This window comes from Molossus molossus, unplaced genomic scaffold (genome assembly GCF_014108415.1).
Source record: "Molossus molossus isolate mMolMol1 unplaced genomic scaffold, mMolMol1.p scaffold_m16_p_3, whole genome shotgun sequence".
NCBI lineage: Eukaryota > Metazoa > Chordata > Mammalia > Chiroptera > Molossidae > Molossus > Molossus molossus.
Window position 1 is genome coordinate 95283359 of NW_023425366.1, and position 143780 is coordinate 95427138.

Genomic DNA, 143780 nt, shown 5'->3' on the forward strand with positions numbered 1-143780 from the left:
TCTTGAGAAACTTCTATTCCATTAGAGCACGCCTGCCTGGGAAATTCCCCAAGTGAACGCATTAAGAAAACTAATATATAATTTCAATGTAAGTTCCCTGAGATTCAATGTTTTTGTCTCGTTTGTTCAAAATTGTGGTTCCAGTGACCATACACGTGCAAATACCAGTGTACAACAGATGATCACTAAATACTTGTTGGATGACTGAATAATTCAAGTGCCCACTCTTCATATGGCACTGTTTTTCCTAATGAGGTAATTCAGTGAACATTTATTAATGACTTTCTGTGTGCAATACACCATGCTGAGAGATATAGGGAATAAAAAAAATTTAAAAGATACTGTTCTTGACCTAATGGAGCTGCTGATTTTTTTTTTTCATGAGACGGACCATAAGCAATTGCCTGTAACAGACAAATTGTGGCATAAACCAGAGGTGTTAGCAAAGACATGGTGGGGCAAGGTTAGGGGACTGAATATCAACCATGCAGCCAGGGGAGCCTTCCTGAAGATGGTAGCTGAAGTTAAAGGAGAAATGTAATTTCAGAAGTGTAGGAGAAAGAAAGGAGTATTTGAGGGGAAGGAGAAGTTGTTGCGTTGTATCAATAGTTTATTCCTTTTTTAATGAGTAGTTTTCCATGGTACAGATGCACTGCAGTTTAATCATCCATCCATTGAAGGACAGCTAGATTGTTTTCATATTTGGGCCATTGTAAAGCTGCTATAAACATTAGTATATAGATTTTGTGTGAACCCAAGTTTTTATTTCTCTGGAGTTAAATTGTTAGATCATATGTTAGTTGCATGCTTAGTTTGGTTTTGTTTGTTTATTTTTGTTAATCCTCTCCCAAGGATATTTTTCCACTGGATTTTAGAGAGAGTTGAAGGGAGGGAGGGAGGAAAGGAGAGAGAGAGAGAGAAATGGATATGAAAGAGACACACTGATTTGTTGCCTCCTGAACAATACTGACAGGGGCTGGGGATTGAACCTGTAGCCCAGGTACTTGCCCTTGACTAAAATCAAACCCAGGACCCTTCCATCTATAGGCAGATGCTCTAAATGCTGAGCCAAACTGGCCAGGGAAGTTCAGTTTTGTTTTTTAAAGACACTGCCAAACTGTTTCCAGAGTGGCTGTACCATGTTACATTTCCATCAACAATCTATGAGAGATCCAGTTTCTCAGAATCCCTACCAGCATCTGGTGTTGTCAGGTGTGTGTGTGTGTGTGTGTGTGTGTGTGTGTGTGTGTGTGTTTAGCCAATATGATAGCTGTGTATTGGTATCTCATTATGACTTTGTTTGCATTTCCTTGATGGCTAATGATGTTGAATATGGAATGCTAATGATCTTTCTGTGTGATTATTTTTTAATCTGTATATTCTTTTTGGTGAAATGTTTGTTCATGTCTTTTGTCCTTTTCTCAGTTGTATAATTTGGTTTCCTTTTCTCCTTCTTCTTCTTTTTTTCTTCTTTTTAGCTGTTCAGTTTTCAGATTTCTTTATATATTCTAGATACCAGTCCTTAGTTGGATATATGATTTGCAAATATTTTCTCTTAGTCCATAGCTTTTCTTTTCATCTTCTTAACAGGTTTTTTTTTTTTTTTTCAGAGAAAATGCTTAATTCTGTTGAAATACAATTTATCATTTTTTTCTTCTATGAGTCATGCTTTTGATGTGAATTCTTTGCCTAGGCCTGATTCAGAGATTTTTGTCTTCAATTATTTTTGTTTTTTTTTTCCTCCTGAATTTCTTATGGTTTTACATTTAAGTCAGTAATTAATTTTTAATTAATATTCATTTAAATTATGAGGTTTAAGTCAAGGTTCTCTCTTTTTATTTTTATTTTCTCTCTTTTTTGTAGATGTAGACAAGATTGTCCTAAAATTGGAAAAGTGAAGGAAATAAAATAACTAAAACTATTTTGAAAAAGAAGAATAAAGTGGAAGGAGTCAGTCTATCTGATTTTAAGGTTTGTTATATAGCTGCAAGTATTGACTGTTTGTCATTGGTGGACAGATAAACACAGAAATCAGTGGAAGAGAGTAGGGAACCCAAAAATAGATCCACACAAATGTGACACCAAATGTTTTTTTCAAAGGTGCCAAAGTAATTCAATGGAGGGAGGATAAACTGTCGTCAGATAATTCCCACATCTTTCTTTCCTCTCAGGCATGCATCTTTACTTTTCTCTCCTAAACTCTAAGGGTCCCCACAAGACTTGCAACTAGGGAGCAGCGGGCAGTAGCAGCTTGTCCTGGACTAACCCCTGAACCTGTCTCGAAGGTTCCTTTTCTCTGACTTTTCAGTGAGTTAACAGCAGCCCTGCCTTAGCACACTTCTTTCACTGTGACTGTTACTTCCAAGTTAGTTAACAGCAGCCCTGCTTTGGCTCGCTTCTTTCCTATAACATTTCTACAGAGCCAAAGAAGAGCGCTACCAAGGCTCTTTCCTGTTGCTTTTTCTGTGTGAAGTCCTTTGTTTCACTGTCCCCAGCTTTAATAAACATACTCTCAAAATCACCTGGACTTGTGTTGTGTGAAATCTTTCCTGTACAAAGTCAAGAACCCACACACTGCAAACTGGTCTGAGGCACATTCATTCCAGGCTGGCCCCACCTCCTAAGTATTTTAGATACTTCTTGCCTTTAGATTTGAATACAGGGAAGTTGTGTTAGTCAGTGTTCTCCAGAGAAACGGAACTAATAGGACATACATAGATAGATATAAAGGTATTTATTTTGAGGGATTGGCTCGTGCTATTGTGGAGCTGAGAATTCCCATGATCTGCCTTCTACAAACTGGCATCTCAGGGAAGCTGGTGGTATAATTCTAAATTCTAGTGCAAGCCTGAAGGCCTGAGAATCAGGGGAGTCAATGATGTAAGGCCCGATCCAAGACAGAAGACCCAAGAACTAAGAGCACCAGTGTCTAAGGGCAGAAAATGAATGTCTCATCTGAAACAGAGAGTGCAAATATGCCCTATTTATTTGTTCTTTTCAGGCCCTCAACGGATTGGATGATGCTCACTGGCATTGGTGAGGGTAATCTTTATTATTCAGTCCACCAATTCAAATACTGATCTCTTCCTGATACACCCTCACAGATACAAAATGTTTTTACTAGCTATCTAGACATTTCTTAGCCCAGTCAAGTAGACACATAAAATTAACCATTATAGAAATTGGATATATTCCCACCTGAAAACCTCTCATTTTTTTCTGTGAAATAGATGGTGGTGAATTTGTTGGCGGCAGTGAGAATGGCACCAAGTGTTACACTGGTGGGGTCAGAACAGACCTTGGTTCAGTAACCTTGATACTTGAGTTCTGGCTAGGAGAGAATTCAGAGCTGGTAGTCAAACTATAAGAAAACATTTATTTAGAAACACCGAGGTGGAAGAAATGAGTGGTAGAAGAAGTGGGGTTAGTGTTATAGCTCACTATCCTTGGAATTCAGTGAAGAAAAACAATTTGTCCTTAAGCTGCCCTAATTGACAGCCTCAGGGATGGCAAGGTAAACAATGGGGAATGTCACAGATGGCTTTTAGCTTTAGGCCCATAAAAATTAACTGGAATTTGACTTTCACTGGGAATTTGAAAAGCAACATTCTCCAGAAAAAGGGAGGACAGAAGCAGAAACGGCACCAAGGCCAGAGGGTCATGCATGCTCTGTAAATGAACTGATAGGGAGAAACTGAAGCTCCCTTTAACCCCATAAAATTGTAACTGTTAAAAATATATGCATTGCGCCTGGCTAACTGTTGCTATCCATCTCTCTTCCCTCCTGCTTATCGCTAACTGTCTCCACTTCTGTACACGTAGCTTGCTTGCTCTGCTAAACTCTTGAGTAACCCCTGTCCTATATAAGCAACCCTCCCCCTGAGCTCGGGGCTGCAGTTCTCCTCTGTGTAGGTTGGCTGCAGTCCCTGCGAAGGTAATAAAGCTCACCTTTAATTCACCCAACTTTGTGTCTGAGTGAGGTTGACTCTCCTGGGTTACAACATTAGGAAACAAATTACAGGCAAAAGAAGGGCCCTTGGAGCTTGCGAGTGAGGAAGGTAATGGTAATGCAGTTGGTAGGATTAAGAGAGGGAGGTGTGCTCCATGGAGGAAAAGTGGACTGGATCCCCAGTACTAAAAGCTTTTAAGGGTGGAGATGTTAGGGAAGGTCCCAGGGGAGGATCTCAATAGAATATTCATCAGCTTTCCACATATGCCTATTCAGTGTTGTGGTGGTCTCCAGTGATTGGTCATTAGTCAATGGAGCTGCTCCTGATGTCAGCCAGTGGCATAGCCTGTCTGGCTTTGCTGCTTTTCTGGGCCTGGAGCTGAAATACAACTGACATCTAGATTTTATCTCTAGGGAGAAAAGGTCAGGGAGTCTAAACTGCATGACAAGCAATATGCGAGGAGAGGAAAGATTACCCTGGGGACAAGGTCCTTGTTTTACCAGTTTTGCTCATTGCTAGGCACCTGTGACCTTCTGTACCTGGTCCACTGTTCTTGCTCTGCTCATGTCTGTCTAACTGCCTAATACAAATTCATTGACTAAGAAAGAGGGGTTTGGTGATGAGGTAGAGCTTAGGGGAACAGTATCTGGAATGGTTGTTGAATGGAGTCAGAAAAAAAGAAAACCACAATAAAAGGAGGTAACCATGGATAAATAAAGAACTGCTAAATTATGACCTAGTGAAGTTGGGAATAACCGTGAAATGGCACCTTAACAATCAGCACTTAATTTCATCAGGCTCTGTGCTTGAAATTTGGCACAGTGATGCATAAAACACGTATGGACTTTGTCCTAATGGAATTTACAGTTAAGTGGAAATGCATACATTTAATAGTGATAAGTATAAATGTATAACTACAAATTGTCACAAATCTATGGAAAGAAAGAAGAGAGTTCTATGAGAAAATTAATTTGAATTAAGGGGAAGGAGATCAGGAAAGGCTTCTCTGTGGAAGTGACATCTGAATTTAAATCTGAAGGATGAGTAGAGGGAGATGTTCTAAGCAGAGGGAATGTGCAGGTTAAGAGACAGCAAAGAATCTGGGATATGTGAGACACTAAAAAGTGCATGTAGTCTGCGTACAGAGAACGACAGGAAGATAGCAGCAGAAAATTCTGGATTGGCAGGGTTTTATAAACTGTGTTAATGAGTTTTCATTATACTTAGGGCATAGAAGCCATTGGAGGGTTTTGAAAAGAGTAACATAAACAGATTTAGCCCTGGCCGGTTTTGCTCAGTGGTTGGAGCGTCAGTCTGTGCACCAGACAGTCCTGGGTTTGGTTCCCCCTAAGGGCATGTACCTCAGTTGCGATTTGTCCCCAGCCCCAGTTGGGGTCCTGTGGGTGGCAACCTGTCGATGTGTCTCTCTCACTTTGATGTTTCTCTCTCCCTTCCTCCCTCTCTCTCTCCTGCTCTATCTGAAGATAAATGCAAAATATGTCCTTGGGTGAGGATTAAAAAAAACTAGATTTAACATTTAAATGTTCGCCTTGGCTGCCTTGAATATCGTGGATTGAGGAAAAGTAAGATTAGAGGTGGAATAACTATTATAAGCACCAAAAACAACAGAAAAAAGTGTTATCGAACCCTGAATTGAAGGGAGAGAGCTGTCCCTTCCTCAGTTCTTGTCAGTCTCATAGGAACGAATTCAAACGAGTGACTCCAGAGGATTGTGTTGCGATAAAGCAAATTTATTAAAGAAACAAAGCAAGTGAATTTATTAAAGCAGTAAGGCAAACAAATCCTATCGAAATACGTCTGGTTTATGAATCACAGATGGACTTCCCAGCTAGTCTGAGAAAAGGGCCTGCTGAGGGTTCAAGGGGTTATATGCCCTTCTGTCTACAGGTTTCAAGGTTTCTCTGCCAGGTATCTTGGTACAGATTAACTCTCAAGGTCTCCCTTTTTCTTTGTTATTGCTTTCCCAGAATTTATGAGAAGCATCTGGTGATTTTATTTATTTATTTTTTTATCCTCACCCGAGGATACTTTTCCATTTTTTTTTGTACAGATAGAGTGGGAGGGAGAGAGAGAGAGAAACATCGACGTGAAGGGACACATCGAGTGGCTGCCACCCGCACGACCAACCAGGGCCGGGGACAAACTGCAACCGAGGTACATGCCCTTAGCGGGAACCGAACCCGGGTCTCTCCGGACCGCAGGCCGACGCTCTAACCGCTGAGCCAAACTGGCCAGGGCTGGTGATTTTATTTTTAGCAAGCCCTGAGACTGCTGGCTTCTCTGTTTAAACAATGAGATGAGCCCAGCCAGTGTGGATCAGTGGTTGAGCATCAACCCATGCACCAAGAGGTTGCCAGTTCGATTCCCAGTCAGGGCACATGCCCAGATTGTGGACTCAATTCCCAATGCAGGGCATGCAGGAGACAGCTAATCAATGTTCTCTCTCATCGATGTTTTTTTCTCTCTCTCTCCCTCTCCCTTCCGCTCTCTCTAAAAATTAATAAAGAAAAAAATTTAAAAATAAAATAGTGAGATGAAAACTCCCTCTTCTTTCCCCCTTTCCCCAAATAAATGACCTCTTTGTTTAGTGGGTGAGATAAACTCTCCCTTCTTTCCTTTCCTCTTCCTCCCTCCTGCCTTAGCAGTTCAGAGTGAAAAGGGGTATTAAACCCCCATCCCCTCCTTTCCTGCATTCTTTGGTTAGTGAGGAGAGATATTAGCCATTTGTTCTCAAGATGAGGTTTTGCTACAAACCGGCTGCAAGCTGCCCAAACTGTTTGACTTTGTTTAATTTTCTTGTCTACGTTTTCCCATTCCTTCTACCCTGTAATTTTCCCTACTTCTTACTATCCTGTAACATAACTATTCAAGTGACTATGGTAACTTGGAATAGGATGACATTTGCAATACAGTTGATTTCTTATGAGTTCCGTGAAGAAATGGTGCTATAACCCCAAATGTTTCAGACACTGAGCCCTAGTACTTTAATGCATAGGAATAAGCCTCCTAGCAGTAGGATGGATTATAGGGAGATGATCCAAGAAGCTGGGATCAGTTCCAGAGGAGGGCAAACCTAACTTCAAAATCTCTCTCCAGAGTTTCAGAGTAGAGTTGAATGGTTTGCACAAAGAAGCAGAATATGTATTGCTGAAAATACATTTTAATCTCATCTGAAAGAGTGAATAAGGAGGAAGTCATAGCAATAACAGGACAAAGAAGAGAAGCTGAATTATCTGACTGTTGAAGTTCAGGAAAAAGGTAAGAATTACAGAAATAAACATGGAGTTAAAAGAAGGGACAAGTGGAGAAAATGCTATGGATGAGACTGAAAAGGTAGGTGTCTCCCACGTGATAGAAAAGGAAAGCAGGCACATGTCAGGAGAAGGCCTTTAGGTAGAGGAACTCTCAATAAGCTACCATGTTTGGAAATCACTAAGTATGCTTCTTATAACATACTCCCCAGTTCCAACTTTTTCTTTCAGTACTTTTGTGCTTATCCACATTCTCTCTGAAGACGTGGAAGGGAAAATATTCCATACTGCTTGCTTTTGTGATGAAGGGCAAGTCAGTTTTCTACTCCAGTTAGACTTGTGGGTCTGTGAGTTTAACTTTTTGGTCAAAGCACTTTCACTTTATTGTCTTATTCTATCTTCATCTGGGCTTTTGAGTTAAGTAAAGTAGGCTTTATATACATATATAATTCATCTGGCTTGTAATAGCTTTTGTCCTAGTGAATTTGGAAGCGAGAGGATAATATTTACCTCTTTCATGGCTTTTTTTTTCTATTCCTTCCAGTTATGATTGCTGAAGATGCGTCTCTGCCCTAAATACAGTGCACAGAAGAAATGGACCCTAATGTTGAGCTCCTTCCTGTTGATTTCAAGGCAAGTTTGCATTTCATTTCTTTCCTCTGAAATCTTAGCTTGGTGTCCGAAGTGTGTCCTCATTTTTCTTTCATCTTGCTTTGGAGGTCCTTGGAAATCTCATCTATTTTTTAAAAAATATATTTTTATTGATTTTTAGAGAGAGAGGAAGGGAAAGAGAGATAGAAACATCAATGAGAGAGACACATTGATCAGCTGCCTCCATCACCACCTCCCACTGGGGATCGAGCCTGCAACCCAGGCATGTGCCCTGACCTGGAATGAAACGGCAACCTCTTGTTCTATGGGTTGATGCTCAAACACTGAGCCACACAGGCTGGGCTGCAAATCCCATCTAGGGAACTGAACTAAAGTAATTTTTCCCGAAGACTTGATGTTCTGGGGAGTGCTCAGGCTGGAGCTTTAAATTTGGGGTTAATCTGTGTGAATGGTATTCTAAACTGTGAAACTGTAATCACTAAGAGAATAAGTGTAGATAGAAAAGAGATGAAATCTTATTATTGAGTCCTTTAGCTCTCCAACACTTAGAGGTCAGGGAGGTGAAGGGGAACCAGCAAAGGAGACTGAGATGATGTGGCCATTAAAGTGAGGGGAAGCCCAAAGTGTGGCATTGTGGTAACCAATGGAAGAAAGTGTTTTAAGGAGCAGGGCATGATCAGCTGTGTTAAATGTTGCTACTAAGTCAAGTAAGCTGAGGCTGAAGAGCTGACCATTGGATTAAAAAATATGAAGATCATATTTTGACTCCCAAGAACAATTTGATGAAGTGGTAGGAGAGGAAGCCTGATTGGAATGGTTTCAGATGAAAATAGGGGGGGGTGGGGAGGAGGGTGTCAATGGGGAAAAAAAAGGAGAAACATCTGTAACAAAAATAAATTAATAAAAAATTAAAATAAAATAAAAAATAAGAGAGAAAGTGAAACCAGGAACTACAGACAACTATTTTTGAGAGATTTACTCTAAAGGAAAGGAGAGAAGTAGGATGATAACTGGAAGGAGTAGTAAGATGATAGAGGGTTTTTTTTTGTGTTTTTTTTTTTTAAAGATGGCAGAAATAAATTGTTTATAGGTACATAAGAGTAGCTGGAGAAGAGATGATGTCTAAGGACTGAACTCTGGGGAATGCCAACATTTAGAGCACTTTTTAAACATCAGTTCATTTATTTTAAACAAATGATCATGTGAGTTAGGGGTGATACCTATTTCATAGTAAACAGGCTCATGGCAACTTGCTGAGAATGATAAAATGGTTGAACTCTAATCAGAGCTGAGGCATGTCTGATCCTAAATCCCATGCTTCTCACCACTTTATTTCTATTGACTGACTTTCCCACAAAGTATTCTCCAATTAATTGTGGTCAGTAAAGTATACTCACATGACTGTTATTTTAGAATAGTTGATCATTTTCCATTTAAAGTAAGTAAATTCAATCATTCAGAACAACTTTAATTACTAAAGGATAACTAAATGAATCTAAAAGTGATGGCCCCAAGTACAGAGAAAGAAGACGACTCTATTAAAATAGCATAACTTTTTATATACATTCTGGATATCAATCTTAATTTCTATCAAAGCTCAGAGTATTTCAGGAATCAGTGTAAATTACATATATGAGCTTTATCCCATCTACAACATAATTAGCAATTAACATTTTATTGTTGTTCAAATATTAGTTATTTAGTAAGCTATGTGAGAAACAGAAGAGTATAGTTAAAAATATAGCACTGGAGTCAGACTGCCTTATATGGTTATTTTTTACAAGAGGTATTTCAAAGGACTTAGCACCTAGAAAATAAGTTATAAATGTTCATTATTATTATTTTCTCTAACATAGACTAATACTTAGAAATTTTTAAATATTCAATTAAAATGGTTAAAATAAATGTTTAACCTTCAAGTTAAAAACAGTTCATCTTCTAGATTGTCCTCTTCCCTTAAAGATCACCAAATTTGTCTGGCTGGTGTGGCTCAGTGGTTGAGCATCGACCCATGCACCAAGAGGTCGCTGGTTCAATTTCTGGTCAGGACACATGCCCAGGTTGTGGGCCTGGTCCCCAATGAGGGGCATGCCAGTGGTGGCCAACTGATGTTCTCTCTCATCAATGTTTCTATCTCTCTCTCCCTCTCTCTTTAAAAAAAATAAAGGAAGAAAAAAAAAGATCACCAAATTCTATAAGAATATGTTTGTTCTTCCAGGAATTGGTGACAGTCAAAGATCAAGAATTAGACTTCATCCATGTGGAAGAGGAACAGCTAAATTCTGCCCAAAGGTACATGGGCATAGATATGAAGATGGAAAATTGTGAGAGCCTGGAATTTTGGGGTAAGGAAGTTATTGTGTAATGCAAACTGCTTACTGGGACATAAGCTTTTCTATAACTAATGGCATTAAAAATGCCATAGTTTTGCTTAAGATTCAGAGAGTCCTGATTCCCTGCAGGAGTGGGGAGCATCCAGCCCACGGGCCATGTAAGGCCCTCAAAATCAATACCAGCTAACATCACACACTTCACAAAATTAGCCTGACCAAATATAGCAGGCTAATTTTTAAGTTGATAATTTTGTATGGTCCTTGGCAGAAGAAAGGTTCCCTACCTCTGCCCTAGGGGATCCCTGATCACTTTGGGCTCAGAATTGTCTTTTTTTCTCTTTTGGCAAGTAAAAGTTCACCATATGTGGAAAATAGACAGCTTCATTATATTGATTTTAAGACTTATAAAGCTATTGTAATAAAAACAGTATAGTTTTGCAGAAAGGATAGATCTAAATCAATGGAGCAGAACAGATAGTCTGGAAATAGACCCACACATATATGATCAATTAATTTCTGAGTGTTCAGTCTTGGGCTCCCCTCTTTTGTCCCTGACAACCCCTTCCACTACACTGTCTCCTTTAGTGACCTTATCTAGTCTGTGGTATTAATTGCCATTTTAAAAATTGAAGTATGTTTGACATATAACAAATTTAAGGTACACAACACATTATTTGGATACATTTGTATATTGAAATATGATTGCCATTGTAGCAACAGCTAGCACCTCTATCACATCACATAATTATCATTTCCTTTTTGTGATTGGAAAAATTAAGATCTAATCTCTTAGCAAGTTTGATGATTAAATACTGTATTATTGTCTATATTCATTCTACTGTGCATTAGATCTCCAGGACTTATCTATCTACTAGTGGCAATTGCCTTCTATATATTAACAATCTCAAATCCATAGCTCCAGTTTAGTTGTCTCTCTCACACTCAGATATTCAACTATTTACTATATATATCCACTAGAAAATCTTGAATTCAATATAGACATATGTTAATTTATCTTCTCTCTCAACCTGTGTGTTTCCCAGGTTTCACCACCCAAGAAAATAGCACCACCATCATTCTTGCTAATAAAAATACATTAATAAAGAATATTAACTCTACCACCAAAACATAACTTTTCTGAGGGTAGAAGTCACTTCTTTAGTTCACTGATATTTCTTTGTTGTTGTTAATCCTCATCCGAAAATATTTTTCCATTGCTTTTTACATAGAGTGGAAGGGAGGGAGAGAGAGAGAGAAACATCAATATGAGAGAGACACATCAATGGGTTGACTCCCACATAACCCCGACTGGGGTCAGGGATCGAACCTACAACCCAGGTAGGTGCCCTTGACTGCAAATCAAATCTGAGGCCCTTCAGTCTGCAGATCAATGCTCTAACCGTTGAGTCAAACTGGCCAGGACATATTTCTTGATCTATCATAGTGATGGTAAAGAGCAAGCACATATTGAATATATGTTGTATGAACTACATTGAACATAAATAATACAAGCAATGAAGTAACTCTGGAGAGTCATAAACATTCTTAAGACCATTTATCCCATTATAGAAATAGAACCAATGTTTGAGTATAATATATTTGTAATGCTGCCACAATTTTCAGAAGTTGAGAATATTATGAAACATAAAGTTTAAAATATACTGTAAACTATAATATTAGTCAAACATTTATGTAGTGTTAATTATGTGTAAGCCCCTCCCAGCCTAGGTGTCCGACAGCCAAGGGGACCCAAGTAGCAGGACGAGCTGTTAGGGGTTGGGGGATTCTGAGAAGGACAAACCAACCCCCTTGGTGTTTAGTCACTTCACCGCAGTTTGGTCATAGACACCCGGGTTGAGGGACCTGGAAGGTGCCTTCAGAAAATATGGCAACATCCTGGGTTCAGTTGTCACGGACTGCTCTTAGGGGCGCTAACTCTTGATCACATAAAATATGGAGCCCATCTGGCTTGTCTAGTCTCATCAACCACTTGCCCTGAAATAAAGCGGCCACTGCAGGTGGGTTTTTAGGGGGAAGACAGAACGGAGGGGAGATCGTGGGGAGCTTTCTTGCCTTTAAGAAAGATGGACGGGCCCTGGCCAGTTTGGCTCAGCGGTTAGAGCGACGGCCTGCGGTCCGGAGAGACCCGGGTTCGGTTCCCGCGAGGGGCACGTACTTCGGTTGCAGTTTGTCCCCGGCCCTGGTTGGTCGTGCGGGTGGCAGCCACTCGATGTGTCCCTTCATGTCGATGTTTCTCTCTCTCTCCCTTCCTCTCTCTCTCTCCCACTCTATCTGTACAAAAAATGGAAAAATATCCTCGGGTGAGGATAAAAAAAAAAAGAAAAAGAAAAAGAAAGATGCAGCACCTCCCTTTGCCCGGTGGCACAGCTCCGGATGATTGGGAAGCAGCTGTGCCGCGAGGCCAGGACTGGAGGGGCGTTGGAAAAGGCGCCTGCGCCTCCAAGTCTCAGTTGGCTGACTCTGGAACCGATCGACCGCGGACCTTGGCATGGTGGAGTTCAGGATTGTGTTCCTAGCTGTCTTCCCTCCGCGCCTCCAGAAGGTGAAATCCGGTCCCCAGCCCCAGCGGGAAGACGCTCACTCACACTCTGGCCAACCCTGGGGACAGCCCAAAGTTTGTGCCTTTAAAAAAGGACTGGAGGACACTAAAAAGTTAAGAATTGTTGTCTTCAGGTAGTACTATTATAAGTGATTTTTGTCTAATGCTTTTCAAAACTGTCTAGTCTCAACCTGTGTTTTCATCTTTCCTCTTTCCTTAGTTATATTATATGCTTATCCTCCTCCTTGGTTAGTATGTACAGTTTTTCATTCTCTTAGGTAGAGTATCCTCATCATCTGTTCTTTTATTGTGCCTTATTAGTCATTCTTTCATCTCTGTTACTCCCTGAAACTTCATCTGCCATCACTAGGAGGCAGTTTCTGAAAACATTCAAATGAACATTTTAAAAAGCATCTTATTTATTTATTTATTTATTTATTTATTTATTTATTTATTGTACGTGCCCCTAGTGGGAAACGAACCCAGGACTCTCTGGTCCTCAGGCTGATGCTCCAACCACTGAGCCAAACCAGCCAGGGCTCCTTTTAATTTTTTTTTAAATTTTTAAAAAAATCTTTATTGTTGAATGTAGAATGTATTATAGATGTTCCACATTTTTCCCTCATTGACCCCCTCCTCCCCACTCCTGCCCCCCTCCCGCCTTTTCCCACACTATTGTCTGTGTCCATTGGTTATGCATATAAGTTTTTTGGTTTATTTCTTCCCACCCCCCCCAACCCCTTTCCCTTTGAGGTTTGTCAGTCTAGCAATTAATTTGTACTTTTTAATCCCTTCAACTTTTTCACCCATTCCCACAACCCCCCTCCCATCGGGCAACCAACAAAATGTTCTCTGTATCTATGAGAATGTTTCTGTTCTACCTGTTCATTTTGTTTGTAGATTCCATTGTTGATAGATATGTATTCATTGCCATTTTGTGTGTTCATATATTTTATCTTTTTCTTCATCATTTCATATACTAACAGTTTGGTGATGATGAACTCCTTTAACTTCTTCTTGTCTGGGAAACTCTTTATATGGCCATTGATTCTAAATGACAGCTTTGCAGGATAGAGTAATCTTGGTTGTAGGTTCTTGCTTTTCATCACTCTGAATATTTCTTGCCACTCCCTTCTGGCCTGCAAAGTTTCTTTTGAGAAATCAGCTGACAACCTTATGGGAACTCCCTTATAGGTAACTAGCTGCTTTCTCCTGCTGCTTTTAAGATTCTCTATTTGTCTTGAACCTTTTGAATTTTGATGATGATGTGTCTTGGTGTGGGCCTCTGGGGTTCATCTTGTTTGGGACTCTCTGTGCTTCCTGGACGTGTATGTCTCTTTCCTTCACCAAGTTAGGAAAGTTTTCTGCCATTATTGTTTCAAACAGGTTTTCGATTTCTTGTTTTCTCTCTTCTCCTTCTGGCACCCCCAAGATGCGAATGTTGACACGCTTGAAGTTGTCCTTACACTATCCTCATTTTTTTTTCTTCTTTTTTCGTTTTGCTCTTCTGATTGGGTGTTTTTTGCTTCCTTGTATTTCAAATTGATGGTTTGCTTCTTGGCTTTACCTACTCTACTATTGAATCTGTGTAAATTATTCTTTATTTCAATTAGTGCCTCTTTCATTTCTGACTGTGCATCCTTCATTTCTGACTGGTCCTTTTTAATGCTCTTTAGGCCCTCACTAAGTTCCTTGAGCATCCTTATAAGCAGTATTTTGAACTCAGCATCTGTTAGGTTGCTTATCTCCATTTCGCTTAGTTCTTTTCCTGGGGTTTTGTTCTGTTCTTTCATTTGGGACCTGTTTCTTTGTCTCCTCATTTTGCCTGCCTCTCTGTGTTTGTTTCTGTATATTACTTAACAAGAGGTATGGGGCTAGCTGAGACCAGATGCTGCTTGTTTGAAAGAATTTAGGAAAACCTGAAGCAGGATCCAAGACAGGCCATTCCTATGGTTAAGCAAGTGGCAACAGCTTGGGTGGGCCTGAAAGTTGGGAGGGGCGGGGCCTCAGGGAATCACCAGGGTGGGGCAACTAGTGTGAGCCAGGTTGCTGGAGTCCCAGATATGGGGGCTGTCTGCTGCCCCAGGGAAGGGCTCACCAAAGGAACAAAGGCCTCTGACAGCATGTTTGTCCTGGAGAAAGCCCCCTCTCCAGCCCTTGCTCCAATGCCAAACAGCTCAGTTCTTCCCTATATGTCTCTGGTGTCCCTGGAGCTGCCTTCCCTCCAAGCTTAGAGGGAGCAAGTCCGATAAGTTTGTGCACGGACCCTTTAAGAGGAGCTGCCTGGGGCTCCAGCCACCTCAGCCTTCCTGAGCCTCAGTTCCCGCTGGTTTTTCCAACCAGAAGCTATGGGGACTTCTCTTCCTGGCACTGGAACCCTGAGCTGGATGCCTGGTGTGGGACAGGGACCCCTCAGTCCTCAGGGAGGACCTTCCACAGGTCACATTTAAGTCTTTTATCCATTATGAGTTTATTCTTGTGAATGGTGTAAGTTGGTGGTCTAGTTTCATTTTTTTGCATGTAGCTGTCCAATTTTCCCAACACCACTTATTAAAGAGGCTGTCTTTACTCCATTGTACAGTATTGCCGCCTTTGTCAAATATTAATTGAGCATGATGTCTTGGGTCCATTTCTGGTTTCTCTGTTCTGTTTCACTGGACTATATACCTGTTCTTGTGCCAGTACCAGGATGTTTTGATTACAGTAGCTTTTTAGTATAACCTGATATCTGGTATTGCGATCCCACCTACATTGTCCTTCTTTTTCAAAATTGCTGTGGCTATTCAGGGTCTTTTTTGGTTACATATGAACTTTTGAAGTATTTTTTCTAGTTCTGTGAAATATGTCATTGGTATTTTGATGGGGATTGCATTGAATCTATAGATTGCTTTGGGTAGTATGGACATTTTAATGATGTTAATTCTTCCAATCCATGAACAAGGTATGTGCTTCCACTTTTTTATATCTTCCTCTATTTCTTATTTTAATGTCCTGTAGTTTTCTGCAAATAGGTTCTTTACTTCTTTGGTTAAGTTTATTCCTAGGTATTTTAAATTTTTTTTTTTTTTTTCCCACAATGGTAAATGAGATTGTTTTTTTAGTTTCTCTTTCTGTGAGTTCATCATTGGTGTTTAAGAATGCTGTTGATTTCTTGATGTTAATTTTGTATCCTGCTACTTTGCCAAATTCATTTATTAAGTATGGAGATTTTGGATGGAGTCTTTAGGGTTTCTATGTATAATATCATGTCATCTGCAAAGAATGACAGTTTCACTTCCTCCTTTCCAATTTGGATCCCTTTTATTTTTTCTTCCTGTCTGATTGCTTTGGCTAAGACTTCCAGTACTGTGTTAAATAAGAGTGGAGAAAGTGGGCATCCCTGTCTTGTTCCTATTCTTAAGGGAAATGCTTTTAGTTTTTGCTCATTGAGTATGATGTTGGCTGTAGGTCTTTCATATATGGCCTTTATTATGTTGAGATATGATCCTTGTATTCCCACATTGCTGAGCGTTTTTATCAGAAATGGATGCTGGATTTCCTCAAATGCTTTTTCAGCATCTATTGATATGATCATGTGGTTTTTATTCATTTTGTTTATGTGGTGTATCACGTTTATTGATTTGCGAATATTGTACCAGCAGTGCGCCCCTGGGATAAATCATGGTGAATAATTTTTTTGATGTTTTGCTGGATCCAATTTGCTAGCATTTTGTTCAGGATTTTGACATCTATGTTCATCAGGGATATTGGCGTGTAGTTTTCTTTCTTTGTAGTGTCTTTTTCTGGTTTTGGAATTAGAATTATGCTGGCCTCATAAAACGAGTTTGGAAGTCTTCCTTCTTCTTGAATGTTTTGAAATAATTTGAGGAGAATGGGTGTTCTTCTTTGAATGTTCGATAAAACTCCCTCGTGAAGCCATCCGGGCCTGGGCTTTTGTTTGCTGGGAGGGTCTTGATTACTTCTTCAATTTTCTTAGTTGTTATTGGTCTGTTCAAGTTTTCTATCTCTTCCTGGTTCAATTTTGGGAGACTATGTGTTTCTAGAAATTTGTCCATTCGGCTTAGATCGTCAAATTTGTTGCCATATAATTGTTCATAGTAGTTGTTAACGATCTTTTGTATTTCTGTGGTGTCAGTTTTTACTTCTCCTCTTTCATTTCTGATTTTGTGTATTTGGGTTCTCTCTCTTTGTTTCTTGGTGAGTCTAGCTAAGGGTCCATCAATCTTGTTTATCTTTTTGAAAAACCAGCTCTTTGTTTCATTGATCCTTTGAATTGTTTTTGGGGTCTCTATGTCATTTATTTCTGCTCTGATCTTGACTGTTTTCTTCCTTCTACTTGCTCTGGGGTTTTCTTTTTGTTTGCTTTCTAGTTCTTTAAGTTGTGAGATTAGATAGTCTATTAGAAATTTTTCTTGTTTTTTTGTTTTTTTTTTTATCCTCACCCGAGGACATTTTTCTATTTTTTGTTCAGGTAGAGTGGGAGGGAGAGAGAGGAACAGAGAGAGAGAGAGAAACATCGACGTGAAAGGAACACATCGAGTGGCTGCCACCCGCACAACCGACCAGGGCCGGGGACAAACTGCAACCAAGGTACGCGCCCCTAGCGGGAACCGAACCCAGGTCTCTCTGGACCGCAGGTCGACACTCTAACTGCTGAGCCAAACCGGCCAGGGCTTGTTTCTTGATGTAGGCCTGTAGTGCTATGAACTTCCCTCTCAGAACTGCTGTCACTGCATCCCATAGATTTTGTGTTGTTGTGAGTTCATTTTCATTGGTTTCCAGGAATTTTTTAATTTCTTCCTTGATCTCCTCGGTTATCCATTCATTCATTGTTAATAACATGCTATTTAGCCTCCATGTGTTCAGATGTCTTTGCATGTTCTTGTGGCAATTGAGTTCTAGTTTCATGGCATTGTGATCTGAGAAGATGCTTGATATGATTTCAATCTTCTTGAACTTGTAGAGACTTAGTTTGTGTCCTAACACGTGGTCTATCTTTGAGAATGTCCCAGGTGCACTTGAGAAGAATGTGAATTCTGTAGTTTTGGGGTGTAATTCTCTGTAGATATCTATTAAATCCATTTGGTCTAGTGCTTCATTTAGAGTCTCTGTTTCCTTGCTAATTTTTTGTCTAGAGCATCTATCCTGTGGTGTTAGCAGGGTGTTGAAGCCCCGTGCTATGGTTGTGTTGCTGTCGATTTCTCCTTTGAAGTCCTCCAGAAGATTTTTAATATATTTTGGTGCTCCTGTATTGGGTGCATATATGTTTATCAAGGTTATATCTTCCTGTTGGATAGATCCTTTCAATATTATGTATTGGCCTTCTTTGTCTCTAGTTATGGCCTTCATTTTGAAATCTATTTGATCAGATATGAGTATTGCTACCTCAGCTTTTTTTCCTTTCCGTTTGCTTGGAAGATTTTTTTCCATCCCTCCACTTTCAACCTATGTGAGTCTTTTGTTGTGAGGTGGGTCGCTTGTAAACAACATATATATGAGTCGTGCTTTCTTATCCAATCAGCTACTCTGACAAGAAGAGATATTTCAAATACCAGTTGCACCAGGGTCCATCCCTAGACATTTGGATACAAGTAGTATGGATGGAGGGGATCTTAGTAAAATAATTTTTAAGCCCCTGTCTCCCTGTACCAGGTGATTCTTACCGCAGGGGGCGGGGTTTGGAAGTCACGTTGATTGGCTCAGTCGCATGCCCCAGGCGCTAGTGACTTGAGACCTCTACATAATTAACCCAACCATAGAGTTGCGAAGCCTCTATGGTTTCTAGAAGGTACGCAGAGGAAGATGCTGTACTTGGCACACGCAAGTGGGAGAGAGAGAGGTGCCGGAATCTTCTCCTTTAGTGCCCTCAGTTGGGGGTCAATGGAATCGCAAGCTCCGCACCAGGGCGGGCCTGGAACCTGGAGAGGGGAGCGCAGCCTACATGGTCGTTGCCAGAGGACATTTAGGACTTCCTGGAGCAGGCGCCAAGCCGGTTTGGGGAGAAAGAAGCTAGTGTGATGGGAGGGGTGGGTGCTGTGGGGAAGCCACGGTGCTCCGCCATGGAAGGTGTCAGGGCTCGGGGGTGCCCTCCATTCCGCCTCCACCCTTCCGGCCTTCTAGGGAAGTCACAGGGCGTTTACCGAGCGCCTTCCCGAAGATGCCAGCTTTTAAATATCTTCTGCGCTGTCATTTCTTCGGCATTAAGGAAGAACAGAATCTGGTGATTGATTGCCGGGTTAATACTCTTGTTTAGTTTGGTTTTGTTATAGGAGTAAAAAAGATATTAAAAGTTTAAGGGGTTCACATTATTGTGAAGTGGCATTTTAGATTCTGAGTTCCAAATGTACAATGTTCCCAGTAGATAATGTTCCCTTCCCCAACGCTGGAGCCATTATCAGGATGTTTTTGGAGTGCCTTGCTGCTTATGAGGCTTCATACACAACGTATTCAGGGAACGTGAACGTTGTGTGAGGGACTTTCTTTAAAATGCACTTACACAAAAAGCAAGGTTCACCGGTAGCCAGAAAAGCACAAGAAAGAAATTAAAACCACATGTATCCCAGAGAGTAACACTATTAAATGTATAATGTTTAAAAAAAAAAAAAAGCTAAAATGGAGGCCACAGTTTGGATGTAACCCTAGGCCAAGCATCCATAGCCGGGAAACTCAAACTTAAACTGCCCTAATTTCCCCTCAAATGCTGACTTTGTCCTTAAATGAAAGTTAAGCTTTCTTCATGTTGGGGTGACCTTGCATCTCCTTAGCCAATCAGCTACAAAGAAGTAAACTTGTACATTACTACTTCCCTAAAAGGAATGTAAGTTTTTAGTAACCAATCACAATGGAAAACAAAGTACTTCTTCATTCATTCTAGAGGAAGAAAAATAATTTTCTCTCTACCCTTCTGAGTTCGTAGCTGAAACCTCTGCAATAAAAGATTCAGAGAAAAACAAACAAATTTATTAACATATGTACCTCATGAATATACCCAGGGAAAAATGAGTAACTCCTGGAGTAGCTTAGAATTCAGGCCTAAATACCATCTTAATAGGGAAAGGGGAGGGAGGATGTAGGCCTCTTAGAGGAGAGTAAAAGATTTTTAGGAAAGATGAATGAGCCCTTAGAAGAATAGATGGGAGGTCTGATAGTTTGTGTTAAAGTTTGTCTGGGTGTGGTATTGACTTCTGTTCTCCTCTCCAGTGATAAGAGTCAATCTTCCCTGGTTGATGAAACTCCCAAGGAGGGATTTGACAGTTGAGTTCCTTTGGGAGGATCTGTCTTTAGGCAGATAAAGGAGTTCATAGAAAGCCTCTCTGCATTTGCTGTTTTTCAAGTGCCTGCAGCTCAAAAATATTCCAAAGGAGCTTATTTTGGCGTGGTGTATTCTGCTATCCCTCACATGCCTTACAAACTGAGCAGTAATTGCTGAGAACCCAATTTCTTAGCACTTTGAGTTTTGAAGTCTCCTTCTTTACAGTTTGTTCCTTGCTCAATAAAATATCCGTATAAAGCTGAATTTCTTTTTGACAGTAATTACCTCTTTGTGTATAATACATAGCCTGAAATCTGATAACTGTCCTAAAATAATTTTTACACTCTCTGAGCTGATTCTGCATGATGTAGAAATGAATGAAGACCACCAAAATAACAAGCAAAGGCTCTTCATTCAGAGCATGCTATAGCAAGGGAGTCAACCACCATCACTTGTGTTTAGCAGAGACTCACAGGCAGGGAAGGGAAAGTGTTACAGTGGAAAAAATGGAAAGCTGAAACATGCCCAGTTTGGAGTTGTTGGCTTGAGAAACCTGGAGCAGGTTAAATTAATAGAAGTGGGGGCATCCTATGTGATTGGGCCTGCAGGGAGCATGTTTGGCTTTCTCTATTGGTCCTTCTCTGTTGAAGAGGGGAATAAATGTTAGGGATAAGTCCTGATTTGGGGCCTGTTGCTGCATTGGTTGTGGTTTGAGTTCTGGGCTGGTTGCTGGTTAGAGTGCTATTTTTATAATAAGGTATTGCAGAGTATATTCTAGGGAGAAGGGGAGGGCAGGGCCACAGGTCCTTTTGGATATAGCTTTGAAAATGGATCTAGCTTCGGAAATTACTAAATAGACTCTTCTAGTGGCTCCTTTCATTTTAACACATATTCCAACATAAAACACTCTGACTTTGTATTAGCTGAGGTTTGTTAGCCCTGTTGGAATTCCCAGAGTTGCCTAGTGAGAGAGGTTCAAATGTGGGCTGGCCTCAGTTGTTTGTTATCCTTTTTTCTCCTTCAGCTTAGCCTGGTGGCCAGGATCCTGCCCCATCTTAGAAACCAGGCCATGGAAGCTGTGTTTCTGACAACTGGATGGAAGGTAAGCTGGGTTCTCCGCTTCCTCAGTATAGTCCCTGTGGCTGGGCGATGGTTTTAACATGTGTTTAACTCCTTTGTGCAGGTTGAGCCATCTTTATCAATCTGGGGATTTTTCTTTCTTTGGAAGGTGATGTAAAGACCTTAAACTCTGAAGTTCATACAGGTTCAAATCCATGTTCTGTTTTAGATGTGTTATCATCAGCAAGTTACATAAGCTCTCTGGGCCAGTTTCTTTATGTGTAAAATGGGATAATGGTGGTACCTGTAGCAAAGAGTCGTGAGGATTAAATATAATAAGATATGTGGAGTACTTTGCATAGTATCTAGTTACATTTTAAGCGTGCTAAGTTTTAGCTATTGTAACCATGTTTTATTGTTTTTGTTGGTGAACATTATTGTGTACCTACTGTATATTTTATGCTGGGAGATAAACTCTTACCTGAAGGAGTTTATAAGATGTTTCAAAAGGTAGATATATAAATTCTTATAATACAGGGGTAAATTCAGATCTGTTAGTACTAAAGGATATAATGGAAGCCTAGTTATTGAATTTGTAAAATTATGGCAGGTGATTATAAGAAACTGAGTTTAAAAGTAATGGACAAGTTGGGAAGCCACTGTAACGATTTTAAAAGAACATTCTTGATCAGGAAGGAGGGAATTCAAGTTGTATGGATGGACCACCATATTGCTCCAGCATGTCTGCATTTTCTGAGGGATCTTGAAACTGACTGCCTTCTCAGCTTTATTTCCAGTCTCCCCCCAGGAATGCATAGTGCTCTTCTGATCCTCCATTTTTTTGTATTTTTTTGTTGTCACTGTCCACAGGCAAACTCACTTATTCATATTTTAAGACTCAACTAAAAAATCATCTTCTCTGTGAAAACCTCTCTTACTTCCTACATTAACTACATTATTCTTGCCTGTGTCCCCAAGTTGGCACGCGTGGGTGGGGGTGAGGGGGAGGGAGATTGGCAACAGTTTAGAACAGTTTCAGAGGAGCTATGGAGGCCTAATCTAGATGGTGGGTTGTGGAGAGATTGCAGGTGAATGTGTAGAGTTTTCTTTGCAGAAGCTGTCCAATAAGGGAAAAAGAAAGAGTAGAAACCAGAGGGGAAGCAAGGTGCAAGGCACTTTTTTAAAATTCTGTTTTTAGACTGACATCCCTCAGAAGAGGGGATGGGGGGTGGGGGGGTGGGAAGAGATAAACCACAGAACTTATATGCATGTGTGCATGACCAATGGACATGGACAACTAAGCCGGGGACAGGGTGGAGGGGGGGTAGGGTGGGGGGTGCCAATGGGGTAAAAAGGTAAAATATCTGTAACAAAAAAATAAATAAAAATTCATATAAAAATAATAATAATAATAATAAAATTCTGTTTTTATTGTTTTGAGAGAAGGAGGAAGTGAGAGGGAGAGAGAGAAACATCAATGAGAGAGAAACAACAACATTGATCAGCTGCCTCCTACACACTTCCTACTGGGGATAGAGCCCACAACCCAGGTATATGCCCTGACTAGCAATCGAACCTGCAACCTCTTGGTGTATAGATTGATGTTCAACCACTGAGCAGCACCAGCCAGGCAGCATGGCATATATATGTGTGGCATATATAAGGATATATATGTGTATGTGCGTGTGCGTGTGTGTGTGTATATATATATATATATATATATTTTTTTTTTAATTTATTTATTTTTGTTGAAAGTATTATAGATGCCTCCCCCTTTTTCCCTATTGACCCCCTTCACCCCACTCCTTCCCCCTTCCATGCCTTCACCACACTGCTTTCTGTGTCCATTGGTTATGCATATATGCATATAAGTCTTTGGTTAATCTCTTCCTACCAATCCCCCTTCCCTCTGAGGTTCATCAGTCTGTTCCCTGCTTTCATGTCTCTGGATCTGTTTTGTTCATCAGTTTATTTTGTTCATTAGACTTCACATATAAGTGAGAACATGAGATACTTGTTCTTTCTCTGATTGGCTTATTTTGCTTAGCATGATACTCTCCAGATCCTTCCATGCTGTCTCAAAGAGTAAGACAGCCTTCCTTTTTTTCTTTTTACAGCTGCATAGTATTCCACTGTGTAAATGTACCACACTTTTTTTTTTTTTTTTATCCTCACCCGAGGACATTTTTCCATTTTTTTTTGTTCAGATAGAGCGGGAGGGAGAGAGAGGAAGAGAGAGAGAGAGAAACATCGATGTGAAAGGACACATCGAGTGGCTGCCACCTGCACGACCAAGCAGGGCCGGGGACAAACTGCAACCGAGATACGTACCCTTAGCGGGAACCGAACCCCGGTCTCTCAGTACCGCAGGCAGACGCTCCAACCGCTGTGCCAAACCGGCCAGGGCTGTAGCACACTTTTTTTATCCACTCATCTACTGATGGGCACTTGGGCTAGTTCCAGAAGGCACATCTTTTTTAAGAATAGGAGACATTTTAGCATTTTTGCTGGCTAAGGGGAAGGAGTTAGTAGAGGAATGAATGTTTAGGAAAGAACACTCCTGTGTTTCTCTATTTTCGCACTTCATTTCTTACACCAGATGTGGGTTTTTTTTCTTTTTTTTTAATCCTCACCCAAAGATATTTTTCTGTTTATATTTAGTAGAGTGGGAGGGAGGGGGAGAGAGAGAGAAACATTGACATGAGAGGGACCCATCATCTGGTTGCTTCCCACATGACCTTGACCAGGGCTGGGGACTACTTGCAACCAAGGTACATACCCTTGACTGGAACCGAATCCATGACTCATTGGTCCAGCGCTGACACTCCAACCAGTGAGCCAAACTGACCAGGGTCAGATATGGGTTTTTTCTACCTATCAACCAGTTGTGACACCAGCTAAGTGCCCTGCAATTTAACTCAATTCTGACACCCTATTTGGAGTTAGCATAGGACCCTATAGGTTAAGGCCTCAGTTTCATAAGACTGCCCCCTACTTCAGCTACCAATCACAAGTCCAGTTTGTCACCTGTGCTTCTGAATGACTGGCTATAAATTGGAGGTTCCCATGACCCCCTCCTCGGGTACCATTAATATGCTGCAGTGGCTCAAAGACTCAGGAAAACAGTTTACCTAGATTACTTATGTATTATAAAAGGACATAACTCAGGACATAACTCAGGAACAGTCAGCTGGGAGCGAGCATAGGGCAAGGTATGTAGGAAGAGGTACAGATCTTCCATACTATCTCCGGGCACACCACCCTTTCAGCATCTCTAGAAGTTCAGCAACCCATTTTGAGGTTTTAATGGAGGTTCATTACATAGATTTGATTGGTGAACTCATTGGCCTTTGATGATAGGTTTAATCTTCAGCTCCTCTCTCCCCCTCTTAGTTGGGGAGTGGAAGGGGTCTGAGAGTTCTAACCCTCTAATCCCATGGTTGTTCTCCTATTTTTAGGGACTTTCTAAAGTTGGTGTCATTAACATAAACTCAGATCTGGTGGAAGAAATGTATTATAAGTAACAGGACATTACTTTCACCTTTATGGCTCTGGAGCTTTCTCAGAAACTGAGGACAAAAGACCAGATGTTAAAAGATGCTCATTTGCTGTTATTTCTTTAGGAAATTCCTGGGGTTTTGGGAGCTCTGTGCAACGAACAGGGATAAAGACCAAATATACTTTTTTTTTTTTTTTTACAATATTACAAGGGGAAAGATAGAAAAGGAAGACTCATCATCATTGAATTCAGACCCTGGAGGAGACAGGAGAGAATGGAATCAGTGGCAGAGGAGGAAGGGCAACCTCTTCCTCTGAGTGAGAAGGAGAGGGATGGGTAAAATTGTAGGTAATGTTAGGGGAGGTGGTGGGGGGTGTGAGAGGAGTTAAAGAGCATGTGCCCCATGGCTATTTTCTGGGACATAACTGACAGCCTTTTGAAAGGAAGGTGAGCTCCCTGTCCTCACAGCCCCCTCTGATGACCTCCCGTAGGGTATTGACCACTGTATCGTTACCATGTTGATTTCTCCATCTTCCTCCACTGGATCATTCACTCCCTGAAGCAGGGCCCAGGACTGCTATGGGGTTGTACAGTTGTGTACTTAGCAACTTTAGGGGGCCCCATTACATAGCTGTGATGTTAGTAGTGTCCTTAGAGTTGAGCATTCACAGCCTGAGTTGTAACCTTTATTTTTATTACTGGCATATTGCATGAAGGTTAATACTTATTGGCACTTAGTGAATGTTTCTTCAAGGAACAAGAGTAATAAATATGTAGAGTACCTCTGAGGGGGAATATGAGAGCAAGAGTTGTTAAGAATCATTAAGGCCCAACTGTAAAACCAAATGTACAGAGGTAACTTGATGGGAGAGTAAGCTATTTCATCCCCTGGCACCTGTTAACCTTCATGTAAATGCAGAGAATGCAGACCATTGAGTTGGTCAGGTTCAGGAGACAATAAAAGGAGGGGCATTCAGATGATGGTGAGAGGAAGTCAGGTTCAGTAAGGATGAAAAGAAGGCCTTGTAATTTGGGAAATTCTGGTGTCTGTTTCCAGAGGGAGCTACAAGAAGCTCAGGATGGGGGTGACTAGTCCCTATTACTGAGCACCTTTGTTCTGCACAAATACTCCCTGAATCCACACAATGTCTTGTAAGAGAAAGGAGGGTGGTGGCAGACAATCAGGCACCTGCTCTAAGAGCTGCAATAGCATATGAATGAGACACCTTACTTCTCTGCCCAGATGAGGTGAACACATGTTTGCAAATGGAAACATCTACTTTGTACAGTGTGCTGAACACTTGATCCCTCTGGATATACTCTCCACTCTTCCATACTTTGGTCTTTGCCCTGGGAGGCTGATCTTTATATTTACCATCAGAGGGCTCCCGTCCCTCTGGCTTCTGGTTGTTTTTTGTTTTTTTTAACTTCACCTGAGGACATTTTTCCATTTTTTGTTCAGATAGAGTGGGAGGAGGAGAGAGAGAGAAACATTGACATGAAAGGGACACATCGAGTGGTTGCCACCTGCATGACCCAACTAGGGCCAGGGACAAACTGCAACCAAGGTACATGCCCTTAGTGGGAACTGAACCCGGGCCTCTCTGGACCACAGGCTGATGCTCTAACTGCTGAGCAAAATCGGCCAGGGCTTCTGGTTGGCTTTTGGCAATGGAATGGTGGAAGTCAGGGGACCAGAGGCTTGGAGGAAATTAATGTCAGGTGTTTATTCCCACAGCTTCCTCCCTACTAGGCTACTGAATGACAGTGGCTGCATTTCTCTAAGGCCCTGGTTGCAACCTAGTTTTCTCTCCAACACTTTCTGGATTCTAATAATCCCTCGCCTGCCTTCTGCCTCAGACCTAATGGGTAATGGTTCCCCAGCATAACCAGCTCCTGCAGGCTGCAGCAGGCCCTGTTGGAAGCCTGTCCATTCTTTTGTGACTGGTCTGCACACTAAAGTATCCTCAATGACCTCATATGAGTGTGTTATCTTTTCCCTATGTGAACCCAGACAGAAAAAAATATATCATTTATAAAAGGTAGTGTTGTATAGAGCAGAGTTTGGCAAGCTGACCTGGACCTGGTAGTAAAGTTTTATTAGAACACGGTGATGCCCATTTGTTTTCCATGGCCTTCTTTTTTGTGCTACAGTAGAGCTGAATAATTGCAGCAGAGACCAAAGGGTCTGAGAAGCCTAAACTATTTACCATCTGGCCCTCTAAAGAAAAAGTTTGTTGACTCTAGCATAGGAAAAAAAAGAACACATCTGGCTTGAGAGTGGGAAGACTGAAGTTGATCCCTGAATCTGCTTACTAATCGAATGAGCTTGGCCAAATCACTTTATCTCATCAAGCCTGATCTATAGAATAATAACAACAGCTCACAAAGTTATTGTCTGAATTGAAGCTATACTTAGTCGCTGTGTTTTCAGGATGTAGCTATGTACTTCATCAGAGAAGAGTGGATTAAACTTGACTGGGCTCAAAAGGACCTCTACAGAGATGTGATGCTGGAGAATTACAGAAACATGATTTTATTGGGTAATGATTTGGCTTAAAGATTTGCCTTTGAGTGTCTACGCTAATCCTCAATCCCTGTTCTGCAATTCCAAAATCAGAAAAAACGCTGAGAATCAGAAATGTTTTCATAACTCATTTGGCTACAAGATCCAACCTGAAGTCATCTGGTGGCTGTGCCTGACTTCATCCTTCGGGAAGCTATCATCCTTCCTTTTCCCCTTTGATCTTTGTATCTGTATATTTAGCATCAGAATTATCAGTGTGTTTGGCAGGGGTGGGGAACGTCCAGCCTCTGGGATGTATAAGGTCCTTGAAATCAATACCAGCTAACATCACACGCCTCACCAATTAGCCTGATCAAATATAGCAGTCTAATTTTTAATTCAATAATTTTGTATGGCATGAGAATGATGTTATAAATAACCAAATGGCCCTTGGCAGAAAAATAGTTCCCCGCCCTGGTAAAGGTACAGCTCCAAATCCTGTTGAGGTTTGGTGTAGTATACAATAGAAAGTCACCTTTCTAAAATCTGGAAAAATTTGAATCCTGAAACTCATCCTTTTCAGGTTTTCAGATAAGGGATTATAGACGAAGAAGTTTCCTTTTGTTTTAGAGTTCATTTCCCACCACCATTGGCCTCCACATCAATGACGTCTTAGAGCTGAAAAGTCTGTGGCTGATTGGATTCCAAAGGCTAGCTTATTACTCTCTAGAAATGTCTTCTTTCTTTTCTCTGGAAATGGGTTCCTTCCTTATGTGCAACATCACAGTTGCCCAGGAAATGATTTTTAACTGACTTCATTTCTGAACCTTCACAGCTTCTTTGTTCCCAGGAGCCAGACTTTCTCTTAATCCAATGCAGAATGTCCTACTGTGGGAGTTTCCTGGATAAATAGTTTTCTTTTTGGGGACAGATACTTGACTCCCACACTGACACTCTTAGCACAGTGTCTGTCGTAGGATTATTTACCCACCTCTGGATTTTTAATGTTTCTTTTTCTTTAAAAAATTACTTGAGCATACTTGAATACATGGAAGCATAAAGGGAAGGAGAAAGTATTTAGGAGTAACACTATTAATATTTTGGAGTATTTCCTTCATTTTATTTTTCCCTTATGCTTTAAAAAATGCAGCTGAGCATATTCTTTGTATAATTCTATAATCCCTTAAAACAACATTATAGCATAAGCATTTTCCCTGCTTTATTAAAAGCCCTCATAAATACAGTAAATGGTCTTAATGTAAATCTGTTGTATTATCCATAATATTTAATCATTTTCCCATTTAGCGATGTTAAGTTTGGCTTTGTGTGTTTATCATTTTCTATATGATAACATTCCAATGAGTACTTCTGACTATAAATCTTTATATTAATTTCTCATTATTCCCTAAGATATATTTCTTGGATTGGAATTTTGGAGTTAAAGGGTATGGTACTTTTAAGTCTCTTAATATATACATATTATTAAATGATTTTTCAATAATAGAGTAGAAAATAAAGGTTATTGCAGGCCCACTGCTTAGAAATAACTTGTCAACATTTTGGTTTACTTTTTCCTAGTCTTTTCATATATATGTATACTTATGTACATATACACACACATATAGTTTTAAAATACAGAATTTGGATCATACTTTATATGAGTTTTGAATTATATTGTACATGAGTTTTGTGTTCTGCTTTAAAAATATACAAGGAGCACTTTTCTGTTTTAATAGATATTTTTTGAACACATGGATTTTTAATGTGTGCCTAATACTTTTTCCTTTATTGTATTAATGTGCTATGCTTTAATTATTCCGCTATTAACATTTAATTTATTTCCACTTTTGCATTGTTACCACTCTGCTGAACATCTCTGAAACATTAATTTTTCCTTAGGCTGTACTTCTAAGAGTGCATTTACCACATCGAAGGGTGTGACTATCATTCAGGCTGTCAGTAAAGGTTGCCAGATTTTCACAAAGATTGTGCAGATTTTTATTCTCAGGAGCCCTTTTGATTATTGTCTTTATCTCCTTGCTACCGAAGACCCAAAGGGGTTAAACTGAGCTCTAGAACATCTCTCTATAACTCACTAACCACCACGTCCCATTTACTTCCCCACGAGTAGGATTTCAGATTCCTAAACCTGAGGTGATCTGTCTGCTGGAGCAGTGGGGAGACCCATGGATCCTGGATCTACCAAGAGCTGGGAGTAGGAAGGCTTCCAGTAGTGCTTGCCCAGGTGGGTGAGAAGACCCAGTCAAGCAGAAAACATAAAGAGGAAGGGAAGTCACATTAATGAAGCCTCTTCTGTGTCCCAAATACTGAGCCAGGTGTTTAGCATATATTCTCCCACTTTTTCATCCCTACTACCCTCTGAAGGTAGTAGTAATACCATCAGCCCCATTTTCCAGATGAAGAAACTAATAGCTTAAGATACATATCACACAGAAGATTGCTAGTTGGGATTTGATTTCGAGTCTGCAAAGTTCATTCTCTTTTGTATTAAAGCACTTCTCTGAAGCATCTTCTGGTGTTTACTGACAGCTCTTATGCCAGTTCTGCTGCTTTATTCTACCCTCATTACTTATCCTTGCTCTCTACTTCCTCTTGTTCCCTGGCTTTCACTTTGTTTTTTGTGTTACCTGATGTTTCTTGATGGTACCTACTTTTTCCTAATTACTATGTCTTGTTGCTACTTCTGCCCTTTTCCACATCCCTCTCTTCCAAGGTTTCTCAGTTGAGGCACTTTGACATTTTGGGCTGGATTATTCTTTGTTGAAGGGGAGCTGTCCTGTGCATTGTAGAATGGTTAGTAGTATTCTTGGCCTCTACCTATTAGATTCTAGTAGCACCACTCCAGTTATGACCACCAAAAATGTCTCTAGATATTGTCAGATGTCCCCTAGGAAGTAAAACCACCCCTGGTTGAGAACCACTGTTCTGTTTTGTTGGCTTTTGTACCTACTTCTCTCTGGTTCCTTTTCTATTCTGTCCTAACACTTTATTTTTAAGTTCTTTTCCCCAGAATTGCTTAAAACATGCTTATTTAGACAGTATGAGATACCCTTCTCTTACATTTATGTGACACTACTGAGTACCTATATTAAGTTGCTTTTTCAGTAATGGTGAGGGGTTCATTCAATTCTCACATTCTCTAACACACTCTTGTGCATTTTTTAGTCAGTTAGTTGATGTCAAGAGCTCTTTCAGTTATAAAAGCTGAGAGTCCTATGAAAATCATCAGAATTTTGGCCTCTTTAGTATGATGATGTAACTAAGTGAGGATTTCTTAGCTTCGTTTGAGTGTCTCATATAACAAACAGTTGGCTTCTTTTCCCTTTTTCCTTCTGTACTGGACAGGTCATTTATATATTTTCTTTTTGTTTCACTAGGTTCTGAAGCCAGATACCAGATGATAAAGCTAACTCCAAAGCAGAAAATTTAGAGTCATGTAAGTTATCAATGGTAAAGCAGAAGACGGCCATAACACCTACAGACAAGTTACATAAATTTAACAAATTTGTGGACATTTACAGAGTTGCACTCCCTGCTGTTGGTAATGAATGCAACCAGGACTTGCTTCAAAATCTTAATCTTTTGCAAGATCAGATTGCTGAAACAAGTAAGAATCAGGGCAAATGTGATGAGTATGGAAACCCCTTCAATCAGAGATCATTGCTTTTGAGGCATGAGCCAATTCTTACAAATGCAAAACTTTATGAATGCAGTGAATGTGGAAGAGTCTTCAAGCGTCAGGCAAATTTTGTTCGACATCAGAGAATTCACACTTCAGAGGATCCTTTTGAATGCGACATATGTGGGCAAGCCTTCAAACAGAAGTCTGCTCTTAATGTCCATAAACAATGTCACCCTCAAGAAAAGCCATATAAATGTCATGAATGTGGAAAATATTTTCGTCAGATGGCCTATCTTGTTGAACATAAAAGGGTCCATACCAAAGAAAAACCCTATAAATGTAGTGAATGTGAAAGAACATTTAGTCAGAATTCAACCCTAATTCAACATCAGATAATCCACAGTGGAGAAAAACCCCATAAATGCTTTGAATGTGGAAAAGCCTTTGTTCGGAATTCAACCCTTAAGAGCCATCAACAAATTCACAGTAAACAGAACGCTCACAAATGCAGTGAATGTGAAGAATCCTTTGGTCAGAATATAGATCTCATTCAGCATCAAAGGACCCATACTAAGGGGAAATTATTTGAATGTAGAGAATGTGGACAAACGTTTAGTTTTAAGTCAAATCTTCGTCGACATGAAGTCATTCATAATGGAGAGAGACCCTATAGATGTGACAAATGCGGGAAATCTTTCAGTTGGCACACAAGCTTTATTAAGCATCAGGGTACTCACAGAGAGCAGGTAGCTACCTGACTACTCAGAAGAGCTATAATTTAAAGACTGGAACTTGCCATGATTGCACATGTGTATAATTAGGTTGTTTTATGAAAATTGATAAGCAGGAGCTGAACTGTTTTTTTCTGTGGGGGCCCTCATTTAATAGGTAATCTTGCTGTAGTCCAGAATTACTTAAAAGAAAATGTGATAGGCTGTTGTGTCCAGTGTCCCTTGAGTCCCTGTACTTTCATTCACCCAAGTCAAGTTAAGGCAGATGGGAGGTGTGGTAGCTTTGCTTTGTGGTCCCCCAGGGTGGAGATCACTTAATTGTGAATGATTTAAGAATGCCTTCTTGGCCCTGGCCAGTTTGGCTCAGCGGTTGGAGCGTCAGCCTGCGGTACAGAGAGACCCGGGTTCGGTTCCCGCTAAGGGCACGTACCTTGGTTGCAGTTTGTCCCCGGCCCTGGTTGGTCGTGCGGGTGGCAGCCACTCGATGTGTCCCTTTCACATCGATGTTTCTCTCTCTCTCTCTTCCTCTCTCTCCCTCCTGCTCTATCTGCACAAAAAAATGGAAAAATGTCCTCGGGTGAGGATAAAAAAACAAAAAAATAAAAAAATAAAAAAAGAATGCCTTCTTGGTTTCACACAGAATAATGACCTGATATTGATAGGCTGTTTAAAAGTAAGTGCTACTCACTAGTAGCTAGTGAGGAGTTAAGAATTACTAATATTTTAAAATAAAATTAGTGTGCTACTCTAGCAATTTTCTTTTTATTTTTTTATTTTTTTATTTTTTTTATCCTCACCCGAGGACATTTTTTGTTCAGGTACAGTGGGGGGGGGGGGGGCGGGGGAGAGAGAGAAACATCGATGTGAAAGGGACACATCGAGTGGCTGCCACCCGCACGACCGACCAGGGCCGGGGACAAACTGCAACCAAGGTACATGCCCTTAGCGGGAACCGAACCCGGGCCTCTCGGGACTGCAGGCTGATGCTCTAACCGCTGAGCCAAACAGGCCAGGGCTACTCTAGCAATTTTCAATCTTTTTCATCTTATGGCACACACAAAGTAATTACTAAAATTCAACAGCATACCAAAAAATAAAATTTTTACTGATTTGACAAAATAATTAGGTATTTTGATTCATTCACACTGGATGGTTATTGGGGAAAAGACATCAGTGCATCTGACTTAATAGGTATTGCATATTTAAAAAAATTCTTTCGGCACACTGTGTTCCGCAGTACACTGGTTGAAAATTGCTGTGCTACTACATTCTACTGAGAGTCAGTGTTTATAGCAGATGCTAATGGTTCCCTGCTCCTGTTCCTCTGGCCTAACCCCTTCTGTGTGTTTCATCTCCCTTGCACTGTCTTCATCTCTTGGTCTGCAGGCTTTTTCTAAAACCGTGAAAGGCCACACTGTTCTCTGGGTGTCACTAGCACATCCTGGGAGCAGGCCTTACACAATGCTTGATGGGAATTGGATATCAACCAGATTTCCCTCCCCCTAGGTGAACTATCTCTGAAGCATGTGTTATATACTGTTTTCAGATTTTCCCATGGGATTACTCACATTCAACCACATGGCAGCTGTTTTATCAGCTGCCTCCCCTTATCTGTGTCTCTTCATTCTTCTACCAGTGTTTCAACACCTCTACTCACAAGTAATGGCTTGTACTCAAGCAGTGTCAACAGTAGTCCTTGAGGAGCCACATCCTTTTATTTATTTATTTATTTATTTATTTATTTATTTATTTATTTGGTATGTGCCCCTAGTGGGAACTGAACCCAGGACTCTCTGGTCCGCAGGCTGATGCTCCAACCGCTGAGCCAAACCGGCCAGGGCGCCATATCCTTTTAATTCCCACAGTTACTCCAAGCACATTTAAAAAAAAATTTTTTTGTCAATTTGTATAAAACACATGGGAGAAATCTAGCCAATCCATACACAGCAAAAACACAACTGTTGCCATGTGGAAAGGTACTTTTATCAAACTTCAAGTTTAAGAATGTACAAATATTCCTTTTATCGTGTCCATAGTAATTAAGCTTTTCCATTTATCTTATTGAAAATCCACATATCCTCATTAGTTTTCCTTTTTCATTTACAGTACAATGATGGGAGGAAGAAGGTTGGTTAAAACAACTCTATGCAGTTTTCTACAGTCCCTTCTTTCCAGTCAGAGACGTGGGTGTGAGGGACCACACCACCCCCAGCGGTGGTAGCCTTGATAAGAGTCCAACTCTTCATCACCATGTATAACAAGCTGCAAGTGACGTGGAGTCATCTGCGATACTTTGAGATCCTGGGGAGCATCACCTCCCAGCTCCAGCACCTCAGCAGTGAGGTGCTCCAGGATTGTGGCACTGTACACTGCAGTGGTGACACTGACCCTTTTGTGGTTTGTGGTGCAAGTATTCAAATGTCTGTGGATGCAGCCCATGGAAACTGTAGTGCGCTCTCAGTGAGCGAGACACTGCCTTAGCCTTGGCCATCCTACTGTCCTTTCCAGCTTGGCCTCCACGGTCTCGGCTGCTCTTTCCATGCCTCCCAACACCACTGCCTCTGCTGCTCCTGCAGCGCCAACGGCAAGCACATTGTTATATTCAGGTTAAACAGGTTGAGCTGACTGTGTTGTATGTTACTCTTCCCTGCAGCTCACCAATACAAGAAACCCAGTTGACATTCTAATATCCTAAACATCCTAGATCTTCATTAAAATTTGCTGTGTTTAGAGCCTATCATATTATTCAAATTCCCTCCAGTTCTTTTTATTTTTATTATTTTCTTGCTCCCACGAATTCCATGATTTCTTACCCAGTATATAAAAACAAAGTGCTATTGAGACTGAAAAGAAAGCAAGTGGCACCCCATACAATTGCTTAAGCCTTATAGGAGGAAAATATTAATTGATGTTAGGTTGAATATTGGGTTCAAAAATACCTAATTGGTAATTTTGTATTGGTCATCATGAATTGGCTAGAAGAAAGGACTGCCAAATTCTATTTCCCTAAGCAATATTAAGAAGTTGAGAATTCTGCCCTGGCCAGTTTGGCTCAGTGGTTAGAGTGTCCACCTGCAGACCAATGGGTCATGGGTTTGATTCCAGTTGAGGGCACGTACCTTGGTTGCGGTTCATCCCCAGCCCTGGTCGGGGTATGCAGGAGGCAACTAGTCAGTGTGTCTCTCTCACATCGATGTTTATCTCTGTTTCCCTCCCTCCCACTCTATCAGAAGATAAATAGAAAAATATCCTCGGGTGAGAATTAAAAAAAAAAAAGTTGAGACTTCTGCCCTGGCCAGGTAGCTCTGTTAGAGCATCATCCTGATACGCCAAGGTTGAGGTTTTGATCCCTGGTCAGGACACATAAAAGAAGCAACCAATGAATGCATAAATAAGGAGGCCAACAAATCAATGTCTCTCTCTCTCTCCCCCCACTTCCTCTCTCTAGAATCAATAAATAAAAATTAAAAACTGATGAGAAAACAAGCCAAGGAGAAATAAGTTCCCCTTGCTGTGTTTAGAGCCTATCATATTATTCAAATTCCCTCCAACCTTGGGAGATGGGGACCTATGAAAAGCAGATCCAAGCTTGAACACACAGAAGTCTGGCCCAGGCCATTAAATCTATTCTATTCAGATAATGCACAAGTTTCTAGCTTTTCATAATGAAAGGGCACAACTAAAGGTTCCAGGGTTAACATGAAAATCACCCATAGTCAGCCACATCTGTCCCAACAGGAAGAAAAGAGCTGCACTGTTCAATGTGGTAACTAGTAGCTATATGAGGCTATTAAAATTAAAATGAAAACCCACTAAGTTCCTCAGTCAAAACCCACATTCAAGGTCAGCATAGATTTAGAACTTCCCATTCTCACAACGGTTTAGAGAGCCCCTAGGACTTGGTGCCACTTCCTCCTCTACAACTAAACTGACTTCTTTTCCCTAGAAAATTGATCCCTATAAAATGTTTATGTTTGAAAATATATTTGCAGTCGAATTTCTGGGACACAAAGTCGGGAGGGATGACACTGGTCTGGAAGACTTGCTGAGCTAACTTGCTTTAGGAAGAAGAAACCCCCACACCTCAAGAATGTGAGTGGTTAGGCTTTCTGCCTTCCCCAAGAGGTTAGACAGTTTCCAGGACAAGAGCACAGATTAGCATTGTCAATGTCAGTGTGTGGCTGTGCTTGTTAACAGAAGTAAGGCAAGAGCTCCAAACACCTTCCAGAGAAGGTAAAAGGAAAGAAATGCTCAAGTTTTGGCTTTTCTATTTGGCTAATGGGCTGGACCCATTGTCTTCCATTACTTGGTAGACTGAGCAACCATCAGTTCAATCGGTGAAGATCGGGGAATCTGGGAACAGTCTACAATATTCTGTACTAGAAAAGGAACATCCTTTCTTTCTTTCTTTCTTTCTTTCTTTCTTTCTTTCTTTCTTTCTTTCTTTCTTTCTTTCTTCCTTCCTTCCTTCCTTCCTTCCTTCCTTCCTTCCTTCCTTCCTTCCTTCCTTCCTTCCTTTCTTCCTTTCTTGTTAATCTCACCCGAGGATATTTTTCTATTGATTTTTGGAGAGAATAGAAGAGTGGGGGAGAGAGAGAAACATCGATGTGAGAGCAACACATCAGTTGGTTGCCTCCTACATGACCTCGACCAGGACTGGGACCAAACCGCAACCAAGGTACGTGCTCTTGACAGAAATCGAACCTGTGACTCTTTGGTCCTCAGGCCGATGATCTAACTGCTAGGCCAAACTGGCCAAGGCTATGTTCTTGTGTTTTTACACACATGGGTTACAATTGACTAAAATCTCATGTAACATGGTCATTTGCATAACAAATATACAACTCACATCATTTAAGTTTTGACAATAGCTGTATGAATCTAGACCTTGTTCAAGTTTATTCTCAGCTTTAGCTTCATCAAGGTGGCTTCTCCATTTGTCAATATTTCTTAGCAGGTGCAAATGAAGAAGGGGAAATTGGGTGCAAGCAAGTATAAAGCAAAAATAATACATAAAATTCTAAAATAAATTTTAAAATAATGTAGAAATAGATGACTTCCTGGCAAAATAAATGTTCAGGTAAGTTCTTGGATTAAAAAATAAATTTACAGCTACTTATTTGTGTCACTATTGTTAATGGATATTTTTCCTACTTCCATTTCAATGTGCATATTGCTAATATAAATGAATCTGTACTGATGATGTTATTCTGAAAGAATTTCAAATTTAAAAAAAAGTTAGAAAAATAATAAAGAAAACTCATACCATTTACCTAGATTCACCAAATTTATCATTTTGCCACCTGTCTCTGGGATTACTTTATAGCAGTTTGAATAAACTGGATCTATAGGTGTAAACAAAAATCAATATAGCTCTAAAATGACATTTAAAGTAGAATATACTTGCCCTGGCCAGTTTGGCTCAGCGGTTGGAGCTTTGGCCTGTGGTTCAGAGAGACCCGGGTTCGGTTCTGCTAAGGGCATGTACCTCAGTTGCAGTTTGTCCCTGGCCCTGGTTGGGTCGTGTGGGTAGCAGCCACTCGATGTGTCTCTTTCACGTTGATGTTTCTCTCTCTCTCCCTCCCACTCTATCTGAACAAAAAATGGAAAAATGTCCTAGGGTGAGGATAAAAAAAAAATAAAGTAGAATATACTCCAAAAATTCTAAAACCAGCAACACTACATACATTGTTTGTGGATGCAAGGTCTTATAAGTAAAATATAAAACGGAGAAAATCAGGATACATAATTTCAGGACAGTTATTCTTTCAGATAGGAGAGAGAACGGAATGGGATTAGAGAGGACATATGAGGGTCCTTAACAGTATATATTGTTTTATTTCTTTAAAAATGATCTGAAACAAATCTGGCATGTTAATAAGTGATAAATCTGTGTGGTACATATGTGAATGCTCTTTAAAATCAGTCTGTTTTGTTTATTTGTATGTTAGCAATATTTCACAATAAACTTGTGTTTAGGAAAATAATATAATTCAAGGTATATGAAGATATGTGACAGTAAATAATTATTTTTAAAAAGTCCCATGCATCTTCATCCTAGTTAAGAATTAGATCATTTTCAGAATCACAAAAGCCCCTTATATTTTCTCCAAATTCATCTCCCTTTCTCAAGAAAGGTTAACAAATACTCTGAGTTTTATGTTAATAATTTCCTTATGTAATATATACATACCACCTATTTATGTCTGGACATGATATTACTTAGTTTTGCTTTTTCTGGAATTTTACATACCTGGAATAATACTCTTGTTCTTTCACTGCACATGTTTTGAGAATCATCTATATTTCTGTGTAGCTGTGGCTCAATCATATTCACTGATACTCAGTATTTCATTGCAGAAGTATACCACAACTTAAGAATCTATTCTTTTGTTGTGGGCTTTTAGGGTATTTCCAGTTTGGGGTTATTACAAAACATGTCCACATGCCTCTTAGTTTCCTGTGAAGAGACCTAGAAATAGATACATTTTCACAATGAGTCATAATATATATACATTTTTCAGCCTTAAGAAGTAATGCTAAGTCTTGACTAGGTAGCTCAGTTGGTTAGAGAGTCATCCTGATATGCCTAAATTGTGGGTTTGATCCCTAGTCAGGGTACATACAAGAAGCAACTAATGGCCTGGCTGGTTTGGCTCAGCGGTTAGAGTATTGGCCCGTGGACCGGAGAGTCCCGGGTTTGGTTCCCACTAAGGGCATGTACCTCGGTTGCAGTTTGTCCCCGGCCCTGGTTGGGGTCATGTGGGAGGCAACCACTTCGTGTCTCTCTCTCTCACATCAATATTTCTCTCTCTCTCCCTCTGTCCCTCCTGCTCTATCTAAAGATACATGCAAAAAAAAAAATGTCCTCAGGTGAGAAAAAAAAAAAAGCAACTAATGAATGCATACATAAGTGGAACAACAAATTGATCTCTCTCTCTAACATCAATAAATAATGAAAGAAGGAATGCCAAACTGTTTTCTCTAATACATGTAATAGTTTATATACCCAACAGCAATAGATGAGAGTTCCCACCATTCTATGTGTTTTGTGGTTCTGACAGGTTTTTAAAGATGTGATCATCTGTAAGGTATGAAACAGTATCTAATTGTGGCTTAATTTGCATTTCTATTATTACTAATATAATTGAGCAGCCTTTCATTGTCATGGGCTAAGCTTTCTATCTTGTTTTTTTCCTAGTCTTAATGTAGTTGAATTTATCAGTCTTTTCTTTTCTAGATAGTGCTTTTTGAGTCTTGTTTCAGATTGCTAACAATTTATCAGAAATTTGTTTTCTTCCTGGGCACACAGCTAGATCACTTTTCACAGCTTGTATTGTTGTTCAGCGTGTCTAGGTGACTGAGTCCTAACCAATGGAGTATGAGTAGAGATGATGAGTGCCACTTCTTGGCTAGGTCCATGAAAGTTCTCTCACACCTCCATGCTCTTTTCTCCCTTCTGGTTGACTAGGTTAGAAAACCAGGTCATCTTGGAAGCCATGGATTGAAGATAGCAGAGCTGCCATCAGACTGATGGCTTGGAGGAAGGCCACCCTGCCAGTTATGTATATGTGTCTTAGCTGTTACAGGATTGAGAAATGAACAAGTAAACCTTTCAGAGCTGTTACCATTAAGCTAACTTAATACATGTCTAAAATATTTTTCACTAATCTGAGATAAAAAAAATTACCTTCTATATTTTTTCCAAAAGACTTAAAGTGGCTCTGGCCAGTTTGGCTCAGCGATTAGAGTGTCGGCCCACAGACCAATGAGACCTTGGTTCGATTCTGGCCAAGGGCATGTAACTCGGTTGCAGTTCATCCCACGATTGTGGTTCGTCCACCGTCCTGGATGGGGTTGTGTGGGAGGCAGCCAGTCAATGTATCTCTTTTCACGTTGATGTTTCTCTCTCCCTCCCTCCCTCCTACTCTATCTGAAGATAAATGGAAAAATATCCTTGGGTGAGGATTGAAAAAAAAAAAAAGACTTGAAGTGTTTCAGTAAAAAACTGAATGAATTATTGAACAAATAATTAAGCTTGGTCTTTCAGCAGTTTCCATCTGTTATGGGTTTAGTTGTGTATCCACCACCAAAAATGTATGTTTAAGTCCTATATTCCAGTACCTCAACAGAATGTGACTGTATTTGGATATAGGGCCTTTAAGGAGGCGAGTAAGTGAAAATAAAGTCATTAGGGTGGGCTGCCATCTAATATGACTGGTGCCCTTATAAATGAGAAAATGTGGATACAGATCTATGCAAAAGGAAGACCATGTGGAGACGCAGGGAGAAGACAGCCATGTACAAACCAAGGAAAGAGGCCTCAGAACCAACCCTGCCAACATCCTGATCTTGGAGTTTCAGCCTCCAAAACTATGAGAAAATAAATTTGTTATTTATCAACCCAGTCTGTGGTATTTTTTTTTTTATGGCATCAGAGCAGACTAAGATACTCACCCTTTATACTCTAAGGATCCAAGATGGCATATACACATTAATTTACTGTATATAGTAGTTTGCATGGTAAACAATAAACAAAACCTATGGATAGTGTTAGTAAAGAAAACGTTTTGGGGTAGGATAACTGAGAAGTGAAAATTTAAAATTGTTTTATAGGAGTGGAGTTTTTCCTTTATTTATGATTTAGGGGCTGAGGAAAGGGAGCTGGGATTTAAAGCAGAGGAAGCATCTTGACCAAAGGTATAAATGTGGAAAATTCATGTAGTATATAAGTAACAGTAAGGGTCTGTAGAAGGTAGATGAAAAGAATGGAGATAAACTAAAACTGGAGAGAGGACAGTCCATTCTAAGTTTGCAGAGTTACAACAGTAAAAAGAACACTAGGATCAGAACCTGTATCAGGTTATATACAGGGTGGGGCAAATGTAGCTTTACAGTTGTTCATATGGAAAATAATACAATAATGCATAATACAAGAATAAACTCTGCGTTCTACATACAACTGTAAACCTATGTTTGCCCCACCCTGTGTATGACTCTATCACTTACTATCTGACCTTGGGCAAATAACCTTGATAAGCTTGGAGAAAACACCAATGTGATACAACTCATTGTATCAAATTTTACCGTAACCTCAACCTCAGCCCAGTTTTTTATTTTTAATTTATTAATTTTTTGTTACAGATGTTTCTCATTTTTCCCCCATTAATACCCTCCTCCCCTTCTCCCCACCCCATATCCAGTCAGCCCAATTTCTTAATACTAAATATCATTCAACAAAAAGTTAAATACTCCACATGACACTGCAAAAGTCTGAATGCATCTAGGCCAGCCCTCTCTCAGTCCGTCCTGTTGGTTACAAGGAGGGTCAAAGGAAAAAGCACACACTACTATTCTACCACATTCTACATAAAGGAGGTGAGTTCAGAAACACAATTAGTTTAGTTTCAGTTTTTGTACATTTAGGAAAAAAATTAACATGAGGTAAGGTGACAAGGTTAGAGTAGAACTCTCGTAATAAAATGTAATTGATATTTGCATCAGGGGAAATTGGGAAGGTGTATTAAAAGTCAAAAATAGCTCACACACTGATCAAAAAATTCCACCTTGGAACCTAGCCTTGATTCTAAAGAACAATCCAAATTATGCTAAAATTACATTGATATTCACTACAGCCTTGCATGCAACAATAAAAAATGAGAAATGCCTGAAATTTCCAATAAAAGAAAAATGGCTCAATTGTTACATTCACTTGATGGAATACGGTGCAGCCATTGTATGAAGGTTATGAAATATAAAAACATTTTTTTTCTCATCCAAGGATATTTTTCCATTGCATTTTAGATAGAGTGGAAGGGAAAGAGGGAGAGAGAGAAACATCAATGTTGATGTGAGACAAATCGACTGGTTGCTTCCTGCACAACCCCAACCAGCGCTGGGAATCGAACCTGCAACTCAGGTATGTGCCCTTGACCGAGAATCAAACCTGAGACCCTTTGGTCCTCGGGCGGATGCTCTAACTGTTGAGCCAATCCAGCCAAGGCATATAAAGACTTACTTTTATTATATAAAAAATATGCAGAAAAAAATCAGAAATACAGCTGACCCTTCCTTGAATACAGGTTTAAACTGCAAAGGTCCACTTATATGTAGATATTTGGTTTTTTTATCCTCACCCGAGGACATTTTTCCATTTTTTGTTTAGAGTGGGAGGGAGAGAGAGGGAGAGATAGAAATATTGATATGAGAAGAGAAACATCAATCGGCTGCCTCCTGCACACCCCCAACTGGGGATGGAGCCTGCAACTCAGGCATGTGCCCTGACTGGGAATCAGACGGGGACCTCTCAGTCCATGGGACGACAGTCCAGTGAGCCACACTGGCTGGGCTCTAAACCAAGGTTTTAGTTGTACCTACAGTTTAATACAATATGGGAAGAATAGGAAAGAAAGAGGAACTTTGCAAAATTAAAATTTTTTTTTATCCTCACCAGAGGACATTTTTTTTTTTTTTGCACTTATCTTGAGATAGAGCAGGAGGGAGAGAGGGAGAAAAAGAGAAATATCGACATGAGAGAGACACATTGAGTGGTCACCACCCACACGACCCCAACAGGGCCGAGGACAAACTGCAACCGAGGTATGTGCCCTTAGCGGGAACCAAACCTGGGACTGTCCAGTCCCTGGGCCAACGCTCTAACCACTGAGCCAAACTGGCCAGGGTCAAAATTAAATATTTTAAAAGTCAAAAATATAGAGTGGCTCTTGTATGCACTAAACTGTATGCATGAAGTGTTTTCGATGATAAAGTATTTGAAATCCTCTCTACCATCTAAGTAGAAAGACAATTCTGTTACTAAAATGATATCTTAGGGAAGTATTTGGAATGTGCAAAATTTGGTCCAAAAGCAGCAGAGGGAGGAACAGTGAGGAGACAAAGATAGAACTGTTGCCTTCTCAGCAGTCTCCTCCACAGAACCATCTGGTGGAGGGGCTCCGAACTTACACGTTTCTCCTTCATAGCAATACTCTATGAACATATGTCTTAACCCTCAAGTCAGACGGAATCTATCTTGGGTGTGATGCCCAAGGAAATATGATCCACAACTGACAAAAACACTCCAAAAGCCAGAGAATGTAGTTTCAGGGCAATGAAAAAAAGAAAAGAAATAAAACAGCTCATGCAGAAGCACGTCAAAATGATGGGACTTTATTTCTATGGATTCTTTGGTGTCGGATAAGGTGTGGACTCTGTCTAAAGCTTTCCCCACATTCAAGACATTTATAAGGTTTTTCTCCAGTGTGAGTTCTCTGGTGTATAATGAGGGTTGCACTCTGACTGAAGCATTTCCCACAGACAGAACATCCATAAGGCTTCTCCCCAGTATGGATTCTCTGATGTTTAGAGAGGTCAGAACACCGTTTGAAGCTCTTCTCACATTCTTCACATGTATAGGGTCTCTCCCCTTTATGGAGTCTCTGATGTCTAAAACGGTTGGAAATACGGCAGGTCTCCCCACATTCGGTACATTTATAGTGTTTTTCTCCTATGTGGATCCGCTGATGTCGATTGAGATGTGAGCTCTGCCTGAAGCTATCCCCGCATTTGGGGCATGTGTATGGCTTTTCCCCTGTGTGTGTCCTCTGGTGTTTAATCAGCGCAGCACTCTGACTGAAGCTCTTCCCACATTCTTGGCATTCATAGGGTTTCTCCCCAGTGTGAATTCTCTGATGTTTCAAGAGGTCGGAGCGCTGTTTGAAACTCTTCTCACAGTTATCACATTTATAAGGTCTTTCTTCACGGAGCTGCCTCGGGGTCTCAGAAAAGCCTGAAGTATGGAAATTTCCAACATTGTCAATAGATTTGTGAGGTTTCATCACTTGAAGTTTCTCCTTATCTAAACTCTGTTTGCACTTGTTGCCACATTCGTCACCATTAACGGACCTCTCTGCTGTCAAGCCATGCTGACGAAGAACAAAGTCTGAACTTCTGGCACTATTCCCAATTTCATTATTTTTGGAGTCTCCCCCTTCTGTGAGACCATTCTTGCTATATGAGATGCTGGGAAGTCCTTGCTCTTCAGGAGAATTTTCAAGTTTCAGCAGTGAGGGGTTTCCTGAGTGCTTCTCTTCTACCATCATCTCTTCATGGTTCTGGCCACATCTGGACAACAGGGGAGCCTTCCCTAGGGAGCCTTCTTGTAGCTGTATCTGTGGCTCTACTTCTAGAATTTCTTGCTTTGGAATAAACTCTCTCCTCTCTGTTCTGGTTTCCAAACCTGAAACATTAAAGTACAAATTGCTGATATTTCATCCTGTGCAAGAGCGAAATAAACAAGTACTCATAGAAAAACAGCCCCCTCCCAATAACCTTTTTCATCTCCATGAAACCACTTCTGAAGTTAAATTGTTTTCGTTAACCTGTCAGGTGTGCTCACATTTTCATGTACAAACCTCGTTTCTTTGCTTTTATACTTGTGCCTGCACCCACCAACCCATTTCTTGTCCCCCTGCCCCATTCCACTGTTCTGAGTCACATTATGACAGGCAAATGTGTCAAGAGAGGTGGTACAAGTTTATCCTATGTCTGAAGGATGGTTTAATAAGATAAATTCTATTAAACTACTGGCTCCAAAGCTTATATTCTCCAGGAAGAAAAGGTAGAAGTTTTTACAGCAGGAATTTCTTAGGCTTATTCTCTATTGTATCTCCATCTAGAATAGCATCTGGCTTACTGCAGACACTCAATAAAATAGTTGTTGAGCCCTGGCTGGTTTTACTCAGCAGTGAGAGCCGGCTTGTGGTCCAGAGAGGCCTGGGTTTGGTTCCCACTAAGGGCATGCACCGCGGTTGTAGTTTGTCCCCGGCCCCAGTTGGGGTCGTGTGGGTAGCAGCCAGTCGATGTGTCTCTCTCACATCAATGTTTCTCTCTCTCTTCCTCCCTCTCCCTCCCACTCTATCTGAGGATAAATGAAAAAAAAAAAAAAAAGTTGTTGAATAATCTCACTATGTTAAAATTTACCAGCCCAGGCCAAAAGACCTACAGACACTGATATAAGGGAATTCTTAAGTATAAGGACAACTGATATCCAACCCTATACTGTAGACCACTACAGTTCACAAGTACTACACAAACAGATTCCAGTAAGAATCTCGCCCCCCCCCCCCCCCCACTACCACAAATTGTGCAGTCAAGTTTCCCACATTTGGGGAAATCGCAGGGGTGGGCACATCCAAAGTGCAATGGATAAGCCTTGCCCTGGGAAAACCACCTTTGTGATCATGGCATCTCCCCTGCCAGGTAAGTATCCAGTCAGAATTCTTGTTTGGCTATTAAATACAAACAGAAAGTGAAAGATTACTAACATTTCAAGTAAACATCTAACAGAAATGCTGATGACACATACAATGAATAAAATTAGAAAATTTAATGACCTGTAATTAATAAATGAGAAGATATTGCATCCAGGAAACAAGGAGGCTACAAGAAAAGGAATATTTAAAGAAAAAGCTATTGAAAATATTAATGAAGCAAAAATATTTCAGTTTAAGAGTTGGAAAATAGCCCTGGCTGGTTTGGCTCAGCGGTTAGAGCGTCCGCCTGCGGTCTGGAGAGGCCCGGGTTCGGTTCCCGCTAAGGGCATGTACCTCGGTTGCAGTTTGTCCCCGGCCCTGGTTGGTCGTGCAGGTGGCAGCCACTCGATGTGTCCCTTTCACATCGATGTTTCCCTCTCTCTCTCTTCCTCCCTCTCCCTCCCACTCTGTATAAAAAATGGAAAAATGTCCTCAGATGAGGATTAAAAAAAAATTTTAATAAGAGTTGGAAAATAAAGCTAAGCACTTCTCTAGAAAGCGAAACAAAAGATAATGAAATGGGAAGGGGATCAGGGGACCTCACAGAATCAGTCCATGAGTTCCAACATCCAACTGAAAAAAATCCCAGAAATACCACAGTAAAAATGAGATAAAAATAAGTAGATAAATAAAAGAATACTATAGAAAATTCCTCACAACTCAAAGATATGGGTTTCTATATTATAAGGGCTTACCAACTACTCAGAACAATGAATGAAAAAAAAATTACTTCACACTAAGCCATATCCATGGTGAAATTTCATAGTAGCAGGAATAAAGAAAAGCTTCACAGGCTTCTACACAAGACAGATTGTACACCAAGGATAAAATATCATAATGACATAAGATTTTCCAATAGCAACATGGCAAGCTAGCTAGAAAATCCATTGTCTTCAAAATTCAAACATATTATTTATTGCGCAGAATGCTACATATTCAGCCACACTATAATCCAAATATAAGAGAGAGCTAAAGATATTTTCTGACATTCACAAAGTTTCAAAAAATTTAGCTCTGGAATACACTAGGAGAGTTCTCCATCAAATCAAGGGTGTAAAACCAAGGAAGAAAATGATATGAGATTCGGGAAAGAAAAAAGGAATTCCCAGGGTGATAGTGACAGAGAGTTCTAGGACAACAACTGTGTAACATGTCTGGTGAAGAAGCCTATTCACACTGGAGCACAAGAAGCTTCAGGGGCATCTCTCCAAGAGGATATGAAAATGGCATATCTGATGTATGTGAACACACTGAGAGGAGTTTTACATTTCTAACGGAAAGCTTGTGGGTGAACTAGTGTTCAATAGTTAGAAGAGCAGGCATGTGCAAAATGAGGCATTTTTTAATTCCAGGGAAAACAATAAAAGCTATAAAAGTTATTCAACATGTGGGTGAATACAGATAGTATTTTTTTTAGATTAAATTGTTGTATTTACTGCCATTTAATTGTTCATATTTTTTATCTTTTTTTTCCCCTTCTTCTTCTTCTTTTGAAAGGAATACTTGGAGTACTGTGTTAAGACATCATGCCATGGCCCAGCCAATGTGGCTCAGCAGTTGAGCATCGACCCATGCACCCAGAGGTTGCCAGTTCAATTCCCAGTCAGGGCACATGCCCAGATTGTGGGCCTGATCCCCAGTGGGGGGCATGCAGGAGGCGGCCAATTGATGTTCTCTCTCATCGATGTTTCTATCTCTCTCTCCCCCTCCCTTGTCTCTCTAAAATAAATCAAGAAAAAAAAAAAAGACATCATGTCATCAGCTGAATACCAAATGCTGACAAGGATGTGGAGAAAGAAGAATTCTTGTATCCTTTTGGACAGCAAGATGAGCAAATATCCCTAAGTATATTCTGTCAGAAACTCTTACATATGACCATAGGGAGAAAGACAAGAATGTTCAGTACAATACTGTTTGTAATGTTGAAAAACTAGAAGCCTTAATGTCCATTGACGGAAAAGTGGATAAATGAATTTTGGAATATTCTATAATGAATATATAGATGTTAAAAAGAATAAACGAGAGCTACATGTAGCAACATGGAATAAACGAGAGCTACATGTAATGCTGGGAAAAAGGCAAGGTGCAAAAGAAGCATATAGTGGTATAATTTATATATCATAAAAACATGTAAAAATAGTATACATATATGTTTCTATGTTCACATTTATATATTTACATGTTTATATACATGTTTACACTCACACACATGAAGAGAGATTGTGTGTGTGTGTGCTACATAAAGATGTAGAAATATAAAACACACATGAAGCCCTGGCCGGTTTGGCTCAGCGGTTAGTCAGCCTGCGGTTCAGAGAGACCCAGGTTCGGTTCCCACTAAGGGAATGTGCCTCGGTTGCAGTTTGTCCCTGACCCTGGTTGGGTTGTGCGGGTGGCAGCCACTTGATGTGTCCTTTTCACGTCGATGTTTCTCTCTCCCTCTCTTCCTCTTTCTCCTTCCCACTCTATCTGAACAAAAAATGTCCTCAGGTGAGGATAAAAATAAATAAATAAATAAAAAATAAAACACACATGAAAATGATAAACACCACAAGATACTGGTTACCTCTGGTAAAGGAGTGAGGTGAACAGCTTTCAGAGAGGGTATACATATAGCTGTAACATTTTTATTTTAAAAAAATATGAAGCCAATATGGATGATATTAAAATCTGATAAACCTGGGTGGTTTATCCATTATATTTTTATACATTTCTGTATGTAATGCATTAAAAATGAACCAAAACAAGACGCTGAATCTATCATTTAACAGTACAGAACAGAAGGGTCACAAAAGAGACTCTAAAGTTCTCATCCTGTGTGTGAATGGCAGAGTAGCTCAGGGATCAGACTGAAGCAAGCCCTTCACAAATGACACAGCTAGAAACAGCAAAGTCATAGCACTTACTTGACAGGGCTGTGTTCCCATAATCCTTCAGCGTGCTCTCCCTGTAGAAGTCCCTCTGAACTGGGTCCAGATGCTCCCACTCCTCCCAGGTTATAGGCACATCCTTGACTTTCACCAATCCCTGAAACAAAAGGAGACGTCCCTTCAGCAGTTGCTATCCCAGGATAGCCTTACCACTAGTCTCAGGATGAGGCCAGACTCCAGAAAGGAGTTGGCCAGTATTGAGAAGGAAGCACTGAGAATGAAGTAACAAACACAGCTGTTGAGTCTTTGCCAGTGAATCTTGTACTGATGGAGGAGTTTCAAAATGACCAAAGATAGAGGCTGCGTTCTCTTGTAATCCCCCAAAACCATTCTGTGGACTGTCTACATTTGGGGTAGAAGCAAAATATTCATTTGAGTTACATCTCTATGATTTATCAAAATGAAAATCTGATATAGATTAAAAATGTACAGATAACCAGAGAGTCCTAAGTTCAAATGCTGGCTCTAAGACAGTTTCCTCATGTGTGAAATGGATACAAATATCTGTCTTAAGATGAAGGTATCTCATTAACAGCATGTACTCAGTAAAATTTCCTTTTCCTTCCTTGACCACTGCACAATAAGATTACCCAACAAGATGATATTTTGAGATGGCTTATCTAAATGTAAGCTGACTATTCACAGAAGGTGAAATCAGTTCTTAGAAAGGGAAGGTTCTAAAATTGGTGCAGGGAGATGGTTGTCTGGGTTCCAATGATGACTCACAAACTGACTCTAAGGATCTCTCACTCAGTGACAGGAAAGGGAAATGTATTTTTAAAAATTTTTTCAGTTATGTTTTGACATTTAAAAAAAAAAACTTTCTGGCTGGGGAGACTGTCCCTCCTGGCGCCAGCCAATTCTTAGAAAGCAAAGGGCTCAGCTGAGACTGATTGATCCAGAGTCATATCTTCTCTCTCTGGTCTGAACACCTCAGGAGGCAAGATTCCTCTGCCTTAACCATCCCAAGGCCAGGTATCAGGCAACTAGAAACGACTGCTATAATTTACAGCTGAGTGAAGTTATTTAAACTAACCAATCCTATTGTTCACCCTGCCATGCCCTTCCTTTCCCACTGAAACCCCAATTTAGGCTCTGGCCTAACTTTTCCTAGCTCCTGTCATCTGCCTCTGACCACCTGCTGTCTTTCCCATTAGGCTCTGTGTGGCATGCAGTGCCTCCTTTCTCTAGAACCTCAGTGTAGTACATTTCACACCCCACCCCCAGCCTCTCCTCTGACTCTGTGTAAAGGAAAACCACATTTCTGTACGTCTACTCTTAATACTCTGAATACTTCATTACAAACTAATTCACTTCTAACACCAAATGTGTGTTTCCACCCGTCAAGCAATTCTCCAACACCAGCTGTGTCTTACAGTTTAACTCAATTCTGTCACTACATACCTGGAGATGGGCCCAGATCCCACAGGTTAAGGGGTCAGTCCTACAAGACTGCCCCTCCCCAACTTCAGATGCTAACTGCAAGCCCACAACCTGTTTCTAACCAACCCGCTTTAGATCAGAGGTTCCCCTGACTCTGTCTTTGGGTTCAAAATTAATTTCCTAGAGCAGCTTCAGAACTCAGGAAAACAGCTTACTTACTGGATTAGCAAGCAGTTTATTATAAAAGGTTGTAACTCAGAAACAGCAAGATAGAAGAGATACATAGGGCAAGGTCTGGGAAGGTCACAAGCTCAGCAGATTCTGTCCCCATAGAGCTGGGGTGTGTTGCTCTCCCACTAAGTGGATGCACTTACCAACATGGAAGCTCCCGGAACTCCATACAATTGGGATTTAATGGAGGCTTCATCACATAGTTATGATCAATAATTAACTCCACTTCCAGCCTCTCTATACTCTTTAGAGTGCTATTATCAACTGTGGGAGGAGGGAGTCGCCAAACCATTAAAAAGTAAAAAGGAACCCTCACATTCAAAGTAGGGGAGAATTGCTGTTCTAGCATCTTAACATTAATCTTACCCCATTAATCTAGTTACACAAAAAGGTGTTTCACAATGGGCAAACAAACTCTCGTGTAGGTATCTAACTCAAGGATCATTTAAATCCTGAATGGATCTGTCACTCTTTCCTACGGAAAGGAACAAGTTTTATGCACATTCTAAAGTTCACACCAAATGTAATAAGGAAGAAAAAAACCTTCTGAAACTCACACACCTCCCCTACACCCTCCATTCCCCACATTCCCACCACCAGCGCACTCACTCCTCACCTGGAGCGAGGTCCCACCAAGCGCTCTCTGAAGAGCCCGCACTACAGCCGCAGCCTCGGCCCCACTCTCGGGGTAGTGTTTCCGCACCCGGTCCTGGAGGTCCGGGGGCAGGATGGTCAGGAACTGCTCCAACACCAGCAGCTCCAGGATCTGCTCCTTCGAGTGCGTCTCAGGCCTCAGCCACCGACGACAAAGTTCCCACAGCCGGCTCAGCGCCTCTTCGGGTCCGGCCACCTCATGATAACGGAACCGCCTAAAATGCTGTCGACAAGTTTCGGGATCCAGACAGTCCACAGGCGGGTCGGACTCCCGAACTCCCGGTGAGTCTTCCTCCACTTTCACTATCAAAAGTCCATCACGCAGGGGCGGCGCGGCGACCTTATCCCCTGCGGCCACCACCCAGGCCCCCGCCTCAGCATCACTGCCTTGACTTGCGATCAAGCTCGAACTCATCTTTCTCCAACACGTGCCGACTTTCCTGGAGTTTTGCCTTCAGGTAAGAAGGGAGCTAATCCTACAAAAAGCCACGGAACTCATTGCCTCTCCTTAAGCGCAGGCGTACGCCGCCCGGTCTCCTGCAGGAGTCCTCCTACCTGCAGCTGCGCCACCTAGGACCTGCCTCCTCCCCAGACAAAACACAACAAGAAACTTGTAAGCCTGGTCGGAAGTGCGTCACCGACTCCCTGAGGTACCCACCCTCCGGGCATTTCCGGGGCCTCTCTAGGCGCCCTGGAGGACTGTAAAGAATCTTGGTGGTTTGCCATCCTGTTCCTTCCAGGGATGCTCTTCGTGTGTACAGTACCTTGCTGTGTGGAGCTTACTGTCCTTCAGGTTACAGAACTAAACAATACTCTCCTTTTAAAACTTGAATATCATTCTTTAATATCTGTGAATAAAGTCTGTAAGTTTTGTTTTAAGAAAAGTTAAAGATCCGTCCTGGGGTTGGAGCGGCCTGCGGACCAGAGAGTCCCAGGTTCCGATCCCGCTAGGGACACGTACGAAAAAAAAGAAAGAAAAGTTAAAGATCCGACTGTACAAGGAGTTGCAAACAATCATTCACCTGTGTGGTATTCGTTTATACAAGAAAGGTTTGTAGAGTATCTTCTACATGCCAAGGCATCATGCTTGAGACCATAGATACAAAACTGTGACAATATAGTCCTCGTCCTCACTTTGCTCACAGTCCTGAGACATACACTATAATCCTTACAAGAGTGTATGGTATATATGGAGGGTATACAGTGTACATTTGTACAGCCAGAGGTGGATATAACAATCCATCATCCCTGGTAGGGGAGAGTACTGTGAAAGACTTCACAGGTTAGATGAAGGCTTAAAGAGTCCATGTGGACTAAAGACATATTTCAATTCAAATATGGTTTAAATTTATAGGCAATAAATCCATAGCAGATTGTATCATCCCCACCCCCCTACTTGTTACATTAGGCTCTCCCAAATCCCTTGCTGTCCTTCACACTCAGTATAATAATTGCCAAGGATTTTGTCCTAGTCTAAGCTCAACTCCTCTGTTTGATTTTTTTACTACCTCTCCCTCACTTTTTAAAAATATCTGATCTTATTTATTACTTAGAAAATATCATTTTTGACTGGACTCAAATTTAGAGGTAACAGCTCTCAGAGAGAAAAGCTTACATCTCCTGGCAGTTTGTTCCTGGCATTTTCCTTTGGTCTCCTTCATTTTCTTGGCCAAAGTTAGCACATTCTGCAGCCTGTTCTAATTTTTCTTAGTGTGCTGTTTCTTCAGAGCAATACACTGACTTTTGTGTTGCAGTATAGATGGAGTAACAAAACATTGAATCTTGGGAGCTTTGGCCCTAGGTTTCTTACCTTCTTTATTTGGGGCTTTCTCACAACATACCAGCAGACATCATCTTCTTTAGAGAGACTGAAAAGCTTGCAGATTCTGCTTTTTTGGGCCCCAGGTAACAAGGCACAGTAGTATCAGTGAGACCAGAAATATCTTTCTCCCCCCTTTTAAAAAAGTGACCAAGTTGAGAACACTCAGGCAGCCACAGTGCAACCCTGAACAAATTTGCACCTTCTTTCTCCAGCCCTCCTTGGTCAACAGGAATGCCTCCTGCTACTGAATGTAGCAGGAGGACACAACCATGGGTCAAGACAGCCTGCTTCATGGGGAAACCTTGTTTGTCATCCCCACCACCGATTTGAACTACATAACCCTTCCATTCTTCACCCAAAGAATCAGCAGCAACTTCTGTGGCCATATGCTTCTCATAAAATGTAGAAGTTTGCGTTCATCATCTACTTCAATGAATTTCTGGCAGCCAGTGGCTGGAAAGAAATGTTCAATTTCATCCCGACGCAGCCACAGCTTCTGAGGTACCACACACAAAAAAAGCTGCCCTTTTCTCCCTTTTAAGTATCAGCATGGATGCTGCCACCCCACCCACTCCCTTCTTTATATGCTTCTGTGTGTTTCCATTACATTTGTTTTTTAGCATAAGATTGAATATACAAATAAATCACTCTCTGAAGAACTTGTAGATAAGAAACAGATAGGAAAGACATCCAGATTGTTTTGTGTTATAACACTCTGTTTCAAACAATACTTTCTTTTTTAAAAAATTACATCCTTATGGACACCAGAGGGGTGGGGGTTTTGGGGGAGTGGGTGAAAAAAGTGAAGGGATTAAGAAGTAAGAATTGGGGGTTACAAAACAGTCACAGGGTTATAAAGTATAGCATAGGGGATATAGTTAATAATATTGTAATAACTATGTATGGTACCAAGTGGGTACTGAAAATATTGGGGGGGGGGACACTTTGTAAAGCACATGATTATCTAACCACTATGCTGTACACCTGAAACTAAAATACTAAATAATATTGAAAATTAAATTTAAAATTTAAAAATTGCATTCTTAATATACTAGAACTTTAATGAAAAAGCAAAGCTCAGATAGTGATTTATTTGTATATTCAATCTTACGCTAAAAAACAAATGTAATGGAAATACACAGAAGCATATAAAGAAGGAAGTGGGTGGGGTGGCAGCATCCATGCTGATACTTAAAAGGGAGCTTTTTTTGTGTGTGGTGCCTCGGAATGAAACTGAACATTTCTTTCCAGCCACTGGAAAAAGCCAAACTTTCCAAAATTCATAAGGAAAAGTACTTTGATTGAGAAAGAAAAGGAGGTTGATGGGCACAGTCTAAATGTGTCTACCTATTTCCTTCTTGTGGCTCCAGGATCTTTGTGTTATTTTATTGCTAGTTTTAAAATCTAAGAGTTCAAGATATTTAAGAGAAACAAAAAAAAGAGGATAGCTATTTTTTTGAGGTTGGGGCAGTAGAAAGATAAAGAGCTCAGCTTGCTGCCTCCCTAGAGTTCATACAGTGCACAAATTAGTATACTTTTGTTATTGCTATGAGGACAAAAACCAAAGAAAACAAGTTATTCATTGTAAACAGACTAATCAAGCACTTTAAAGTAGACTGAATTGTGGAATGCAGAAATGATTATGTTAGCCTGTCCTTGCAAATGGATAGCATTCCCCCTAAGGAATCACCCTCGACCTGCATGATTTAAAACATTAGTGTTACTCTGGCTGGTTTGGCTCGGCCGTTAGAGCTTTGGCCTGTGTTCCAGAGAGACCTGGGTTCGGTTCCCGCTAAGGGCACATACCTCAGTTGTAGTTTGTCCCCGGCCCTTGTTGGGTCATGTGGGTGACAACCACTGGATGTGTCCCTTTCACATTGATGTTTCTCTCTCTCTCTCTCCCCCTCCTACTCTATCTGAACAAAAAATGGAAACATGTCCTTGGGTGAGGATCCAAATAAATAAATAAATAAATAAATAAATAAATAAATAAAACATTAGTGTTGTCCGGCCAGTGTGGCTCAGAGGTTGAGTGTTGACCCCGGATCAATTCCCAGTCAGGACACATGCCCAGGTTGTGGGCCCACTCCCCAGTGGGGGGCATGCAGGAGATGGACAATCAATGTTTCTATCTTTCTCTCCCTCTCACTTCCTCTCTCTCTAAAATCAATAAAGGAACAAAAATTTTAAACAAAAAAACATTAGTGTTGCCCTGGCTGGACCAAAGAGTCATGGGTTCGATTCCGGCCAAGTGCACGTGCCTTGGTTGGGGTTTGTCCCCAACCCTGGTCGGGTCATGGGGGAGGCAGCCAGTCGCTATGTCTCTGTCACGTCAATGTTTCTCTCTCTCTCCCTTTCTCTTCCTCCCACTTTATCCAAAGATAAATAGAAAAGTATCCTCAGATGAGGATTAAAAAAAAACATTAGTGTTGGCATCCAGTGTGGCTCAGTGGTTGAGCGTCGACCCATGCACTAAGAGGTCACTGATTTGATTCAGTCAGGGCACATGCCCAGGTTTCTGGCTTGATCCCCAGTAGGGGCATGAAGGAGGCAGTTGATGGATGGTTCTCTCTCACATAGATGTTTCTATCTCTCTCTCCTCCCTTCCTCTCTCTCTAAAAATCAATTAAAAATATATTAACAAAACAAAAAACAAACACAAAACCAAACTAAAACAAACAAAAAATCTGTTAGTGTTCATTCTAAGGAAATGTCACCTTCTTCTTTTGTCATGAAAAAACTCCATGAAGCACTTTTTATAGCAGGAATTAGGCAGCATGATGGCTTAATTTTAATCTCATCCAAGGAAAGATTTAAAAAGTTTTTTTCTTTATTGATTTTAGAGCGAGAGGAAGGGAGAGAAAAAGAGAGACAGATGAGAGAGAAAATCAATAGGCTACCTCCTGCATGCCCCCACTGGGGATTGGGCCCACAGCCTGGGCATTTGCCCTGACTGGGAATTGAACGGGTGACCTCTTGGTGCATGGGTCAACACTCAACCAGTGAGCCTCACCAGCTGGGCAGATTTTTATTTCTTTTTTAATCTTGTCTTCCGCTGTGGCACCAATACAAAGTGTATACACACCCACAGGTGACAGGGCTATATGGGAGCTAAAAAATTAATATTTTTCCTCCCATCTTGTAACTTCTTCTAGCTGGATTAATAATCAAATTAACAGAGGCAGATTAACAGGAGAAAGTAAAATTTCAATGCATGTGCATGGTGAAGCAACATTGGTATATATGACATTTTGGACAAAGGAGAAAAGGGGGATGGGTGTTGACAGGTTGACCGGGTTATTAGATTTCAGAAGTGAGAATGGGTGATTCACAGGTAGTTGAGGAAGAACCAAACATTCAGGCCAGGCAAATTCCTGCTAGGCAACTCAGAAACAATGAGACACAGCAGGTATCTAGCTAATATGTCCCTTCCTGAAGGCCTCCTATTTACCACATTTAATTCAAATTAGGTAAGGCAACATCCTAAGATTCCCTTCCTGGAGTAGGTCTTTCCATTGAATCTCTTGAGCAAAAAATGGGGGAAATAAAAAGGTTCTTTCTGAGTCTTATTTTTCTTTTTCTGATGGTAGACCAATATTTATTTAATAGAATTAAAATTGTATTTCAATAATAATTTAAAATTTCAAGCCATCAAAAAGAATAATTCCAAAAAGGAAAAAACAAAGCCATAGTTTGGGAGGAGATATTTACATATATTGGACAAAAGACTCATATATTGCACATAAAGTAAATTCATAAGCCAAGAGAAAAAATTTAAAAACCCAATTTAAAAATTACAAAAATCACCTCAAAAACCTACACTTGATATATTTAATATCACTACACATCAGTGATACTCAAAAAAGAAACACATTAAATGTCACTACACACTCAGAGAGTGGCTAATGTTTAAAAGTCTGACATTTTCAAGTTTTTGTAAGGATCAGGATGAAATGGAACTTTCCATTCTTTTTTGAAAATATTTTTTTAATCATAGTTGACATTCAATATTATTTTATATTAGTTTCAGTGGGTGATACAGCATAGTGGTTAGATATTTACATAATTTATGAAGTGATTCCTTGCTCCCTTAGTTCTAGTACCCACCTGGCTCATACATAGTTATTACAATATTATTGACTGTATTCCCTATGCTATATTTTATTTATTTATTTATTTATTTATTTATTTATTTATTTGATGGCTTAGGTGTATTTTATTGGTTTTCATTCAGAATCCTTCTACAAAAGAGCAAAGTTAAAATCCAAGTCCCTAGTAGGAGAGTGAGAACCCGCCCCATGCTATATTTTATATCCCCATGTGTACCTTGTAACTACCAATATGTATTTCTTTCTTTTCTTTTTTTTTTTAATCCTCACTCGAGGACATTTTTTCACTTCTTGTTCAGAAAGAGTAGGAGGGAGCCCTGGCTGGTTTGGCTCAGAGGTTAGAGCATCGGCCTGCCGTCCAGAGAGACATGGGTAAGGTTCCTGCTAAGGGCGCATACCTCGGTTGCAGTTTGTCTCCGGCCCTGGTTGGGTTGTACGGGGAGGCAGCCACTCGTGTCCCTTTCATGTCAATGTTTCTCTCTTTCTCTCTCATCCTCTCTCTCCTTCCCACTCTATCTGAACAAAAAATAGAAAAATGTCCTTGGGTGAGGATAAAAAAAAGAAAGAAAGAGTGGGAGGGAGAGAGAGAGAGAGAAACATCCATGTGAGAGAGAAACATCGATTGACTGCCTCCTGCATGCCCCCTGCTGGGGATGGAGCTTGTACCTGGGCATGTGCCCTGACCAAGAACTGAACCTGGACCTCTCAGTTCATGAGATGACACTCAGTCCACTGAGCCACACTGCCTGGGCCCAATTTGTATTTATTTGTTTAACTTATCTTTATTGTTGTTTTTTAAAATTATTTTTCTCCAATTTTTATTAATTAATTTTTGTTACAGATGTTTCTCCTTTTTCCCCTTCCTTCCCATCCCGTCCCCCCACCTCCCTAGCATTGTTGTCTATGTCCATTGGTTGTTTTTTTGTTTTTTTTTTAATCCTCACCAGAGAACATTTTTGCATTTATCTTCAGATAGAGCAGGAGGGAGAGAGCAGGGAAGAGAGAGAGAGAATCATCAATGTGAGAGAGACACATCGACTGGTTGCCACTCACATGACCCCAACTGGGTCAGGGACAAACTGCAAATGAATTATGTGCCCTTAGTGGGAACCAAACCCGGGACTCTCTGGGCCACAGGCCAATGCTCTAACTGCTGAGCCAAACTGGCTAGGGCATTTTATTGTTGAATGTATTACAGATCTTCCCCTTTTTATCCCTCATTGACTCCCTCCTCCTCAATCCCTCCCTCGTCTTGCTTTCCACAATCTATTGTTTTTGTCCATTGGTTATGCACATATGCATAAAAGTTCTTTGGTTTACCTCTTCCTGCCTTCCCTTTCTCCTTCCATTTGAGGTTCATCAGTCTAACAACCAATTTCTTTTTTTAAAATTAAAAAAAATTGTTTTTTTTATCCTCACCTGAGGACATTTTTCCATTTTTTGTTCAGATAGAGTGGGAGGAAGAGAGAGGAAGAGAGAGACGGAGAGAAACATTGCCGTGAAAGGTACACATTGAGTGGCTGCCCCCACACAACCCATCCAGGGCCGGGAACAAACTGCAACCGAGATATGTGCCCTTAGTGGGAACCGAACCCTGGTCTCTCTGGACTGCAGGCCTATGTTCTAACCGCTGAGCCAAACTGGCCAGGGCTAACAACTAATTTTAGTTCTCAATTCTTTCATCTTTTTCACCCAGTCTCCCAGCCCCCTCCCATTTGGCAAGCAACAAAAAGTTCTCTGTATCTATGAGTCTGTTTCTGTTCTGCTTGCTCATTTTGCTTGTAGATTCAGTTGTTGATAGATATGTTTATTGCCATTTTATTGTTCATATTTTTGTTTTTCTTCTCCTTCAAGAAGACCCTTCAACATTTTATATAATACTGGGTTGGTGGTGATGAACTCTTTAGCTTTTTCTTGTCTAGGAAACTCTTGATATGGCTATCGATTTTAAATGATAGCTTTGCTGGATAAAATAATCTTGATTTTATGTTATTCCTTTTCATCACTTTGAATATCTCTTGCCACTTCTTTCTGGCCTGCAAAGTTTCTTTTGAGAAATCAGCCAACAGTCTTATGGGAGATCCTTTGTAGGTAACTAACTGCTTTCTCTTGCTGCTTTTAATATTTTTTCTTTGTCTTGAACTTTTTGCATTTTGATTATGATGTCTTGATGTGAGTCTCTTGGGGTTCATCTTGTTTGGGACTCTCTGTGCTTCCTGGACTGGTATGTCTGTTTCCTTCATCAAGTTAGGGAAGTTTTCTGTCATTATGTTTTCAAATAGGTTTTCAATTTCTTGTTCTCTCTCGTCTCCTTCTGGCACCCCCATGACGCAAATGTTGGTATGCTTGAAATTATCCCAGAGGCTCCTTACACTGTACTCATTTTTTTTGGATTCTTTTTTCTTTTTGCTGTTCTGATTGGGTGTTTTTTGCTTCCTTATATTTCAAATCGATGGTTTGCTTCTTGGCTTTACCTACTCTACTATTGACTCTGTGTAAATTTCTGACTGGTCTTTTTTTTATGTTGTTGATGTTTTCACTAAGTTCCTTGGAGTTCTCCTTAAGTTCCTTGAAGGTGTCACTAAGTTCCTTGAGCATCCTTATAATCAGTGTTTTGAACTCTGCATCTGATTCATGGCTTATTTCCATTTTGTTCAGTTCTTTCCCTGGGGATTTTGTTCTGTTCTTTCACTTGGGACACGTTTCTTTGTCCCTGTGTTTGTTTATACGTATTAGGTAGAGTAGCTATGTCTCTTAGGCTTCTTGGGGTGGCCTATTATTGTAGGTGTCATGTGGGGTCCAGTGGAACAGCCTCCCTGATCACCCCAACTGGGTCCTTGAGGTGCACCCCTAGTGTGGACTGGACACCACTTTGTTGTAATTGAGTCTTGATTGCTGTTAGCACAACAATGGGAGGGATTTACTCAGGCTGATCAGCTGCAAGGACTGGCTGTGCCCACTGGCCTCTGACTCCCGTGGAGGATCAGCAATATAGGGGCCTAACACACAGAGCAAGACTTACTTCAGCAGGGCTCTGGTACCTACTGAGTCCGCTCATTGAGTGTGTCACTTGTGGAGTTGGGTGGTGGTGTGTCTGTCTGTGTGGTCTGAAGCTGTCCACTGGCTGTGCTGGCTCTGGGACAAGGTCAGCCTCTGCCTGTGTTCTACCCGGGGTCACCAGGCATAAGCTACAAAGTCATCTGCAGGTGGCTGCTTCTTGTGCTGGGCTTGGAGGTGCCCAGAAAAAGCCAAGTTATGAACTAAGGCTGGCTGCTTCTAGTGCCAAGCCTAGGGCCACTTAACAAGAGGTATGGGGCTCTCTGAGACCAGATGCTGCTTGTTTGAGAGATTTCAGGAAACTCTGAAGCAGGATCCAAGACAGGCAAATCCTATGGTAAAACCACTGGAAACAGCTTGGGTGGGCCCAAAGGTTGGGTGGGGCAGGGCCTCAGGGAATCACCAGGGCAGGGCAAACAGTGTGAGCCATGTTGCTGAAGTCCTAGATGGCAGCCATCTGCCACCCCGGGGAAGGACTCACTAAAGGGACAACAGCCTCCCACAGCAAGTCTGTCCAGAAGAAAGCTGCCCCTCCAGCTCTTGCCCCAATGCCAAACACTTCAGTTCTTCATACTTCTCTGGTGCCTTTCAAGCTGCCTCCCCAACGTTGGAGCCCAGAAAGAGAGAGTCCAAGTATGTAAGACTGTGGGTGGTTCCTTTAAGAGGAACTGCCTGGGGCTCCCTCAGCCTCAGCCTCCCTCAGCCTCAGCCTCCCTCAGCCTCAGCCTCCCTCAGCCTCAGTTCCTGCTGGTTTTACAGCCAGAAGTTATGGGGACTTCTCTTCCTGGCACTGAAACCGTGAGCTGGGAGCCTGGTGTGGGACGGGGACCCCTCACTCAGGGAGGACCTTCACAGCTGAGGTGTTTGTCCTGATTTTTATCTGCCACACGTGGGAGTGGGATCTGCCCTCTGCACTTCCCTTCTTCCTACCAATCTTGATGTGGCTTCTTCTTTAATTTTGTAGTTGTAGGACTTCCATTCAGCTCCATATCAGGCAATTCTGAATGATGGTTGTTTTGTAGTTTAGTCATAATTTTGATGTCCCAATTTGTATTTCTTAATCCTTTCAACTTTTCACCCAGTCACTCAAGCCCTCTCCCATCTGTCAATCATCAGTTTGTTCTCTATATCTAGGAGTTAGTTTCTGTTTTGTTTGTTCGTTCATTTTGTTCTGTAGATTCCACATATAAATAAATAAATATGGTATTTGTCTTTCTCTGACTTACTTCACTTAGCATAATATTCTCTAGGTCCATCCATGTTATTAGGAATGTTAAGGTTTCATCCTTTTTTTTTGACTAAGTAATGTTTCATTGTATATACATATAAACCACTTCTTCTTTATCCAATCTTCTGTTCATGAGTACTTGGTTGCTGTTATATCTTGGCTATTGTAAATAATGCTGCAATGAATATAGAGAGACATATATCTTTTCAAATTAGTGTCTTTGATTTCTTTGCATATATACCCAGAAGTAGAATTTATGTGTTATAAGGTAGTTCTATTTTTAATTTTTTCCATGAAACTCTATACTGTTTTTTTTATTCTTTTTTTTTCTTCAAATCCTCAACTGACAATGTTTTCCTATTTATCTTCAGATAGAGTGTGAGGGAGGGGCAGAAAGAGACACACACACATCGACTGGTTGCTTCCTGCATGACCCCGACCAAGGCTGGGGACAAACTGCAACCAAGGTGCATGCCCTTGACTGGAATTGAACCCGTAACTCTTTGCTCCATGGGCTGACGCTCTGATCGCTGAGCTAAACCGGCCAGGGCTCTATACTGTTTTTCATAGTGGCTACACCAAATTTGCAATCCCACCAACAGTGCACGAGGGTTCCCTTTTCTACACATCCCCACCAACACTTGTTTATTGATTTATTGATGATAGCTATTCTGACAGGTGTGAGGTGATATCTCATTGGGATTTTAATTTGCATTTCTCTAATGATTAGCGATGTTGAGCATTTTTTCATATGTCTATTAGCCATCTGTACATCCTCTTTGGAGTAATGTTTATTCAGGTACTCTGCCCATTTTTTAAATTGGATTGTTTTTTAGTCTAGTTTCATTTTTTTCATATATCTTTCCAATTTTTCCAACACCATTTATTGTCTTTACCCCATTGTATATTGTCATATATTAATTGACCATATAAGTGTGGGCTTATTTCTGGGATATCTATTCTATTCCATTGATCTATGTGTCTGTTTTTATGCCAGTACCATGCTGTTTTGATTATTATAGCTTTACAGTACTGAGTCTTGTTTCTTAACAACTAAAATCAATATCCCAAAAGGGCAGCTTCTACATGGCAAAACTTCCCCTTCAACTACATAAAGCCCTGTTTAACGTCAGCATCAGCATTTCCTGGGATCCTGTTAGAAATGCAGAATTTCAAACCATACTCCAAACTTAATGTATCAGAATCTGCATCTTTTAAAAAAGATACCCAGGTGATTCATGCACACACTTGATTTTGAGAATCATTGATCAGATAAACCTGTCTGACCAGTAGAAAATATAGTTAACTATTATGTACATATAGATTATCCATAGCATACATAAGCGATATCCATTATCCTTCATTATCTGTATTGCAGTTCCCTGCTGTCAATACACATAAATATTTTGTGAGATGATAATGTGAAGCACAGTCATATCCCAGGGGAAATTCTGAAAGCAGTGACACTCCACCCACAGGCATCTTGCCTCCAAGCATTTGAAATTAAACTTTAATTCAGTTTGCAACAGGAATAAATAGCAAATTATAATTTTGTTTTTTTTTTTGTTGTTTTTTTTTTACTTAACTTTGACCCTAGGCCTCTATTATATGTGACTATAACTCTTAATTATAAGATGTTGAAAATATGCCCTGGCCAGTTTGGCTCAGCAGTTAGAGTGTTGGCCTGAGGACTGAAAGGTCTCGGGTTCAATTCCTAGTCAAGGGCACACATCTGGGTTGCAGGTTAAATCTGTGGCCCCAGTCGGGGTCATGTGGGAGGCAATTAATCCTTGTGTCTCTCTCACATCAATGTTTCTTTCTCTCTCTCCTCTCTCTTTCCCTCTCTCTCTTCCTCTCTCCCTCCCTTCCACTCTATTTAAAAGTCAATGGAAAAATATCCTCTGGTGAGGATTAATAACAACAAAAAGATGTTTCAAGATATATAAAGTACCAAATAAACCTTTGGATCCCATGTAATCAGAAAAGTCCGCAGATAATAATCTATCAAATAGTATTTTGTTCTTGCTTCAAGAACCAGAATATATATATAATAAATAATAATTTTTTACATATTTTATATCCATTTATATACAAAAATGTTCAGAAAAACAAATCATGTAATTGAAATGAAGAATACTTGCCCTGGCCAGTTTGGCTCAACAGTTAGGGCATCGGCCCATGGTCCAGAGAGACCGGGTTCGGTTCCTACTAAGGGCATGTACCTCGGTTGCAGTTTGTCCCCGCCTCTGTTGGGGTCGTGTGGGTGGCAACCAGTCGATGTGTCTCTCTCACGTTGATGTTTCTCTCTCTCTCTCTTCCTCTCTCCCTCTTGCTCTATGCAAAGATGTCCTTGGGTAAGGAGAAAAAAAAAAAGAATACTATATATTAACTTAACAGTTACATTAAATCATCAACATTATTTAACAAGTGAAGAGTTATTAAAGTTACATGTTATAGATAATTTTTTTTAATTTTACTTATTTAAATGAGTAAAATTAATGTCCTGATTTATGAATGCAAAGTCTCAGTCAGGAATTCCATATGACATCTTTATAGGCTAAAGTTTAGATGATAAACTAATGATTTATCCAAAAGTTGTGCAAAAGCACAGGTAGCCAATGCCTACTTTAGGTTTTAGCAGCTAAGTGGTTGTATTACTTTTTATGATTGGTTTTGATTAGATATTAATAGGACATGAAACAGGCCAAAGCAGATTTTTCAGGATTAATCTTTTGACAAATCCACTTCTATAGAAACAAATTCACTACTCTCAAGGCTCAGATTTGTCATTCTAGGAATTTGGAGCAATATGTAATAATTTAACCATATATAATGTCACAAGTTTATATCTGATCTCTTCAAGTGTCTTGAAAGTCCCTGTAGGACAGAAATTTGCACAAGTCTACTTACTGATCTGTGTGGGGATGCTATCATAATTTGTAGGAAAAGTTATTTTCCCTGTACTGTAGAACAAGGCTTCAACTATGTGGTCAAGGACAGGCAAGGAAATTAAAGACAGAATGCAAATTCAGAAATAACAGAATCCTTTCCAGTACAGGCAATCCTTGATCCAAAAATATCTACCTCTATAACTAATTACAGAATCTAGAAGAGAATACCAAGGGTAGTATAAACCTTTTTCATTTCCTCCCAGCAAGAGAAGCTGTAGGTTTTGTCTGCTCACTAGCTGATTATCAGTCTGTCTCTGGGTTGTATTATGCACTTTGATCATGATACACTGTTTTTTTCAGCTCTTATCTTCCTTTCTCCTGTAATGTAACTTTTTCCTTCATCTGTAGAATGTGAAGTGCTTTCATCTGCTTTCACTGATATCACTAAATGGCATCCCTGATGCCATTTTTGGTGTTTTGTACACAGAAGTTAATTGAAAAACGTTAGTTGTCTTACCTTTAAAAATAATTCAGGAAATAATAAAGTGAGAAAAAGAAAATGGGGAGGATAAATAAGATGGATCCAGGGATGAAATGTGATTTCAAATTGCTGTAAGTTCCTGTGCATTGACAAAACAATAGCCCACAGTTTAGCTCTGAAAAGCAACAGCAGCCAATGCAAGAAAAAAAGATCAGTTACATGATTTGCAGTGTATCTTCAGGGGAAAGCAAACTATTCTTGTAAGGTGTCAGTGAGATAACCAGAGACACACAGCCAAATTATAAAGGAGCACTTTATTACACCGGTGGGCTGAAGGGGGGCTCTCCCCAAATCGACAGCCCTGAGGCTTCTTTGTTGCTGGCTTCTATAGACACAAACTATATATAGAGAAAAAAACTACATTCTTGGTAGTATGCTTTTGCATCGTTAAGCGGGGAACTGATGGAAGTGAGGCAAGTGCAGCTGTTAGAGGTTAGGGCAACCATTAATCTCTTTTTTCTCATGGTTCCTTTGAGTTTCCCAAGGCCATCATTAACCCCTTATCTTTATAGTTTTCTTTGAGTTTCTCAAGGCCCTTATGTTCACAAAAAAGAAACTGCCAGGGTGTGTATGTGCAGTAACTGAGGGTCAGAATGGAGTTATTACATCCCCACTTTTTTTATGTACAAGTCATATCATTGACCTTTTTTATTAAGGATATTAACTCTGTCCCTGTATTATTTCTAAATTATTGGTATAGAAACAGCAAGTTTTGCCTAGTGCTACAAAAAGTCCTCCCTGCTTGAGGAAAAGGAGATCTAAACCTAGTCTGTTTTGTATTGCTGGAGGTTATACTTAGGTGGGAATATGCAAGTCCCTTGCCCCTGGATATCCCTCAAAGTTAACTTGGACTGGTCTCATGTACAGTTGTCAGCATTTGGGGTCTGGGAAATTGACTCAGAGAGGCCTAGCTCTATATAATAATGTGGCCTTGAATTTAGGCATATCTCGTAGTCAACCTCAATGTCCTACCTGTGGCCTAATAAAGGTCTGGCTGACTAATGATATTAATCTGAATGGGGGTAGATTTTCCTAGAGGGAAACCCTTGGGCTTGGTTAACCAACTAAAATCTATATGAGGGTCCCTGCTTCTTAGATAGCCCTTAGTAGTATATATAGTTTCATATCCCCAAGATGGACAAAAGTATTCATTTGCATTCAAGTAACTTGTGGTGACTGTACCGCTCCCTGGGAATATATAGATTCCTACCCTTTCTAGTCCTCATTCCCCTGTAGATGTCCCATAACCCCAGGGTAGGGGCTCTTCTATATGACATCAATCTTCAGTAATACTATCTGTGCCTATGGTGCCTCACATGAGGTCACGTAGGTTGAGATCGAAAACAGGTTTTTCTATCCCCTTTGTGGTGACATTTCTTAAGACCTCTCCCAATATCCCATTTCTAAGTTCCCAGTTTTACTGGGGCCCAGATCTATAAAGATTCCCCTGAACAGTTATAACCAGGAAAATTAGAGTCCCGATAAATGCAAGTGTCTCATTTTTAAGGGATCTGGAGAGGCCTGGACTGTCCATTCTGCTTTTTTCGCCTTCAGCCTGGAAGGTGCAGCCAGATCGGGATGCCGTTGACCTTGACAGCCATTGGTGCAGGCAGGATGACAGTGTATGGTCACTTCCAGGCCTGAGTCAGTCCCTGAGTGGTGAATTTCTTTACCTACACCAAGTCCCTGGGCTAGAAAAGGTGCACAGGGTCCAAGATGGGCACAGGCAGGACATTGCAGATGTGTTTATGGATGGCTTTCGGGGTGAACTTCAGGGTCTGCAAGAACTGTAAGAGGGCAAGGGGAAGCAGAGTTGTCCAATTTTCACAGGTTTCTAAAGTAAATTTGGTTAAGGTTTCCTTTAAGGTCCTGTTCACGTGCTCTACCTGCCCAGAACTCTGTGGGCGGTAAGTACAATGGAGCTTCTAATTTATATTTAACCCCTTAGAGATATCCTGTGATATCTTTGCTATAAAGGCTGGGCTGTTGTCTGATCCAAGGGTCAGGAGTAGCCTAAATCTGTTACTCCCTTTACTACATCCTAGACTGTTATTCCATTACCAGGGGCAAGCTCTCCCTCTCTCAGTGTCCTATTTTCTTCCCTTCTTGAGTATTCCTCCAATGTCCTGTCTTCCTGTAATATTTATGTCCTTTTTCTTTATCCTTCCTTATCTTTTTATTTCCTTTGCATAATCCTTCTCTTTTAATTTTCTCCCTCTCTACAATCCTTCTTCAGCTTGCTGACAGAGCCTCTTTGACTTTTCTAGTCCCTCCCTTGATATGAACCTGAGAGCTTGCTCAATCTATCTGCTATCTGCACATCCTCCAGCTTTTCTTCTCCTCCTCCCTACTTAGACCTATACATTCCTGCTTCTCTCCACCTTCTCCCTTTCTCTGTGACCTTACTAAACATTGCCTGCCTCTCAGGAGTTCAGTAAGCTTGGTGTAACCTAAGTGGGTAGCCTGGTGCAGCTGGTTGACTAAAGTCTGACCTAGAGCCTCTAGGACTAACAACCTCCCATCAGGTAGTGTCCACTATCCATTGATTTCTTTTACAGCTTGTTTCTGCTTGGCTGAGTCATTTTTTGACCTAGTGTATCTGGAGAGGCCCCACTGGTTTTAGGTCTGCTTCCTAAGCTTTCTGATCTGCAGCAGATCTCTCTTGCTCCATTAGAGAGTCTGGATTAGGGCTATGAGTTCAGCCCATTGGGCTGAAGTTCCCCTATTTAATGACTGTGACCAGATGACATAGTCCAGAGTTACTATTGCTGCCCTGACATTCCTGACTTTTTCCTGGACATAGCTGTTCCTGTTCGTGAACAATACCTCATCTGATGATGGCAGTGGGACATTCTTGAGGTCTGGGCAGGCCGTCTGCACTATGTTGATTACCTCCAGGCAGTCCTGCAGAGGTTTCTCTGGCTCATCGTCTGGAGGCAGGCTGGCAGGATTGATGGCTAACATCTTGTGGAACTTGATGTGGGGGCTGGCCTGGAGTAGCAGTGGCCAGCAATGGAATGATCTCTGGAGGAGATCACGTCTGAGTAGGGGATATGGGCACTCTGGCAGGACCAGAAATGAATGAGTCACAGTATTTTTCCCAAGGTCTATAGTCCTCTTTGAAGTCCAGGGGTAGGTTAGGGACCCATTGGCTTGGTCAAGACTGAGTCTGCTGTACCAGTATCTACCAGGAAGCTAACTAGTTTGTCCCCTATTGTCTTGTATTATTCTGGGCTCTGGAGGGCTCAGTTGGAAGGAGCCCCAGCCCTGTCATTTTCCTAAGTTAAGAATAGCTTTTTACTTTGTTCCTCTACACCTGGCTTTGCCCTTGTCTTTTCTATCCCTAATTGTGACCTAAGCCTGCCATCCTGACTCTTCCTCATGTTTCCCTTCCTAGGGTGATCTTTTTCTATGGGCCCTGTTTCTCTTAAGGCTGTTATTATTACCTTTGCTATTCTATTATCTTGTTTTTCTCTAGGGGTGTCCCTATTATCATATCTCTTTTGAGCTATTTCAATTAATTGGGCCTTTAGGCCTAACAGGAGAACACAGTAAAAAGTGTCCAAGGAAGCCCTCTGACCAGCAGTATTTGGGTCCCACTGTGGGCTTGGGGATGGGAAAATTTTCTCTGACCCCAGGTTTTCAAAAGGATGCGGGAAAGGAAAGCGTCATCCTAGCACGCATATTTACACAGGGCAGAGTGTTTTTCAACTCTCTTTAAGAGCACTTTGCACCCTGGCCAGTTTTGCTCAGCAGTTAGAGCGTTGGCCTGCGGACCAGAGAGTCCCGGGTTCGGTTCCCGCTAAGGGCACATACCTCAGCCCTGGTTGGGGTCGTGTGGGTGGCAGTCACTTGATGTCTCTCTTTCACATCAATGTTTCTCTCTCTCTTCCTTCTTCTCTCCCTCTATCTGAAGATAAATGCAAAAATGTTCTCCAGTGAGGATAAAAAATAAAAATAAATAAATAAATAAATAAAAGTGGTCTAGTAAAAAAAAAAAAAAAAAAAAAAGAGCACTTTGCGCTTGCACTTGGGATCCCTATTTTCAATTCCCCAAAGTCAGAGAAGCTTGTTGGAAACTTGCTGCCACCAAACCCTCTGTGGACAAGCAGCCTGGGCTGGCACTGAAGGAACACTCCATTTCCACAGCTGGACGCCCTCCCCGGGGAACTCTGAGGCTCCTGTGGCCTCCAGGTGTGTGTCTGCACGCCCACCCACCGCCCCTATTTCCTAGGATAAGGAGTTCTCTGCACCGGACCCCGGTCCCAACACGCAGTGCTATGCGACACACACAGGGCGGCTCACCAGCAGGGACGGCCCCTTTCTGGCTGCTCCCCCTTCTTGGTGCATCTGCCACAGCCAGTGTGATGGGGCCTGGGCACAAGGTAAAGATTCACCTCCTCTGGGGGGTGGGGGAGGAAGGACAATGTCCTGTCCCTATAGATGAACAGGCAAATGATCTAAAATATAGGATTAAAAAAACCTAGTGTTGTCCTCAGAATCTTTCCATTTGATAAACTGTACACTTTATTGGGGCCTGGAAACCTGTCCTATTTCTTGTAAACTGGCCATAGAAACATCTGCTCCTGTATCTGAAATACCTTTAAATTTCTATTCAAACTGAACTCTATTCCTAGCTATTTCCTTGGGTAATTAGCTGTGCCCAATAGGCTCTGTTTGTGAAGCTAAATCCTCCCTCTCCCCACAGATCCTTGTCTGATGGATGTAAGACCTAGAGAATTTTCCCCTTTTGTTGGGAGCTCTTTCCAGGCCTGTAAAGCACAAATATTAATCACAGCTATAGGGAAGGCAGTGGGGGAGTCTTTAAGGACTCATAGTCTTTCTTGGCTTTTTGTCAAGTCTTTCTCTACACCCTGTTTTCCTTCCTTATTCACCTCCTGCACTGGATTAAGGCAATCTCTAATTAGGGACCAAAGAGTAAACGTTTGTGTCGGAAACTTGTTCAGGCCTTTCACTGGATCTCTGCCTCGCAGGCACTTCCCTACCTTTTCCTAGGTTTCTCTTGGGGCCCAGTTTGGGGCCCACTACTAGTATTTATGCCCTGGTCTGGAGGGCATGGCTCTTTAACCATGGAGGTTGGTGTCTCACTAAATCAAGCCATTTATCAATATAGGGAAATTGGTCTGGATGCCCCGAATCCCTAGTGACCCGATTCCAGATTGCCTGCACTAACTCTGGGTCAAAGGGCCATCCTACCCCAAAAGTGGGCCATTCTAATTTACAGAGAGTGCACAATTTACCCTTTGAGAATTTAATCCCATACCCATATTCGTCTCCAAAAGCTTCCCTGAAGTGCTGTAAGAGGCATCTGAGGGGGATCTTTTGTGAACTTTGCCTATTTCCCATCCTCCCTAAGTAGATAAGTTTTAGCCTTAAGCCAGCCTCAGATTAAACAGAAAAACAGAAAAAAAGAGAAAACTGAGAATTCCCAAGGGCTAAAGATTTGTAGGCTTCCTTGTAGTAAAAGGTCTGTGAGCCAGGATAAAATATCCTCAAACTCTAGTGAGACTGGCCAGCACCAATGTAAATCCTCGAGGAGACAGTGGACAAACAGGCTGAAGCAACAGAATAAGCACATGGACCACATATAAGGAACAGAGACAAAAGAAAACACACAAGACAGAAACTTTTCGCTTTGTCCACTTGGCCATTTCTCGGAGATTTAGACACCTCTTGGCATCGACAGGCCGGTATAACCCCCAGCATGGATTAGGTTTGCAGGTGGAGACCAGAATGTTCCCAAGAATCTGATACTGCCCTTAGCTTTTTTTTTAGTTTATCACGGGACCACAGGTAAGGACTTATAGAGGCTCCATAACAAGTGTTGTGGAGCACGGTCACTCATGAGCAATTACATCCACACAGTCACATTCACACACCAGAAGTTCCCAAGAGGTGATCAGACTCCCCTTCCACCCCAGCACCAGGCCAAGGAAAATTCCTTATCCAGTGGGAACATAATGAACCCCACCCAACGTCTTAGGGGGATCCCGGAGAGGAGAGGTACGCTGTGTCTGGCCCTCTCACTCTCACCCAGAAAGACTAGTCACCCAGAACCTACCTCCAGAGGCTTTTTAGCAGGTCTCCTTAAATCTTTTGGGGATGTCTTGGCATCTCCTGGCTGCTCATCGAAAATCTAAGTAGGATCTCTGGGGCCCTGGAACATTTCAGATGGTACCCCCCCCCCCCCCAAAGAACTATAGGTATCCAGTGGCTGGACTGGGAGAGGCCATTTATCCTAGGTATATATCCCCTGGTGTCATAAAGCACCAGGGATCTTGCTGGGGTCTCCAAATGTTGTAAGGTGTCAGCACGACGACCAGAGATGCATAGCCAAATTGTAAAGGAGCACTTTATTACACTGGTGGGCTGAAGTGGGGCTCTCCTCAAATTGACAGCCCCGAGCCTTCTTTGTTGCTGGCTTATATAGACACAAACTATATATAGAGAAAAAAACTACATTCTTTGTGCTGCTTTTGGGACCGTTAAGAGGGGAGGACTGATAGAAGGGGCACAGGGGCAGCTGTTAGAAGTTAGGGCAACCATTAATCTCTTCTTTCTCATGGTTCCTCTGAGTTTCCCAAGGCCATCATTAACCCCTTATCTTTACAGTTTTCTTTGGGTTTCTCAAGGCCCTTATGTTTACAAAAAAAGAAATTGCCAGGGTGTGTACATGCAGTAACTGAGGGTCAGAATGGAGTTATTACACTATTAATAGTGGCTTAGGAGAAATCCAATTATTCTTGGTACTAAGAGGGAAGAGAAATATCCCTTGAGTTTCCAGGAAATTGACACTATGTGATAAGTGACCCAGTGGACAATATTTTAACAAGATCTCCCAAGTAAATAAGATTAATGGATTTTCCCGGCCAGTGTGGCTCAGTGGATTGAGCGGTGACCCATGGACTGAGAGGTACCAGTTTGATTCCTGGTCAGGGCAGCCGTTCGATGGTTCTCACATCAATGTTTCTCTCCATCTCTTCCTTCCTCTCTCCCTCCTATTCTATCTGAAGATAAATGCAAAAAATGTCCTCGGGTAAGGATAAAAAAAAATCAATAAAAACATATTTTAAAAAAGATTAGTGGATTTTAATGCCCCTTCGGTATTAGCTGATGGGAGGTATCAAAGCACAATTCAAAAAAGCTGATTCTGTGAAGGAAGAAAAGACTGTAGGTTAAGTATTCAGTTCTCTGAAGTTCTGGTTTAATATAAGGACAAAATTCAAAGTGCCTCAAGCAGCACTTTCCAGACCTTTGCCATGCATCCAGGCTGATGGTTACATGAAAAGCTCATTCCCAGAACTACCTGGATCATCACTGTTTTTGTGATATACTGCAAAAACAGCCATAAAATTAAAAGAAAAAAGGTAAAATGCTAGGGATGTAGTTTCTTCTGCCAAAACGTTGAGTATTTCCCCATCTTTTGAATTTGGGTTGGCCTTATAACTTGCTTTGACTAATGTAATGAGAGAGAAGTGACACTGTGAGTTTTGAGCTGAGGTATTTCTGCTCTCTTGCTCTTGGAATCCACCACCACTACCACAAGTAAGCAAGTCTGAGCTAGTCTGCTGGATGATGGGAGGCATGTGACCAGTTGCCTCCTGTCATCCATTGCAGCTGAGAAGCAACCAATCCCCAGAAGGAGAATTGCTTAGCTTACCAGAAGCTGACTGCAGACAAAAGAAAGAGCCCAGCAGAAGAGCCACCCAGAAAAGCTCAGACCAAATTGCCAATCCACAGAGTCATCAGTGAAATAAATGGTTGATTTTTTTTTAGGTCACTAAGTTTGGAATGGTTTGTTATCCAACAAAAGCTAACAGATATACTTTGAAAAACTAGACCAACGCAATTCACAATATTAACAAAAAAGGATAAAATACTTATAACATAGCAAGATATGTGCAAAACCTATATGAACAAATATAGGATTGGAAGGATCCAAAATTAGGCTTCCCCCACCCCCCCAGAAATGGAAAGACATACCACGTTTATAGATGGAAAAATAAACTTTGTAGGGAAGTCAATTCTCCCTAAATTAATATAAATTAAAAATTATCTCAATACAGCCTGGCTCATTGGATTGAGCATTGTCCCATGGACTCAGAGGTTCGGGTTCCATTCCCAGTCAGGGCACATGCCCAGGGTTGCAGGGTTGATCCCCAGTGGGGGGCATGCAGGAGACATCAGACTGATGTTTATCTCTCTCCCCTCTCTAAAAAAATAAATAAAACATATTTTAAAAATTATCTCAATACAGATTTCATTCTGGAAGTAGAAAAACCGATTCTAATGTTAATTTGGAAAAATAAAGAAGCAAGTATATTTGAAAAAGAAACAATTGGGAGCATTCACCCTAGGATATATGAAAACCAATTTTTAATCCTCAATAAATTAAAAAAGCATGGTATTATCACATCTATATACAAACAGACCAATGCCTCGTTTTGGCGACGTGTAAGAGTGGCGACAGAGACTCTTATCTTGCCTGTCAAACAGTTTTGTAAATGGGTAAAAAAATGAGAAATGATTAAGGATGGGATCCCCTTGGCTGAAGAAGCCCAGAGTTCCAGCACCCACTCTCTCCAACCAGGAGGGCATCAGACTTCGCCACACATCACCTTCCGACCCCAGGCGCCCGAGGAAACACCTCCCTGCTCGCCCGCATTCTGATAGGCTCGCGAGACCGAGGCTAAAAAGAGAGCCGCGGCCCTATTGGTTAGCGAGCATGTTCCGCGCTGCGCTTCTTGGGAGATGTAGTCCTGGTAGCCGCTGGCTCCCGGGACTCGCGATTTAACGCCGGAGATTCCGGCCGACTGAAGTGGTAAAGGTGGGTGTGTCTGGAGGCGGGGTGCGGGAGTTGTGAGATTCTCGTGAAGAAACGGAAGGGTTCAAAATTAGAGAAGTGAGAGTTGTGGGCTCACAGGAAGGTATGGACCCTACTTCGTATTGGGGTGCACGGAGTTGAGGGTGGGGTCATGGCAAATCGCATACTAGCAACTGTCGCCTTAGCAACTGCTCGGGACACCTAGGACCCCGCCCCCTGCCTGCGCTCCAAAGAAAGAGGAGGAACCCGGGTTGTTTAAATGTGTTTTTTATTTTTTTTAGAGAGAAACATTGATGGGCTGCCTCCTGCAACCTCCCACCCCCCAATGGGGATCGAGCCTGCAACCCTGGGCATGTGTTCCGACCTCTCTGTCCATGGGAAGACGCTCAATCCACTGAGCCACACCGGTGGAGCTAGCCCGGGCTGTTTAAATGGCTTGGGGTGGGGTAGGGAAGGAGAGTGGCTCCATTTTCTCCAAGGCTCTAGTGCCCCTATCGCTGAGGTTTGGTGGGCGTGCAGCTCCGTGTTTAAGGACCTACGACTGGGTTCCCTGGCCGACGCCCCATTTCCCTGCCGATTGGTCCACAGCCCTTTCAGGGCGGGGCCGGGGGCGGGCACTTTTCGCCCGCTGTGAGGCTAGGACCTCCGGGTTTCCTAGAGAGGACTCGGAAGTGCTCTGGGGGTTGGATTTATGGCTCAACCCTGATGGACTGGGGAAAGCTTGGATTTGCTTACTTCCGGCGAACAAGTGTTGCGAAGTGTCGGCTTCGGTTTTCCATTTGTAAGAAGAAACCGACCTTCCCAGCCCTGACTGTGGGAGCTCGGTCTTCCAGTAGAGTTCCTTGAGGCTGGAGCCTTGAGGAAAGGGAATGGGCTTTGTGTCCAGGCGGGGGCCTTGCCCCTAACCTTCGCTGGGCCGGTCTCCGTGTGTACGGTGTCAGGGTCGGTTCCGAGAAATCCAGGTCCAAATCTGTACTTATTTCCCTGCTTCTTTTCGGGACCAATGAAGTCTCCCGTTGGTCTGTCAGGCCCTTGTGGCTTGAAGGACAGCACCAATTTTGACCATTGTAATGTTTTTGATCCCTGTTCTGACTTAAGTTTGACGTAATGGTAGAGAGAAGGAGCGACTACATCTGGACTAGTTAGTAAGTCTTGTACTATTATTTTTATGAAATTTAATGTTCTTCACCAGTAAAACTGTTGGTTGGGCCTGATATCAGCTTTTTATGGCTCTCGTTTACATTTTTTTAAATGTAGGAAATATTCTCTAGTAATATTTTATGGGTGGAGTGACAGCTGCCTTGCAGTTCATATTTTAAGTGAATTACCCTGTTGAGTGGTCATCTTTAGTATAAATGACCTCTTTGTCATCTCTTTGCTAATAATAATTTTCAATATATCAGTAGGTTGCACACTAATGAACGTGTCCTTCAGAAGATATTAAAGAGCAGAAAACAGATTTGACCAGTGTAAAACAGCTAAACTGGAGAGAGATCCCTCTGAGTTTGGAATGATAATGACAGAATCTAGAGAAGTTATAGACTTGGACCCTCCAGCTGAGACTTCACAAGAACAAGAAGATCTTCTAATAGTGAAGGTAGAAGAAGAAGACTGCACCTGGATGCAGGAGTACAATCCACCAGTGTTTGAGACTTTTTACCAGCGCTTCAAGCAGTTCCAGTACCATGAGGCATCAGGTCCTCGGGAGGCACTCAGCCAGCTTCGGGTGCTGTGCTGTGAGTGGCTGAGGCCGGAGTTACACACCAAGGAGCAGATCCTGGAGTTATTGGTGCTGGAGCAGTTTTTGACCATCCTTCCTGAAGAGTTCCAGACCTGGGTGAGAGAACATCATCCAGAAAATGGAGAAGAGGCTGTGGCTGTGGTAGAAAATATACAGCGAGAATTAGAGGAACGCAGACAACAGGTGAGTGGAAGAGGAGACATTAGAGCAATCAGGAAGGAAAGGGAGAAAGTTAAGGAGCTGCTGAGTAGGGGTGAGCTCCTTAACACTCTGGTGCTTAATTCATATTCTTTTGTTCTCCTGGGATTAGGTACACTGTGGAGATTGCCTGCCACTCCAGCAAAGAGAAGCAGTATCCAGTGTGTTAATCTGGAGAAGACAGTCTGCGATTTTGTTTAGTTTTAAAATTACTGTATTTATTTTTTGTGTGACATGATACAAATTAAAAAGGTACATAAGGTTGTAATGAAAAGTAAATTTTGCTGACCCCTAAGTCTCCAGATGCCTATTCTCACCAGAGGCAACCATTTATATGATACATGTATATCCTTACAGTTATACTGTATTCTGTATATATAAGCATATAGGTATATGACATGCTTAAAGAAGCACAAATGTTTTCAAATCACTGCATACTTCTGCCTCTTGCTTTTTTTCTTACAGCTTGGTTTGTTTCGTGTCAGTACAGATAGAGTGACCTCACTCTGAAACTGCATTATATTCTATTGTATGGATGTATATACCATAATTGAACTTCTGTTGAGAGCCATTTAAGTTGTTCCTTTAGATTGGTTCTGAATTTTTACTACAACCAAATTTGCTGCGTGAATATCTTTACATACATCATTAATTGTAGATTAAATGCTAGGAAGTCCAATTGTTGGCTCAGGGGCCATATGCATTTGTAATTTTGACAGGTGTTGATAGAGTGCCCTCGTTAGAGGTTATACCAGTGTATATTCCGAACACCAATGTATGAAAGAAATATTTTTTTCTACAGTCTGATAACATTATCTAACTTTTTGATTTTTGCCAGTATGAAAGAGGCAGTGTTCCAGTTCTGTACAATTTTAATGCATTTCTCTTATTATGATTTCTCTTATGAGTGAGTTTGACCACAGTACATATTTTTTAAAAAATTTTTTTTCTTTATTCATTTTATAGAGAGAGGAAAGGAGAGGGAGAGAGAGATAGAAACATCTATTGGCCGCCTCCTACATGCCCCCCACTGGGAACTTGGCCCACAACCTGGGCATGTGCCCTGACCAGGAATTGAACCAGCAACCTCTTGGTGCATGGGTCAGTGTTCAACCACTGAGCCACACTGGCCGGGCCACAGTATATATATATATTTCTTTTGTATCCTCACCTGAGGACATTTTTTGTTCAGATAGAGTAGGAGGGAGAGAGAAAGAGAAACATCGACATGAAAGGTACACATCGAGTGGCTGCCACCCGCATGACTAGGGCCAGGGACAAACTGCAACTGAGATACGTGCCCTTAGCGGGAACTGAACCCGGGTCTCTCTGGACCGCAGGCCAACGCTCTAACTGCTGAGCCAAACTGGCCAGGGCCACAGTATATATTTTAAAGGGCTATGCCTACACCCTTTTATTGCGAATTATTGGTTTATATTATTTACCTATTTGAAAAAGTGAGGACTGTGTCTGTCATTGAATTGCAAGTGTTATTTTTCTGTGTTGTTGTTTGTTTTTGGAGATTTTTGCTTTACAGGGTGTTTTAATTTTTGTGCAATCAGTTATGTTGTTTTTGGGTTTTGTGCCATTCTTAGAAAGGCCTTCTTCACTACAATATTATAAGAAACTTTTCTCATAGCTTTTTCTTCATTTTTTATTTTACTCTTTTAAGTGATCCATCTGGAATTCATTTTGGTATGGTTACAACTTTATTTTTTTACAGATATTTATCAGGTTGGCCCAGTAAGTTGTAATCCACCTTTTCCCTCTCTCATTAAATTGCCTCTTTATTACATACCGAATTTCTGCATGTATTTGGGTCCTTTGTGGTCTCTTTATTCTATTTTATTGATCTCACTGTCTGTTCATGTATTAATATTTTAATTATTTGAGCTCTATGAAGTCCTTTGGTATATGATAGGGTTACCCTTTCTTCCAAATTACATTTCAATATTTTTTTTACTTCCTTATGACCTTTAGAATTACTTATTTAGTTTTCACTACCCCAGAAATCCTGTTGGTATTTTTGTTGGGATTGCATGAAATTATATATTAATCTAGGGAGGATCAATATCTTTTACTTTTTTTTTTTTTGTTACTCCTTACTTGAAGATATTCCTCCATTGATTTTTATTGTTGGTTTTTTAAACTTTTCTTTATTGTTGAATGTATTACAGATATTCCTCCTTTTTCCCCTATTGACCCCCTCTTCCCTGCTCCCACCCCCCTCATGCCTTTCTCCACACTGTTGTCTGTGTCCATTGGTTATGCATATAAGCATATAAGTTCTTTGGTTTATTTCTTCCCACCCCCCTACCCCATCCCTCTGAGGTTTGTCAGTCTAACAACCAATTTGTACTTCTTAACCCCCTTCCCCCAATCCCTCTCCCATCTGGCAACCAACAAAATGTTCTCTCTATCTATGAGAATGTTTCTGTTCTGCTTGTTCATTTTGCTTATGGATTCAATTGTCAATAGATATGTATTTATTGCCATTCTGTATGTTCATATTTTTGATCTTGTTTTTCTTCAAGAAGACCCTTCAACATTTCATATAATACTGGTTTGGTGGTGATGAACTTTTTTAGCTTTTTCTTGTCTGGGAAACTCTTTATATGGCCATCGATTCTAAATGATAACTTTGCAGGATAGAGTAATCTTGGTTATAGGTTCTTGCTTTTCATCACTCTGAATATTTCTTGCCATTCCTTTCTGGCCTGCAAAATTGCTTTTGAAAAATCAGCTGACAGTCTTATGGGAGCTCCCTTGTAAACTAACTAACTGCTTTCTCTTCCTGCTTTTAAGATTCTCTCTTTGTCTTGAACCTTTTGCATTTTGATGATGATGTGTTGGTGTGGGCCTCTTGGGGTTCATCTTGTTTGGGACTCTCTGTGCTTCCTGGACATGTATGTCTGTTTCCTTCACCACGTTAGGGAGGTTTTCTGTCATTGTTTCAAATAGGTTTTCAATTTCTTGTTCTCTCTCGTCTCCTTCTGGCACCCCTATGATGCGAATGTTGGCATGCTTGAAGTAGTCCCGAGGCTCCTAACTCTATCCTCATTTTTTTGGATTCTTTTTTCTTTTTTGCTGTTCTGATTGGGTGTTTTTTGCTTCCTTATATTCCAAATCAGTGGTTTGCTTCTTGGCTTTACCTACTCTTGAATCTCTGTAAATTATTCTTTATTTCAATTAGTGACTCCTTCATTTCTGACTGGTCCTTATTTATGCTCTTGAGGCCCTCACTAAGTTCATACTAAGGTAATTGAGCATTCTTATAAGCAGTGTTTTGAACTCTGCATCTGTTAGATTGCTTATCTTCATTTCATTTAGTTCTTTTCCTGGAGTTTGTTCTGTTCTTTCATTTGAGACATATTTATTTCTCTCCTCATTTTGGCTGCCTCCCTATGTTTGTTTCTGTGTATTAGGTAGAGTTGCTATGTCTCCTGGGCTTCATAGGGTGGCCTATTGTAGTAGGTGTCCTGAAGAGTACAGTGGCACAGCCTCCCTGGTCTCCCATCTGGGCTCTTGAGGTGCACCCCTCGTGTGGACTTTACACTCTTCTGTTGTAACTGAGTCTTGGTTGCTGTTGGCACATCAATGAAAGGGTTTTACTCAGGCTGATCAGCTGCAAGGACTGTCTGTGCCCACTATCCACCGACCTCTGACAACTTGGAGGATCAGCTGTGCAGGGGCCCACCATACAGAGCAAGACTTATTTCAGCAAGGTTCTGGTACCCATTTAGTCCATTCCTTGAGTATGTCACTTGTGGAGGTGGTTGGGTGGTGGTGCTTTGCAGTGTTCTGAAGCTGTCCACTGGGTGTGCTGGCTCTGGGACAGGTCAGCCACTGCCTGTGTTCTACCCAGGGCCACCAGGCATAAGCTGCAGAGTGATCTGTAGATGGCTGCTTCTTGTGCTGGGCTTGAAGGTGCCCAGGCAAAGCCAAGTTGTGAACCAAGGCTGGCTGCTTCTAGTGCCAGGCCTGGGGCCACTTAATGAGAGGTATGGGGCTGCTGAAACCAGATGCTGCTTGTTTGAGAGGATTTAGGAAAATCTGAAGCAGGATCCAAGATAGGCCAATCCTATGGTAAAGCATCAGGTAGCAACTTGGGTGGGCCTGAAAGTTGGGTGGGGCAGGGCCTCAGGGAATCACCAGGGTGGGGTAACCAGTGTGAGCCAGGTTGCTGGAGTCCCAGATATGGCTGCTGTCTGCCGGCCTCATTGGGGAAGGGCTCACCAAAGGAACAAAGGTCTCTGACAGCATATCTGTCCAGCCCTTGCCCCAATGCCAAACAGCTCGTCCCCGTATGTCTCTGGTGCCTTTCGAGCTGTCTCCTTCACACTAGACCTCCGAGGTAGCAGTCTGAGTAAGTCCGTGCACAGGCCCTTTAAGAGGAGCTGCCTGGGGCTTCAGCAGCCTCAGTCTCCCTCAGCCTGAGTTCCTGCTGGTTTATACAGCCAGAAGTTATGGAGACTTCTCTTCCTAACACTGAAACTCTGAGCTGGTGGCCTGGTGTCAGAGGGGGACCCCTCACTCCTCAGGGAGGACCTTCACAGCCAAGGTATCCTGATTTTCATTCACCACAAGTGGGTGTGGGACCAGCCCGTCCACGCCTCAACACCTCCTACCAGTCTCGATGTGGCTTCTTTAATTTCCTAGTTGTAGGACTTCCATTCAGCTTGATATCAGGTGGTTTTGAATGATGATTGTTCTGTAGTTTAGTTGTAATTTTGGTGTGGTTGTGGGAGGACTTGATACTGTGTTTACCTACGCTGCCATCTGGACCAAAAGTCCCTCCATTGATTTTTAGGTAGAGTGGAAGGGAGGGAGGGGGAGAGAGAGAGAGACATTGATGTGAGAGAGACCCTGACAGGGGCTGGGTATTGAATCTGCAACCCTTCTGTTCTTGGGCCAACACTCTAATTGCTGAGCCAAACTGGCCAGGGCAGGATCGACATCTTTATGTTAACAGCTTCTTGTACTTTCTTAGTTGTTTAAAACCTGATCTTCTACCTTCCTCTTGTTACTAGGCTCACACTCTCTTAAACTTTAATTCTCTCTTTATAGCAAAGAATAAAACTTATGGGATTATTGGTCTATAAGAGTTTGAAGCTATTTAGAGAATTTCCTTTATTCTTCAGAGCCATTACACTTCATTGCAACGTACCAGTTCATTATTCTTTACCTCTGGGTAAGGGGTACTTTAGCATTTCAGAACATCCTCAGCTTCTTCAGCTTAGCGCACTCCATGAGGCAAGCGGGCAGCAGAGAGAGTTGCTGCTGACCTGTGGTGAGACCCTGCAGTTCTCTTAAATGATTGTCCTACAATTGGGAATGTTTGAACCTTTCTATTGCTTTTAGGACATCTAGTTATTACTTTTTTTTTTTAAATCTAATTTGGGACATTAATGGACAAACTTTCCTATTTTTTTTAGTAATATTCAAAAGTATAGCTTAAAACAAAAAGCATTTAAAAATTTTTTTTCTTTATTGATTTTAGAGAGAGAGATGGAGGGAGAGGGAGAGAGAGGTAGAAACATCAGTGAGAGAGAACATCGATTGGCCACCTCCTGCATGCCCCCCACTGAGGATTGGGCCCACAACCTGGGCATGTGCCCTGACTGGGAATCTATCCGGGGACCTCCTGGTGCATGGGTCGACACTCAACCACTGAGCCACACTGGCTGGGCCAAAAAGCATTTTTTAATAGAGGATTTACAGCAGATATTACACATTTACCTCTTTCAGTATGATATGCAGCCCATCTTTGGAAGGGACACAGAGAACAATCATTTCTTAGTGGTAGTCAGGATTTGAGGCCCAGAGAGGGGATTTCCCATGGGCCTCCACAGCACACTTTGACTTTCTGCCTGCCTCCTGTATCCCTGACGTTTTTTCCTCAACTTTATCTCCAGGCAGTTCTTGTCTCTGCAAACCTTTTCCCAGGCTTTATCCTTAACCTTTCTCCTTGGTTTCTCTGTCCTGATCTCAGGGAACATCACAGACTGCTTTGGTTCTCTGGTGCCCACGGTGCCCTTTGAAATACTTGGCATCATCTTAACTCTGTTCTGAGCAGGTCAGCAAGGATGCAAACTTTCAAAGAGAGTATTTGCCACAACTGTTTTGCAGCTGCCTGTTAATGTAATTCCTGTGCCACATTTTGCCAGTACTAGGAGGGTTAAAATCTAAAGTGTTTGAAACCATAAAGGAGGGAAAAGGGGGATGGTGACCCTATGTTAGTGCAGGCTCTTTTTTAAAAAATGTATTTTATATATTTATTTTTAGAGAGAGAGATATAAAAACATAGACGAGGGAGAACATCAACCGGCTGCCTCCTACATGCCCTGCACTGAGGATTGAACCCACAACCTAGGCATTTGCCCTGACCGGGAATTGAACAGGTGACCTCTTGGTGCTTGGGTCGACGCTCTACCACTGAACCACATTGGCCAGGATCAGTGCAGGATTTTATTACCTGCAAGGTTACTGCTGAGCTAGTACCTTCCAGAATAGGCAGATTCTAGAGACTGGTTGTGGCAGAGTAATTGTGTATACCCTAGGGTTGAGCAAGAGCCAAGAACAGAAGAATTGAGGACTGTGGCACACCAGATATAAACTAGCTCCAGTCTTAGTGTTGGTCTGCTGGAGAACCAAGTGTGACTTCCTGAATCCTATAATAGACCTTTCCAAATTCCTTTCTCACTTCTCTCCCTCTTCACTAAACTTGACACTGGCCTACCTAAGATTCCTTGGCTGTAGCAAATATCAGCTTTCTGCCAGAGAGCTTTGCTTATATTGTACTCTCTGCCTTCAAAACTTCTTACTTTTCCCCTGGCTGGCTCCTTTCATCCTTTAGGTGTTTACTTAAGTGACACTTTCTCAGAAAAGCCTTCGATGACCACCCAATCTAAAGTAGGTCTCATCTGATCTGTCTCATGGCATTTCTCCTTTATAACATGACATGGTTTGTGATTATGTATGTATTTGTGTGTTGAAATGTTTAATGGAGGTCTTCAGCTAGACATAAACTGTGTTTATTAAGCCACTGTATTAGTGCTTGGCTTGTTATAGACGCACATTAAATATTTATTATAGGAACAAATGAATAACGTGAATTTACTGGATTTTTAAATAGCCTTCTAGGTAATGTACTGATTGGTGTGGTTGTGGTTGTTAGATTGTGGCCTGTCCTGAAGTCCTTTCTCAGAAGATGGTGCCAACGGGAGCTATGCAGGAGTCCTTCAGTCACCAACTTCTGGCTCTGGACCCCCAGCCTGAACAAGAGCCACAGAAGCCTCATCTGGAAGAAAAGGGTGGGTATCTGACTTGGTGAAGCAGATGTGGCTAGAGCGTGGGGGCCCTGGCCATGTGGGTAGGCAGTGTTTGTAAGAGAAAGACTTTTGGTTGGGCAGCCACTCTCCAATCAGCAGAATCTGGAAGTTGGGACAGTCTGGGGACCTAGAATTGAGTCCCTGGTATTAAGAGAGTCAGCTTATAGGATGGCTAGGAACTGTACAGTTCTATTCAAAAGTAATGCAGATGATGACAACTTTATAGGTATTGTTAAAAGATCTACATGCCCTGGCCAGTTTGGCTCAGCGGTTGAGCATCGGCCTGCGGACCAGAGAGTCCCGGGTTCGGTTCCCGCTAGGGGCATGTACCACAAAAAAAAAGAGAGAGAAAGAAACAAAATATCATAATTTTTTTTCACGAGTTTCCCAACTTTTTCATAGATTTTGTCGTCTTAATGTTTATGTAAAAAAAGCTTTCTGGTTCCTAATTGCATTCAGTGCAGGCTGCTCATTCACCTTGAAGTCTTTTTTTAAAATAGTATGTTTTAATTGAATTTTGAGAGAGAGAGGAAAGGAGAGAAAGATAGAAACATCGATGTGAGAGAAACATCAATCGGCTGCCTCCTGCACACCCTTTACAGGGCATCAAGCACACAACCTGGGCATGTACCCTGATGGGGAATAGAACCAGACCTCTCAGTCCATGGGACGATGGTCAATCCAGTGAGTCACACCGGCTGGGTGACCTTGAAGTCTTATTTCAAGCAGTGCTTCACCATGACCTTTAGAGCATTTGTTCTCTCTCTTTCTCTCCTCCCACCCCTGTCTATTTTATTAACCTATATTAGATATATCAAGGAAGAAAAGTGAACAGTTTATCTTATTTCTGATGCTATATGTACACAAGCCTATAATCTCTAACCAGGAACTCTTGCTGTCAGATATAATTTAGAATTCAGAATTTTTCAGATTTAGTAAGGTAATGTGATTTATATACCATATGTTACACTACCAACAGGATTTGAGGCAGTACCCCATAATCACACACATTAATATTTCAGTAGTGACATGTATGTATATTTACAGTAACAGATTAAATAAACTTTGAATAGCTTCACATATTGGTCAGGTTTTGTTGTCAAATTAGTTCAATGCCTAACTTCATGAAAAAAACCTTTGGTGTTTAGAACTTCGGGATTTCAGAATTATGGATTAGAAATTGTGAACCTGCATTTCCTGTTTGGCCCTAGGCTTTCTTCCAGGTTCCCCTTACTGGTCAGGCGTTTCACTTGACATGTCCTATAGCTCTAATCTCTTCCAACTTTCCTTTCACTGTGGTAATAATAATAAGAGCAGCTACAGCAGCAGTTATGACTTCTGTGGTGCTTACTGTGTGTCAGGAGTTCTAAGCTTTAGTTGTAGGAATTTATTTAACCTTCAATGTACCAGAAACAACAGTCTTTACTCTTACCATCTGGGGCCAGTGGATTTTATTTTATTAAAAAAAATTTTTTTCCTGTATTGATTTGAGAGAGAGAGGAAGTCAGAGGGAGAAAGAGATAGAAACATTGATAAGAGAGAACATTGATTGGCTTCCTCCTGCATGCCCTGCACTGGGGATTGGGCCCACATCATGTGGCATGTGTCCTGACCGGGAATTGAACCGGTGACCTCTTGGTGCATGGGTCATGCTCAACCACTGACCCACACAGGCCAGACTATTTTTTTGTTTAAGTCATTTTATGCATAATATACAAAAGAATCAAAGGATAATAATAATTTTTAAAGGGATTTTAATAAGAATTAAACTTCCTTGTATTAAGTACATTTTGATAATAAATACCATTAAAAAGTGAAAGAATACTGTCACATAATACTTGTCTCTTTGACAAAATTAATACTTTCTTTTTAGCAAAATGAGATGGTCAAGAATCTTGTTGCAAAATATTGCATGATGAAGTCCTTTCCTTTGAATGACTCACTGGATGAGATGGTCATGCTCTTTTTATGAAATTAAAAATAGAGTGTTTATTATTGATTCTTGAGTTTGAGAAAATTCATCTAGGATATTATCATTTGTAGACTCATTCTAAGATTTCCCTTATACTTTCAGTTTTATCATTAGTGTTAGAGAGCACGCTGCTCTCTGTCACTCTTCATCCTCATTCATCTAATAATGGTGGAATATCTTCTGCATATTTTTTTCTCTTTGCCAATATGGGTGGAAAATGAAAAATTCTGAATTCTTAACTATGCTCAATGAAAGCTAAAAGCAGGTGTCAATAGTCTTGTACCTTCTTGAAGATGATGCCAAACTCTGCATAATGTATTTAATACTTTGGGAATAGTGAAAAATGATGATGTATTTTACTGTTGTATGATCCTTTCTTTCTCCTCTCATTTCTTATTATTTTAGTCTTCTATGCTCTCTTTGGGAATAATTAATGAATGATGACTAGTAAAAATGAATTAATTTCTCGGATGATGAAATAGAAAAATGTTAATGTTGTTTTTTTTAAAAATTTAAACCCAATTCATTTTTTTTTTTTTTTTTTTTGCTTAGACGATGTTTATTTCTTTTATTTTTTTTCTTATGTATTACAGATGTTTCTCATTTTTCCCCCATTGACCCCCCTCCTCCCCACTCCCACCCCCCTCCCACCTTTTCCCACACTGTAGTCTGTGTTCATTGGTTACGCATATAAGTTCTTTGGTTTATTCCCCCTCCCAACCCCTTTCCCTTTGAGGTTTGTCAGTCTAGCAACCAATGTGTTCTTAATCCTTTCACCTTTTTCACCCATTCCCCCGACCCCACTCCCATCTGGCAACCAACAAAATGTTCTCTGTATCTACGAGAATGTTTCTGTTCTTCCTGTTCATTGTCGATAGATATGTATTCATTGCCATTTTGTATGCTCATATATTTTATCTTTTTCTTCAAAAAGACCCTTCAACATTTCATATAATAACGGTTTGGTGTTGATGAACTCCTTTAACTTTTTCTTGTCTGAGAAAGTCTCTATATGGCCATCGATTCTAAATGACAGCTTTACAGGATAGAGTAATCTTGGTTGTAGGTTCTTGCTTTTCATCACTCTGAGTATTTCTTGCCACTCCTTTCTGACCTGCAAAGTTTCTTTTGAGAAATCAGATGTCAGTCTTATGGGAACTCCCTGTAGGTAACTAACTGCTTTTCTCTTGCTGCTTTTAAGATTCTCTCTTTATCTTGAACCTTTTGCATTTTGATGATGATGTGTCTTGGTGTGGGCCTCTTGGGGTTCATCTTGTTTGGGACTCTCTATGCTTCCTGGACGTGTATGTCTGTTTCCTTCACCAAGTTAGGGAATTTTTCTGCCATTATTATTTCAAATAGGTTTTCAATTTCTTGTTCTCTATTTTCTCTTTCTGGCACCCCTATGATGCGAATGTTGGCACGTTTGAAGTTGTCCCAGAGGCTCTTTACACTATCCTCATTTTTTTGGATTCTTTTTTCTTTTTGCTGTTCTGATTGGGTGTTTTTTGCTTCCTCATATTCCAAATCAATGGTTTGCTTCTTGGCTTTACCTACTCTATTATTGAATCTTTGTAAATTATTCTTTATTTCAGTTAGTGCCTCTTTCATTTCTGACTGCGCATCCTTCATTTCTGACTGGTCCTTTTTAATGCTCTTTAGGCCCTCACTAAGTTCACTGAGCATCCTTATAAGCAGTATTTTGAACTCAGCATCTGTTAGGTTGCTTATCTCCATTTTGCTTAGTTCTTTTCCTGGAGATTTTTTCTGTTCTTTCATTTGGGACCTGTTTCTTTGTCTCCTCATTTTGCCTGCCTCCCTGTGTTTGTTTCTATGTATTACTTAATGAGAGGTATGGGGCTAGCTGAGACCAGATGCTGCTTGTTTGAAAGAATTTAGGAAAACCTGAAGCAGGATCCAAGACAGGCCAATCCTATGGTTAACCACCTGGCAACAGCTTGGGTGGGCCTGAAAGTTGGGTGGGGTGGGGCCTCAGGGAATCACCAGGGTGGGGCAACCAGTATGAGCCAGGTTGCTAGAGTCCTAGATTTGGTGGCTGTCTGCCATCCCAGGGAAGGGCTCACCAAAGGAACAAAGGCCTCTGACAGCATGTCTGTCCTGGAGAAAGCCCCCTCTCCAGCCCTCACTCCAGTGCCAAACAGCTCAGTTCTTCCCTGTATGTCTCTGGTGCCTCTCGAGCTGCCTCTCCAAGCTTAGAGGGAGAGAGTCTGAGTAAGTCCATGCGCGGGCCCTGTAAGAGGAGCTGCCTGGGGCTCCAGCCACCTCAGCCTCCCTGAGCCTCAGTTCCCACTGGTTTTTCCAGCCAGAAGTTATGGGGATTCTCTTCCTGGCACTGAAACCCTGAGCTGGGCACCTAGTGTGGGAGGGGGACCCCTCAGTCCTCAGGGAGGACCTTCTCAGCCAAGGTGTCCTCCTGATTTTTATCCACCACACGTGGGTGTGGGACCAGCCCATCCGCCTCCACCCCTCCTACCAGTCTCGATGTGGCTGCTTCTTTAATTTCGTACTTGTAGGACTTTCATTCAGCTTGATTTCAGGCGGTTTTGAATGATGTTTGTTCTGTAGTTTAGTTGTATCTTTGATGTGGTTGACGCGATACGGCGTTTACCTATGCCTCCATCTTGACCAGAACTCCGAAAAATATTTCATGATATAGAAAAATAAGATCACTCAGACCCCATTTTGTATTTGAAATTTAAAGTGTCGAATGTGGATCCATATAGAAATTATAAGATAGAATGAATTTTATTATATTTTTAAATAATACTAAAATTAATTTTTTTGTTGTTCTTCAGAAGGCCTCTAAAGGAATAAAAGTCATATAATTTCAGTCTTTAAAAATAGCTAAAAGTGTTCAAAACAGAAACCCAAAATTTTGTCTAATAGACCTAGTTAGTATACCAAGAGTTAATGCTCACCCTAACCCAGTGGAATGAGTAGGTATTGCTGTTATCCTCATGTTAGAAATTAAGAAGCTAAGGCCTGTAACATGGTTAAGTAATTTGTTCAAGGTCACGAAGCTATTAGGTGACAAAGTTGGAATTTTAACCCTCTAAATCTACACTTTTATCCCATTCTGAGCTGTCCTACCCTTGATTTACCACCAGGCCCTCTCAAGTGCAGAATCCTGTCCCTAAATTATGTCATCTTCCCTCTACTTGCAGAGACTCATTAGATCAGGTTACTCTTTTCTTCTGTTCCTAGGTGCTGCTTCTCTTCTCTGTCCTGTTTGCCGGACCCTAGCCAGTTTCTTCATTCCAACAAAATTACTGTGTTGTGGTTTTTTTTTTTTAATATACTGGAGGATGCTGCCTCATGCCTTTGATAGCAGTTTGATAGCTAGAATTGTTTTATCTGCCTATTCTTGTAACACACAGAGTAGGCTTAATAATATATACTAACTGGTTGACTATTAACCAACCATAGTTTCTTGGGAACTTCAAAAAATAAGTGGAATTATTTAGAATGTAATTATTATAATAATTCCAATTATAATTGGAATATAATCTATATTCAAAATTACTGTTCAAATATAGACTATATTCACCCCTTTTTTCAAGTCCTCTTTTTTTCTTTTTCTTTATTGATTTTAGAGAGAGAGAAACATCAATGAAAGAGAACATTGATTGGCTGCCTCCTGCATGCCCCCCACTGGGGATTTGGCCCACAGCTTGGGCATGTGCCCTGACTAGGAATCGAACCAGCGACCTCTTGGTGCATGGGTCAACGCTCAACTACTGAGCCACACCAGCTGGCTCTTTAGGTCCTCTTTTGACTCTTTAGCCACACTCCTTGTTTTAGACTCTGTTTTTGTCTTTCATCTGTAACCATTATCTCCTTTTTGCGTCATTGCTCATTACTTCCTAGTCTTTGGACAGAAGCAAGCTACATATACATATATGCCTCCAGGACTGAGGAAACCATAGCAAGGTCTAAACTGTCAGGTTATTTGTTCAAGTTGGGTCCCACAGAGACAGTGAGATCTGGATGCACCATGAATCTTGACAAAAAAACAAGCAGAGGTGACAGCAGAGTCAGATAGTCACCAGCATCTAGAGATCAGACCCTCCAAGCATTGCACATGTTATTCACTCTACTTGCAAAGTACCCTTCCCCTTGCCTCACCCCATCCCTTTCCTGTGAAAGTCTTTTCTGATGCTCCCACCTTCCTCTCTCCACTCTGTAGGTGCCCCTGCTTCTGTGTTCCTACAAGGTGAACTTTAAGTAAAATATTCATAGTTTATCTTATTCTGGAAGTAAGTAAGGCTAACATGTCTGTCCTCCCCGTTAGTGAAATTTTGGAAGGCAAGAATTGTTTTATCTGCCTATTCTTATAATACACAGTGTAGGCTTAATAATATATACGAACTGGTTGACTATAAACCAACCACAGTAATTCCCTGAAGGGAGAGCATGTGGACTAAGGCCTTGCTAATCAAAATGTGGTCCAAGGAGCAGCAGCACCAACATCACTTGGTAGCTTGTTAGAAATGTAAAATGTGGGGGCTACCCCAGATCTACTAAGCTAGAATCTGCTCTATGCCAAGAAACCCAGGTGATTTGTTTGCACATTAAAACTTGAGAAGCCCTGGGCTCTAGGCAGTGCTTCAGATCCATGGAAGCTGTGAGACTTTGGTTATTCTTTGAGATGGTTAGGTTTGGTCTTGGTAGAGCAGAACTCATCCTTATAGGGGAATGGCACAATCTGAGGTCGGCAGCAGGGATTAGACTCCCCAAAGCAAGGAGTCTAGTATTTTGGGTGGAAGGGTGAATATAGGGTAAGTGTGGGAGGGGCTAGAATGTCGAGGGTCTTGAGAGCCAAGCGGAAGAATTTGATTTTGATGTGGCAGGGCACCACTGTAGATTCTTGACCAAAAGTGGAATATGGTGGCAATCAGAGCTGGGCAAAGATATTTTCACTGACACCTCTTTTTCTCCACCCTCAGCCCTTCCTGCTCTCCAAGTTTCTTCCCTTCCCCTGAAGGACAGCCAGGAGCTGACAACCTCACTTCTCTCAACTGGGTCCCAGGTGAGCTGGCGTCCCTGTGCCTGCAATGAGGACCCATGTCTATTATCAGAGAAGTAGCTGCCTTAATCCTGAGTCTTTATCAGGAGTTCTGTCTCTTTAACTAGAGACCAGGTCCACCTTGGGTGTGTACTTTAATGTCTTTTTCTGTTCTACCCAGTACTCCCCGATCCTCTTTGAAGCAAAGTCCCTCCTATTTCTTTCCTTAATGCTTGCAGTTCTTTCCCTCACTCCAAGTTTGAACACAGGGAATGGGAATTTAGTGGAGATCTCATGTTTCAGACATTGGTGAAAATTGAAGATGTGGCTGATGTGGCTGTTTCCTTCATCCTGGAGGAATGGGGACATTTGGACCAGTCCCAGAAGTCTCTCTATAGGGATGACAGGAAGGAGAATTATGAGAGTATTACCTCCATGGGTAAGACTTATTTTGTCTGCATTGATCAGGACATCTTAATTTTGTTAACTTACAAAGAATATTTCTAGTACATCTTATAAAAGCATGTATGTTTTAAGTGGTATGATGTAGCTTATTTTTTTCTGTGAAAGAATAAATTAACTCCCTCCCCCCTTATTCAATTTATTCTGATTATTTCCATCATAATAAGGGTATGACCGAAAACTGATAATGCTTGGGGGATAGTATTTGCAAATACTGTCTTTTACTACTTTAAAATGAAAAGGCTTGAAACTTAACAGGTTTTGATTTTAACAAATTTATAGTAGTTATTGTATTCTATTACTTGACAGATTGAATAATTCTTAACAATAATTCTCATTTGTGAAAGCATCTCACTTTGCTGAAAAACTTTATTATAGTAGTTATTATAATGTATCAGTGGCATTCATTCTTTTCCAATTCATGGATGGCTAGTCGTTCACTCTGTTACCATTCTCAAATCACTGTTACCTGTTTTATGATGTTTGCCTTGTTGGCATGTACATTTATATACCATTCTCCAAGCACTTTTAAATTCTGATTATTTTCTTCTCATTATCCATCTCTTTATTACATAATTTTTACAACTTCAGTATACTGTTCTCCATTAAGAACATGTTTAGTGGTTTCTGCCTCCTTAACTTTTCTGGGATAGCCATATTAGATTATTTTCATGCCAGTAGGTTCCTGACAGCATCAAAAAAGGTCAAGATTAAAAAAAAAAATTCATCATATTTAGAAACGAGATTTTAAGAAATAAGTAAATGATTCTTGGAAACAGCTGTTTCCATGGAATGGCTGGGATGTTTGGGAACAAGAGACAGTTTCATTGAAGATTGCAAAGGAGAGGAAATTTGAGAAAGTTCTTGTAGCTAAACTTTCAAGAACTTTATAAAGGGGAAGAGAAAGAGAACTGGTCACCGAATGAATACATAGATTTAGATGGATGGATTATTTTAGCATGTTTATTTTTCTTAAGGAGAAAGGTTTTTTGTTCTTGTTTTTGTTTGTTTGTTTTTTTGTTAATCCTCACCCGAGGATATTTTTCCGTTGATTTTTAGATAGAGTGGGAGGGAGGGAGAGAAAGAAAGAGAAACATTGATGTAAGAGAGACATATTGATTAGGTCCTGCATGACCCCGACTGAGAATCAAACCTGCAACCCAAGTATGTGCCCTTGACTGGGAATTGAACCCACGACCCTTCAGTCTACAGGCCGATGCTCTAACTGCTGAGCCAAACTAGCCAGGACTATCAGAGAAGTTTTAATCCTACTCAATACTACTGGAAAAGAATTAGTAGAGTGAGTTTGAAATGTTGGGGCAATGAAGAGCATATAGTTGATGTAGGGAGGTCCCTGGAAAATAGGATGCATGGTGAGATCCAGGTTACAGAAGGAAGATTGACTTTGGCTAGGGAGACAGACATCTCTTCCATTGTGAGATGAGGAGAGGATGAAAGAATAAGGCTGCCAACAAGTTTTTCAGTTGTGGTTGTAGGCTATTCAAGGAGTTCTTGACTGGATAGCTTTGACCTTCTTGAAATAGGAGACAAAGTCACCTGCTGAGAGTGAGCAGGTGATCGAGTAGGTGGTGGAGTAGAGGTGTGAGTGCAGTGGAGAATTTTGGTTTTAAAAAGGTCATGCATGCACATAGTAAAAAATATTCAAATAGTGTATAAATGGGTACAAAATGAAAATTGAGTCACCTACCCCTGATCCTCAGTTTCCTTGTCCTTCACAGAGGTGGTGACTATTATCATTTTCTTGATTGTATCTCCAAACATATTCTGTGTATATACAAGTTTGTGCAAATGATAGCATGTCATATACTATTCTATTTTGAAATACATTGATATATCTTGGAGTTCATAATGGAAGTATTTTAATGTAGCTGCTGAGAAAAATGAGTTGGAAATGAACAAACCTTAGAAACATAGAGTTCTAGACAGGGCACCAGTGAGGGTGAAGAGCATGAATTTATAAAGCACCAAATCTGCCTAATTGGGTATTTTTGTACCCCCCCCCCCCCACACACACACACACTGTGTAACTCAGCAGCTGGGCATAACATTGAGCTGTGAGTTCAACTGAGCTATTGAGTTTCCTGAAAAAATATACAAATAAACCAGGAGAATCAACAGAAAGCTTGTCATGTACATGGAGGAGAAGCAGGGAAAGAAGATAAAAGCAAATCTGTAAGCCTACTGATATAACAACCTGTATAATCTTCTTCTCTGGAAAAGGGCACCAATGAGGTGCATTGGGCTCATGATTTTTTTTTTTTTTTATGAATTTTTATTTATTTTTTTGTTACAGATATTTTACCTTTTACCCCATTGGCACCCCCCCCCCCCCCGCCACCTCCGCCCCGTCCCCGGCTTAGTTGTCCATGTCCATTGGTCATGCATACATGCATATAAGTTCTGTGGTTTATCTCTTCCCACCCCCCCACCCTCCCATCCCCTCTTCTGAGGGATGTCAGTCTGTGCCCTACTTCCGTGTGTCTGGGTCTACTGTATTCCTCAGACTGTTATGTTCATTATATTCCTTATATAAGTGAGATCATGTGGTATTTGTCTTTTCATGATTTTTTTTCAAGTTTTTTTTTTTCTTTATTGATTTTAGAGAGAGAGGAAGTGAGAAGGAGAGAGAGATAGAAACATCAATGAGAGAGATCATCAGTTGGCCGCCTCCTGCATGCTCCCCACTGACGATTTGGTCCACAACCTGGGCATGTGTCCTGACTGGGAATCAAACTAGCGACCTCTTGGTGCATGGGTCGATGCTCAACCACTGAGCCACACCAGCTGGACTGTTTCTGTTGATTTTTTTAGAGAGAGAGAAACATTGATGTGAAAGAGATACATCGATTGACTGCCTCCTGTATGCCCCCTACAGAGAATCGAACCTGCAACCCAGCATGTGCCCTGATTGGGAATTGAACTGGGACCTCCCAGTCCATGGGACTATGCCTAATTGACTGAGCTGTATTGGCCGGGTGGGCTAATGATATTTTTCAAATTCACCTCCCAAAAAACAAAGCCATGAGCTTGTTTGATTTGTTGAATGGGAGAGAGTTCTAATAATAAATGTGTGAGCATAAGTAGTTGTGAATCAAAGAAAAAAATATTTTGATGGCTGGGATTACTTGCCTAGTTAAATGGGGGAGGAAAAAACATGTAAAAAGTCTAGTTTTGTGATAGAATTTTTTGTATTTGTTTGTTTCTACTATTAAAATATCTTTTTAGGAAGAGAACTCACTATATCAAAAAAGGATAGTAATAGTATCTACCTCGAAGGGTTGTAAGGATTAAATGCCATAAAATTGTAAAGTGCTTAAAGGCATAGCGCCTGCTCTGTAGTATGCACTCAGCAAATGTTAGCTCTTATTATATTATTATGTCACATTTGAAAACAAAAAAATTTATTATAAAGTTCTCAATAGGCCATGATCTCTCTCTCTCTCTAGCATTTAAAAAATAATTTTCCCTATTTTTGTTCAGTACTGAAGATTTGTCTTTTCAAATCATATTAAATGTCTGTTTTGAGTGAAGTATATGTTGCTAATTCAGTTACATAGGGAACTGATTGCAGTCTCTTAAACATCTATATTCATCAATGACTATTGAGTGTTAATCTAGCTCCTTTTTTCCTGACAGTAATAGGTCTTCTCTAGGTATAGAAAGAATGCCTTTTTTCCCCTTTAGACTAATTCATTCCACACTCAGATTCTTTGGGGATTGAAAGAGTTAGAAATATCCTCTTTCTTCTCCAAGCTATGACTAAACAGGAAGAGGAAGCTTAAGACTGGCTTAGCTGCATAGCTCAATATCAGATTTGATTAAAAATAGTTCATATTGTTCAGGTATTCATAATCAGATACTCTGTGTAAGTAACATACCAAGGGGATTACATCTTCATTAAATAGAATGATTACTCTCCCAGTCTCATCTGTTTGAACCATTCTTGCTAGTTCTTTCTTCTTTAACCTTAGTTTCCTGCTAAAATATTCTTTAACCCAACATAATCACATAGCTTTGTTAAAATGACTTTTACAAAGTCATGCTCATGTTAGTTTCATATAATTATTCTATATCCCTTAGTCAATTTCTTTCTTCTAATGCAGAAAATAGCTAAATTTTCCATTTTTCTTCTGTTATTTCAGATTGCAAGTCCAAGAATGACAATATGGAACTCATAGTAAAGCAGATTTCTGATGAAGCCAAATCACACTGGATGACATCAGGAAACACTGAAAGAAATGTTCCCCAAAGCCAAGAGTTTGGAGAAGTCAATGACCTTCACGGCATGGCAGAAAGGTGGCAGGTAAACCCCAGTGTGGAGAAGTCAAGGCAGAAACCTTCCCAGAAAAGAGATCTTGGTGCCGTCACAGACATTAACCATAAGCAAAACACAAATGCTGAGAGAGGTCACAAATGTAATGATTGTGGTAAATTTTTCCTTCAAGCCTCAAACTTCATTCAGCATCGGCGAATCCACACTGGAGAAAAACCATTTAAGTGTGGTGAATGTGGGAAAAGCTATAACCAGCGTGTGCACCTTACTCAGCATCAGCGAGTCCACACTGGTGAGAAACCCTATAAATGTCAAGTGTGTGGAAAAGCCTTTCGTGTGAGCTCCCACCTTGTCCAGCATCACAGTGTGCACAGTGGAGAGAAACCCTATGGATGTACCGAATGTGGGAAAAACTTTGGTCGGCACTCCCATCTGATTGAGCACCTGAAGCGTCACTTCAGAGAGAAATCCCAAAGATGTATGTGTGAAGAGTTTGTATCGGAGAATAAATGGAGACAAAAAATTTTATCTTAGAACAGATGGGTTGTAACAATGGGAGTGGTAGGAAGGGGCAAAGATTACAGTCTATTTTATTATTATTTATACTTCAGTTGTCAAATTAGGCAAAACCCTATGCCCTTGCCCCTATCCCCACAATTTTCCTTTCCCGAGAAGTATTTGCTTTGAGCTCTGTTTTCTTCTGGTAATTCTATATTTTAAATAATTCTTCTTTTGCTTTACTCATCAATTTTAGACATTATCTATTGACTTTCTATTGTAGTAAATAAGGAATTGGCTTCTCTTGCTTATTCCCCTTTTCCAACTTTTTCACTTATTTTATTTTAAAATGATAGACAGGAAGTTTGGAGGAAAGAAATTGGGAGGGAAAAATCACACATAATCCTACCATCCTAACTAATATAACTATTACAATGTAGTATATTTTCTTCTATCCTTTTTCATAAGTCTATTTTTTTTTAACCCTCATCTGAGGTCATTTTTCCATTTGTCTTCAGATAGAGTGGGAGGGGAAGAGAGAGAGAGAAACATCCATATGAGAGAGACACATCGATTGGTTGCCTCCCACATAACTCCAGCCAGGGCTGGGGGGCCAGACTGCAACCAATGTATGTGCCCTTGACTGGAATCGAACCCCTGACACTCTGGTCTGCGGGCCAACACTCTAACTGCTGAGCCAAACCGGCCAGGGCCATAAACCTGTTTTTATACGGTTGTACTGTAGGGCACAATTAAACATATGCATTTTTAAATGTTGCTTGGCCCTCCTGTTTGTTATTTTTGATACACTGCCATTGTGTAGAGACATCATAATTTACTCAGCTATTCCCCAGTTGAACTTCTAAAATTTTCACTTTTGTCCTGATAACTGCTTATGCCTTTTTCTGTATTGAGGATTATTTTCTCATAATACATGCTCAGAAGTGGGAACAGTAGATGAAAGGCCAAAAACATCTTCATGGCTCTTGATATATATTGCTAAATTGCTTTTTATTTTTCTTTTCTTTTATTTAATTAATCAGTTAATTATTTTAGAGAGAAAGGGAGGAGGAGAGAGAGAAACATCGATGTGAGAGAGAAACATTGATTGGTCACCTCCCATACTGCCTCTGACCAGGGAGATTGAACCTGTTACTTGGGTGTGTGCCCTGACTGGGAATTGAACCATGACCCTTCAGTGCACAGGATGATGCTCCAACCAACTGAGCCACACTGGCCAGGGCTAAATTGCTTTTTTTAAAAAAATTATACCACATAAAAGAGTATCATTTGTATTAAATTTCTTCCAGGGTTATCAAAAACTTTTTTTAACAAATTGAATAAGCAGAAGATAATACATTGCTGTTTTTTTTTTAAATCCTCACCTGAAGATATTTTTCCATTAATTTTTAGAGAGAGTGGAAGGAAGGGAGGGGGGTAGAGAGAGAGAGCAACATCGATGTGAGAGAAACACATCAATTGGTTGTCTCCCGCAGGATCCTGACTGGGGCCGGAGATGGATCCTGCAAGTCAGGTTTGTGCCCTTGATTGGGAATTGGGAATCAAACCTGGGACTCTGGTCTGCAGAGTGCTCTAACCGCTGAGCAAAACAAGCCAGGGCTCTTTGCTGTTTTTATTTTCATTAATTTGGTTATGAATATTGTTGAGTGAGTGTTATTTGTTTACTTATCATCTTATCTACTTAATGAATTATATAAGGATGAGATTATCATAAACTGTGCTGTGAACTTAAAGGCTCTTATTAACATTCTTCAGAAAACTCTAAGACTGGCTAAAGTGTTTATTTTTAAATTATGCCTTTGATGTCCCCAAGTCCAGCTACTTGTCATTCACATTAACAGCCACTGCCACCTCTTCTGTCATGGAGTAGAAGTTTATGTAGTTCATTGTGTCTTGTTATTTATTTTTATATTTTATTTTCACCCAAGGGTGTTTTTCAATGATTCCAGAGAAAGGGAGGGAGAGAAAGAAACATCAATGAGTTGCCTCCTGTATGTGCCCCAACCAGGGATCAAACCCGCAACCTGAGTATGTACCCAGACTGGGAATTGAACCTGTGACCCTTCCGTGCACAGGATGATGCTCCCACCAACTAAACCACACTGGCCAGGGCAATTCATAGTCTTGAAAGTTCTGGGTTGGGCTCAGCCAGTTCTACCCCATTCTACTTAGTGACTGCCTTATTGGGGAAATCCATCCAATAGGACTCTGGTCTTGGAAAGCATTTGCTTTAAAAGTGTCTTTCATGTCTTTCCTGCATTCTTGTGACTAGTTTTCTAGTTAATACTCACCTACCTCCTCCATTTTTTTTTTTAATCAAAGGAGGGATACTTTATATGCTCATCTAGCCATATTTATTGAGAGCTTCTAGTGCTTGGGATACAGCAGTAAACCAAATGGATGTAGTTCATGCCCTCATGGAGCTGATGGGAGTAGCAGACATTAAAGGTGATGAGCATTTCCAAAGGACATGTATCAGGTGCTGTGGGAAGGAATCTGAGGCTAGAGTGTAGGCTAAGGATGAAGAGAGCAGAGATTGATATATTACCTACCCTCTTGACAATACATTATACTGGCTCATTTCTCCTTTTTCTTGGCTCCTAATCAGGTATTCTTCCAACACCATATCCCCTTTATAATTCTTTACTTTTCATTCTTCCTGTTTTTGTCAGTTCTCACCATCTAATTGTGTGTTTTTGTTCTCTCTCATTCTGTCTGCCTACCCCATTTTGGAGTCCCTACCCCTTCCACATTTTCTATCTCTTCTCCCATTTCAGAATTCCTATCTCTTCTTACCATATAATAAAAGCGTTTTGCTGATTCTTGTGAATGCCTAATTTCAGTTATTCCAATCACCCTTCTCAGTAAGCCTCTTGTTTGTCTTGTTTTCACTGGACAAATACCGGTGTTCTTTTTATTCCTGTTGACATCAAGTACATACATGCATTCCCTTTGTTACTCCTGTTACATCATACTTTCATTTGATTATCCTGTTTTTCCTGACAGCTTTTTTTTTCCTATAAAAGAAGTGATGACATTTGCATCTCCTCTTTATTTTTTCAGGCAGTGACAAAAGAAGTAAGAATACAAAATTGAATGTTAAGAAGAAGATTTCAGAATTTTCAGAAGCAGACTTGGAACTATCTGGAAGAATGCAAAAAAATGTTTCTCAAGTTCAAGATTTTGGAGAAGGCAAGTTGGATAGAAAGCAGGGAATTCCCATGAAAGAGATAATAGGACAACCCTCTTCCAAGAGGACAAATTTCAATGAAGTCACGTACGTCCACAAAAAATCCTCCACAGGAGAGAGACCACATAAATGTAATGAATGTGGAAAAAGCTTTATTCAGAGCGCTCATCTTATTCAACATCAGCGAATACACACTGGGGAGAAACCATTTAGGTGTGATGAGTGTGGCAAAAGCTATAATCAACGTGTGCACCTAACTCAACATCAGCGAGTCCACACTGGTGAAAAACCCTATACCTGTCATTTATGTGGGAAAGCATTTAGAGTGAGGTCTCATCTTGTTCAGCATCAGAGTGTGCACAGTGGGGAGAGACCCTTTAAGTGTAATGAGTGTGGGAAAGGCTTTGGGAGGCGTTCACACCTTGCTGGGCATCTGAGACTTCACTCTAGAGAGAAATCCCATCAGTGTCATGAATGTGGAGAAATCTTTTTTCAGTATGTTAGCCTCGTTGAACATCAAGTGCTCCACATGGGTCAGAAAAATGAAAAAAATGGCATTTCTGAGGAAGCATATAGTTGGAATTTAACAGTGATTGAAGATAAGAAGATTGAGTTACAAGAGCAGCCTTATAAGTGTGATATATGTGGCAAAGCCTTTAGTTATAGTTCTGACCTTATTCAGCATTACAGAACTCATACTGCGGAGAAAACCTGTAAATGTGATATATGTAGAGAAAATGTTGGTCAGTGTTCCCACATAAAACAATGTCAAAAAACCTATTCCAACATGAAATCCCATCAATGTAATGAATGTGGCAGAGGTTTTACTCTGAAGTCACATCTTAATCAACATCAGAGAATCCATACTGGTGAGAAACCCTTTCAATGTAAGGAATGTGGAATGAATTTCAGCTGGAGTTGTAGCCTCTTCAAACATCTGAGAAGTCATGAGAGGACAGAGTCCATAAATACCTTAAATGTATAAATGTTTCTGTCATAGCACAGTTCTTAATTTAGAGAAGCCTTCCTGAAGAGAAACGCTACTCCTATAATGAATGTAGGAATAACTTCAAACAATTTCTCCAGCTTAACAAACCTACAGATATGTTGAAGTTCAGTTAGAATTCAGGAACACTGGAAAACAATAGATAATCTATTTGCTTTTCTCAAGGAGAAATGCTTTCATTAGCATCTTCATGCTTGAGAATGTAGACAAAGGAGAACCCATGGATGTGGTAGGTGAAGGAAAGCCTTCAGATGGCATTTATTCTTCATTTGAATCTCAGAACATTGACGTTGGGAAAAGCCTCGTGAATACAGTAGACATTAGTTTTATTTGTAGTTTCTGCCTTGTTTGACAGCTTATCTATTCAGGGAAGAGCACAGGTAGAGAGAGAGAACTCTTCAGCATGATACTCATTTTGGTACCTCCAGTGAACCTTCCCTAGAAATGATTATCCTAGCCAATAGGAGGCACCAGTCATTGTTCCCATCATAAGTATTAAACCTTTTGAAAAAAAATTGACTTGTTTATATTTTGGCAGAATTGGGGTTCAGAAGCTGAATGGGGTATGTACCATCTTATTCAATCTACAACTTCCCCATGAAATACTCTACTTTTTTGTTTTGTTTTGATTTGATTCTGCTAGCATCTGGTTAGCTGTTAGAGGAGTTAAGTTTGTCAATTCAGGAGAAACTGTGTTGGCTAGTCATATCTTGAGAAGTGGGGAGTGGAACCTTACGGGAATAAAGAAGAGAAGACAGCCCTGGCCGGTTTGGTTCAGCGGTTAGAGCGTTGGCTTATGGACTGGAGAGTCCTGGGTTCGGTTCTCGCTAAGGGTGCGTACCTCGGTTGTAGTTTGTCCCTGTCCCTGATTGGGGTCATGTGGGTGGCAGCCAGTCGATGTGTCTCTTTCACATCGATGTTTTTCTCTCTATCTTCCTCCCTCTCTCCCTCCTGCTGTATCTGAAGATAAATGCAAAATGTCCTTGGGTGAGGATTAAAAAAAAGAAAAGACAGTCCAAACGGTGGAATCTTTTTTCTTTCTTCTATTACCAAAAATGAGGGCAGCTACACCCATAGAAGGAATTGGACCAACTTTGAATTAAGAAGCATGTTCCAAGTAATAGGTGTAATTCTCAGCTTCTCTGGAGATAGATCTCCCCCATAGATAATGGCGTGTAGAAAGAGTTTCAGTTTGCATCGCAGCTGGATTTGAAAGTGAACAGTAATTAGGTACAGGGAGGTCATGGTCTGGGTAGCAGTTGTAGAGGAAAGATAACATGGAAGTAAGGGTTGCCCTGGCCGGTTTGGCGCAGCAGTTAGAACATCAGCCTGCGAGCCGGAGAGGCCCGGGTTTGGTTCCTGCTAAGGGCACGTGCCTCGGTTGCAGTTTGTCCCCAGCCCTGGTTGGGGTCGTGTGGGTGGCAACTAGTCGATGTGTCTCTCTCACATTGATGTTTCTCTCTCTTCTGCCTCTGTATCTGAAGATAAATGCAAAAAATGTCCTCAGGTGAGGATTAAAAAATAATAATAATAATTTAAAAAAAGGGTTAACCTGAGCCTGTTTGCTAGAGAAAGGGAAAGAGCTTTGGGGCGCTGCTGAAGTCTTGCTTCTGCCGACTGCCTAGCGTACAATAAACACCAAATAAAACTTGATTGTTTGTGTTGTACACTGGTGTCCTATGCAGATTTTCTTGGCCAAGCAGGCACACCCGTCCTCCAAGCTGTTCAGAGTTTTGGCTGCTAAGTGCTCACAGCCTTTCCTTTCTCCAGAGACTGGAGGATTGTCCTCAGATGGTGGGGGCTGCCATATCCAGGAGTTAATCTGCCCTTCCCACTCTAGCCCGTGACTGACTGATATGGGGATATAAAATGTTGATTCACTTGCCAAAAGCACGGGAAAACTGTAGTGTAGTGTAGTTTATGCTTCCCAACCATTCTTTGTGGATCAGGCTGTGGCTAGACCTTGAGACTATCCATACTTGGCTCTTGCTCTCTTGATCCTGTTTCATTCCCTCCTGTAAAGATTTTTCCTGAAGAACATACCCTCAGCCAATCATGTGGCTCTGAATCTCCATCTCAGGCTCTGCTTTAGGGAACCTGATTTAAGACATGTGGTGCTGTGAGCTGTCCTGGGCTGACTGTAAGAATAAATTGTGGAGTTGGCCATTGACCATGAGGCAATGAGGACCCCCCTCACTGATAGTGGGTGAAGCATTGATAGTCCCTGGCCTGTGGTGGGTGTCCAATTATGAGATATTCACTGTGGTGAACTGGGATGGTAAACGGGGAAAAGTATGTACCGATTTGGGTAAGGCTTGGCAAAATAATAATAATACAAGGATTATGGAATTCTTGCTGAAAGTCACTGCTTGAAGATGACACATAACCACTAACTTCATGCAAAGTATGTCAAAGTCATTCCCAGGACTCTTGTCTCCTGCCAATAGAATTACAGAGCTAAAGGTCCTGTATAAGACTTGAGAATGACAACTTCAACAAAGCCTAGTGTTAATGTTTATTAAGCATTTATCATGTTCTAAACATGCTAAGTGCTTTATGTGGATCGTCCCAATCTTCACAACATTATGAAGTGATTTCACTTATTAGCACTTATTTTATAGTTGGGAAAAACAGGTTTAAAATAGTTTATTCACTTGCCCAAAGTCAGACAGCCCTCTGTGGCAGAACTAGCATTTGAACCCAGATCACTTTACCTCCAAAAGCTAAGCTCTTAAGCACTAAACTATACTCTGTCTTATAAACATCAAACATTATTACAAAGCAGTGAAACTGTTCTTGTCACCTGTGTGAAAACCAGTTTTGATCCAAGAAATGATAACATCATACAATTATAGAATCTTAGAATTGTAATGGGTATCATGGGAGCATCAAACCCAACCTCCCACCCAGTGGAAGAATCCCCATTCAATTTGTAGGCTTGTGCATGTAACAAGTACTTAATAACTGTTGAACTGGAGAGAGCATTTCCTGGCAACTGACTATCCAGTTTCTGCATGAAACCCTTTCAACGATGGGGAGTATATTGCCTGTTCCATTTTATAACAGCTCTGATTTCCAGAAACTTGTTTCTGAGGTCAAAACTATGTTGATCTGTAGTCTAACATCTTTCCTTGCTGCTAGTTGCAGAAAAAAAGTTAAGACAGTTTTAACATTTGAAAAATATTTTGCTTCCATGTGGTCACCACATTTATCACAGCTTTCCCTTCCAAACCTCTAAAAGGAAGGAGAAAAACATTAGGGTCACATATTTTGTTTGCTCAAGTTTGGGCAAGTTATAGCAGAATTTGTTCAAGATGTATTTCCTTATCCTTTTTAACATGAAAATGTTGGAAAGGACTGAAGGCAAAAAGAAACTGAACGGCCCTGGCCGGTTTGGCTCAGCAGTTAGCGCATCAGCCCGTGGACCAAAGGGTTTAGGGCTTGATTCCTGGTCTAGGGCACATACCTGGGTTGCAGATTCAGCCCCGACCGGGGTCTTGTTGGAGGCAACCAATCAATGTGTCTCTCTCACATCAGTGTTTCTCCCTCTCTCTATTGCTTCCTTCCTCCCTTCCTTCCATTCTATTGAAAAATCAATGGAAAAAATATCCTTGGGTGAGAATTAGCAAAAAAAAAAAAAAAAGGGGGGGGGGGTGTACAGGGGAAGGGACTGAGCAATACAATGTGCATTGCAATCACATCAGCGAATGGGTGCACTGAGCATGTTGGTTGACTTCTATAGAAATGTTTGCTAAGGTACTGGGCCAGGGAGGAAGTTTGTGACTGCTTCTATCAAAAATTTGTGTTGATTTTACAAAAGCACCAGAGCCATTTGAGTGCATCCAGGTCCCGATCATTAGCTTGGGGGTCCTTTCTCTGCTAGAACATTGGTTCTCAAACTTCCTAATGCTACGACCCTTTAATACAGTACCTCATGTTGTATGTGAGTGTATCTGCATGTGGGTGGACCTGCCTGGAGACGGATAGAGGAGCGGTGTCTCAGTTCCTAAGACCATTGGAAATATGTTTTCTGATGGTCTTAGGCAACCCCTTTGAAAGGGTCGGTCGATCCCTGAAGGGGTCGTGCGTGACCCACAGGTTGAGAACCACTGCTGTAGAAGGAACAATTAGAAACAGATACCATGCACTGGTTCTTAAAAATTGTGACTGGCACCTTCTTTCCAGGAGGTTATATTCCCCATCAGCTCCTTATTTCTTTTTCATTGGTGAGGAGCTGCTTCTTAACCTTGGCCTTATATGCAAACTGAGGAGATTAGATTCCCCTAGATTTACAAAGGAAGGCTCAGGGAACACAGAGACAGACCTGCTGGATTCCCAGCGAACACCTATGGTGTGGATTTTCAAAAGCCCTGCAGGGAAAGTAAGCAGTATAGTCCCATTTTGCAAATGAAGAAATGGAGGCACAATGATATGACTTGACTGTAATTCTGAAATGGAGCCTGGAGCCTCAGGTCTCCTAAATCCTAACCTAGTTAGTGCTTTACACTACAATGAGAGAAAAGGTCTGTACTTGATGTCTTCACAGCTTTCTAGTAGTTCTCCCATTCTCATAGCAAATTACTTGAGCTCCCCTCCCCATACCGGCAAGGGCTGTTTCCTTGCACGTACCCAGCTTCCCAGACAGGCTTTCAGTTGGCATAGGTGTTCGCCCCAAAAGGGAGCCATATCTCTCACTTAAGAGAACAAGATGTTGCCCGGCTGGTGTGGCTCACTGGTTGAGTATCAACCCATGCACCAGGAGGTCGCCAGTTCATTCCTGGTCAGGGCACATGCCCAGGTTGTGGACCAGGTCCCCAGTGGGGGGCATGCAGGAGTTGGCCAATCAATATTCTCTCTCATCAATGTTTCTCTCTCTCTCTCCCTATCCTTTCCTCTTTCTCTAAAATCAATAAAGAAAAATATTTTTAAAAGAAAGAGAACAAGATGTTAAGAGACTGCCTTCCATTCTTGGACCCTAGCCAGGTCTACTCCAGGAATGAGAAGCCTGCAACATGCCCTTAAACAATTTATGACAGTGTCCCAGAATCATCTCTGAGGCCCTCTGAGCAAACCAAGGCAGGAGCAGCTGTGGAAAGGGAATTGTTGGGCATTGCTCCTATCCTCTAGGGTCATGGAACAGCTTTTTCTTTCCAATCTTGTCTCTCATCTTCAACATTAATTCTCTTCTTTGGAAAGAAATGATACTCTCTAATTGGGGGTCCTTATGGCTTTGAAGGATTATTTGCCTGGTTTTTGCAGTCCCAAAACCTGAGTAGCAAGAATAAAAATGTCAGTTTATCATATATATTAGACTATTAGTTATATTCTTAGAGTATTCATTTACTTCTAATTCTGTGCACGTGTAGCTCAGTAGGGAAGTTCCATTTTGTTATATATTAAAAGTATTGGTGGTTTAAATAATTCTAATGTACTTTAGAATCCATAGACTCACTTTTAATTTGCAGTTTCCCTGCATACAAGATGGAGCAGATATTATAAAATAGACCCAGAAAAGTTCAGTAATTTCTCCAAGATTACCAAACCTGTTAGCAGAGCTGGAACTAAAAAACGAATCTCAACACCACAGTGGTGATCTAAACAAGAAAAGTAGGCAGCTTAATAGGAAGAGTGAAGAAACTCAGCCTGTCCCAGTATCCACATTATTAGGCTTTGTGATAAGGAGGAATGTGTTTTGTACTGTGAACTAGGGGTTGGTTTCTAGCTCTGGCTCTCCTACTATTAACTGTGACCCTGAGCAGGTCACTACTTTCTCTTGGGCCTTGTTTTTTCTCATGTGAAAGGTGAGGTGGTTGGATTAAATAGTCTCTACGGGCCCTCCCCACCTCTAACACTATGTTTCTGTGACCTTTCAAAGTCAGATAGGAATGGGGAAAAGAGACCCTGATCTACATTCATTCATTTATCACTGTATTAAACAAATAACTCTTAAAGACCTTCTATGGTTAAAAATACATTCCAACGTAGAGGAAAATGGGTTTTGGCTTATTTTTCAGCAAAGGGGTCACCTAGCAAGACAGAAAACTTTTATCAATCCCACACTTGCTGTGGAACAAACTTGCAACCCATGTACATGCCCTTGACTGGTATCAAATCCATGACCCTCTGGTGTGTGGACCGACGCTCTACCACTGAGCAAAACCAGCCAGAGCAAGACAGAAACCTTTTAGACAACAACCACTCTACTCCAGTTCAACACCACAGAAAAAACAATGGCCCCGTTCCTATTCCCATTAGCAAAGGCTGAGTGGGCTCACTAGGCTGTTATCAGTGGAGACCATGTAGGTAACCTGCACTTCCAGCCTCAACCAGTGGTAATAAAGCTCCCCCTCTTCTTCTCTACATACATGAGTATGTTTATAAAGGGAAAGATTCAATGGAAAGGAGGATATTTAAACTAGAAGATGACTTGGTGGGATCAGATCCCAGAGACAGAAGGGAGAATGTAGGCTATGAAGTTCATCTTTGATGATACTAGAAACACTAATTCCTTAGACACAGAAGGAAAAGAAAGGACAAGTGAAACTGCTGATGTGGAGGAGATGTAAATTAAGGATAGTCTCCTCTAATGACCTCCTGCTGTCTCTGAAGAAGGTAGCGATGGATGCTCCTTTCCATTGATTCCTTCTCTTTAAAAACATAGTCATATTTTCCCTATACTGAAAAAATATTTTCCTCCCTCAAAATCACATTTCATTTCTCTTCTCATTTCCAGGCAAACTTAAATCTTTGCAGTAGTTTCCTATCCCAGGCCTCTGTTTATCTTGCTAGTTACCAGTGACCTGAATAACACACACCTTTGACTCTTAGCAAAGACTTTTACCATCAGTTCCCAATCTACTCCCATTGAGAACTCTATGTTATTCCCACAGCACACCACAAGCCTTCCACCTTTGATCATGTTGTTCTCTCTGGCTGGAATTCCCTTTTACCCACTCCCCTTCTAGGCCCAGTGTTTCATTGTGTGTGTGTGTGTGTGTGTTAATCCTCATCCAAGGATATTTTTCTATTGATTTTTTTAGATAGAGTGGGAAGAAGGGAGGGAGAGAGAAAAACATCAATGTGAGAGAGACACATCGATTTGTTGCCTCCCACAAGACCCCAACCAGGGCCAGGATCAAACCCGAGACCCTTCCATGGGCTGAGCCAAACTGGCCAGGGCAAGGCCCGGTTTTAAATGTGACTTCTCTATGAAGTCTTTTGCATCATTCAAGTCCTCTCTCCCGAAGGCCTACAGGAGCTTTTTTTTTTTTCAAACCTGTATTTTAACATTTTATTCTTTCTGCTAACATTTTAGTTGGTTGTCATCTCCAAGTCTGTCTTCCTCAAAGGGTTTCCCTCTAATAGGAGGCAAAGACCATGGCTTGGTCCCTTTTGATTCTCCCTGCAGCATCTGACACAGCTTGCCATTAGCAGCTTCCAGGCATCTCATATTGATGTTGGGAGTTATTTGGGACTTTGGAGGTTCTCTGCTCTTCACCAACAGTCCCACCCCAGCTCTACCTGCCCACCCATTTTGTGTTTAGGAAAATAAAGAAGGCAAGTGCCAGGAAGGAACATTAAGAATGACAGTAGGTGGCAGGTGAGAGATATCAGTGGAAGGTCAGAGGTGCTGTGGTCTCCTAGCATAGGGAAATTATGCCCTTTCAAGTTAATTAGTGCTGGTAGTTGACTTACCAAGAGCTATTGTCTCTACTCCCTATCCTCTATTAGACCAGAGTCAGGCACTCTAAGGGCTATGCTTGGATGTATGCCTTGAGAATAAAATGTAGAGTCTGCCAATTGACAGGTGCAGCTGAAAAAAGCCATTGGCTCAATTATCCTAAAAAAAAAATGGATAAGCCATAATCCACTTTCCTCTATTTATTAAAATGATACTACTGTAATATGGAGGGGAAAACATGGGAAGCATTCAAGACCAGTTCTAATCCTGGCTGGTAAGTCAGTTTTGCCACCTGTAAAAAGAAAAAAAATCAACATGATCATTTTAACATTCCATAAAGTTTTTCTAGTTCTCTGGGCCCACACTGACTGGAGTGGACACAGCCAAGGAAGGCCACACAGGGCTAGAAACCAGTCTCCTAACTCTGGGATCCAGTGCTTGCTTGGGCACCGCTGCATCACCCCTTTGGCACCAACCGTAATTGTAAGAACTATGAGGCTTTGCACAGGTAGTAGACCCACTCCCAGGCTGGAGTGTCTGGTGTTAACAATAATCATTACACCTGACAATATACAGGGACTGTTTGCAAAACATCCTTATATAAAAAAGGATAGCTTTATAGCAAACCTGGGCCAGTTCACTTAGGGAACGACAGGCCCACCACAACTGGACTTGGTCTCGACTCCTGTCTGTGGGACCTTCTGCCAGGTACTTCACTACCACGTTTGCACTAGTCCAGCGCTCCTGACTTAATACTGTCCCAGATGGGGTGTAGGTGAGACAGCTTTGGCTGCACTGCAGGCTTCTCTCCTGAAAGCCATTAGGCAGCGCTCTCTGGTTCTTGGGTATGGGGGTAAGAGGAGGGACAGGGCACACTGGATTCACTGTGCCTATTTGCCTGGTTCAGACTTGTCTCTGAACTGGGGAGTTGTGACATAAAGCCTGCATGCAGACTGACTGCTCCTGTGAGGTCCCTGAGGCGGGGGTGGGAGACTGGCTGTCTTCCCCAGAACTACTTGCCTTCTGGGCTCTGGCTTGTCCTCAAGGACACAAAGACTTGGTTTCTCTTGTCTCTGTCTTGGTCAATTTGGATTCTATTTCACAGGGCCCAAACTGTTCCCAGACTTTACCATAAACCCTTAAAACTTCCCCTCTAGTGAAGTGTGCAAAGTCCTCTTGGTTTCAGTTGCTTTTCTCAGTATAGCTCACTGAAGTTTTGCATGAGTACCTGTTGTTTGTTTTGCATCTCAGATCTTTCAAATGCTTGTTGCTTCTGTTCCCCTTTTTTTAAAAAATAGTTTTTCTTTATTGATTTTAGAGAGAGAGGAAGGGAGAGGGAGAGATAAACATCGATGAGAGAGAACATCGATTGGCTACTTCCTGCATGCCCCCCTACTGGGGATTGGGCTCACAACCTGGGCATGTGCCCTGACTAGGAATTGAACTGGTGACCTATTGGTGCATGGGTTGACACTCAACCAGAGCCACACGTGTTTCCTTTTACACGTTGAGACATTAGTTTTGTAACTGTAGGTGGTACTTTGTCACCTGGTTTTGTTGTAGATGCTGTCCATGGCTTTCAGTTTTGCTATCCTAGTTGCTGTGTTTTTTTTAAGGATGGATTTGGGGAGATTCATAAACTATGCCACAAGCATCACTATCTTTTCTTTTGTATCCCTAAGAGATGGCCCTACACACCTCATTAGCTAGAAAGATGACACATGTCCCTGCTTATAGAAACCCAGTGACAAGGAGGGATGGTGTTAAGCCATGACTGGCATCAAGATTCACTACCTGGAATTAGAAAGAAAAAAAAAAAAAAAGAATGAGCACATAGGTGTATGTGTGGTGAATAACTGAACCTGGATGCGGCTCTGCCTCAAGGAAGGAGTAAGGCAGCAATAATGGACAGGGAACAGATCTGAGTATAAAACTGTCACGAGCACTCATTTTCAAAATTGACAGTAATTCACAAAAAATATAGTTTACAGCTCTGGCCAGTGTGGCTCAGTGGTTAGGGTGTTGGGGCTCAAAAACTGAAGGGTCGTGGGCTCAATTCCTGGTTAAGGGCATGTGCCTGAGTTGCAGGTTCGATCCCTGGCCTGGGTCAGGGTGGGTGTGGGAGGCAATCAATCGATGTGTCTCTCTCACATCGATGTTTTTCTCTCTCCCCTTCCCCTCTATCTAAAAATCAATAAAAAAAAAATCCTCAGTTGAGGATTAACAACAACTTTCTTTCCATATATATATATAAGTATATATATATAAAACAGTATTATCCTGTATACACACACATACATGTAACCGATACAAGTTTCATGAAATAATACTTAGTGTTACCATATAAGAAAAGAAACCTAGTAAATTCCAAATATAACTTTATTAATATTTAAATACAATATACAAAAATGCCTAGAAACATACAAAACCAAAATTTGAAAAGATTGTATTTTAATGTGATGGGCGTGCTTGCCTGTTCATTAGTTCATTCCAGTCAGGGACACAAGAAGATAAGGCTACATGCATGTCAGGTGCACTATTGAGCCTATTTCTTTTCTTTGTTTTTAATAGTGTCAAGATTGAAAATCCTAGTTCACACAAATGGGTAGTTGTAAAATGGCAATAATAGCAATATATTCTTTCTACTTAGCAATGGATATTCATCTTTAAGCTTGATCCAAAATGCTGATAAACTTAATGTCTTAGAATAATTTCTCAGTGTGAATGATGAATTGAGCTGCAACAATTCATTCTCTTCTTCAGGCACCAAGTTTAACTCAATTACTGATTCTGGGGTTTGAAAAGCAAATGAATCTTTCATCCAAATATTTTCCTTTAACAATATAAACTTCTCTTCTGGAAAGTAATGATGAAAGATTTGAGACAAAGAAGTGAGATGCAACATTATCTCTAATTTTATTTCTTTTAAGCAGTTTTCATGAATAATGTTCTCTTCAATGTGTTGTACCAATGTTGGGAACATGTAGTAGCTAGGGTGAGTACCTGTAAGTCTTGCTTGCCACAACAACGTCTTTTGAAATCCTAGGATACGTTCAAGATATTGAAATATATCATTGCTTTTCCCTTGTATTTTCAAATTTAATTCATTAAGAATACCAAAAATATCACTTAAATATGCCAATTTTGTTACCCAAATGTCATTTGCAAAAACAGTTGCCAAAGGAGATTGCTTTTCAATGAGAAAAATATAGATCTCATTTCTGAGTTCATATACTCGGCCCAATATTTTTCCTTGAGACAACCAATGAACTTCTGTATGAAACAGTAAGTGGGTATGGTTAACTCCAATCTCTGAACAAAATATTTCAAGAAGTCAGCTGTTCAATGAGCTTCCTTTAATAAAATTAACAATTTTCATTGCATTTTTTCAATACATCCATTAGACTTGGTGGAATTTCTTTGGATATCAAAGCTTCCAGATGAATAAAACAGTGACTCCAAAGAGCATTGTTATGGGTTGCTTCTAACAATTTTTTAATAACTATGCTTTGTTTTCCAGTCATATTTGCTGCTCCATCACTGGAAATTCCTTTACAATTTTTCCAGTTTAATTTATATTGACCAATAATACACTTTTCTAATACAGTAAATAAATCAAATTCAGTTATATGTGAATTTAAATTTAAACAACACAACAGATCCTCTATAAAATCATCTTGCCACACATATCTCACATAAACCAACAGTGTTGGACAACTTGCAATATCAGTGCTCTCATCAAGTTGGATAGCAAAATCGATACCAGACTGTAGCCTTGTAATAAGCATTGCTTCTAAGTGTTTTGTGATAGCAGAGATTCGACGAGATATTGTATTGTCACTAAGAGGTGTAGTTCTTAACTTATCAGCTGATTTATCATCAAAAATTGTATGTACCATATCCATACATATTGGAAGAATAATTTTTTCAGCAGCTGTGTGAGCCATTTTCTCTTTTGCCACTCGATATGCAACTAAATATGATGATGAAAAGGCTCTCTCATTCACAGTTGTGGAATGATTAAGAAATTGTGGTGATAACTCTACCTTATTTCGTTCTCTTTTAGAATGGTCTTTCCCATCCTCTTCATCCTCCTCCTCCACTTTCACTATCACTATGCCTTCCATCTCCTGGGTAGCCTGGGGAGACAGATCTGTAGTATCCCTTAATTCAGCAGTCATTATTCAGGTTCAAGGAGCTGGCTCACTTGATCCAAATAGGGTCTGTTTGCAGGACTGTCCTTTCTGCCCTAGATGTTTTATGAGATTGGGTTTTGCAACCCTGCAAGGTAGAAAGATTTAATAAGAAGTATTAAAAAATAACATTGAGCCCTGGCCGGTTTGGCTCAGCGGTTAGAGCGTCGGCCTGTGGTCTGGAGAGACCCGGGTTCGGTTCCCGCTAAGGGCATGTAACTCGGTTGCAGTTTGTCCCCGGCCCTGGTTGGTCATGCGGGTGGCAGCCACTCGATGTGTTCCTTTCACATCAATGTTTCTCTCTCTCTGTTCCTCTCTCTCCCTCCCACTCTACCTGAACAAAAAATGGAAAAATGTCCTCGGGTGAGGATAAAAAAAACCAAAACATTGAATTGCTATGCTGCTAATACCTCATACAAGTACTAATGAGGCCAATTCACTAAATCCAATGGTATGACATGGTAAATGCTGAACAACTGCCTTTTATGTTAGCTGTGTGCCAGGTATACAGTATTTGGTATATTACCTATCCAGATCATTTAATACCTATGGAAACCGAATAAAGTACATATTCCTTTTTTTTTAATCCTCACCCGAGGATATTTACTTTTCCATTGATTTTTTTTTTTTTTTTTTAAGATAGAGTGGGGGGTGGGGGGAGGAAGACTTTGATGTGAGAAAGACACATTGATTGGCTGCCTCCTGCATGATCCCAACTGGGGCCAGATATCAAACCTGCAACTCAGGTACGTGCCCTTGACCGGGAATTGGGAATTGAACCTGTAACTCTTTGTTCTGTGGGATTATGCTCTAACGACTCAGCCAAATTGGCCAGGGCCATATTCCTATTTTATAGATGAAAAAGAGAAGCTGAGAAAGATTAAATAACATAAAAGATGGTGCAGTACTTAAACCCTAGCCTGAAGCCAAGAGCCCTAACAATGCTATTACACTGCCCTCTAGTCACTCTAAAAAAGTGATTACCAAAGCAGGGTGTACAAGATGATCCCCTGGGAAACAGGGGAAAAAAATTAGAACTTGTATTTATATTTTAAAAATATTGAAGCCGCCCTGGCCTGTTAGAACACTGGCCCACGGACCAAACAGTCACGGGTGCAATTCTGGTCAAGGGTGTTGTACCTCAGTTGTGGTTTGTTCCCCAGCCCTGGTTGGGGTTGTGCTGGAGGCAACCAATTGATGTGTCTCTCTCACATTGATGTTTCTTTTGCTGTCTCTCCCTCCCACTCTATCTGAAGATAAATATCCTCAGGTGAGGATAATTGGAGATTTATTTGTTTTTAATCCTCACTCGAGGGTATTTTTACATTTATCTTCAGACAGAGTGGGAGGTAGGGAGGAAGGGAGGGAGAGAGGGAGAGAGGGAGGGAGAGAGGGAGGGAGGGAGGGAGGGAGAGAGAGAGAGAGAGAGAGAGAGAGAGAGAGAAAGAGAGAGAGAGAGAGAAAGAAATGCTGATGTGAGAGATACCTTGACTGGGTGCTACCCACAAGACCCCAACCTGGGCCAGGGATGAACTGCAACAGAGGTACGTGCCCTTGGTCGGAACCGAACCTGGGACTCTTTGGTCCGCAGACCGATGCTCTAACCACGAAGCAAACTGGCCAGGGCCTCAGGTGAGGGATTTAAAATATGTATGTGTGTGTATATATATATATATATATATATATATATAGCCCTGGCCGGTTTGGCTCAGCGGTTAGAGTGTTGGCCTGTGGTCCAGAGAGACCCGGGTTCGGTTCCTGCTAAGGGCATGAACCTCGATTGCAGTTTGTCCCTGGCCCTGGTTGGGTCATGCGGGTGGCAGCCACTTGATGTGTACCTTTCATGTTGATGTTTTTCTCTCTCTCTCCCTCCCGCTCTATCTGAACAAAAAATGAAAAAATGTCCTCAGGTGAGGATAAAAATTATATATAGAGAGAGAAACCATTTAACCTTCCCTGATAAGTTTTTTTTGGTCCCCATCTGATAGCATTTATAGTCTGTCACCATTTGTGTTACCCTTATGTTCATCTTCCAACTATTATATTTTCCTTGCTTATTTCCCTTCAGTTTTAGTGATATATCTTCTAAAAATTCCATTCTGACTTAAGTATTTTATGAAGGTAAAGGAAAAGAAATCTTGGTTTTTGACATCTGGGTCAAAGTTTTAAAGGTGGGGAAGAGGGTATAACACATTCCCAGAGGCCCTTTCCCAGAGTGGCAGTATGAATCAAAATGAAGGGACTCCAAGGATGTGAAACTCAAAGATGCAGGGCTGAGGTCAGGAGCATAGTCACTCCGACCTGGAAAGGCCCTCTGGGATGTTTTCCTGCTCATATTCTGGGGAAGTAGCAGTAGAAAGGCTGGGTTTTATTTTACATTTCTGTCTTTCTTTTTTGGTTAATCCTCACCCGAGGATATTTTTTCCATCGATTTTTACATAGAATGGAGGGAGGGAGAGAGAGAGAGAGAAACATAAATGTGAGAGAGACACAACAATTGGTTTCCTCCCACCCAGACTCCAACCAGGGCTGGGGATGGAATCTGTGACCCTTCAGTCTGAGGGCCAATGCTCTAACTGCTGAACCAAACTGTCCAGGGCTATTTTACATTTATTGAATGATCCCAGCACCCACTCATCTCTTGACTTTAGGTTCACTGTCTCCAACACTAGTTTGGTATGTAATATTTTGATAGCTCTTACCTGGAAACTTCATTTTTAATGCTTTCATGCCTTATCTCAACTAGATTACTCCTCAAGAATAAAGATTCTTTTGCTTTCATCGTTGCCCTTAAGTCACTTTCATTGTTCCTTGTACCTCATAGACATTAAAAAACATTTGTTTGAATGAATACAGTGTCAACATTTTCTGCCCATTTGTAGAAAGTTCAACAATTCATTATAGCCCTGATGTTTAAGTACTTAGAAGGGTATGCAATTTATAAATTAACAGATTTTGCGACAGTGCAACTACAAGGTGATTTATGAAACATCTGAATAAAAATGGGAGAAATATAGAAGCAGGTTTAAAATACGTAAATAATGTGGCAATGGGTAAGTTTCTTACAGCTCTCCTATTACACTGTGTAACCCACCTACTTCTCCAGCAAATAGTAAGGTTTCAACAATCTACTTTCAGTGTACTCAATTCATTTATTGATTGCATATGATCTCTTTAGCACTGACCTGTATAAGTGTGTGTGTGTGTGTGTGTGTGTGTGTGTGTATCTGCATGTGTTTGGTCCTCTGCCCCTTAACCTTCTCTCTCAACAATGAAAGTATCTTTATCTTGGTGACACTGCAGGAAATGGAGAAGGGGCATGAGGTTTGGCCTAGCCGAATTTTTTTCAGTTAAATCAACTATCAATGAATTTCCAAGTTAGAAGAGTCCTTTGAGATAACCTAGTTTATTTTACTTGCTACCAAATTGAGACTTGATGGTTTTGTCCAAGACCATCCTAGTATTCAGTGGCAGAGAGAGCACTGGTAGTCTCCTAATGGCCCAACACACTTTCCACTACTCTGCCTCAAACTCCCTTCACTACTCACTGCACCAAGTCAAGACCAGCTACCACAACTGAAAAACCAAACTAATGTCTGAAACCATAAATTAAAAAAAAACATTCAGAAAGTTCAGAAATTTAAAGGAAATGGTGAACTGTATATACTCTTTCCTACTGCATCCAAATCAACTTTTTTCATTAGGCTTGGCACACACACTCTTTAATCACCACCAGTAATGGTAATGAGTTTGGGGATGAGCAGATGATCTGCAAACACTTATGAGGCTTAAACTTGTCTGTTATTTATTTACTTATTTATTTATAAAATCCTCACCCAAGGATACTTTTCCATTTATTTTCAGATGGGGTTGAGACATACATCATGTGAGAGAGACACATCCATTGGTTGCCTTCTGCAGGACACCAACCTGGGCTGGACCAAATGGAAACTGAGGTAGGTACATGCCTTTGACCAAAATCGAACCCACAACTCTTTGGTCCACAGGCCTAGCTCCAACCGCTGAACCAAACCGGCCAGAGCTTGTCAGCTATTGAAAAAAAAAAAAGCCCATAGAGCTTGGTAGCCTCAAGGGGCTTCCTAATTTTACATCTTGGGGTCCCAAGAAACCTAGGGAAAAAGCTCTCGCCAGAGGACAACATATGGAATGCTTCCATGGGGAAGCACAAAAATTAAACTAGGGTCATTTTTGTCCTCGACCCCTTGAGATGAACACCAAGGACGAGACTGGCCCTTCTCGTTCCCCGAGACAGCTCATCTTAGATCAGAAAACGTAGTTCCATTCCTGCTTGGATCCAGGGCTGTCTCTGAAGGGAGACTGAGCTTCCCATGGCCGAGGCTGGGATGCAGGATATACGCGAGCCCTCCTCAACTCCATTCGGGGGCAGTCGTGGTGTGGGGGACTGCGCAACACAGCCGGCCACATCCACTTTCGTCCTGCCCGTCCTTCCCCGCAGGACCCACGTCTCACCGTGAACCCGGGAGAACTCTGCGGTGCTGGGATATAAAAGGGGCAGCGGACTTGGTACCTGGTACTCGGCTAGCCCAAACCCCCGGAAAGACGGTGTGCGCGTGTGTGTACGTCACAGAAGCCGGAAGCGCGTCAACGCGGCCTTCCCGGGCCAGACAGGCTGCGCTTCGAAGATCTCTCTAGGAAACGAGAGGACTTCGCGTCTCCTTCCGTTCCACAATCGCTGAGTTCTGCTGTGGGGAGGGAATCTCTCCTCCGCTCAGCTTGAACTCCAGGAAAAGCAGGGGGCGGGGCTTAAGTTTCTCTTGATGTCATCCTGTAATCGTAATAATTCTAGTTATTATCAAACAATACTACTACTGAGTGATTGTACCCGCTAGGATGCCTAAAAAAAAAAAAACTCAGATAAGAGGTGTTGGCAAAGATGTGGAGAAGTTGGAACCCTTAATTCACTGTAGTAGTAAACATGCAGACTAGTGCAGCCACTTTGGAAAACAGTCTGGCATTTCCTTAAATTGTGAAACAGAATTACCATATGTTCCAATAGTAACATTCTTAGGTATATACCCAAGAGAAATGAAAACGTATACATGAACGTTTATTTACAGCTGTATAATCCATAATAGTAAAAAAGTAGACGCAACCCAAATATCCATCAAATAATGAATAAATAAAATGTAGTGTGCCCACAGAATGAAATATTATTGGGCCATAGAAAGGAATGAAGTACCAATACATGCAACAACATGAACGAACCTTGAAAATATGCTAAGTGAAAGAAACCAGTCACAAAACATCATGTATTGTGTAATTCCATTTACATGAAATGTCCAGAACAGGCAAATCCATAGATAGTAAATAAGTGATTGCCCAGGGCTGGGTAAGAAATAGGAAGAGACTTTGATTAGGAATGGCTATTTTTGAGAGTGATGAAAATGTTCTACAACTGATTGTGATGACGGTTGCACCATTTGTGAGCATACTAAATATCATTGACTTGTATAAATGAATGGTATGGTATTGGAATTATATACCAAAAATGTTTTTAATAAAAAAATAATTATTTAAAAAAAGAATGAATGCCCAGCCGGTGTGGCTCCATGGTTGAGCCTCAACCCATGCACCAGGAGGTCGCTGGTTCGATTCCTGGTCAGGGCAGATGCTGGGGTTGCAGGCTGGATCCCCATCCAGTGGGGGGTGTGCAGGAGGCAGCTGCTCCATGTTTTCCCATCATCAATGTTTCATGTTTCTTTCTGTTCTTTTCTTTCTTTTTTCTTTCAACTCTTGCCTGAGGATATTTTTCTATTTATCTTTATAGATAGAGTGGGAGGGACGGGGGGGGGGGGAGAGAGAGAGAGAGAGAGAGAGAGAGAGAGAGAGAGAGAAGAAACATCGATGTGAGAGGGACACATGAACTGGTTGCCTCCTGCACAACCCCGACCAGGGCGGGGACAAATCACAAGCAAGGTATGTACCCTTGACCAGAATTGAACCTGCAACTCTTTGGTCTGTAGGCTGTCGCTCTAACCACTGAGCCAAGCCAGCCAGGGCTGTCATCAATGTTTCTATCTCTCTCTCTCTCTCTCCTTTCCTCTCTCTGAAACTAATGAAAACATATTAAAAAAGAAAGAAAGAAAAAAAAAAAGGAATGGTTTTACAAAACCAAAGTGGTTGCTTCTCTGGGGATCCTGATTATGCATTCCCACTTGAATGGGCAGTACTTTCAAATACTTGATCTATGGGCAACATTCTTTCCAATACTAGAAGTTATTAGGTTCTGAGCTTGGCTAATGTTTCCAGGAACTTTTCAGAATAACAATAATGGAATTACTATAGTAAGTCAAATTTGAGGCATTTTTGCTATCAAAATGTTATCAGAATAATTTGGTATATAATTCCGATACCATTGAATAATTTGGTATATAATTCCAATACCATTACTTAATAAGTAGATCAAGAAACTTCCATCTTTTATAAAACAGTACCTGACACCTTGAATGACTGTGACACCACTCTAAGTTCCAAGATAAGTTTGAATACAACAATGGAAAGCCCACAAAAGGTACACCAATCTGCTGCAGAGGCCACCAATGACTAGGTGATATTCTGAATAACATTTCAAGCTCTGAAAAATGTTCCATTCCCTATGAAATTTGACCTTGCTGTGGTTGCCAGTTTTCTCTTTCTACTTCCTCGTGACTCTTCAATAATCCCCTTGAGTAGGTCTTTGCTCCTTATCACTGGCTGGCTCACTAACCTACAGTCCTCCTGAAGACATCATAGTCCCAGAACTTTTGCCTCCAGATATTTCCTCACATTTCTGTCCAGTGTTCCAATTCATCTCTAAGAGCCATTACATTATTATGCATTGTTTTTCTTCTTTGTATAAACCTGCCCTCTTCCATCTACCTCCACTCCTATTTTTACATTAAAGTGATTAAAGGTAGGTTATTGAATGTAGCTGACTGGGTATGTTTTTCCATTTATGTAGTGTGTGTGGAAGTGACTGTGGGGGCACTTATAGTAACTCCATTCTTTGCCTACTGATCTACTGGCCCAAGGAACCCAAAGTGGCCTGGTGGTTTTCCCAGTTTCCAGTTCAGTGGAACACAATGCATCTCTTAAAAGAAACGTTCTTTAGAGAATTTGGACCATAATCCAGTGGACTCTAGGTTTGGAGATAGGAAGCACAAATTCCCAAATGGATTACTGGGTAACAATAATAGGGGCCATCACTATTGTGATCCTTTGGTTCCTGTAGTCTTGCTGTTGGAGACAAAATACCATATATGTATTATTGGTTGAGTGCATATCAATGCATATACTGTATCTCTGACTGTGCAAGGTGCTGTATCTTATATCAGCAATTTATTTGAGTCTTCAAAACATGCTTTTCCAGTTATATCAGGCTAGCTGCTTCTGAATGATGAGTAAGCACCATGAATTCTGTGGTTACAAGTTTATTGTCACACTCCTAGACTACAAAATGGGTTCCTTAGTTTAAGGTATGTCCAATGGATAAAGCATCCCCTAAGCTCTCAGATGATGGTGCTGGTGGAGGCAAAGCAGCCAAGGAAGACACACCCATATACAGAGCATATAACAATTCTCTTGTGATATTTTACTACTTCTGTATTGATCCATGCATAGTACAATGGCGGGCATAAAGGAAACATTAAGGAAGTGGTTAATTGCTGATACATTTTCTTTAATGCTATACAGTTTAAACTAAAGATCACAAAATTTATGAGTTGGTTAATTATTTCCACCTGTCCCATCTGAGGAACCAATGAAAGAAAATTTTGCTCAGAAGCCAGATAGTAGCTATTGTTTCTTACCACTTTGTTAGGGATTGATGCCATTGATACTCAAGGAGGAAATAAAGGGAAGGTGTATCAGAATCTCTGAAGCCGACGCAGTTAAAAAAGAAAAACACCCTACAGAATGCCACACTTTTTTTTTTTTTTTTTTTTAATTTGATGTCAAGTAGCATTAAATAGTTGATTTGTGAGCTTAAACAAAGGAGTAATATTTAAGTCCCTTCTTGATTCTTTAAGAGACTTGCCAGTCCCTAGCTGATCTAGTTCCACAAGACACCGCATTCTCTAGGAACCTATGAGATCATAATGCCGTAGGGGCTTCTGTTCTAGCACTCCTGCCTGCCTGTCCAAGTTCCCCGTGCGTTCCCTATTCTTGTTTCTGCGTAGTCCAGTCTTTCCCCCAGGAACGTGGCTCCCTCCCATTCTGTTTCTCTCTTCCACTCAATTTACTCAATGTCCCCTCCTTCTTCCAAGACCCTTAGTAGATTCCGACCCTCGATTTTCGGTGTACCTCCCATAACCAAAGAGCCTCCATCCTCTCTTTAATCGGTGTATTCTGCACCCTTGAGCTAGTTCCCGACGGGCTGACTCAGGGGGTGCGACCATCAGTCCGCCATTCCTCCTCACCACCAGGGAGTCTGGAGGGTTGGCAGTGCAGGAAGGGCCAGCGCGGGCGCTTTCCCAAGTCCGGGCTGTCACAGTCGTTACTGGTGTACTGGCTACACAGGCGGCCGGCGGGGTTGGCAGGGAAAGAGGTCCCTACCCCTCAACAGTGGCCTTCACCCAGGGCCCCCTCATCCGGGGACCTGCCGTCGGCACCCCCCCGCGGCGGACTCCGCCTCCGGAAGTGCCACCGAGAAGCACCGCCCTCCAGGCGGTGTAGAGCGACCCCGAAAAGGCCGGGGTGGCCTCGCGAGCAAAGGTGTCTGCGACAGGACGGCAGCTTGGCCCGCCGCTGCGCTCGGGTGAGCCCTCGGAAGCCATCCCGGGGTCGCGGTGGGGGCAGCCCCTTATTTTAGCCTCCCGAGGAGGAGGCGGAGGCGCCGGGTCCCGCCTACGGCGGTTTCCGCCCTCAGGAGCGCGCGGGGCCGGTGGTGCGAGGGCCTGTTTCTCCTCAGTCCGGGTGTTCCCCGCGGACTGAGGACCCCGCTGTCAGGACCCAGTGACCGTGCCGTGGTGTGAGCGGGGTGTCTGGGGCTTGTCCGCCCTTTTGGGACCCTGTTTTCACCTAACCGGGAAGTGGGAGGAGGGCAGCGCTGGGAGAGGCCTTCGGAAGATCCGACGCGAGGGCCTTTCCTGAGGGTTGCGGAAGGGAGACAACCCTGTCGCGTCAGGGGGACAGAACCCCGTCGCGTCCTTGGGTTTGAAGGACACCAGTCAGATCTGCATCGCAGCTCTTCCCCGGGTTACTGTCAAGACTGTGGGGAAGGGCCTGCCCACCTAGTCTGAGTTGGCGAAGGGTCGGAGCCCAGAGGTGGAATTTTGTTGTCATGTATGTAGTAATTGAAAGTGGGCTGACAGAGCGTTTACCAAGTAATTCCAAGGGACCTGCTGTTAAAAAATAACGAGTAATCATAACCAGCATATTTCTCTGGGTACAAACTTGAGCCTTGAAAGGAATTTGTAAATCTCAAATATTTTAAACTTTCCACAGAAATCTTTCCTATAGTAAATTATACTTTAAAAAATATATTTTTGAAATACCACAGATTTTGTTGTTTGGTTTAGATGTTTAATAATTGTCAACTATTTTTATTGAGTATCTACCGTGTATAAGATACTTGGCTTAGTCCTGAGAATATGAAATTATGGGCTATTTTAACTCATTACAATAATTTCTCCTAATCTCACCCCACAGTGATGGTCATTGTCCTCCAGAACAGGGATGGAGGAAATATCGGTCCAGGAAGCAGCAGGATCACCAAGGGTTTCATTTCAGTCTTTGGAGACCCAGTCTGAGTGTCTGTCCCCAGAGCCTCAGTTCCTGCAGGACACCGACATGGAACAGGGACTCACTGGGGGTAAGGCAGAGAGAGCACTTATATCCAGGAGAATGGGAGTATAGAAGAGCTTCTGGGTTTGGTATGACAGAGGCCAGGAACTTCAATAAGATGGTCTCTAGAGGGAGGTCTGGAAGGGAGGGACAACCATGACTCAGTTCAGTTCTGGGCTGGGCCCCTCTATTAAGGACAGCCCATCTTTCCTTAATAGGCAAAGTGGTCACTCACTCCACTCCAGCTGACTTTTGTTTATACAACCTTTGCTTCATCCCTGTTACCACATCCACAATAATTTCTAAGATACGTTGTTTTTGCTGCATCTCACAATCCTTGCCTGGCTTTTATTTCCTCTTAGGTTTAGGGCCTATCCCTACTCCCTTTCCTTCCTTGGTGACCTTTTGTGCGTTGCCACCTGCCATTCTGTTGCAAATGCAGTATTTGTGACTAATTTAATTTTGTTCAAGAAAGCACCCATTTAATTCCTTTGTTGAGCACAATGCCTGTATGAATGTATATATGTCACATATTGACTATACAATAACATTTTAATGTATAGATAGGTTGATCTGTCTTGTACTCCCTTTGTTTTGTAAGAATCGTATCTTAGAATACTTGTGGCCAACTGCAGTGAAATAACTTGTGTGTCAGCAACACTGAGTGCAAAAGTATGTAGAGTGCTGTGGGGCATTGTGGGAGTATGGAAAGGATTGTGATGAAACAGATTCTTAGGTGCCTTACACATTGGTTGCAGAGATAGTGCCCATTTACAAGAGAAAGACTTAGTGATGTTTATAGAACAAAGTCTAGGAAAGGGTCAGAATTCTACTTACTAGGTAACCATGGCCCTGGACAAGTCACTGCAAGTTCTTATGCTTTGCTTTGCCCATCTGCAAAACAGGTATAGTGTTTAAAACCTTGTATCATGGGTCTAAACATTTGTAAGCAGGGCATGCAAGTGCCAAGAAGGAACAGAGTAGACACACTTACTAACTGATAAGTGTTCATTGGTTTTACTAGAATGTTGGTGTGAAGAAGGGTCCTACTGACTCTCTTCTGTAAGGGAGCCCTGGGGAAGGGCTGCTCTCACTCTTGGCTCCTTTCTCCTCCCTTAGCTCCACCTGTTCCCCAGGTGCCTGCTCTTCCCCACGAGGGAAGCCCAGGAGACCAGGCAGCTGCGCTCCTGACAGCCAGGTACCAGGTGAGCTGAGGAACCTTCCGCTTTTCCTCAGGGACTGTTGCTGATTGAGTGTGGCCCTTCCCTCACCCTATCCATAAACCTTGCCTAGAATTTTTTTTCAGTAGCAGACCCCAGTTTCAGTATGGATCCTCTTCAGAGACCTGGACTTCACACAAACCACCTTCCCATTTTCCCAACACCACCAGCAAACACTGTTTCTTCTTTATTTCTAGTGTTGTGATGGGTGCTTATCAGATGTTAAAGGGTTATAGGACTTATTCCCTAGATTCTAATCTGTTCTCACTCCTCCCCGTCATTAATACACACTGGAGACTCTATATCATCTCCTTCATTCTCTGGCCGTGATGCTGTAGTGGCCTCATTCCCAAGAGCAGCCAGGCTGTGTTATTTCAGGAGTTTGTGACATTCGAGGATGTGGCTGTGCACCTTACTCGAGAGGAATGGGGATGCCTGGACCCTGTTCAGAGGGATCTCTACAGAGAAGTGATGTTAGAGAATTATGGGAACGTGGTCTCACTGGGTAAGGACTGTGTTTTTATTTATTCAGTTGACCTGTTGGGATTTCTTTATTGAGTAGGTGTGAGGTGTCTGAGAAAGTAGAGTTTGGCTCAGATTCCAGGTCTTAGAACCTCTGAATCCTCTATTTTTAAGGTCATCTCCTTTGGGAGTGGTTTTCCTTTGGGAGTTTCAAAACAAGACATTCTGTTCCTTATCCTGAGTTAATGGTTCCTGCTTTTATGGGGTATCTGTTCCCTGTTAGAAAAGGGAAACTTGCTTGTGCTTTGCCTAAGTTCTTATCTTCCCTATATTTTCTTTTCTTTTCTTCTTTCTTTCCTTTTTTTTTTTTTTTTTTTAAATGAGAGACTCTAGGGCCTCTCAACCCACAATCAGACACCTTCCTTTCCTGTATCTGAATTTTCCATTTTCTTTGGAAGAAGAAATGCTTTTTTAAAGATAGGCTTAAATCCTTCTTGTTGAGTAATCTCTCACCTCTTAAGATCCCTAAATTCATCTCCAAACAGGCAGAATTTGAGAGACTTCATTTAAAGGCATGACTCACTGTGAGTACATTTTATTGAGTCATCCAGATGATAATCCTAAATAACCTCATTCTGAGCAGAAGTCTTAGACTTAAACCAAGTCTCTCTTTTGTCATTTGGATGGTACAGTAGGCAGCCAAGATAAGGCAACCTGCAGGGCTGTGGAGGAGCATCACAGGGTTGTTGGCAGCCCTCTTGATGTGAGCATTTGCTCCTTTTTCTTTTTCTTTTTTTTTTTTTGCCTGTCTCTGCTTTTGTTTTATTTATTTATGTATGAATTTAATCACAGTTTTTCTTTTCTTTCTCTCTTTTTTTCTCTCTCTCTCTTTTTGCTTTGCCTTATGCTGGTGGCATCCAGGGTTGTTGCTTTGTCTCCTTGATTGCACTCAGGATTAAAGAGGTCTTCTTGTCTGTGGGGAGGCAGCCTGCCCACTGGGAAGGTTTTAGCGTGTTTTCCATTCCTGGCTCTTTGATCTTTATAGGCATACTTCTCCGTCTTCCCACCACCCGGATTCATAGTGTGAATTCCTGCCCGGCCCTGAGTCATACCCAGACAAGTGCTTTCTCTGGAGAAACACTTGCAGTCCTTTCAGCAGGAATCTCCAAGAGATGGCCCAAGTATCGGCTTCCCATCGATATTGCTCGTCCCCGCTCGGAAACTCCTTTTCCACGATTATAAGATATTACACTTGATTGATGGAATAGATGCTCCCAGGATGCCACCACTATGTAAAATTGCAGCTCCTCAAATGACCTTTGTTAAATTTCAAAAGGGCCAAGGTAGCCCTCGGTTGCAACCAGATGCATTTTGTATCCTGAATTTTGAGTTCATTCAGAAGCCATGGTTGGTAGTCATCTACTTGTGTTCTGAGAAACCACAAAGTTCAACTCCAGCTCTTCAGTTATGATCTTTTAATGTTATTTTAGAATGTGGAATGTTTGCTGTGCGCCCCTCCTTTTCTGTAGTGAACAGGACCTGCCCCTTCTGATCCCTAACTCCTGTGACTCCTGGGCTTTCCTCATATTTAACATTCTAGTCTTCTTCCTTTAAGTCCCTGTGGCCGCCTCCAAAGTCCTGCCTTTGCTCCCTTTACTCTTTGTTGCTAAACAGATTGATGCATTTACATGACTTTTCCTGATTAAGTGTTCCTTAGCTCTATCCTTGGTGGAGGGGAAATGGGAGGGGAAAAGAGTTCCATTTCTTTATTTCAGGGTGTCAAATTGAATGTATATTTAACAGCTTTGTATACTGTAAAGTGATATGTAATTGTAAGATACTGTAAATTTTATCTAATAATTATATAATTTCCAACAGTTAATCTGTCTACTTTTTGGAGTAAAGAAACTTCTTAGCAGCTTAATAAGCCTAATAGCACAGCATGCTGTTCAACTGAATTTCATCCCATTTCTTCTCACACACAGTACATGCATACATACTAACACATACTGGGCACAAATGCATACAAAAATCCTCCTACTCAGTTTGCTTTTGTGACCATCAGGAGCATCTCCTTAGTAATTATTTCTTAAGTCCTTGGAAAGACCTTTCATATTTGTGGGTTCAGCAAACTCCACATGAGTTTTCAAGTTATACACTTAGTTAGCTTAGTGTTAGTTTTATAATATAAGGACTCTTACAATTCAGTCCCTGACTTAGCAGCCCTACTTTATAGTTCACATCTTTCTCATGATAGTAACTCTGAGTTGTATTTGTCACAGACATCACAACTTGGGTTCTTTGGTTAAGTGCTTTGACTACATTGTAGTCAATATACAGAATATGGACAGCTGAGTAAAAGAGTAAAAAAGTAGGTAAAAGGCCATAATTTTCATTACCAAGTCTAAAAAGAAACATATTCTATTGACAGTGTTTGAATTACTGTCTTGAGGGTCATACCTAAAGGGAAATTGTCTGTGACTTAGTGCTTAAAATTAAGTACTGAAGATTAAGACTGAGAAAGAATGGGGCAGAGTGGCAGGTGCCTGATTAGGTGACAGCATTAGCAACATGTTTATCAAAATTCTAGTTGATGATAAGTGAGTTGATAAATCAGGAATGTTTGGCACATAGCCCCTAACACTTTGAAGTTTAATATTCTGAGGACAAAAATGATTTTGTATACAATGTCTTTTACTGCCACAGCTATTAAACTATTTCCTGAGCAACCAATATATTCCTAGGTACTTATATATGTCTCACTTAATCCTTACCATACATAACCCTGTGAGCAACTAGTACTCTGTTTTGTACCTGAGGAAACTGAGGTTCAGAGAAGTTGAGTGATTTCACTCAGGGTCAGAGCTAGGCTTGAGACTCAAATCTGACTTTGAAACCCATGCTCTTTTTTCACTATTTTGTACCTTAGAACAATTAGTCAAACCACATATGGTGTTTTTTATATTTTCATGGCTCTGTACTCTGATGATAATTAAAAATGGCTATGATAAATTGAATAGACAGGCAGGCATAAAGCTGTATAGTTTGGGAGCAGAAAGGATATACATTCAAGAAGTAAAATTGTCTAGGGATATATTCCATTATAATAAGTATATACACAAGAACAGTATTGTTAAGGAGAAATTTTATCTATTTTATTCCTCACCAGAGAATACTTTTCTATTTATCATCAGATAGAGTCGGAGGGAGGGGGAGAGAGAGAGATACAGAAACATTGATGTGATAGAGCCACAACGGTTGGTTGTCTCCAGGGGTCGGGGACGAACTGCAACCGGGACATGGGCCCTTGGCCGGAATCGAACCCATAACTCATTGGTCTGCGGGCCGATGCTCTAACCGCTGAGCCAAACCAGGTAGGGCAAGAGATTTTATTTGTGTATTTGTTAAGGAACAGGAAGAAGGGCATGAAGCTTCTAAATGGCTAAATCTTAGCACAGCTCTGGTACAGACAGGAAACCAAATAATGAGTTTTTTTTTTTTCTTAATCCCTTCATCTTTTAATACTAAGGTATATTTGAAATGTTATTGTTAAAAACCAGATTAAGTAAAAATAAATCTAATTAGAAAATGATCAAGGTTTAAATTAAAAAATAAAAAAGATTTTAATAAATGAGAGCTTGAGCTAGGAAAAAATTTTAAGCAAATGATAATTTTGAAGGCACAGATTTTTGCATTTATATTCAGATAGAGTGGGAGGGAGAGGGGGGAAGAGAGAGAGAAACATCAATGGAAACCAAAGAGTTTTGACTTAAATTTAGGAAAAGGCATTTACTTATTTATTTATTGATTGATTTGAGAGAGAGAGCAAGAAACATTGATTTGTTTTTTTCACTTATTTATGCATGCATTGGTTGATTCTTTTTTTTTTTTTTCTTTATTGATTTTAGAGAGTGAGGAAGGCAGAGGGAGAGAGATAGAAACATTGATGATAGAGAACATTGATTGGCCACCTTCTGCATGCCACCCACTGGGTATTTGGCCCACAACCTGGGCCCTGACCTGGAATTGAATTGACAACTTCTAGATGCATGGGCTGAAACTCAACCACTGAGCCACACCAGCCAGGCTATTGGTTGATTTTTTTTGTTAATCCTCACCTGAGGACATTTTTGCGTTTATCTTCAGATAGAGCTGGAGGGAGAGAAGGAGGGAAAGAGAGAGAAACATTGATGTGTCTCTTTCACATTGAGTAGTTGCCACCCACATGACCCCAACCAGAGCCTGGGACAAACCACAACCAAGGTACATGCCTTTAGCGGGAACAGAACCTGGACTCTCTAGTCTGCGGGCCGATGCCCTAACCACTGAGCAAAACTGGCCAGGGCGATTCTTGTTTGTGTCCTCACCGGAGATCGAACCCACAGCCTTGAAGTATTGGGACTGCTCTAACCAACTGAGCTACCCTGCCAGGGCAGGAAAAGGCATTTAGACCAATGGCAAGAAAACCTGTCTTAATGCTTTCTGTGACCCTTAGTGTGGTAGATTAGAAAGAATATAAAATGTGGAATTAAACTTGGGTTCCAATTACCAGCTGTGATATATTGAGAAAATATGTAAACTGACATTCATTTTCTTCATCTATAAAACATGAAAAATAATTATATTTCTGGTTTGTGTCAAGGATTAAATTAGATTATGTTTGTAATTACCTGGCTCATAGTAGTTACTCAGTTACTCAGATGTTTGTTTTGAAAGTACAGCAAGTGATATGAGCTGTAGTCCAGATTTTTTAATACAAACTAAAATTTTCAGAGAGTGTTCAAATTTCTTTATAGTAGAATTTCCTCAAATTGAATATTGTTCTGACTGTGTCTAGGATTTGGATTTTTATTATAAAGAGAGTTACATTTCTTTAACACTAATGATCTTTTAGATCCCTTTTGGTTAAAATATCCGTGACTCTAAATCTGTTGGATCCTGGCTTTCTAGTCACTATGTCTCTGTTTTTTTCATTGTGTTTATCATTTATTCCATTATCAATATATTGGTCTTTTGTTTTGGAAGAAGGAATGGATTTCATTCATAATTATTATTTTTTCACTAGTAGATTATTTAATAGCCAGGTTCTGAAATAAGACTGGGTTTGTGCCCTAGTTTAGTCACTTATAACCTTGGGCAAGTTAATTAACCTCTTTGAATCTTAGTTTTCCTATTTTAAAATGGGTACAATAGTGACTACTTCATAAAGGTTTGGTGAGTATTAAGTGAGTGAAAGCTTGTACAGCTCTTGGCATGGTTCTTTGTACCTATTATCTGCTTAGTAAACCATAGCTTAATATTTTGATGTTACAGGTGACTTTAAGTCTATATCTCAAACTCTGTTCTCTTTTGAATTTCAGTCTTGTATTTCTAACTGCCTGCTAAGCATTTTCTCTTACACCTTTCTACATTATCTTAAACACAAGTCTAAAATCAAAGCCCTCATTCTATATCAAGACAATCTTTGTTGTACGTGACTTAAGTGTGGATACAGAGTAAATAACCAAAATTTGTTTCAGTTATCAAATATGTAGAAACACCTTAATAAATATCTAAAAATTAAGTTACAAATTATGTTATCAGGATTCTGAGCAGATTAGTTGCTGCTTCATGCCACAATATTTTAAAAAATTTTTATTATTATTTTTTTAATCCTCACCTGAGGATATTTTTACATTATCTTCAGACAGAGTTGGAGGGAGGGAAGGAGGGAAGTGGGGAGAGAGAGAGAGAGAGAGAGAGAGAGAGAGAGAGAGAGAGAGAGAGAGAAACATCGAAGTGAGAGAGACACATTGATTGGTTGCCACCAGCATGACCCCAACCAGGACTGGGGATGAACTGCAACCGAGGTACATGCCCTTGGCTGGAATTGAACTTGGGACTTCCCGGTCCACAGGCTGATGCTCTAACCACTGAGCAAAATTGGCCAGGGCCACAATAATGTTTTTTTATTTTTTATTTATTTTTTTATCCTCATCCAAGGACATTTTTTTTTTTTTGCATTTGTCTTCAGATAGAGAAAGAGGGAGAGAGGGAGGACTAGAGAGAGAGAGAAACATCGGTGTGAGAGAGACACATCGACTGGCTTGCCACCCACACCACCCCAGCTGGGGCCAGGGACAAACCACAACCGAGATACATGCCCTTAGCGCGAACCGAACCCAGGACTCTCTGGTCCACAGGCCAATGCTCTAACTGCTGAGCCAAACCGGCCAGCGCCACAATAATGTTTTTTAAACTTGCAAAACTATTTCATTTGACATGGAAGACCTTAACTAAATATGTGTCCAAAAGGAGTCTAATAATGCCCAGAAGGAATTCAGAAACACAGTAAATAAATGTCTTTTTTATATCTGTTCTTATCTCTCTGCTTTTAGGCTTTCACATGGAATCCCAAGAGGGTGGCTATTGGTTTATCGTATTTTACAAGCCCAACATCCTTTTAAAAACATGGATTATTTGTTATATGTTGTCACTTAGACACAAAATTGGCACTCAATGAGTAGCTCTTAATTAAATGAATCAAAAGAATTACAAGATACAAGATACATGATCCCTGCTATCAAAGAGTTTATAAATCAGGTAGGGATGGTGATACCTGAAACCAATTTAAAAATCTATAAATTCTATTATATAGTGACATGTCAGGATAAGAGAAACAGGTAATAAATTTTGTAGATACTCAGTAAGTGAAGAGAAAGACTTTTGGAGATGAGAGGCTTGAGCTAGACCTTGTATGTGTGCTCCTGGAAGCTTTTTGGGTTGAACATACGTAAAAAATGCCCCTTTGTTACTATAATAGTTCTGCCCCTTCAGAATAAGACTGCCTTTTACTTCCACTTTAAAACAGATTAGATCCTAGCAGTCCATTATGCAAACCAGAGAAAGACCATTTTATGTGAAGATGCACTTTTATTGCACTTTCCTCACTATATTATATTATAGTTAGTTGTTTAAACCTGTTTCTGCAGTTAAGAGTGTAAGGTTCTTGAAGGAATGGACCTGATCTGCTTGGGCCTTTTATCCCCTATATACTTTGCATATAGGGGGCACCCCATAAATGTTTGTTGAATAAAAAAAGAGTATAAGCTCCTAATGGATGAGGATGTGTCATATTATTATTTGTTTCTTCATGTGAATTGAATTGTTTCTTGAAATTGATCCTAGAAATATTCAGTCTTCACTGATTCCGTTGCTATAGTTCATCTCACCATACAACAGGTGCTTGAATATTCACTTTTCTCCAGTCCAGCAAGGTTATATTTTGATGACCTCAATTTTGACCAGGTCTAATACTGTATACCAGGTCTAATACAAGATTGACCTAGAGACAACAGGTGAGGAGTGATGATAATTCCTGTGAAGTTATCCCATGCACAAATTCCCTTGTCTGAGTAATGTTTAAATGAATACTGTTGTCTCAAAAGTCATAAACTTGCTCCTTAACAACATACCTCTTTGTAGAGCACAAATAGGAGCTCCTTGTAGAGAACCTTTGTCACTTTCACTCTCCAGGCCTTCCTAATGTCTTCTAAGAATTTACTTTCTCTCTCCATTAACCATTAGTTAAGAGAAAAAGTGGCTGTTATGGTATCTGGGGATAAATTGCCACATCCCATTTCCTTCTCTATGAGCAGGATTTCCAATTTCCAAGCCTGATGGGATCTCTCAGCTGGAACAAGATCTACAGGTCTTTGATCTGGAAACTAAGAATAGAGAAGTCTTAAGAGATGACTGCTCAGGTGAGTAAGGTAGAATCAATCAGATGGAACTAGTCCAGTTGTTGAGCCAAGTTGTAGCTGCTTTGGCAATCAGAATGAAGAGCTCTCTGTCTGTATCCTAGAATGGAGAACTTCATTTCCTTTTCCCTTCATTTTTTATTTTTTTTTAAAATTTTTAATTGATTTTTAGAGAGAGAGAGAGGAAGGGAAAGAGAGAGAGAGAGAAAGAAACATTGATTGGCTGCCTCCTGCACACCCTCTATCTGAGATTGAGCCCGCAACCCAGGCATGTGCTCTAACTAGGAATTGAATTGGCAGCCTTTTGGTACACAGGACAATGCCCAGTCAACTGAGCCACACTGGCCAGGGCTTCCCTTCAGTTTTGATGCACTCTTTGCATTTATTTTGTCCCTTATCATCCGCAGTTGTACTAGTCCTTATTCAAGTTGCTTAGTTATAGTTCTTTTGAACTATTTCCCTATTTTCTCCTTTGAGATACCTTAATTGGTTATCTTCTTCTGCTGAAAGTACCTTCTGTATCTACCACACCCTGAACCATTTAGATCCTACCTCACTGTTTCTATTCATGCCCTTATATTTGCTGTTGAGATTTTGTGCGTGTGTTTCAGAGTAAATAAACTCTTATCTTGATAGATAGTAGGTTATTTAGTTTTTCTTCTCTGAGTTTTCTTTTTCTAAGCATAGGGTACAGATTACATTTGCATTTTCTATTTATATATTGAATCAGATGGAGAAGCCAGAGAAGAGAACAAGCTGTTGATTCCTAAGCAGAAAATTTCAGAAGTTCATTCATACAAAATGAGAGTAGGAAGACTCCAAAAGGATATCGCCCAAGTTCCTGAGACTAGAGAAGTATATAAACCTGAGGACAGATTAGAAAGGCTTCAGGAAATCCTAAGGAAATTTCTATTCCTGGAGAAAGAGTTTAGGCAAATAACAATCAGCAAGAAAACTTTCACCAGTGAGAAGAACAATGAATGTAATGAACCTGAAAAAAGCTTCAGTCTGGAATCTGTCCTTGATACAGACCAGAGAGATCTTAGAATACAGAACATTGAAGACATTGATAAGTATGACATTAGCCTCAACCAGAATTCAGCTGCTGAGAAACATGAACAAGTAAATCTAACACAGGATTTTCAGAGTAGTGAATATAAAGAAAGCTTAATGGATCTCTCCCACCTTAGTAAATGTGAGAGCATTCCCACCTCTGAGAAATCCTATAAATGTGATGCATGTGAGAAAATCTTCCATCAGAGCTCAGCCCTTTCTAGACATCAGAGAATTCATACTAGAGAAAAACCCTACAAATGTAAAGAATGTGAAAAATCTTTCAGTCAGAGCTCAAGTCTTAGTCGACATAAAAGAATACATAGTAGAGAAAAACCCTATAAATGTGAAGCGTCTGATAAATCCTGTGAATTATCTGATAAGTCCTCTAGTCAGAGCTCAAGCATAATGAAGCATAAAAGGATTCACACCAGAGCAAAATCTTATAAATGTAGCAATTGTGAAAGAGTCTTCAGTCGTAGTGTACATCTAACTCAACATCAGAGAATTCACAGAGAGATGCCCTGTAAGTGTACTATAGGTGGCAGTGACTTCTATCATACCTCATACCTAGTTGAACATCAGAAGGTTCACTGTGAAGAGAAAGCCTATGAATACAATGAATGTGGGATGGCCTTTATTAAGCATCAAGGAATTCGTCTCAGAGAAAAGCCCTATACATGTAATGAATGTGGAAAAGACTTCAGGTTGAATTCCCATCTTATTCAGCATCAAAGAATTCACACAGGAGAGAAACCACATGAATGTAATGAATGTGGAAAAGCTTTCAGTCAAACCTCATGCCTTATTCAGCATCACAAAAATCATAGAAAAGATAAATCCTCTGAGTGTAATGATTATGAGGAAAATTTTAATCATAGCTCAGATGTTCTGCAACAAGAAGTCCTCACCAGAGAAGAAGCCTTTGATTGTGATGCATGGGAAAAGAACCTCATTCAGAGAGCACAACTTGTTCAGCATCAAATAATTCATACCAAAGAGAAACCTTATGAATGTAATGAAGGTGGGAAGACATTTAGTCAAGTTCAGGCCTCATTCAACATCTGAGAATTCACTCCAGGGAGAAATTGTGTGTACTGAATGTGGTAAAAACCTTCAGTCATAGCTCAACCTTTATTCAGCATTGGCGAATCCATACCAGAGAGAAACTCTCTGAATGTGATGAATGTAGGAAAGTTTTTAGTGCTAAACTCTTAATGCCTGTAAACCCATACCAATGAGAAAACCTGCGAATATATTGAATGTGGTAAATGCTTCATGTTATGTTCATTCCTTAGTCATCATTGGAGAATTCACACAGGAATAATATTCCATCACTGTAATGAATGTGAAAAAGCCTTCTTCAAAGAAATTACCTTGTTCAGCATCAAATTCATTCCATGCAGAAAGCCTATGAATGTAATAAATGTGTGTGTGTGTATGAAGATTCAGTCATATTTCAATCCTCATTCAACATCAAAGAATCCATACCCAAGAGAAGCCATTGACTATAGGAGTTCAAGTCTTTTTCATCATCAGAATATCTACACCAGACCAGAATCTGATATAATTCAAATGGAAAAAATTTACTGCCATATTTCAGGCTTTACACAACATTGAAATATTGGAGAGAAAATTGTTGATTATTTGTATATGAAATCGTTAATATATAGTACCAGTCTTTTTCCCTTGCAGAAGAATCTAGCCTAAGGAGTGACATGGTGAATGCAGTACTGTTTTCTCATGGCATTCTTTAATATAATAGGTGTTGTAAGTAACTATGTATACTTTATTTATGGAATTCGTTGAAGCTATTTTTATTTTAATATGGCTTATAAACATTTTTCCTGAAATTGGTATGTAACATGCACAGCTTCCCTAAGATATTGTAATTACACCAATGTTAAAACAGCAGCATCTGAAAGTAGCTCATTTAGCCTTTTCTCCTGTTCTCAGCCCAAGTTCTCTCCAAAACAAACTGTTAGGCCTGCTCTTTTCTGGAGACCCTATTTCCTGTTTGTTTCCAGCCACAACACTTGGATTCCTGTTGATTTCTCCATTCTCTTAAGCGCCTTCAAATGATGATTTCCTAGTTTTAAGCTTTACACCAGCAGGTATGCCATCTCTACTTGATGTTGCTGTTCTGGTGTCTTCTTTCCCAAAATGAAGCATCTTCTTTTAAAAGAATTGGATTTCCACGTCCTGTTCACCTATGAGTATGAAGGATTCTGCCTTCCCTGAGTTTATGATGGGCAGCTAAACATTTTCAAGTGATGCCCAAGTTCTTAGCTGCCTTGTTTGCATCCATAGCCCACTAAAAAAGATGATAAGGACATCAGGGAGCCAAAAAGACTCCTTGTGGTGTAACTACATTCATTCGGCATCTACTCTGCATGTCTAAGTTTAGAATTATTTTATATACTTCCATTGAAGGCCAGCAAAATGCTCAGGTCTGCTTTTGATAGGGCAAAACATAAAGAACATATACTAAAAGATGAGAGAGCTTCATAAGGCAGAGGGCTCAGCCTTCCAATAAAGATATTGCCTTTCTTATGTAATATCTCTAAAGAGTATTTCAAGAGAGTTGGAAATTCTGTTCCTGGTAAAATTTTAATAATTAAGATTGCTTCTTTATCTATTTCCATTGCCACCCCCAATCTCCCCTCAACAATCTAGGACAGTATTTGAAGTGTGGGGGTGTTGTGTATAGTTATTTATTCATTATCACATTTTTTATATTTTATTAGCGTCTACAGGCCATATAAAAGAACATGATTTTCTTGATTGATAAAATGATCACAGATGTTGGCTCCAGAGTTCAGGGTCACCATCATAACACCTAGCAACAGCTTATGATTCTTTACATGATGTCAAAGCATTTTATTATATTTTTCCATCTTAAGCTTCATAATATTTTGTGAATAAGACAAGTGTTATTTAAAATTCTAGTTGTCATTCCAGCAATTGAGGTCTTCATAGTTCAGATGTTATAATATTCCACGAGGGATCCTCAACAAATAGATAAAAATGTTACTTACTTTATAAGCATTTTACGGCTAACCGCTAGGATAGTTCTACCAGTATATTGTACCTCTTAGCCATCAGCAAGCATAGGATCTAATCAGGGCAAGGTAGGGATCTAAATGGATTGATCTAAATGTAAAATCAAATGAAAATGCATGTTTTTTGTTTTGTTTTTTTCTGTCAATGAATGTGTATACTTTTATGTATAGAGACCAATAGTCACCTATGGTGATTATGAAACAGATGATTAAGTAATCCCTAAATAGCAGAATATATAAAATCACATGTATGCATTTGATTTAGGAATGTGCTTTTGTATTTCCACTTGAATAAAGGTGTGTTTGATACTCTGAGAATTTGTTTCAAATAAAATCTGAAGGCCTTAGCCATAAACATTTGGACATTTGGGAATCACCTTTCTGGCTGCAACTCAGTTTCTTCTAGAAACCTGTTTCATAACAAGAGTAGATCATTCTCCTGCATATTGATACACACCTGCTCTTTCACAGAACTCTTGAGGAATAAGTGTGTGTTTAAATAAATAAAACACATTTTATGAATTAGAAACCAAATATCCTTGAGTTCACTTTAAGCTTGCTGATATTTAATTGGTCCAATATAATATGAGTTTGTGTTCTTATTCTTTTTAGTCTTGATGTTGGAGGGGGAAGAGAAGAAATATAATAGTTGAGAGCCACCTAATTTTATCTTTATCTGTCCACCCACCTACATGTACATGTGTGTATGTTCATATTCAGACTTAATTCTCACATCTCTGCAAGGGAACTAGCTTCATTTTACAGAGGAACTAAGGTATAGAGAAGTTGAAGAACTTATTAGGGTCACCACAGCAAGTTCAAAGTTAGGTGTGTTTGACTACAAAATTTTCCACCATCATGAAGTTGGTATTAGATACCAACCAGAGAAGTTTTCTTTGATCACCCTCATTCTTGTTACACTCCAGTGATTCACTAGTATCAGTTTGCAACTGATCCTAAATGCTCCCAGAGCTCTCTGGAATATTAGAAGAAAAGATCCCAGTATCTTTTGGGAGTTAGTCAGAGATGACCCCCCTCCCCCGAAATAGGCTTAGACAATTTTGACAAGAGGTCACAGATCAAAGCTCCTGAATTCCTATCTCCTGCCAGGTCGCCACCACTCCTGTCACTGGATTTACATTTCCATTTTTCAGTGCCCAAACATGCTCTAAATTTTGCTGCTAACTAGAACTTGCTGATGGACAGGTATTTTTACCAAGATTTACTATCACCTCTGGTTATGTTATAGCAGTGGAGCAAAGCAGTATTCGGAAGATCAAGTTTGATTCCTATGTTCTAGCTTGAGCAAAAGAGTATCCAGATAGAAGTAGACTGGAGAGATATGGGGTATGCTGGAAGAGGAGCAAGGAGAACATTTCAGGCAAGAGAGCATGTCAGAAGGCCTACAGATGAGAGTGTGACATTTTCATGGTAATAAATGAGCTCTCTGGAGAAATGCCTCACCCAAGGTATGAGGGTAATTGATGAAATTTAAGAACGAAGTTCAAAAGAGACTCCTGGGGTATCATCTCAGTAAAGCATAATGGGATTCCCACAACTACAAATGTAACCTTATCTACCCCTTCATTCAGTAATACAGTTGCCTGATGCTATGATTTTCAGTGCTAGTCAAAGGATACAGTTAACCTCATCGAATGAAACCATCCATTGAATAAAGACAAATTAGTTGTCAAAGCGATAGCTTTGGAATTAGACATACCTATGTTTGAATATTGCTGTTTACTAGCTGTGTGATTTTGGAAATTTTTCTTAGCTTCTCTAGTTTTCTTGTTTATACAATGTGGTTAATAACAGCATGAAAATTAAAGAAATAATGTAAAAGGTACTGGTCATATAGTAGGTACCAGAAAGTTATTAGTATAAATACTACTATAAAAGCCAATAAAAATAGAAGACAGATGTTTAGGTAGAAGAGAGATACAATGTAAAGAGAATTAATGAACAAGCATTTAACAGTGCAGGACTAGTATTGTCCAGGGTGGGATGTTCTGAGTTTGGAGAACATAAACATGACCAGAGAAAACATCAGGCATCCTGGGCTGCCTACTGACAGGCACTCCTTGTTGGAGTCAGCAGACTGACATCTGTGTCTTCCAAAATTTGTACCATATGAGTTCATATTTTCAAAATATGAGTGCATGAAAGAACTATTGTTTAATCCAAGACTAAGAGTGATTTCAGTGAGAAATCAGATAGTGCCCTGTACAAATCAACAAGAAAATAATGCTGGAATTTTTTATTTTCCTGATGCATCCTATTCACTCCACTTTTAGAAAATGGTTAACCTCTTGTATTTCATTCATGTTTATAAATTTACAACTTGGGCATAATTACAAGTGTCTTGTCTTTTTTTCCCTTCTCTGCGGTCGCTCATACTACAAATCTCCATGCAGTCTTTATTGTCCTTCCTGGATGCAGTTAGACACCAGGCTCTGGTTTGAATAGATCAGGGTTCAAATGCTGCTGCTAGTTGCTTACTAACTGCAACTTCTGGCATGTAAGATAGTAAAAAGTACCACATTTATGGGATTGTTGTGAGGATTAATGAGATAGTGTCAGTTTAAATGCTCCACAAGTGGTCGCTGTTAATCTCGAATTTAGCAGGAATCTACCCCTACCATTACTCATTTCCTTAACCGGTTTTCCTGCTTCAGCATATCAAATGTGACTCTGGCAAATCTGTACTGCAGGCATAGTAGGGTTTTTGGATCGTGACCTCTCTAAGGCTTTTCTCCCTCATATTGGTATATGTTCCAATATGTTCCTCCTGCTTGTTTATACACTCCGGGGAAAACTGGCAGGGGCTGGGTTGAAGCCACAAAGGGAAAGGAGGACAGGGTGGACTGAGGGCCTAGCTAACCTTAATTTGGGACCAGCGGGTCAACCTGACCTGTGATTTTGAAGGAGGTGAGATGGGTGGTAAAACGGCATGATTCAAGCAAAGGAGACAAACGGGGTGCACACAGGGTCAGAGGGCATGAGGAAGAAGGAAACAACCAATTTAGATCCTTGGCCCACTTAGCTATAAAGGGCAAATAGAGAAATATGTTTCATCCTCCTACAATCCTTCCTGAGGGAAGGACAAACATGGAAGGAGATCTCATTTCCACATTTTTCTGGACCCAGCTCCCCAGTGGCCCCTAGAGATCCTGCGATGGAGAATAAACCTCCGAACTGCCTAGATGGAACCTGGAAGTGCATGCCAAGGAACCTGAGTTTCCAGGCTACCCCTGGAGGCCAAAGTTGCCAACACTGAGGAGCTCACAGATTGGGCTGGGCAAGTGAGTGTAGGGTACCAGCGACCTTGACCAGGGAGGGACTGTGTGCTTGGACTGGACTGCGGCAGGGCACTTGGGCTGGGGGGATCAAGGGACTACGGTAGAATTGAGGTGGAGCCACCACCAGAACCTGCTGGATCCTGGCCCAGGCAAAGCCCCTGGGGCCACAGGCCACCTGCTGGTGCTGCTGGCTGGTGGACTTCTCTCTCAGCAGGACTCAGCAGGCCTGGAGAGAGAATGAAGTTTCTCAGACCTTTTCTTGGGGTGGGAGTCTCTCCTGGGAAAGCTTTACCTCCCATTTTCCCTATATTTGAGCTCTTCTTCCACCATTTCCTGAAGTGACTGCTCGTCCCTTGTGTCATGTTCTGACGAATTTTTAGAGAAGATCTTGGCCTTGGAGTGGCACTGTGGATTGGGCCAAGCTCATGGAGAAGCTGCCTGAGCAGATGTCCCCGAAGTCCCTGTTTCCACCCCTTGCGCAGGAGTCTGGAAAGAGCAAGGGTGAGGAGGTAAACTAACTGGCTTTCTTTGTCTAGACTTTTCCCTTCTAACTGGGACCTGATTAGATGATTAGATGAACATGATTAGCCTTGCACTTAGAATTGCCCTGGAGCAAGACTACTGATTACCCCTCTCCCCCAAAGCTCTACTGCATGTAAATAAAGCCTGTAACTAATGTTTCCTCTCTGACTGTGTCCAGCAAACCTGCGGTAGCACTACCATAGCACTAAGTCTTGAGGAGCTATCATTTCAGCACCTGCTAACTTGCTTGGTCTTTGGAGAAGCTAGGTGAATGTTGTGTGGATAAATAAGTGAATGAACCCAGCAAAATATGTCCCATACTCCAAGTACCATGAAAAAAGTAGACTCCTCCCCTCATTCTACCCAAGCTCTCCTTCACCATTAGGGAAGATACATTTTCTACTCAAGGTATGAACTGCAAGGGGGTGCCTGCCTATGGAGTACAGTAGACAAGCCAGCCACCTGCTAATGGAAAATGAGATTAATCCATAAATATTCACATTTTAATTTCAATCTTCCATCTCACAATTATCTGATATATATGTCTGGCTATTTAAAAAAGTGGACTTGCCCTGGCCAGTTTGGCTCAGCGGTTGGAGTGTCGGCCTGTGCTCCAGAGACCTGGGTTTGGTTCCCGCTAAGGGATGTACCTCGGTTGCAGTTTGTCCCTGGCCCTGGTTGGGTCATGCGGGTGGCAACCACTCGATGTGTCCCTTTCACATCGATGTTTCTCTTTCTCTCTCCCTCTCTCTCTATCTGAACAAAAAATGGAAAGGTGTCCTCGGGTGAGGATAAAAAATAAAATAAAATGTTCTTAAAAAAGTGGACTTGATTATTTAATTGGAGAATAAAGGCTTGGATATTATGCACATCATGAACTTTGAGATGGCTTATGTTTGGGGAGGTTTTCTTTCACACACATAGCCACCTAAGGGTGTTTTTAGGCTAATATTTCATTCAACGAGTGTTTAATTATTATTTATGAGGCATTGAGACTAAGTTGAAAGAAAACCTAACCCCTACCCACCCACAAGCCTAGAGGAGTTGGAATAGTTAATTATGAGAGGCTATTGGACAATAAACAGTATGGATCCCTGTGAACTGGATGTGAGCCCAGGAAGTCTTACAATGGTTCTCAATCCTCCTAATGCCACGACCCTTTAATACAGTTCCTCGTGTTGTGGTGACCCCCAACCATAAAATTATTTTTGTTGTGACTTCATAACTGTAATTTTGCTACTGTTATGTCTTAGGCGACCCCTGTGAAAGGGTCGTTCGACCCCCCAAAGGGGTCGCGACCCACAGGTTGAGATCCGCTGCCTTAGAAAGTCATGAGTTTGGCACTGGAAGAATTTAGAGTAAGAAAGGAGTCAGGTTTTAGATGAGAGAGGATAGAATAGGCCCTTACCACAGTTTCCTTGCTGTTAGTCTTTATAAGAGGCCAAGTGCTCATATTCACCTTTCTAAAATACTAATTTATTCATATTTTGAGTCCATACTTCATAAGCTAGCACTGAATCCTCTACAGTGGCCTCAACTCAACTTAAAAGTCTTACCTCAGTATTCCCCAAGACAAACCCAGCAAGAGTGCTGTGTCTGGCCTGCCTAGTGTGGTTCAGTGATTGAGTGTTGACCAAGAGGTTGTCAATTCGATTCTGGGTTAGGGCACATGCCCAGGTTGTGGTCTCAATCCACAATGGAGTGTGTGCAGGATGCAGCCACTTGATGTTCTCTCTCATTGATGTTTCTATCTCTCTCTTCCTTTCTCTCTCTCTAAAACCATTTTAAAAACTAATAATAAAAAAAGAAAAATCTCAAAAACAGTGGTATGTCTGCAAAAGGTAACGCAGAAGACACTTTGTGCTACCTACTGTTGTGCATTTGTGTCCTTTTACTCACTTGCATTGCTGTTTCCTACATTCTCTGCCTATCCAAACTCCACACATCTCAAAATCCTGTGAATGAAGACTCAGTGCAGGACAGTTTCTTTCATGAAGCTTCTGAAACAGACCAGGGCTGTGAAGAAGGAAATAATCAGATGCAAGAGACGTTTACATGGAAACTTGCCAGGCTTGGTGGTTTGTTGAGCAGTAGAGGGAAGTTGGCTACAATTGCCTTTGTTCCCTTCACTGTTAAACCTTACAAAAAAATCTTCACCAGTTGCTAGTATCTTTGTGATTGGCATTCACTTCTCAACACAGGGCACTATTTCTGCTCCATCAAAACTGGTTATATCCAAGTTCCCATGGCTTAACTAATGAACCTATTGGACACATTTTTTAAGCCCTAATTTTTTGACCCCCCTTTTTTTTTTTTTTTTTTTTTTTATGATCACTCTTCCTTGTTTTTTGATTTTGAAAGCACCATTTTCTGCTGGTCTGCCTCTTGCTTTTTCAGGGGCCTTTCCCACTCTTGATTTCTTCACCTGTTCCTTAAACATTGATTTTCCCCTAGACTGTTCTCAGCCCTCTCCTTTTTTCACTTCTGTGGGTGATCCTATCTTCTTCCATGACTTTAGTTACCACTATATGCTACTCTTGCTTCCAGCTGATGCCTGAATACTAGATGTTCTTATGCCACTTCTGAGCTCATCCTTTCTGCCATACCCCATCTTACTTTCAATGACTACCTTGGTTAATTTTGGTAACTGGTTTTCCTAAGCCGGAAAACTTGTAGTCATCCTCCACTATTCTCCTTCCCTTTATATGCAGTCGCTAAATCCTATCAATTTTTCTTCAGAAAGACCTGATTCTGTTGCCTATTACTTCAACTTCCTTATTTTAGGCCCATCATATTTTATGGGTTGGTGACACAGCCCTATGCTATTGGTCATTTCCCCACCGCTAGGCTCTCCTCCATACAGCTGCCAGAATAAACTTTCCTGGAAATGAGTCTGACCATATTATTCTCTGCCCAGATAAAGTCCAAAATCCTGAGTGTGGCTTACATGTCTCTTCATTATCTGGCTCTACTCTATTTTTCTGCCATATCTTCTGCTTATACTTCAGTCGCATTAAATTTTTTTTCATTAGGCCTTAAATTTAGTATTCCCTTTTAGCTTTCTGATCTTTAGCACATACTGTAATTTTTGCTGAAACACTCTTTACCTTGTTGATCCTGGTCATAGTTCAAGACCTAGCTCAATGTCATTCTTTGAGGATGTCATACCCAACTCACCTAGGTAGGGAATATCATTTCTAATTTTGTGCTTTGAAGCACTTTGGTCATATATATCCATTTCAATACCTATACCAGTATATTGCACATAGTAGGTGGTTTGTATGTTTGTTGATTGGTGAAAAGCAAACAGGAAGTATATTAGTTTCCTATATAGAGCTGCTATAACAAATTGCCGCAATTGTATGACTTAAAACAACTGAGTTGTATTCTGTCACAGTCATGGAGGCTAGAAGTCCATGAGGGTCAAACTCCTCTGAAGGCTCTAGGGAAGAATCCTTCTGTGACTGTTGGCTTCTAGTGGCTCCCAGCAATCCTTGGTGCTCCTTCACTTATAGTTGTATCATTCCAATCTCTATCTCCAGGTCTTCTTCCCTGTGCATTTCTGTGTCTGCATCTGCCTCTCCTTTCTCTTGTAAAGATACCAGTCATAGGATTTAGGACCTACACATATCAATTATGACCTCATCTTAAGTAATTACCTCTGCAAAGACCCTATTTCCAAATAAAGTCATATTCTGAGATTCCAAGTGGACATGAATTTTTGGAGGGGAAGGGGGACACTATTTAACCTATTACAGGAAGCATTGCTCATTTCTTCTGCTGTTAGAAGTAAATGTACCCAGGATCATACAGTTTTGTAGTTAAACTACTTGAAGAACTCTATAGATTTGCTTCTTCCTTTATTTGCCTGTTATTTTAGGAAGCAGCTGCTCTTTTCTTGGGTTTCTCTACATCTGTCTCAGATTGGCCCCTGTCTGCTCAGGCATCCCAGGGGGTCCTGCCATGAGGGAATATGCCTCTTTGAATTCTATTTATGTTTCAGTCCTGAAGAGTTTTTATAAATGGTCTATTTGGGACCCTCAGTAATTTATAGATTCTTCTCTGGAGGAAGTAGAGCTTCCTTTTTTTTTTTTTTAATTTTATTTTTTTCCTTTACTGATTTTTAGAGAGAGAGGAAGGGAGAGGGAGAGAGAGAAACATCGATGAGAGAGAACATTGATTGGCCGCCTCCTGCATGTCCCCCACTGGGGATTTGGCCCACAACCTGGGCATGTGTCCTGAACGGGAATCGATCTGGTGACATCTTGGTGCATGGGTCGATGCTCAACCAGTGAGCCACACCGGCCTGACTAGAACTTCCTTTTAATTAATTGCTGGGAAATAATCAGGATCACTTTTTATTTTTTAAATCCTCACCAGAGGACATTTTAAAATTTATTTAATTAATTTATTTTTGTTACAGATGTTTCTCCTTTTCAGGATCACTTTTAATCACCTAATATGTGCAGAGTTCTTTACGTATCCTAAGGTTGGAGAAAAAGAAATGGAAGACATCTTTTACTCTAGAGATCCTTTCGATATAAATTGAGGGGAACACATAAAACTAAAGATATTTCTTTAAAAAAAATTTTTTTCTTTATTGATTTTAGAGGAAGGGAGAGAGATAGAAACATCGATGAGCAAGAACATTGATTGGCTGCCTCCTGCATGCTCCCCACTGGGGATTAGGCCTACAACCTGGGCATAGGTTGTATGAACCCTGACTGTGAATTGAACCAATGATCTCTTAGTGCATGGGTCGATGATCAACCACTGAGCCACACCCACCAGACTAAAACTAAAGATATTTTTAAGGTCCAAAGACAATGTAGTTAATTAAATGCCATGAGGGATGCAGGAACTGTATACCTTAGAGATTCAAAGGAAAGATAACACTTCTAGCTGGGAGCTGAAGCAGGGTAAGTTTCACAAAGGAGGCTGCATTTGAGCTGGGTTTTGAAGATTTTGTTAGGTGAGGTTGAAAGGGAGGCTTTTCCAGGTGGAGGGAGAAGGTTTGAGAGGAGAAGGAAATGCTTAGGGAATAAATGTTCAGGAGATACTAGTTTAGACTAACTGGTGCATAGAGAATATGTGATAGAGGATGAGATTGTAAAGGAAGAGTGGAGTAAGATTGTGGATAATGAATGCCAGGCCAAGGAGTTTAGATTTTGTTTGGCAGAAATAATTGAGGTATTTAGCTTTTAACAGCTAAGTGTTGTCAATCAAGATAGAGAATCTGATTTGTTTAGGAAGGTGAGGAGCTTAGGATCTGACTTTAGGACATTAAAAGAGATAACAGGAATGCAGGGACAAAAGAAGTATATTGTAGGTAGAAGCAATTGTACTGTTTATTGAGTGAATGAGGAAGAGAGAAGGGAGTCCCTGATCATTGTTGCCCCTATCCTTTTTTATTTTGAAAGATGTTAAAGTTAAAAGAACATTATACCAAATACTTATACATGAGAAGGAGGAGCAGGTTTGGGACTGATACAAGAGCCACATGGAAATGGCTTTTTAGCTTACTGAACATGCTACCACAGGTTTGCAAATACCCCCATCTCAGTATATGGGAATATCACTCCTCTATCTCCTCCACCCAGAGGGAAACCCTTGTTTTTTTCATATCCATATCCATTAGTTAGTAATCCTGCTGAGGAGACCATCAACATTTTGTCAGAATCCAAGTATTTTGTACTAGTTCCTCTGCCACCATATGAGTCCAAGTCACCATCATTTCCCTCATATGGATTATTACAGTAGCCTCCTGGCTAGTTGTCCTGCCTCTGCTGTTGCCTCCCTGCAGACTGTGAGCAACATAGCAGCCAGCGTGATCCTGTTGAAATGTCAGATTTTAACTTCCTCTGATCAGAACCCTTCAGTGTTTTCCAGTTTCGTTCAGTGAAGGCAAACCTTTTACAGTGGCCTACAGGGTCCTGTGCTTGCTGACCCCCTTTTTATGTCTCTGATCTCATTTCTTACTATTCTCCCCATTGCTCATTCTGTTCTAGTCACACTTGCCTCCTTGAACATCCAGGGCCTTTGCACTTGCTATTTCTCTGTGTGTAATACTTCTTCCCAGATACCCTTATCTACTTTAAGTCTTTGCTTACATGTCATTTTCTTAGTCCTTCTTTGACAATAGTATTTAAAAATGCATCCTTCGAGAGAAGGAAGATGGCAGCGGGCAGGACCGAAGGGAGGGTGAGTGTGTGAGAGAGTGAGCTAGTGTGTAAAGAGGGTGAGTGGACGACCAAACTTGTGCAGTGCAGAGATGCGGAGCAGAAGGTTCCTGTGCTGTGGATGGGAGCAGCTGGTTACCGGGCTACCACGGTAAGCTGCTCTTCAGGGCGCTTCTCCCTGCACTGCGGGGATGTCCCACCATTTTGGAAGATCCCGGGTCATCCCTGGGAGAAGGCAGTGGGAGCAGCTAGGGCCAAGCAACCTGAGCCCACCAGCGCACCTGGTACCATCGGACAAGTGGACACTGTGTCAACACAGACCAGTGCGCAGTAGTGGAGCTACCAAGGTGCCGGTGAGGAAGCCATGGACAGCCAGGAGCCCAGCACCATGCCCCATAGTAGCAGC

At 41.0% G+C, this 143780-nt stretch overlaps 4 protein-coding genes, 1 long non-coding RNA gene, 1 other non-coding gene and 2 pseudogenes across 13 annotated transcripts; 4 read left to right on the forward strand and 4 right to left on the reverse strand.

The window, feature by feature from the left end:
• The first annotated feature begins 1867 nt into the window (after window positions 1-1867).
• Window positions 1868-7856, forward strand: LOC118642822. The gene is made up of 3 exons (XR_004961805.1): window positions 1868-1971; window positions 7068-7229; window positions 7767-7856. It is a non-coding gene; the product is annotated as an uncharacterized LOC118642822 (long non-coding RNA).
• An 11028-nt stretch (window positions 7857-18884) lies between these two features.
• ZNF789 (zinc finger protein 789) lies at window positions 18885-31444 on the forward strand. The gene is given in 6 exon segments (XM_036279707.1): window positions 18885-18947; window positions 21004-21081; window positions 26957-27080; window positions 29175-29288; window positions 30442-30477; window positions 30480-31444. Coding segments are annotated over 6 exon segments (1380 nt in total).
• Window positions 31445-33560: 2116 nt separating this feature from the next.
• On the reverse strand, window positions 33561-34382 carry LOC118642089 (annotated as a pseudogene).
• An 8188-nt stretch (window positions 34383-42570) lies between these two features.
• Window positions 42571-50510, reverse strand: ZNF394 (zinc finger protein 394). The gene is made up of 3 exons (XM_036279709.1): window positions 49891-50510; window positions 47637-47757; window positions 42571-43655 (listed from the first exon to the last, which is right to left on the reverse strand). Exons 1-3 carry the CDS (start codon window positions 50341-50343, stop codon window positions 42571-42573), a joined length of 1659 nt encoding a protein of 552 aa, XP_036135602.1. The 5' UTR covers window positions 50344-50510.
• Window positions 44522-44685, reverse strand: LOC118643018. The gene has a single exon (XR_004961913.1). It is a non-coding gene; the product is annotated as a U1 spliceosomal RNA (small nuclear RNA).
• A 1115-nt stretch (window positions 50511-51625) lies between the features above and the next one.
• LOC118642091 lies at window positions 51626-68864 on the reverse strand (annotated as a pseudogene).
• Window positions 68865-72381: 3517 nt separating this feature from the next.
• On the forward strand, window positions 72382-98699 carry ZKSCAN5 (zinc finger with KRAB and SCAN domains 5). 4 transcript variants are annotated; one of them, XM_036278701.1, is made up of 7 exons: window positions 72382-72424; window positions 73828-74345; window positions 81538-81673; window positions 88631-88713; window positions 88993-89128; window positions 93315-93923; window positions 97028-98699. In XM_036278701.1, the coding sequence occupies exons 2-7, from the start codon at window positions 73932-73934 to the stop codon at window positions 98137-98139; spliced, it is 2490 nt and encodes an 829-aa protein (XP_036134594.1). In that variant the 5' UTR covers window positions 72382-72424; window positions 73828-73931; the 3' UTR covers window positions 98140-98699. The 4 variants fall into 4 exon arrangements, with proteins under 4 accessions (XP_036134594.1, XP_036134593.1, XP_036134595.1 ...); XM_036278700.1 differs by lacking the exon at window positions 72382-72424 and adding an exon at window positions 73094-73566 and having other exon boundaries at window positions 73825-74345; XM_036278702.1 differs by lacking the exon at window positions 72382-72424 and adding an exon at window positions 73094-73566 and having other exon boundaries at window positions 73825-74345; window positions 93315-93737.
• A 20009-nt stretch (window positions 98700-118708) lies between these two features.
• On the forward strand, window positions 118709-137176 carry ZNF655 (zinc finger protein 655). 5 transcript variants are annotated; one of them, XR_004961611.1, is made up of 5 exons: window positions 118709-118810; window positions 119704-119866; window positions 129158-129262; window positions 129990-134843; window positions 137054-137176. XR_004961611.1 is itself a non-coding variant. In XM_036278707.1 (5 exons), the coding sequence occupies exons 2-5, from the start codon at window positions 119731-119733 to the stop codon at window positions 122760-122762; spliced, it is 546 nt and encodes a 181-aa protein (XP_036134600.1). In that variant the 5' UTR covers window positions 118709-118810; window positions 119704-119730; the 3' UTR covers window positions 122763-123402. The 5 variants fall into 5 exon arrangements, 4 of the variants coding, with proteins under 4 accessions (XP_036134600.1, XP_036134598.1, XP_036134601.1 ...); XM_036278707.1 differs by lacking the exons at window positions 129158-129262; window positions 129990-134843; window positions 137054-137176 and adding exons at window positions 120958-121043; window positions 121437-121563; window positions 122566-123402; XM_036278705.1 differs by lacking the exon at window positions 137054-137176 and having other exon boundaries at window positions 129990-135652.
• Window positions 137177-143780: the final 6604 nt, after the last annotated feature.

Bases quoted from the DNA above. Each gene is read 5' to 3' on its own strand.
- ZKSCAN5 (XM_036278701.1), top strand. From the start codon at position 73,932: ATGATAATGACAGAATCTAGAGAAGTTATAGACTTGGACCCTCCAGCT. The intron at 88,714-88,992 runs GTGAGCTGGCGT...CTCATGTTTCAG, and splicing joins TTCTCTCAACTGGGTCCCAG to ACATTGGTGAAAATTGAAGA. The intron at 93,924-97,027 runs GTATGTGTGAAG...TTATTTTTTCAG, and splicing joins CAGAGAGAAATCCCAAAGAT to GCAGTGACAAAAGAAGTAAG.
- ZNF394 (XM_036279709.1), bottom strand. From the start codon at position 50,343: ATGAGTTCGAGCTTGATCGCAAGTCAAGGCAGTGATGCTGAGGCGGGG. The intron at 47,758-49,890 runs GTGAGGAGTGAG...CTTTTGTTTCAG, and splicing joins TTGGTGGGACCTCGCTCCAG to GGATTGGTGAAAGTCAAGGA. The intron at 43,656-47,636 runs GTAAGTGCTATG...TTAATGTTTCAG, and splicing joins TGGGAACACAGCCCTGTCAA to GTTTGGAAACCAGAACAGAG.
- ZNF655 (XM_036278705.1), top strand. From the start codon at position 119,731: ATGGAGGAAATATCGGTCCAGGAAGCAGCAGGATCACCAAGGGTTTCA. The intron at 119,867-129,157 runs GTAAGGCAGAGA...CTCTATGAGCAG, and splicing joins GGAACAGGGACTCACTGGGG to GATTTCCAATTTCCAAGCCT. The intron at 129,263-129,989 runs GTGAGTAAGGTA...ATATTGAATCAG, and splicing joins CTTAAGAGATGACTGCTCAG to ATGGAGAAGCCAGAGAAGAG.